Genomic DNA, 138,199 nt, shown 5'->3' with positions numbered 1-138,199 from the left:
ATGCAAAAAAAAGTTAAAAACTGCCGTTTTAAATATCATGCCTGGGGGGGTCTCCTTAGTTTGCCTGTAAAGTAGCACATCTTTGTGATGTGTTTTACTATGCCACAGCAAAATAAAATTTCTAAAGGAAAAAATGTCATTTAAAACTGCTCGCGGCTGTGACGTATTATGGGATCCCGGCAATATAGATAAAAAACATTGAAAAAAAGTCACGCGCCCCCCCCCCCCAGTACATTACCAGGCCCTTTGGGTCTGGTATGAATATGAAGGGGAACTCCGCTCCAAAATTTTTTAAAAAATGACGTGGGTGTCCCCCCCCAAAATCCATACCAGGCCCTTTAGGTCTGGTATGGATATTAAGGGGAACCCCGCTCCAAAATTTAAAAAAAGATGCCATGGGGCCCCCCCAAAAATCCATACCAGGTCCTTCAGGTTATGATACATTATATGATAAAATATTATATTAAAAAATATAATGTATTAAGTTTTCACTATAATACGTAGGTAATAGGGATGAGCCGAACACCCCCCAGTTCGGTTCGCACCAGAACCTGCGAACGGACCGAAAATTTGCGCGAACTTTAGAACCCCATTGAAGTCTCTGGGACTCGAATGTTCGAAATTAAAAGTGCTAATTTGCATGGTATTGTCCTAAAAAGGGTTTGGGGACCCGGGTCCTGCTCCAGGGGACATGTATCAATGCAAAAAAAAGTTTTAAAAACGGCCGTTTTTTCGGGAGCAGTGATTTTAATGATGCTTAAAGTGAAAAAAAAAAAAGTGAAATATTCCTTTAAATATCATACCTGGGGGGTGTCTATAGTAGACCTGTAAAGTGGCGCATGTTTCCCGTGTTTAGAACAGTCCCTGCACAAAATGACATTTTTAAAGGAATAAAAGTCATTTAAAACTGCTTGCGGCTTTAATGTAATGTCGGGTCCTGGCAATATGGATGAAAATCAGTGAGACAAATGGCATGGGTACCCCCCTCCCCCAGTCCAATACCAGGCCCTTTGGGTCTTGTATGGATATTAAGGGGAACCCCACACCCAAATTAAAAAAAGGAAAGGCGTGGGGCCCCAGGCCCTATATAATCTGAACAGCAGTATACAGGCGGTGCAAACAAGACAGGGACTGTAGGTTTGTTGTTAAGTAGAATCTGTTTGTAATTTTGAACTGGTACATTTTTAAAGTGTAGCTCCAGAAAAAAAATCTATTTTAAGGTTTTTGGAAAACATAGGGAAGGGTTATCACCCCTGTGATATTTGTTTTGCTGTCTGTGCACCTCTTCAGAAGATTTCACCTCACTTTCTGTCCCAAAGACAAATGTTTTTTGACAATTTGGGGTTTTTAGTGAAACAAGGATTGGTGATAAAGCATTAGTGGAGAGGAGACACATTTTTCCCATATTAACTCTTACATGAGAGAATTTCCCTTCCATGGGGTAGATTTCATCTCACTTCCTGTTGTCTCCTTCCGTTTGCAAGTAGAAGTCGTTTGTAAGTTGGATGTTTGAAAGTAGGGGCCTGCCCTATATACTCTGCAGAAATTGGGGCCTTAGGTGTTGGTTTTGCCAGAACACTGTAAGCCCTCACAGTTACTCTTGGTGGGCGCAGGAACAGGCTCTGCTGTGAAATATTAGATCAGGAATTGTAATTACATGCCCCTGTTGAACAGGGTCAGAAAAATTGGGCCTTTGGTGGTGGTGGTGGTGCTGGTGCCACAACACTGTAAGTCCTCACAGTTACTCTTGGTGGGCACTGGAACGGGCCCTGCTGTGAAATATTAGATCAAGAATTATAATTACATGCACCTGATGAACAGGGGCAGAAAAATTGGGCCTTTGGTGGTGGTGTTGCCACAACACTGTAAGCCCTCACAGTTACTCTTGGTGGGCGCTGGAACGGGCCCTGCTGTGAAATATTAGATCAAGAATTGTAAGCTTTGAAATCTTTGCCTGGGAAAGACCTTGCTGATGCGGTATAACTACCTTGTTGTCCTAGGTCTTGCCACGGTGTATGACCTGTGACATGAAACTTCTTCCACAACCTTAGAAGCAGAGTTTGGCTTTTCCTCACCCAGTTTTAACATTCCTACGCAGCTGTTTCTATTTTAGTTAATTACTGTGTTTCAACCCACTTGTGAAATTGATGATCATTAGCAAATGCAACTGCTTGGTATTTTTGGTTAATCATACACCTGACTCTAATCCTACAAAATCCCTGATTTTGTGCAAGTGTACAAAGTGTGCAAGTGTAATAACTGATGCTGGTTTGATGCCAAAAGGTAATCACACCAAAAATTGATTTGATTTAGACTTTTCTTCTGTTCGCTCACTTTGCATTTTGTAAATTAATAAAAAGCAGCATTTCTTCACACCTGCCTTAAACTTTATGCACAGTACTGTATGTGTGAGTGCACTTTTAATAAACTATATGACAAACAGTGCTCCCCCACAATTCAGCGGTGAACTGTTAAAGGTGTTCTCACATCCAGAGCAGGTCTATGGAGCCTGTTTTGGGCTTTATGATGTCAGGAACAGTCCACCGCTCAAGCCTGCTACACCGTGGGGAAGGTGGAGAGACTGCAGGGACCAGTGCAGGGAGGATTGGAGGATCAGGTAAATATATCTCTTTTCCCCAAAACAAAAAATGAGCAATTAGCCTTTGCAGTACAGGATAGCCCCACTTGAAAGGAAAACTTTTTTTTTTTTGCGGAGTTGGGCTTTAACTTCCAGTATAATTATTACCAAAGGATCCGCGCTTCAGGATGTTGAAAACTGCTGCCCCCCTATAACAGGAAACACCTAAGTGAAACCCAAACACCAATAAAAAACTATAAAATAGGGAAGGGCGCTGTTATAAAAATAGTAAATGTGTATCAGTACAATGACTAATCTTTCCTGTTATAGATATAAAGTGACAGGTGCTAGATATGTGCAAAAAATCTATAAACAATATGCGTATGATAATGAGAGTTCAGTCACTGTACCCAAACATGTAAGTAGGAAAACCACAAAAAACCAAAGTGACATGTACTTATAAATCTCATAGGGATAGATCCTTTGCAGTAAGGGTCTAAAGTGACGAGTGCAAAGGTATAATAAATATGTGTAAAAATATATTATATAAATCAATGTGCAATCAGAAAATATTATTATGTAAAACAATATGCAATTGAAAAAACAGCAATAGTGCAATTATACAACCCGCTGTGTGTTATGTAAAAACATATATAATGTGTTAATCTAATAAACACAGATTCAAAATGTCCATAAAGGTGACGTAGTGTTCCATCCAGTATGTTTGAAATCCTCTTTTGTAATGGGATATAGGTGAAAAAGTGCAGGAATTGGTGGCAATATTCCCCTTATGTAATTGCACTCACCGGAGCGCTCTACCCCTTCAGGGGTGCGAGTGTAAAGTGTTGATCCCAAGGTGCCGATATCCTTCCAGCTCCCAGCAGCACGGCTCAGGGTCATCCACCCACAGGGAAGGAGGGGGGAAAAAACTCCACTGTCTCCTGTTTCAATGAAGTTCCCGGCGAAGCATCCACATGATGTATTTCATAAAACGAAAGTAAAGGTAGTCCACATAGCGTAACTCCGTTTCACTCATTTATTATATATAAAAAATAGGTATCCAAGGAATAGACTTTAAAAATTTTTAAAAAGGGGAGCTCGCAGGCTCTCGTACTCTCCAAACGACACGGGGAAGCAACGCTATTCGCCGCTTGCATTCCACCGGTCGTATGTTCGGAACCACGATATCCGGATATGACGTTGTGCGTGTCAAGATAGTCCCGCCTTACGCGTTTCGTCACACGGACGTCATCTGAGGCGCTGCCATCTTGACACACCCCACGCCTTGTATCTTGGGTGTAGTCTTCACTGCAGCCAATCCCTTGCTAAGTGCTGTAAACGAGCAGTAAACGGGTCCAATCAAAATATGCTCACCAGGGGAATGTAAACCTAGGTATCATTGTTCACCTAGCGCCATTTAAAATAAGGAAGGAGTATCTCCTTATAAAGGTCTAATACCCTCCTTAGGCGCCATCTAGTGGTGTAGAGGGAAAAGGATGTTTATATGAAATGGCAGTGATGAAAAACTGGTACAATCCAGATATTACCTAGTAAAATTATATAATATGTTAAAAAATGAATGAGTTCAAGATGGATATCTACCAGTATTAAATGTAGACATGTTATGGGGAAATATATTCTAGTTTGTCCAACAATTCCAAGAGAATATATCGAAGTTAATTAATAAAAATTAAATAAAAATAAAAATAAAAATAAAAATAAAAAATGAAAAATGAAAATAAAATAAAAATAAAAATAAAAATAAAAAATAAAAAATAAAAATAAAATAAAAATAAAAATAAAAATTGTAAAATGAAAAATGAAAATAAAATAAAAATAAAAACAAAAATAAATATAAAAGTAAAAATAAAAATAAAAATAAAATAAAAAGGGGAAACGTCGGGAAGAAGCAAATTCCTATCCCTATTACAATAGATAGGAATATAATAACAGCTCATACTGTATATGAGAGTGAGTGAGAAATAAAAAAACAGTATGAGGAAAAGGTACTTAATTTATGTGTGCTGTATTGGGATATATCCAGAGTCGTGTAAAAAGTGTAAAAATTGAGGGCATCATATCATTTTAATTTCATATGTGATCGAATGTCCTTGCCGATTACAGTATGTGGGAAGAACCACTAGGCCTCTCTTCGTCAGGATTAGACAACATATAAATAACATTAAAAAAAGGTTTTCCAAAACATACCCTTTCTAGGCATTTTGATGAGTTCCACAACAGAGATCCCACAGGATTAATTTTTTATGGCATAGATTTGATTAGTGATTACTGGAGGGGTGGAAATAAAAGAATAAAAGTGTCCCAGAATGAAACTAAGTGGATATACCACCTAGGGAGTCTGGTACCCAGAGGGTTGAACGTGGACATTGATCTTAATTGTTTTCTATCTAATTTTTAACAATGGGTTTTAGCTGTAGTTGGATATGAGAGTTTATGCCCTCAATTTTTACACTTTTTACACGACTCTGGATATATCCCAATACAGCACACATAAATTAAGTACCTTTTCCTCATACTGTTTTTTTATTTCTTACTCACTCACTCTCATATACAGTATGAGCTGTTATTATATTCCTATCTATTGTAATAGGGATTGGAAGTTGCTTCTTCCCGACGTTTCCCCTTTTTAATTTATTTTTATTTTTACTTTTACATTTATTTTTATTTTTATTTTATTTTCATTTTACGTTTTTATTTTTATTTTATTTTCATTTTTTATTTTTTATTTTTATTTTTATTTTATTTTCATTTTTCATTTTTTATTTTTATTTAATTTTTATTAATTAACTTCGATATATTCTCTTGGAATTATTGGACAAAGTAGAATATATTTCCCCATAACATGTCTACATTTAATACTGGTAGATATCCATCTTGAACTCATTTATTTTTTAACATATTATATCATTTTACTAGGTAATATCTGGATTGTACCAGTTTTTCATCACTGCCATTTCATATAAACATCCTTTTCGCTCTACACCACTAGATGGCGCCTAAGGAGGGTTGGTATTAGACCTTTATAAGGAGATACTCCTTCCTTACATTAAATGGCGCTAGGTGAACAATGATACCTAGGTTTACATTCCCCTGGTGATCTATTTGGCATATTCTGATTGGACCTGCTTACTGCTCATTTATAGCACTTAGCGAGGGATTGGTTGCAGTGATGACTACACCCAAGATATAAGGCGTGGGGTGTGTCAAGATGGCAGCGACTCAGATGACGTCCGTGTGACGAAACGCGTAAGGCGGGACTATCTTGACATGCACAACGTCATATCCGGATATCGTGGTTCAGAACATACGACCGGTGGAACGCAAGCGCCGAATAGCGTTGCTTCCCCCTGTCGTTTGGAGAGTAAGAGAGCCTGCAAGCTCCCTCTCTCCTTTTTAAAAATTTTTAAAGTCTATTCCTTGGATACCTATATTTTATATATAATAAATGAGTGAAACGGAGTTACATTATGTGGACTACCTTTACTTTCATTTTATGAAATACATCATGTGGATGCTTGGCCGGGAACTTGGCAATTACATAAGGGGAATATTGCCACCAATTCCTGCACTTTTTCACCTATATCCCATTACAAAAGAGGATTTCAAACATACTGGATTGAACACTACGTCACCTTTATGGACATTTTGATTCCGTGTTTATTAGATTAACACATTATATATGTTTTTACATAACACACAGCGGGTTGTATAATTGCACTATTGCTGTTTTTTCAATTGCACATTGATTTACATAATAATATTTTCTGATTGCACATTGATTTATATAATATATTTTTACACATATTTATTATACCTTTGCACTCGTCACTTTAGACCCTTACTGCAAAGGATCTATCCCTATGAGATTTATAAGTACACGTCACTTTGTTTTTTTGTGTTTTTTGTGGTTTTCCTACTTATGCCCCGTACACACGGTCGGACATTGATCGGACATTCCAACAACAAAATCCTAGGATTTTTTCCGACGGATGTTGGCTCAAACTTGTTTTGCGAACACACGGTCGCACAAAGTTGTCGGAATTTCCGATCGCTAAGAACGCGGTGACGTCAACCACGTACGACGAGACTAGAAAAGGCCATTTCAGAACCAAGCGCGGCACCCTTTGGGCTCCTTTTGCTAATCTTATGTTAGTAAAAGTTTGGTGAGAGTCGATTCGCGTTTTTTCAGACTCGTGGCTTTCAGATCGTTTTCTGCGGTTCAGTTTGTGCTTGTGGGTTTGTATCTGCTCTTCAGTGCGTGCAAGCAAGCTACGCGTGACTTGGATTAGTCATTGTGTTCTTGTTCGTTCGTTGCTGTTTTTCAGGTCGCTCTTCACAGGCCTTGCTGTTCTTCAGTGCGTTCTGTTACTTCGTTCTGAGCAGCCGACCGTTTTCTAACCATGTTGCGTATACATACTCCTCGTAGAGTTCGTGCTGTGCGGGGGCTTGGTGTTGGGGTCCTGACCTTGACACAAGTCCAGTCCATGAACAGGGTGGGGAGGAGTTCATGGACCAAGAATTGGTTGCTTCAGCGTGACCAGTTCTCTCATTTGCCTTTGCTCCGTGAGATCCGTGAGAATAATCCTGATGATTTCAGGAACTTTCTCAGGATGACGGACCCCGTGTTTTACCGTTTGTTGGCTTCGCTGACCCCCCATATCAGCAGGCAGGATACCTGCGTGAGGCAAGCCATCACTCCGGAGCAGAGGCTCGTCACTACCCTGCGGTACTTGGCGACGGAGAGAAGTCTGCAGGACTTGAAGTTCCCGACAGGCATCTCCCCCCAGGCTCTGGGGATCATTATCCCAGAGACCTGTTCTGCCATCATCCAGGTCCTGCAGAAGGAGTATATTAAGGTAAGATTTTTATCCTTTAATATCACATTTTATTGTATTTAATGTTTGATAATATATTGTATTTCTTTCCTCATTCCCTAATTACCATGATTGTAATATGCTGTGAATGTCCCCTTTGTCCTCATGCATGCTGTAATTTTTTTTTTTTCTCCTTCATACATATTTGCCTTCACTTACCTCCCCAGCATGGTCTCCTGTCCCTATATTCACATCATGTAGTCACTTAACAATGTATTTTATCAGCTTCATAGTAGTGCTTTACCCTAAATACCCCCTAAAATATTTAGAAATCTGATTTGTGCATTAAATTCAGGCAGAGTGCCAGAGGCTTTTTTTTGTGGTGTCCCCAAATCGTTTTTAACCCTCCCTCCCCCCAACTGCTAAGTCAGCTGATCCCAATTCTCTATCTATCCTCAATCATCTATCTGCTGACTTTGCCAAACCCATACACACTATACCCACCTCTTTTGTGGTCAGATGTATGGATGAATTTCCCAAAGCATGTAGTGCAAGGGCCTGCCTGAATACTTTCAATTGGTACTGTTTAAAGTTTTTGTATCCTATTATTATCTTGCTAGGTAATAGCAGAATGTCCAAATGTGCTCAAATGTGTACAGTGTGTGTTTATATCTTTGTATTATGACACTTCTTACCTGTCCAGTGGTCTGCCAATAGTGTAACTAAGGAGGGGCTGTTCCAAGTAATACTCATTATTTAGGCATTCATCTCTCAATGAAGTGGAGAGGGTTACCTGTCCAAGATTCACCCCCCCATAATGTTAGAAATGGTCCATGAGAGGGGGGAGGGGGAATATGATAGGTGTACCTTATACTTTGGTGTTGTAAAATTCCCCTTAATAAATGTTATCTGGATGTTGGCCAAGAATGTTTGTGTCTAATCTGCTTTCCATGTTTGTGCAAAAATACTAATTTATTTTTGTTTTCCTCAACAGTTTCCTTCCACGCCACAGGAATGGCAGACTGTGGCCTCCCACTTTGCCCAGCGGTGGGACTTTCCTAACTGCGGACGGGCAATTGATGGGAAACACGTCCACATCGTCCCACCACCCAACTCGGGGTCGTACTATTATAATTACAAGGGGTTCAATAGTATTGTGATGTTGGCGGTGGTGTCGGCTAATTACGAGTTCCTGTATGTGGACGTGGGGAAGAATGGCCGGATGTCCGATGGTGGAGTCATCGCCCAGACGGAGTTTTACAGGCGTCTCCAGAATGGCAGCTTGGACTTGCCACCTCCAGAAGAGAATGTGGAAGGACTCCCATTCGTCTTCGTTGCGGATGAAGCATTTGCGCTGGGGGACCATCATCTGCCCGTGATGTCCGGCTAAGATACCTTGAGTTCTTTGCAGGTAGGGGGGCCATCAATATGCCAGACAATTTGTGAAACCTTGATCAAATAAAAAAAAACGTAAGAAAATCTTTGGTGACATTTACTGCTTGTGTTTGTTTTAGCTGACCCTGACCGAAATGTGGTGAGTCCTGAAAATGGCGTGATTGTGTAACCTTATACAAAGCACTGTTGGTTTTATTTACTAAAGGCAAATACACTTTGCACTACAAGTGCACTTGAAAATGCACTGAAACTGCACTTGTAGTGCATAGTGGATTTGCCCTTAGGAAATAACACCCATTGTCACAGAAAGCAGCAATTACATCACCACAAAAGTGTTGTAGCGTTGAGACAATAATCCACACATTCTTGATAAACAATCTTTTTAATACCTGCACAATCACATGTGCATTTAGAAAAGGTTTTTAAAACAAACCAACATGTTTGTTGTATAACAATTTTTGGGGTGGCATTATCAAAAATAGAAATGTCCATTTAAGATAAAACAGGCATGTGTAAAACCAAAAAGAAAGACACAAATCTTGAACTTACAAAGTTCACATTAGGTAGAACTTGAAGGCAATATCAGACATGAGTATTTAGGAACTGTGTTTGATATTGCGTTCAGGAAAAGCCAAATTTTGAAGATGCACACCAATTTACGAATGTCAACATGTGCTAGCTGCCATCACGGGGGATCAAGGGACATGTTTTGGGGGAGCAACCCCTTCCTCTCAGCTAGTTTATTATTGAGGAAGGGGTTGTACCCCCAAAACGCGTCCATTGATCTCCCGTGATGGCACATAGCACATGTTGGCACACTGTGTGCATCCTCAAAATTTGGCTTTTCTAAAAATCGCTAAAACATTTTTAACATTGTAGCGTACAAAAAAACAAAGGGATTTGGAGGTGTTTTAAACTCTCCCCAAAACATCAATGATGTTATTATGTTTTTGAATAACATCATTGATGTTTTTCTTGATGTTTTCTAAAGCTAAATTACACCCCATGATCTCCCCAATCAGGATCTGTGCACTTTCAGAGGTGAAATGCCCTGGATCCACAACATCATGATCACCTAAAAAGAGAGAAAACCAAAAAAAAACAGGTATTATAAATATGCCGGCATCCATCTCTTACCTGAGTCTGTGGTCGCAGACACTCACCTGTTGTGGTGCCAATTTCCACCACGTCTTCCTCCTCCTGCTCTGCTTGTGTTGGGGGTATTTCCTCTTCTTCCCGAGGTGGGGGGTCTGTGGTCTTCTCAGATGAGGGGTGTCCTCCGAGTCTTTTCTCCCCTATGTAAAACAAAAATGGTATAATTAGCACACAGATATTTGATGGCCGAAATATAAAGATGAAGCATTGCTTGGAAGTGTGGTACAATTGTCTATTTTGGCAGAGTTCCAAGATGTAGCATTTTTATTGTCCGTTGTCAAGTTTCAAGACTTTACCTGTTTTGTACAAGCTTCACAGATGGAGACCCCCCTATAGTATACACTGGAGCACCTGTGTGGGCCCCCTAATAAAAATGGTGTTCTGGTGTCCCACACTAGTGCTCCAGCGTCCAGATGTGAAAACAGCTGCTGAGTGTCCTCTCCTTACACAGAATCTAGTTTGCATTTCATTATAGTCACAAACCCATCTACAAAACCCAATTTTTTTCATACAAGTAGGCCCTAAAAAATGTGGGCAAATGCATATGGCCTAAACAATGGTGTTTTATAGGCCGAAAGAAAAATGTTTGATACGAACAAATAATGTGCCCATGAACATGAAAGTTGCCATTTTAAACTGTACAACACTTAAGAAAAGCACATGGAGCAGCACGAACGTAATAAAGACAAAAAGAATAGGAACACAGCACAACTACTTACTTTTTTGCAGCACTCTCCGGATCTTTCGGTACTGCTCGGGCTCTCTTAATTTCAGGTCCGACCACCGCTTCCTGAGCTGATCTTTCGATCGTCGTACCCCGAAATTCCGGTGCAGACTTTTGACCACTTTCGCCATGATCTTGGCCTTTCTGATATTGGGGTTGGGGTAAGGTCCATACTTTCCGTCATAGTCGGCCTTCTTCAGGGTGTCGACCATCTCCAACATCTCCCCAAAGGACATATTTGAGGCCTTAAATCGTCTCCTTCTGGATCGGGACGTTTCCGGATCCGGGCTTTCCTCCTTCTCCTCCTCGTTGCTATAAATAGCACTGCTCTGACTCCGCCATGTGCTCTTCACCCACTGCGCCGAACAAAAAGGGGCGGGGAATAGACTAGAAAGAACGTCAGAGGCAGGCGGAGTCAGTCACTCTCCAGTCTTCCTTCCACGCTTCCTTCCCCCCCAGCTGAGGCTTCTGACTGCCAACCTGGGCCTTCCAGGCAGCAACATGTGGAGGAGCCCAGCTTGAGCCAGGTATAGCATTCCTCTAAATAGTTCAGGTTGTCCAAACAATAATGTTAACTAGATGTTAGTTTGGAGTACTAATTTATGTTTGGGATTGATGATGCAGAAACTAAAACCATGTCCCTTTTTTCCCTTTTTCATACACAGGGAAGTCTCAGCCAGGAGGTGGCTGGGCCGAGCAGGCTACCTGATATGCAGGTCCCTCCCCTACACCCGCAAAGAGAAAGTGGCAGGAAGAGGAGTACCCTAGAGGAGGCTGCCATAGGCCTCTTTTGGAAGGCTACAGAGGCCCTGACAGCCCCCCACACTGTGGAGGAGGACTTTGCTGGCATAATTGCCTGTAAAATGCAGCGGATGGAGGAGGGCCAACAAATCATGTGTGAGTTATTAATGTTGGAAGCTCTCAATAAGGGGTTGAGGGGCAAAATAACATCTGCTACCCACATTTGTGACCTCACACATGGTCCTCCTCCTCCTCCTCCAGGTCCTTCTACTTCTCCTCCTCCTCCAGGTCCTACTAGTCCTCCTCCTCCTCCAGGTCCTACTCCTCCTCCTGCCACATCTCCAACAGCAGAGCCACAGCCGGGAAGGAAGCGTGGAAAGAAGACCAGAAAGTGATGACCCTGGATCCAGTCTGGTCTGGCAAAAGATGCAAGCTCTTGTGGTACCACAGCCTGGGGACACAGATGTCATCTGCTGCTTTCCGGATCTCTGGGACTTCTGGACCAGACTGCACTCCCTTACATATGGACTCCTCAGGCCACCAATTTTGATGTTAAAGAATTCATGTCTGCACTGGGGTCCAAGGCTTCGCTAATTTCTGCTGTTTCTCCAGTGTTGCCTCCCTCTTTGTTTGGTTCTGAGCCCTTAATAAAGGATTTTTAGTTTCAATTATACTCTCCTATGTGTGTTTTCCTTAAAAAAGGACAGTTTGTTTGTGAGGAGGCAGGTACATTTCTAAAGTATAATGTGAAATTAACAAGGGACAACAACACCAAACAATCTCCTTGAGATTAAATAATATAAGATATCAATGGTGTTGTGGTAACTTGACACATAATACAAACACAAAAATATTTTTGAGTAAAACTAAAAATAAAATAAAACAAAGATCAGCCTTGGAAAAAATACAAACCTAAAAAAAAAAAAAAATATATATATTTTTGTCAGATGTGACAAATCAAAATATATTGAGGGAATCCCGATAAAGAATAAAGAAAGAAGTTTGTGAGAACTCTGTGTGAATATGAGCAGCAAAACGACTTCATTCTTCTCACATTATAAAGATGAAGAGAGTGCGCTGTATTAAACCATTTTTAACATTGCACCGTGACGAAAGTGTTGTATCCATTGCGAACGCTAAGTTTACCAGACTGAGCTGTTCCGTCTCGGAATTTCTTCTGAGCATGCGTGGCACTTTGTGCGTCGGAACAGGCCACACACGATCGGAATTGACGCGATCGGATTTTGTTGTCGGAAAATTTTATAGCCTGCTCTCAAACTTTGTGTGTCGGAAAATCCGATGGAAAATGTCCGATGGAGCCCACACACGGTCGGAATTTCCGACAACATGCTCCGATCGGACATTTTCCATCGGAAAATCCGACCGTGTGTACGGGGCATTACATGTTTGGGTACAGTGACTGAACTCTCATTATCATACGCATATTGTTTATAGTTTTTTTGCACATATCTAGCACCTGTCACTTTATATCTATAACAGGAAAGATTAGTCATTGTACTGATACACATTTACTATTTTTATAACAGCGCCATTCCCTATTTTATAATTTTTTATAACTTCCAGTATAGCTTATCCCTGCTGATTGAAAGGGAACCTGCCTATTTTAACCTTTTATAATTTACATTAAAGATCCTACTAAGGAGGTGAGAGATTGTCCAGTTGGTTCATGGTGGAGGATTGCACACTTTTCCCTGTAATGTTTATGCAAGATAGATCCAATCTTTTGAGGTTGTTGAAGGTAATGTATGAGATTTTTTGTGGTTTTTTTTGCACTTATATGAGCCCTTTTAGCAGTATTAACTACTATTGCATATACTACTATAATGCATGCACTAGTTTTGTGATTGTTTGTGTTGTAACTGCGGAAAATTGCTGAGAACTATATTTATACTGTAGTTATAGTTATAGTTAATTATTGACCTTAACAGTTGTGTGTTAGCGTAGTGCAATTTTTTTTTTAGATTAGACACTACTAGGGACCAAGGCACAGAGTAGATAGGTGACTCTGAGTTCCAGTGCCACAACACAGTCTCTGCTAGGGAGGGGCTGCGTTCCAGGCTGGTTGGACAACCGTGTAAGATCATCACCACTGATCTTGTCTTCAGTTCTCCAACATAAAGATGGATGCCACATTGCCATCATCCTCAGGGGCCCCTGTGGTTAAACTTAGCTGCAGCATTCATCTGGAGGTAAAAACTATATATATTTGGATATATGTGCACAATTCCACCAGGACTCTTGTTGAGCCCTTTGCTGATAATACCTGATTGTGCATTGGATGTATGCACTATTTTTAATCTTTTCTTATATGAAGCTTGTCTTATTTCCATACTGGTGAGCATCCATTTACCTATTGCTAAAGTGGAGCTCCACCCAAAAGGGGAAGCTCAGCTTGTCTGCCTCCTCCCCCCTCCGTTGCCAAATTTGGCACCTTTTGCAGGGAGAGGGGAGGGGGTAACTGGTTTTGACAGGTACCCGCTCCCACTTCCGGCTCAGTTTTCTGTGGCAAAGTGAGCAGGAAGTTCAGCCCCCCCTCCTCCTTTCCCCCCCCCAGCCAACCCATTCACAAAGCACAGCACGATTCACGCATGCGCTGTAGGAAGCCGATGCCAGAACCTGAGAGCCGATTCAAGAATCGGCTCGGGTGATTACACCACTGGATGCCTGGACAGGTAAGTGCCCTATTAGTAAAAGTTAACATTTTTTGGGGGGTGGGCCAGAGCTCCTCTTTAATGTCATATGCTGGTTGCCATCGTTCTTCTGCTCCCAATGACTTTATTTAGATTACTGGTTAATTTCCCAGGAAAAGAATCCTCTTTGATAACAGGGGGCCCTGCCCTGGGTGGAGGCACTGCCACCTTTATTATTAAATCCACTGTTACACTTAGCAAAGGTTTTGGTTCTCTTATTTACCTGCAGGTTTAGTGCAAATATTCTGTTTGGGGAGGGCCATTTTTCATAACCCCGCCCTCAATAGAGGAGGACTAAAAATGAACATTAGGATATTACAGTGATATAATTCTACAATTCTCAGCTGCTGTATAGGAATATAAACTTATTATCACAGTGACTAGGGACTGTTTTGCATTCTAGTCATGCTCTTTGGAAGATACAGCTGCTACATGTTAGCAGAAAATACAGACTATCAAATACCCCAGAGGCGTGTGGCATGTCTGGAACTCAGGACCACAGAGTATTATGTGTAGAATTATTAGATATTCAATCATATGTAACAAAATGAAAACCTAAAAGAACAAAATCCCATCCATTGCTGTCCTTGTAGGTGTTACACATATTTCACATGACCACTGTGCACTACTGAGCTACAGAACCTCATAGAGTCACAGATATTTTATATACCAAATAAAGAGTTGAACTAATGGTTTTTTTTTGCATAGTTACATTGTTCCAGCATGAACCAATGTAAGTATACATAACCCATACCTGTGCAACCACCGTGGAAGCACAGAATCACTCTAGTAGTCGGAGCTACTACAGCGATTGCTGCAGTCTTCCTATTCCTGTACCGAGCGGCTACCCTTCTGCATAGTCATAAGAAGGGGCCTCCTATTGAATACAATGTGTATGTTCTCTGATTGGACGAGATGGAGAGGCAGAGTGGTGACATCACATTCTTCACCTTGTTCAATCAGAGAATACCTTGCATTCATTGACAAATACAAGGCAATGCAATGCTTTCTGTGAATGCACTGAGTGAGCAACCCCCATTTTCTTATGCAATAGTGCAGCCACTTGACACAGCACCTAGAAGATCCCAGGGATCACTGTGATAGTGTTAACTACCACAGTGAGCCCCTGCTTTCACAGCGGTCCCACGGGTATGGAATCTATTTAGTTACATAGGTCCAATATGGTCCAATGTAACTATGTAACAAAAAGTTTTGTGTAAAAGAGGTAATGCTAGCAGAAAGGTGTTGCTTTGAGCGCTGAAGGATGTGTGCCTACATATTCCAGTGATGGAAATCTAGCTGGTACCCTGTCTGACTATGTCCTTGATCTCTACTACTTGAGTTGGCATAGCCAAGTCCAGAACACACCCCCAATCCTCTGATTGGACAATGAAAGAAAAGAAGCATAGTTTTTAAGGGGGTGTTAGGAGACAGCACTAAAGTTGTTGTTCAAGCTTGTGCCCAGGCAATGGGGCGAGGAGTAGCTCTTTGTCTTACCATTAGATGTGGCCCTTCCCCAGAAAACAAATAGAAGTGAGAAGGTTCTATACTGGGATAGAGTAGAACAGGAGTTCCTGGTGTGGCCCTCATGGGATTTGGTGGGGCATAGTAAACAGTAATGTAGGACCTTGTGTAGATTGCTTTCATTGACTGGGGAATGCCATGGCATCCTGTCCCCCAGTTGGGCTCAGCGTAGGGCACAGGAAGGAAAGAAACCAGTTTATGGGCAAAGTTGACAACTGCTTACAGCAAGAATTACTTTTATGTACGGTAATCACCATTGCAAGCAAGTAAACTTCTAAAAAGCAGCCTGGACTCATCTTCTTTCTTGCCGTCAGTGACCTATTCAATGCAGCTGGGATTCGGTTAAGCGGTCCTCTATTTGCCCCCATTCTAACAGTTGTATATTTTTTAAAGTCATATATTGTGTGAAACACTGTTTTATTTTGTATGTGATTAAATGTACTGTTTTTGATCATGTGCTAATTAATTTGCAGATATTTTTCCTGATGAAGCGGCTTAGTCCGCGAAACTAGTAGAAACATTGTCCGTGACCGATTATCCCACTGTGATTTTCTCCATCACCTGGTGATACACATGGACCGTCACCTATTTTTTATTCATTATTGATATTTTGTCATGTACTGTGTACTAATAAACTTTTGTATATCTTTTTTTATGATTGTTTTCATACATGAGCTTACCTTAATGCATTTGTGACGAGATAGTTCATTTGCCCCCTAGTCTTTTTGATGAGCACCTGGTTGGGGACCAGGCTCCCAACCCCCCCTTACCTTTAACATATTTCTGGATGATGGTACTACTTTTAAAGGTTTTCATTTACTTATTATTACTGTCTGTAGAGGCCATTTCAAAATCTTTCACAGCTGGCTTATGAAGAGGCACAGTCTTCACCCTTTATATCACTACAGGAGGGGCAATGATTAGAGGGCACTAATACCTGCCAATAACCTGAAAAACAAGACTGTTCTCTGCATTCGAGGAGAATCTTCTGGCTACTGACTTCTGCATAGCATGACAGAGTGAACTGACCCTTTATGTCGCGTACACACGAGCGGTTTTGCTTCCGGAATAAACTCTGAAGGTTTCTCCGACGGAATTCCGACAGAATTCTGCTCAAGCTGTCTTGCATACACACGGTCACACCAAAATCCAACCGTCAAGAACGTGGTGACGTACAACACGTACAATGGGACTATAAAAAGGAAGTGCACCACCCTTTGGGCTCCTTCTGCTAATCTCATCGGAACAGCATACAGACAAGTAATTTGTTCCGTCGGAAAAATATAGAACATGTTCTCTATCTAAGTCTGTCTGAATTTTAGAAGGAAAAAGTCTGATGGGGCATACACACGGTCAGAATATGAAAAGCTCCCATCGGACTTTTTCTGACGGAAATTCCGCTCGTGTGTACGCGGCATTAGTGTCATCTGTAATTAAGTGTTCTTGCATAGCAAGACCACTTGCTGTTATCTCACATATATATTATTATTATTATAGCCAAATTTACCACCCTAACGCCTCCCACAGCTTTTACACTACATAGACAGTAATATACTGAAACGTGCGGATTGTTCCCGATTGGTGTGCTATTACTTTGTGGAACGTTTCGCTGAATGGTTCACGAAATATCGTCGTTTTTGCGGCAAAATTGGTCCCATAGGAATGAATGGCGAAATGTTCAATGTCATTTAATTGGTGTGCTATTACCTTGTGGAACTTTGTGAAAAGCTGAAAAATACCAGTGTGAATCTGGCCTCAATGTCATTTAATTGGTGTGCTAATACTTTGTGGAACGTTTCGCCAAATGGTTCACGAAATATCGTTGTTTTTGTGGCGAAATTGGTCCCATAGGAATGAATGGCGAAATGTTCAAAACTAGAGTGGGAGGTGACAAAAGCTGACAACCCCATGATCAGCCAAATGACCGCCCCATTATGACCGCCCCATGAAACAAAAAAGAATCATTTTTGAAAAAAAAAATTATTAAAAAAAAAAAATCATTTTTGAAAAAAAAATCATTTTTGAAAAAAAAAAAAAAATTTTTTTTTTAAACTGTTCAGCTCTTTCAGCTAATGATGGGACTTCTTCAACTTTTTTTACTACTATTTATACTTTTTAAAATATTAAGCTTTTTAACACTTTTCACAGTTACTCCAGCCACTCCAACCACAAAACAGTTACTCAAGCCACTCCACCCAGTTACTCCGCCCACTCCAGTTGTAGAGGCAAGAACACTTCACACAATTTCCCCAGAAAGTGTAGCTTTTCTAGTTATAAAAGTGTCACCGAAGCCATTAGACTCACATCTAAACTATGAAAATTGCTGTAGCCTGTGGGTAATCACTGCGAAAGGTGAAAGTAGTTTAAGTTGTGAGCCTAGGGAAAATAAAATGTGTTGTTTTTTTCCCCCTTTTTTTTCTTCTTTTAGAAACTTCTTGTCATGCTGAGAGAGTATGCCCTTTCAAATTTTCACAAAAGACCTGTCTGTATAAGCTGTAAACAGGAGTGGGAGGGAGGACCAAACAGAATATAAATTCAGCAGCAGCCGCTCACTGACTTGTCTGACTGTTCATACAGGCGTGGGTAGCACATTCTAAAGCTGCAATCCTAATTAGAGCCTTAGTATGAATACACAAGAGAGGATGAGCAGGCTCCTATGGAGAAAGAGTATACTTGCTCTAGCAGTTGTAATTCTTGCATCCTGTTTTGGTGATGCTGAGGCACAACGTATTGCTAAAGTACCAAGCAAAAGGTACACTGGTCCAGGAACCACGCCAAATCTGAGAAACATTGTTGTAGGACGGTGCTACCACTACATGTCCCTGTATCCAGCCACTGGGTGAGTTCAAGTGATTTCCATATACATTATTGTAATAGTAATATTATTATTAATACTAATCTGCAGGGCTTTTTTTCAGCAGGAACGTGGGGGAACACAGTTCCGGCACCTCCAGAACTGAATGGCGAGGGGTGCTGCCTTCCAGCAATCTATTGTTGCTGGAGGGGATCTATTTTTGCGGAGGAAGGGGGTCTATTGTTGCTGGGGGGACTATTGTTGCTGAGGGGGTCTTCTGTTGCTCGTAGGGGATCTATTGTTGCTGGGATTGGGTCTTATGTTGCTGGAGAGTCAATTGTTGCTGGCAGGGATCTACTGTTGAGGGAGGGGGTCTTTATTGCTGGCTGCTGGAGGGTCTATTGATGCTGGCTGCTCGGGAATCTATTGTTGCTGAATGGGATCTATTTTTGCAGGGGGGTATATTGTTGCTGGGAGGTCTATTGTTGCTGAGGTGGGTCTTATGTTACAGGGGGTCTGGGAGGGGGTCTGGGAGGGATCTACTGTGGAGTGAAGGATCTAATCTATCTGGCTGCTGAAAGGTCTATTGATGCTGGCTGTTGGGAACCCATTGTTGCTAGGGTGGATCTATTGTCACTGGGATGTATTGCTGTTAGATCTATTTTACTGCCTTTCTTGTTATCATTAACAAATTCCATACAAAATAATTAGTACCACAAAATGATACTTGGTTCTGTATTCTCTAAAAGGGGCAGTACTGGGTGGTGGGTAAGGGGTGAACCTAAGGAATGGTGCTCAGAGGTGGGTAGAAGGTGGAGTCAAGGGGTGACTCGGAAGGGAGGAGTTCCTGCACCTATTCTTTGAGAAAAAAAACCCTGCTAATGTGTATGATTTATTGTTAGAGGGTCAGAACACCAAAAACTGAAGCAGGCAACAAGGTGAATTATCCATTGTTCTTTGCAATGGATTCACACTTGAGCGTGAGAACATTTTTCAGGCATTTTCAGGCTTCATTGTTTTTTTTTTCAGCCAATGGAAAGCTAGTTACTAGGAGCAAGAGTGATTTTTAGGCACAAAATCATGCAATAAATAAATAAATAAATAAATAAATAAATAATTTTGCATTATGGGGGTGATTTACTGAAACTGGTGTATTCAGAATCTGGTGCAGCTGTGCATTACAGTAACCAATCAACTTCAGCTTGTTCAGCTTAAGGTTTGGCAATAAAAATGGAAGCTGATTCATTTCTATGGAGAGCTGCACCAGATTTTACACGCTCCAGTTTTAGTAAATAACCCCCTGTGTGTGTGTGTGTGTGGTTTTTTTTTTGGCACGTTTTAAAAATTCCCATTGGATTCTACTGAGGCCAAATATAGACGATCATGCTCAAAAAAAGTTCCTGTTTTTTTCAGATGTGAATGAGCACAATAGAATAACACTAAAATCTGGTGTCATGCATTGAAGCACTTGTGGAAACACACAAATCGCTCAGGAGTGAATGGGGGCTTAGGGTGGCCATAGATGGATCTTTTTTCTTTCTTTCAGACAGCGGATTCCTTCATTCACACAATTAACGTGGATAGAGAAATTCTTCCAACTGAGACATTGGGGGAGATTTACTAAAACTGGTGCACACAGAATCTGGTGCAGCTCTGCATAGTAGCTTCAGCTTGTTTAATTAAAGTGTTCGTTAAGGTAAAAAAAACATTTCTACAGTTCCCTCTGATATATAACATTAAGCTCCGCAGTGCATGTCATTTATAAAAATTTGCGGTATAATAGCTTACTTCAGAGAGCTGTTCGGTGCTCAGCTGACTGTCTGCTGGTCTCCTCTCCCAATGCGATAGCTGCAGGGGGAGGTGCTGGGAAATCAGCCAAGAACAGGAGAGGAGGGGAGGAGACTGGCGGGCAGTCACGTGAGCGCCAAACGGCAGTCTGAAGTAAGCATATAATGCATATTTTTATAAATGACATGCACTGCAGAGCCTAATGTTCTATATCAGAGGGAACTATAGAAAAAAAAAACATTTTTTAGAGCAGGAGGGGAGGATCTGGGAGCTGACACTCAGAGAGGGGAGGGGGGAGAGGACAGAGGGAGACACAGACACAGGTGAGCAGGCTGCGGATGATGAAGTCATGTACGGATGACTCCGGTATCAGGGCTCAGCAGCCCTGATAGATCGGAGTCAGTGCAGAGAGCGGAGAGTAGAAACTGACAGGATCAGCCTGGGTTAACAAACACTTTAAGCTTTCACAATAGGGCCCCGTTCACACTCGGGTGACATGGGATCTGACTTGTGAGATCACATGTGCTCTCAGTTTTTGTGAGAGCACAAGAGCACAAGTCGCATAACATGTCAAATTAAATGTTTCCCTATGAGAGCCATCTTAACTGATCCGACACTAGTTGCTCCGACTTTAGAAAAGGTTCCTGCACTACTGTGGTCCGACGTTGATATGACTTCAATGCCATAGATTGTAAAAAGTCACATTAAGTCAGATCAAAGTTAGACTGAAGTTGCAGGGCAATGTCGGATCGGAAGTTGCAAGACTTTCATGTTGGAACAGTGTGAACCTGGGATAAAACTTAGAAGCTGAATAGTTATTATGCAGAGCTGCACCAAATTCTGTGTGCACCAGTTTTTGTAACTGTTCCCCTTCATGAATTCTGACAACGGGAACTCTACGCTGTCAGAATACACTGATCAGCAGCTGCAGTCACTGATTGAGAAAAAAATTTTCAGAAGTCGATCTTTAGAACGACTTCTGTCATGCGGGAATGGCTACACATGGATAGAAATTCAACTGGTCCTGCTGAATTGGCTGAATTTCGATCCACCTTTAAATGTCCTATTTAGTTGATATTACTGTAGTTACATTACACCAGAAAGGTTTTACTGGGAGATTAGGGAAACCAAAGGGTTATTCAACTCAACTGAAAAATTTGTGGACTTTTGAAAGCAACCCCTTCAAGTAAAGTAAAGTGTCCAAAATGATTTACCTGCAAAGGAAGCATGTAAATACCTCTCCTGTTGCTCATACTGCAAAATGTTGCTTGGGTGCTGAATGAGGAATCATCCTTTGATGTCTGTTAGGGTAATTAAATTTTTGTGAATGACTCTCATGGAAGAGTTGGTTACCCAACAAAAACTTTAAGGGATGGTTTTTCATCAACAGACTGGAGTTTGGTGGCATAGACAGAGGTAGAATGAACTACTTACACTTTACAGAAAAAAGTTGGCTGCTTTAATTTTGGTAATGGGGGTTACTTTAAACAATTTTACTCGTCCATTGTACGGCAGTGTAAGCTTACACACAGACTTTGCTTTTGCTTCCAGTTTTACAGCACTGGCTTCAGTTCATTGATCAGTGAATGGATCATAGCGTGAATGATGGTGTTTGACCACTTATGGTAAGCTAGGAGTGTATAAATGTGCCCTATACCAGGATGTTTGAGGTTTGAGGTGCCGGATAGGATTAGTGTCTGGCGCTATGCAGGTAGGTGTAGGCACTATTAGGCAAACTTCAGAACTACTTTGTATACTTAATTTATTTCTCAGCACAGAGCTTCTTTATTTGCACAGGCAGATTTCCAAGTTAATCCTTTAACCACTTGCTTACTGGGCACTTAAACCCCCCTCCTATCCAGACCAATTTTCAGCTTTCAGCGCTGACGCACTTTGAATGACAATTGCGCGGTCATACAACACTGTACCCAAATGAAATTTTTTATAAATTTTCCCCACAAATAGAGCTTTCTTTTGGTGGTATTTGATCACCTTTACAGTTTTTATTTTTTGTTAAAAAAATGTAAAAAGACCGAATTTAAAAAAAAAACCCAAAAAACATTTTTTTTTTACATTTTGTTATAAAATTTTAAAACCGATAGGTGGCAGTGATGGGCACTGATGGGTGGCAGTGATGGGCACTGATGGGTGGCAATAATGGGCACTGATCGGTTACACTGATAGGTAGCACTGCTAGGTGGCACTGATTGGCACCGCTAGTGGGCATTGATAGGTGGCAGTTGTGGGCATAGATAGGTGGCACTTATGGGCATTGATAGGTGGCACTGGTGGGCACTGTGGGCACTGTCAGGTGGCAATGTCAGGTGGCACTGGCAGGGGGTACTGATGGCACAATTGAGGCAGAATTGCCTCTTCCTCTTCGGGACTGGTGTCCTTTGCTGATAAGCCGGTGATCGGCTTTTTTTTCTCCTCGCGCTGTCAGCGTGAGGAGAAAAAAAAAAGATCACAGAGCTTTTGTTTTGATCATGTGATCAGCTGTCATTGGCTGACAGCTGATCACATGGTAAGGGGCCGGGACCGGCCCCTTACTCAGATCGGTGATCACCTGATTCTCAGTGACTCGGTGATCACAGGGCGCGTGCACAGGGAAGGCCGTCATATGACGGCCTCCCGGGAATTCAGGTCCAAGCTGTAGCCGGTTATTCGGCTATAGCGCGGATGTCAAGTGGTTAAGATATGTGTACCTTTTCAAATATTAGAATTTTGTACATTCAATGAATGGGCAAATATCATACAAAAATTTCACTTGCTTTAAACATTCAATTTTAAAATGAATGTAAAAACCACATACACTGTCTGAAAAAGTGTTAGATCTATGTTGCTCCTTCAAATTTTCCCTTAACTGTGATTGAACATCAATTTAACTCCACTAACGATTAGAAAAATTAAATGAATGTTCTTAAAACAAATTGGCCAGCATGTGAAGGTAACTAGTATAAAGCTACCTGCCTATGACAAGGGAGTCTGTCATCTATAATATTATATTACAATCCTGTCTGAAAATCTGCAAAACAGCATTTTATGTCTTTTTACCTTTTTTTTTTTCTTTGAATAAAAATTTTGATCTCTGAGTCTGATGGTATGTACCAGATTCAACCTCTAATAGTATATACATCTCTTCTGTTATTCTCAGAGTGTATTCAATATTTTGTTCCCTAACCATATAGATGGTTATTTATATTTACCATTGCATATAGTTTTTCAAGCATAAATTGTGTTTTTTTAAACATTATATATTGCCGTATTTATCGGCGTATAACATGCACTTTTTTTCCCCTTAAAATCAGGGGAAAATCGTGGGTGCGTGTTATACGCCGATCCCCACTGACTGTGAGGGGGAGAGGAGCGAGCGCCACCGAAATACACATAACCGAGTGTACCGTGTACTCGGCTAGGCTCGGCTCCTCTCAGCTCCGCTCGCAGTCATGCCCAGTCCCGCCATTGGACCTCTGTTATGTCCATCATAGGAGCCGGGCCAAGGGGCGGGACTGCGAGAGGAGCCGAGAGGAGCCGAGTACATAGGACATCTGGCTATGGGTATCTCGGCGGCACTAATTTTAAAAATGATCAGGCTGCAATGAGACAGGGCAAGGCTGCAATCGGACTGGGCAAGGCTGCAGATGGACATTGATCATTCTGCAATGATGGACAAGGCTGCAGATGGACACTGATAAGGCTGCATTGATGGGCTTTTAAATGTAAGTTTTTTTCCTTAAACTTCCCTCCTAAAAGTTTTTTTTTATACACCGATAAATACGGTAACTAAATTATACACCAAACTTTTTTTTTTAGGTTTTTAGCCGATTAATCAATGAATCTAAATTATAATCGGCCAACTAATCGATTATGAAAATAATCATTAGTTGCAGCCCCAAAGGCTATACATGTATCCGAGGATTTGCCAAGAACATAGTGGATAATGGAACATTACATTTAGTAGCCATATCCATCATGACAATGCGCTATAAACAAAAAAAGAATGACAATTTTGAATAAAAAAAACAATATTTTTAAACTTCTGCTACAGAACATATCAGATAAAAAAAATTTAAAAATCTAATCATCTTCTTCATCAATTTAGGCCAATATGTATTCTGCTACATGTTTCTGGTAAAAAAAAATCCCAGTAAGCGTATATTGATTGGTTTGTGCAAAAGTTATAGTGTCTACAAACTATGGGATAGATTTAGGGATTTTATTTTTTTTTATATATTTTACTAGTAGTGGCAGGGATAAGTGATTTTTAGTGGGACTGCAACATTGCGGTGGACAAATCTGACACTAAGTGACACTTTTTGGGGACCAATGTTACCAATACAGTGATCAGTGCTAAAAAAATGCACTGCCACTGCACTAATGAGACTGGCAGGGAAGGGGTTAACATCAGGGGCAATCAAAGTGCCCCTATGAGTGCTTTCTAACTGTGGGGGATGTGCTTTGACTAAAGGAAAACAGAAATCTGTGTTTCTGCTTAGCAGAAACACAAGATCTTCATTTTCCTCTCTGGCAGAATGGCGGTCTGCCTCGTTTACATAGGCAGACCGCAATTCTTCCTCTCCTGTGAACAATTGCGGGTGGGCGAGCGAGCGCCCCAGAGCCGATCACAGGAATCACGTACAGGGTACGTGATTTTGTGCTTAAGGACCGCCCTGCCGTAGTGTATGTACGTGGGGCGGTCCTTAAGCGGTTAAACAGTTACATCAAACTGTTTTTTCCTTTGCGATAAAGGTTTTGCATTAATAAATAAAATCCGACCATTGTGAGCACCCCTGTCAGCGGAAAACGGTTTGTCTCAACCTTCTAACTGCTGCATCTGCAGGACACTTAGTTCTGTTGAAGGAATGAAAGCATTAAAAATGAAAACTATTGCAGCCATCACATCTAAGTGTTAATAAGCGGTAATATAATAAATGTTTGTTTTTGGGTTTAATACCACTTTAATTCCCACTTAACTGAAATTTAGTCTGCAGAATGGCTAATTTTCCTGTGTGCATTGGGGTAGACGTTATTTCTTTAAAAGGATATTAAAACATTTAAGGTCCAATTTACCTTTTGAGTAGAACGGCCCTGCTGTGACATTAAATGTTGTTAGTGACTGGGTAATAACCCAGGAAGCTTAGATAACCTAAAAAGATGAGAGAAGGAAAATTCTAAGATATTTCTATTTATCAAACCTCTACTAGAGTCACATTTCTGCAGAATGCCCAAGGCAAAGGTAACACAGCTAAAAAACAGGTTATTCTTTTCGTGTATGGCCTTTAATGTTAAAATCTTGTTCTGTAATGTGAATAAATGAATATACATTCCAAAATCTATAGTAAGTGTTCAAATGAAACATGACACAGCCTCCAGAAATTTCTCATGCGTAGCTGTAGGTAACCAGCCTATCATGTTACATTGTAAATTCCTGAAGGCATAAGAGGGGTAAGTATGTACAAGTTAATTTGAGGTTCAGATTTTGATATGTGACCGAGTGCCCAGTATGTGGGCAGAAAGGTGGCTGAGTGGTTAGAACTGTTGCTCTGTAGCTTTGGGCCCTGGATTTGATTGCCACCATTGACTCCTTTCTGTAGAATGTATGTATGTCCCACATGTGACTTTCCTACAAGTGCACCTTTTTTGTCTCACAGTCTAATAACAAACCAGTAATAAAAATAAAAACAGTTTAACCACTTGACTGGAAGATTTACCCCCTTCATGACCAGGCCATTTTTTGCGATATGGCACTGCGTTACTTTAACTGACGCTGTACCCAAATAAAATGTATGTCCTTTTTTCCCCCACAAAAAGAAGCTTTCTTTTGGTGGTATTTAATTACGTCTGCATTTTTTTTTTTTTTTTTTTGCGCTATGAACAATAGAACACCAAAAAACAATATTTTTTTTATTTTTTCTGCTATAAAGCCTTTCAATAAAAAAAAGGGGAAAAAAATCAAATTTCTTCATAGATTTAGTTCAATATGTATTCTGCTACATATTTTTGGTAAAGAAATCCCAATAAGTGTATATTCTTATTTTCTTATTTATTAATAGTAATGGCGGCTATCAGCGACTTATAGCAGGACTGCAATATTGCGGTGGAAATTCTGACACTAACTGACACTTTTGACACTTTTTGAGGATCAGCGACATTAATAAAGTGATCAGTGCTTAAAATATTTACTGTCACTGTACTAATGACACTATGGCGTGGCTGGAAAAGAGTTAACATCAGGGGCGATCAAAGGGTTAAATGTGTGCCTAACCAGTGTTTATGTGTACTGTGTGAGGTGCTTTTACTAGGGGAAGAGATGGAATTTATTCCCTGCTTTGCAGGGACACAAATTCCACCCTTTCCCCACTGTCAGAACGGCAATCTGAATTGTTTAAATGCAGATCGCTGTTCAGTCTCTCAGCCTGATGATCAGAGGGTGCCGGTGGACATCGAGTCTGCAAATACAGCCGAAGCGAGCCACCGGAAGCACGCATGCATGCCCCCTACCTGGAAGAATCGAATCATGTATATATACAGTATATATATATATATATATATATCTCTGGAGAGGTGCCGCCCTGTAGCAGTAAAACTGTGCAGACCCCCCTCAGAGCAGACCCCCCTTCATCAGTGCTGACCCCCCTCCATCAGTGCAAACCCCCTCAGAGCAGACCCCCCTCCATCAGTGCAGACCCCCTCAGAGCAGACCTCCATCAGTGCAGACGCCCCAGCAGACCCCCCTCCATCAGTGCAGACCCCTCAGAGCAGACCTCCCTCAGTGCAGACCCCCTCAGCAGACCCCCCTCCATTAGTGCAGATGCCCTCAGCAGACCCCCTCAGCAGACCCCCCTCCATCAGTGCAGACCCTCTCCTCCCATAACGCTCCCCAGGCCCCAGCAGTGAGCACATACAGTGGCCGCCGGCGCCGTGTGTTCAGTGGAGAGGGGAGGGGCTGATTCGTGCGAGAGGAGAAGCCGATTCATTGGCTGCACGGATCGAGCCCCCTTCCTCTCTCCATTGAACACAAGGGGGAGCAATCTAGTGGCGGTGGCGGCACAATATTCCTGCAGCCAGCTTCCAAAAAATGTAAATTGCAAACATTCCCGATTTTCCCTGGGCAAATCCCCATTCGGGACAGCCTCCGATCGGGACGAGGGTCTCAAAATCGGGATTGTCCCGGGAAAATTGGGACTGTTGGCAACTATGCTGTATGGGGCCTCAGGATTTCTACCGGAGTGTTCTGCAGTGTTGGGGTTTCTGGCGCAATGTAGAAGACATTCATATGTACATGCTGTAACCAAAGTCAGCCTGGTATACATTCCTTTTGCAGGACTGGAAATTTTGTTTGCATGAAAGCGGCTATAAATTGTCCCTGGAATAGAATGTAAATTCTTTTAGAGGCAGTAACTGATGTGAATGGCGCCATATACACTGTAAAGAGACTTTTGCACTTTGTCAGATGCTCAAATGTAACCATGTAGGTCTGCGACTCTGACACATGACAGTGACTTTGATGTGTGGAAAATGAACAGATAAGATAATGATGTTAGGTTTCGGGCAGCTACCGTCATATGTGGGCAGAATGGACATCATGACCTTGGTATTGGAAGCACAGTGTTAGATTTAAGAAGAAACATATTTAACATTTATGTTCATACCTTACTATTAACCTGTCAAAGCTTCATACGTAATGGTAGTTTGGTGTAATTTAAAAGATCAATGATGGTGTGGGTAAGCAGATTCCTGAATTTCAAAGTGCTTTGTTGTGCTTAAAGCGGTTGTAAAGCCTAAACATTTTTTACCTTAATGCCTTCCCTGCATTATGGTAAAAAATGTTTATGTAGTAATATCGCCCCCTCACCCCCCTAATACTTACCTCACTTAGTCCTAGACTCACTAGAGTCCTCACTCAATCCAGCACTGTGCCCATCTGTAATGGCTCTCCCCACTCTCAGTCTTTGCTGAGGCAGTGGGAGACATTGGTTCCCGCTGCTGTCAGTCAAATCCTGTAATGAAGGAGCTATGGTCTGTGATGAAGGAGCTATGGTCTATGGTCTATAGACACAGGCATTGCGGCCCAGGATCAAACCCGCAGGTATGCCACCAAGGGAACCAGCTTCCTATGGTGGCACACCGAGTAGAGGAGGACTCGGGAGCGCCAGCGGGGGCCCCCTGAAGAGGAGGATCAGGGCCACTCAATTTCCTTAGGCAGAACAGGTAAGTATTACATGTTTATTTAAAAAAAAGAAATAAAAAAGTCACTTTAACATTTGCACAACATGTCTATGCCCTTCTTTGTGTATCTGCTTGAATTGTGCTGCATGACGCCTGAATAAAAAACATCTTTACTCTTTGTTACTCATGTTTAACCACTGGGGTTGATTTACTAAAACTAGAGAGTACAAAATCTGGTGCAGATGTGCATGGTAGCCAACCAACTTGTAACTCCATCTTGTTCAATTAAAGTGAAGGTTTTTTTTTTTTTTCTTTTAAATAACAAACATGTTATACTTACCTGCTCTGTGCAAGGCTTTTCTCCTTTTCTGGGGTCCCCTGGCGGTGCTCCTGGCTCCTCCTCTTCATGGAATACCCCCACAGAGAACAGCTTTCCATTGACACAAGCAGCAGGACTCGGCCCCCGGCTCCCATGTCACTGGATTTGATTGAGAGAGCTGCACCAGATTTGGCATTCTCCAGCTTTAGTAAATCTCCCCCATTGGGGTTAATGTACTAAAACTGTAGAGTGCCAAATCTGGTGCAGATGTGCACGGTAGCCAATCAACTTCTACCTTCAGCTTGTTCAATTAAGCTATGATAAAAAAAGAAAAAAAAAACATGGAATCAAATTGGTTTCTATGCAGAGCTGCACCAGATTTGGCACTCTCCAGTTTTAGTAAATCAACTCCACTGTGTCTATATTACTGCACCTAGATGATGGGAGGACGCTTACTGGAAACATATTCAGTCTTTTATAAATGTCATTGTCAGATGTTGCTAGAAATTTAGAGGTGAAAATGATGGATGTGTATAACATGTATGAAGCATGAAATGCTAACAAAAAAACTCCTTAAAGAGTCTCTAAAAAAAGTTTATTCAATCAAACTACATGGGGCAACATGAAAGATGGATTAACATACACCCTGGGTCAAATAAAATGGGTTTATTATGCTTTAAAAAGAAGATAACATTCTTTTTTTTCCCAAAAAGTTTTTTTCAGACTTTAATGAAACAAAGAAAAAAAGACAAAACACACAGAAACAGTGGTGGGAGGCACAGGGCTTCCCACATACAAAGTAGACAGAAAAAACTTGTACAGATCTTGCTCACATGGCAAAAAGTTCACAAGATACAGAACAACATATCATATGAAATTTCCCATTGGGTTGTTATGATGCAATTCATTCAGTACAAAAAAGGAAAATGAAAGGGGAAAATATCATAGAAGTAGGTATAAGCGTAAAAAAGACCAAGGCTGTCAACAAGTGTAATATAACGCTGTAAGGAACCAGACTCCTATCATCCATACCAGCTAGCATAATTTGTGTTCCAGGAGGAACATATCAGGACCTAGATATGTGGCTAGGTGAAGGCAATATGTCCCGAAAAAAAAAAATGGTTTGGGAGGGAGAAAATGAGGAGGTGTGGGGAGAGAGGGAATTAAAGGGGAAAGAAATGAGGGGAGAATAAAGAGGTTTAGGGAAGGGAAGAGAAAAAGGTAGCAAATGCATGGCTGAACATGGAAGAGAAAGAGAGGCGTGATGTAGGCCACCGTCTTCCTCAGATTGAAAAGTACAAATGGACTTGGCTATCCTCAAATATACAAATGATTAAGAGGAACTAGTCAAAAGGTGGGCATAGTCCACAGACTCTTAGAAGTGTAGTCAACATGTCCAAGTATGCGTAAATTTGGAGGGAGTATCTCGGGATATATGGATGAGCTCCTCCATCTCAGCAATTGTTTGTATCCAAATAAATAATAAAAAATCCCTGCGCTATTAAATATCACAGAAGACAGAAAATATATCACACCATGGAGAGATAAGTAGAACTGCTACCACCTAAACATGTGTAGCGCTCTGCTCCTGTTGATCAGGCGCTTATATGTAAATTAGGGGGGTTATCTGTTATGTATATAGTTCAGATTTAATCCATGGCTAAATTAGCCTCTGTTCCAGCATTGGCTGTGTTGCGTGTAGTTCCACATTGTTGTCTGTAGGTGTCTGTAGGTGTCGTTGTCACCACAGACCAGTGTTGGAAAGCAACAGGCTGAAGTGTATTGAGTGCTCTTCTTTCTCAGAGGTAACTCGGTAGAGGTGGTCCACTGCTATGCATTCTGGGAGAGAGTACTTAAGAGGCAGATGCCATTTTTGGTTCTTTTTTACCTGCTGGCCCTCCTGGCCTAAAGGTATGTAACAGCTTCTTTTCAGTCTCGGGACCATGCTGGCCCGAGGCTACGTTACTATAAGTAGGCCCAGAGGTCGTCTGGTGCCTGTTGGTTTAGAGGTGGTCCTGTGCTGTCTGTCCTGCGGGAAAAGCCAAGCAATTGAGAAGATCCAGGGGAGGACTCATCTTGGAGAGGACCATGCAGAAGGCTGGTATCTCAAGAGGGGCCTGGTGACTCAATTGGAGGATGCATTTTAACCTAACTTACCGCACAGTACTGTCAGGTCGGCTTAAAGGTTCTGGTACTGTGTTGCTGTTCATCTAAAACTATTACGTCCTGTGACAGAGGATTGTACAGCTATATTGTTCTTCTAAAGTCTGTGGCAGAGACTTTTTGTTCGTGCTCCACTCCGGCTGCTAGGTCAGTGAGAGAGACCTATCCGGGTGGACAAAGATCTTTGGACTGAAGGTGTGTTCGTCTCTAAGATCTTAGATTCCTCAATTATCTGAAAAAAATATTTGAACTCTCCTGTAACTCCCTTTCTACCTCTTCACTGCTACTTCCTTTCAAGTTTTGCAATAAAGCATTGAAAACAGAATAAAGTGACTGGTGCATACATTGTTGGACACAAAGCTCAATATAGACTCTAAGTTCCTGGTGTGGTGAAACTACAGGTAAGGGCCTATTGCAACAACCCAATTTAAATCAGCAGCTCCTGCGGGGGTCCGTGATACACATACAATTAATATACACATAAAAAACAATCATATAAAAGTAAAGCACTCCACACTACAAACATGAAAATAGATATAAGACAACAAAACACATTAACGAAAATAAAAATAAGTCCTAAATAAAGCCCCAAATGTCACACATGTGAAATATGAAGTGAATTAAAGGGGTTGTAAAGGAAATTTTTTTTTTTTTTTTTTAAATAACAAACATGTTATACTTACCTTCACTGTGCAGCTCATTCTGCACAGAGTGGCCCCGAACCTGGTCTTCTGGGGTCCCTCGGCGGCTGTTTCAGCTCCTCCCCGCAAGCATTTACCACCTTAATGCGAGGGCTCGCATGGTGGTGAGTGCTTGCGGGCGCGCTCCCGTGATACAGCCGGCGGCTATAGCCGCTCGCTGTATCACTCGGCCCCGCCCCCCGGCGCGCCGCGTCATCGGATGTGATTGACAGCAGCGCGAGCCAATGGCTGCGCTGCTTTCAATCCATCCACTGCAGCCAATCAGCGACCAGGCTGAGCTGCAATGAAGATGACGAGAACGAGCAGCGAAGATTCGAGGCGTCAGGTAAGTAAAACGGGGGGGGGCTGGGGGCGGCGGTACTGTCAAAAGTTTTTTCACCTTAATGCATAGAATGCATTAAGGTGAAAAAATTTTTACCTTTACAACCCCTTTAATAGATGTCTCATACACAGTCCAATTTGAATCTTTAAAGTATAACTAAAGGCAAAACTTTTTTTTTTAGTTTTGGATAGAGTGGAGAGGGATTAGAACTCTTGTCAGTTTTTATTGCAGTCCGTGTCCCCGCTAAGGAGATTGATGATCTCTATTTGTCCTGTTTACCATTATCATTGAAAGTTCAAGTAAAATAAATTACCAAAATTTTGGGTTGTCCCCAGAAAAGTAATAGAAGGGAAATATTCCTATGGGGACACTAGTTCTGGTGACCTGGGGGTCCCCAGGGAATTCCCTTGATTTACAGGGATTTCCTCTTTCTTCCTGTTTGGCTATGGGACAGGAAGTGAAGGGAAATCTCTGCAATAGGACACAGATAGCGAAAAAAAAATATGACAGGGGTTATATCCCTCCCTTACTCGATCCAAAATGAAAAAAAAGTTTTGCCTATAGTTCTACTTTAAGCAATCTTGAGCTGACAAATAGCTCAACACTACAAACACTAAAGTAATTATGAAACAGAAAAATAATATAATAATGCAAATAAAAATAAGTCCTGAACAAAGTCTCAAATGCCACACACGTGAAATATGAAGTGACTAAGTGAAAGTTCCATATGCAGTCCAATTTAAATCTTTAAGCAGATTCTGATCTGGCAAATAAATTTGTGTATACAAACATGTGCAAAACAGCCTGGACAACAGTGACCACCACCGCTCAGTGAAGATGTCTTCTCACCTTGTAACACAGACCTCAAGGAGGTCAATAAGTGCTTTTTAGTGAAGCCTGCCAGTCAGCATGCAGATATTGTTTCCAGCTCTCCAATCCTAAGCATGTAATGAACATGTAAATCACAAAAAAGGGGTCTTCATAAAGTAAACGCTTGGTTTATTTAAAAAATCAAAGCTGAAATAACATTTGCACATCACATTTGTGGTAGATTAACAGTGGGGGTTATTTACTAAAACTGGAGAGTGCAAAATCTGGTGCAGCTCTGTATAGAAACCAATCAGTTTCCAAGTTTTATTGTCAAATCTTAATTGAACTAAGTGAAGTTAGAAGCTGATTGGCTACCATGTACAGCTACAAAAAATTCTGAGTGCTCCTGTTTTAGTAAATCTACCCCACAATAGTCTGGCATAGTAGACATCGGCAAAATGATCATGTCTAGTCTGTATACAAAAGCAAAAAGTGATCAGTTTATATTTTCTCCCAAAGGGTGAAGGACTGCAATAGAATATGGCAAGAACTAACAGATGCAGTATTTAGGAAAGATCCATGCAACATCACAGAGGAAGACTACCAAAAACTAGCCCAAGTGACAGAACAAACAATCCCATGTGATAAGGTAATTCATTACATATTTAACCATCTCATAAACCCACACAAGATTAGAAAGATTAATTACACATGGACATCAACATGTTGCACTATGACTGTGGGGTCTGAAAGCTTATATTGAACCTTCTCTTTCAACCAGTCAGTGAACCGAATGTTGCTTGGGACATGGACTGTGTTATGTGAAAAATTGAAATCATTTTACTCTGCAAAAGTATTTCCAGTGCAGACTGAACAGAGCCTGAAAAATACAATCATCTGCTTCCAGTGCCTGTATGGCCACTGGAAGCAGATGATTAAGATTTAAGAAGGCTAAGCAAATGCATTAAGATTTCTCTTGACCATCGATGGATTCTCCCATTCCCGCTAAACAGGGTGGATGGAGGAATCTCCTTGACAGTTATTGTGCTGTGACAGCCACTGTTCCCACCGCTGTCAAAATACCTGAACAGTGACTGTGTTTGATTGGCTGCAATCACTATTTCGCCAATAATTTTCTGCCCAGCACATTTGATTTTCAGAATGAAGTTTGCAGACAGGACCACCCATGGCTAGAATTTTGCAGCAGTAATCACACGAAATTCCAGTTGTGTATGACCAACAATAAAGTAGAACTATATGCAAAACTTTTTTGGGGGGATTTTGGATAGAGTAAGAGAGGGTTATAAACCATCAGATTTTTTTCGTCTTTGTGGAGATTTTTCTTCACATCCTGTCCCATAGCCAAACAGGAAGTGAGAGGAAATCCCTGCAAATGTAGGGAATTTCTTGGGGTCCAACAGGTCACCAGAACTAGTGTCTCCATTGGAAGATTTCCAAGCTGGAACAATGTACCTACCAGTGGCAGCCCGTCCATTAGGGGCGCCCAGGCGCCGCACCTTCTATCCACGCCACCCCCTATATGAATAATGGATAGATTCATGCAAAGTGTCCGTTTCATGAGTCCGGCCCTTTTCAGGACGCCGGGCGCCTGAATTACAGCGGTAAGGGTGTTTTTTTGAAGCACCTGATTACAGCCACAGGTTCTAATAGGCTGGGCTCGGAGCACAGAGCATTGCGCCATGAGCCCACCCAGGTGTTACAACAGCGAATGAACATTCACTGTTGTAACACCGATCCTCAATCTGGCCAATCAGAAGCAGGTCTGAGACCCGTTTTCCGATTGGCCGAAAAGAGAAGATTCCCGATTGGCCACCGAGGAGGAGTGAGGAAATGGAAGGCTGCTGATGCCCATGGAGAGCAGAGGAAGATAAAGCTGTCAGCGCTGAGCAAGGGAAGCTGCCCGCCGACCGACGGGGGGGGGGCGGGGTTGAACTGCTTGCCGCCCCCCCCAAAAAATTACTACCGGCCACCACTGGTACCTACAGTATGTAAAAATTGCCATACCTGGAGTTCTATAACTTTTTTTTTATTGGTAACAGACATAGAAAAAGCAGCAGAAAAAGACATAAAATTAATTCATACTGTGCAGAATACAGGCGCAGATGAGTACTATTCAGCCCTGTCATTACAAATTATAGTGTAATCACATAGCACTGTACATTCAAGTATATTGTGCATGTAGAATAATAGTCACTTTCTCTAGTAACTGAATGTATTATGTTTTATTTAAGAGTCTTCTGTGGAGTAGAACAAATGATCTGGTTCATCGTTATACAAAAGCCACTGAAAGTTTTATGACCCTGGAGGACACTTTCCTAGGCTTCCTATTCAATGGCCTTATGTGGTGTGGGAGGACTGCTGGTCCAGGTAAGCCTTTGGTGAATAAAACATGTATATTGATAGATCTATATAAAGTAAGGCCTCATGCTAGGGTTGCCACCTGTCCGGGATTCACCTGGACAGTTCGGGTTTGGAATCATGTGTCCGGGTTTTACACTGCCTGAAACCCGGACACATTATTCAGATTGGCCTATGGCTTCCCAGCAGGATTGCTGACTGCAGTTGTCTAAGCTGAGAGTGTCTGTTACCAGGGGCGGACTGACAACTCATGGGGTCCCCGGGCAATAGAAGATCATGGGGCCCCCTGTGTCCCTGTCAAACTAATTTCTGTTCGTACAGTGTATTATGACCACACAATTGTCATTCAAATTGCAACAGCGGCAGGCAACGCTGGACCCCTTCTCGGTCAGGTCGTATGACTGTAGACAGCGTGGTAGGTTGTGACCTCACTCCCCTTGCACGGAGAGATCCTTCACACACCAGGTCCAGGAAGAAGAGAGCATGGGGCAGATCTCTGGTCTCTTTTATAGCTCTTCCCAGCACTCTCTGTGATGATAGCAAGGATCCCTGGGATATAGCCATCTGATAGAACTACTAGTCCCACAATCCCTTTGGTTGGGCTCACAAATATGATGTCAGTCTAGTAACGCCGGCACTAGAGGGGCAATATGATATACAGACAGGGTAGGGAATAGCTGTTTGTTGCAATTGTCGTCCATGTTGCTACATTCTCCCCTCACTTGAAAGTCTTTGGTCCCCGAAGACAGAGCACAAACTGTAGGATCACCTCACTATATCATAAGAAAGTGAATGGTTAAATATATGACAAACTAGAAGATGCAAAGAGGGATTTTTTAACAAAAAAATATGTACATTGTCAGGCAGGGTCATATCAAGTTCATGACAGGCCAGTAACAAATTAGTGGCCCACCCAGTAGTGTCAGGGGATGGATCAAAGTGCTTCACTAGGATGCTGAGCAGTAGCATTTTTTACAAAAGTATCATACTTCAGTCTTTTTGGGGGGGCATATTTTCTGCCTCACTCTGGAGTAGATATTTTCCAGCAGTTCTGATTCAAGTTTTGGTTCAAGCTCTGGTTCAAACTCTGGTTCTAGCTCTGGTTCTAGCTCTTGTTCAAGCTCTGGTTCAAACTCTAGTTTGAGCTCTGGTTCCAGCTCTGGTTCAAGCTCGGATTCAGGCTCTAATTCAGGCTCTAATTCATATACAGTCTCTCTCTCTCTACTATGTTGATGGGAAAGCCAGGGTTTCTGGCACATTAAGTACTTCACTGGGTTCCATCTTGACATCCTTGCTTCCTTCTAGTGGGTGTAAATCTAGCACTTCAACTACTAGAAGTAGTAGACCTTTACAGCCTGCCCATGTGACTCATGAGGCTGTTCCATTGTCCATGGCCGTAGGGGCTCTTCACCATGAGAGTGCTTCACTAGGATGCTGAGCAGTAGAATTTTTTACAAAAGTATCATACTTCAGTCTTTTTGGGGGGGCATATTTTCTGCCTCACTCTGGAGTAGATATTTTCCAGCAGTTCTGATTCAAGTTTTGGTTCAAGCTCTGGTTCAAACTCTGGTTCTAGCTCTGGTTCTAGCTCTTGTTCAAGCTCTGGTTCAAACTCTAGTTTGAGCTCTGGTTCCAGCTCTGGTTCAAGCTCGGATTCAGGCTCTAATTCAGGCTCTAATTCATATACAGTCTCTCTCTCTACTATGTTGATGGGAAAGCCAGGGTTTCTGGCACATTAAGTACTTCACTGGGTTCCATCTTGACATCCTTGCTTCCTTCTAGTGGGTGTAAATCTAGCACTTCAACTACTAGAAGTAGTAGACCTTTACAGCCTGCCCATGTGACTCATGAGGCTGTTCCATTGTCCATGGCCGTAGGGGCTCTTCACCATGAGATAATCCAATTCCAAGTTATTTCCTCACCTACGTTTCCGCTGGTTATTGGTTATCCTGTGTTACAGAGGCATAACCCCTCTTTTGATTGGCTTCGTGCTGAGGTTCTCTCCTGGTCGCAACAATGCAGCAAGACATGTTTCCAAAATGTATGTATAGCAGAATATCTGCGCTAAACCCCAAAACTATATACATTTTTATATGTAAAGAAACTGGTGCTGCATCTAAAAAACCTGAATATTCAGTGGGTAATTATATACAAGTAAAAATGCGCAACCAAAAAAACAAAAAAAACTCTGCATGTAAAAAAAGAAAACGTGTGCTGTGATTAGGTGAAAACAATATTATGCATTATAGTCCATAGAGTGCTTGAGTCGATGCAAACAACAAGGACGGACTTTTCAGGAGAGCAAACGATTTTTCTGTTCATCAAAAAAGTGAGGCAAAACAACGCCGCTTACCAGATTTGATGGATTTCAGATTATAGAGATCATACAGTCACACACAGGAGGGATCACTTGGCTGAAGACCGTGTATCCACAGACTCTTCAGATAGCGGGATCCTTCCTCCTATAGCGGCTCTCTACTGTTGCGATATTCCCCACTGAGCCTTTTGCAAGATAGACTCCACCCGTGGAGTATATTATGAAATGGAAAGAAGATGCTTCATGCAGTACTCGACTTAAAAGGTATTTATTCAAGAAAATCCTAGGCACTGACATCCAAAACAAAACAGTATTCAGTATATTCAAACCACCCGTGGCTCAAGCCAGCCAGCTGGTTCATTGTGATGTCAAGACCTGTAGCTCCACCCGACGCGTTTCCCCGTACAAGGCTTTGACTGGGAAAGGTGGCTGTGTCTGAACGTCACACACCATGCTATTTAAATATGCATAGGCAGGAGAGACATCGGAAGCATCATTATATACTATATCTTTGTGTGTTATCGGTATATGCTGGACCTATTACTACCAATTGTTCTAAAAATTACACAGATGGATTGTCTATATTTATACAAGATATTGAAAAACAACACAGTTACAGTTACAGTTTACAGTTATAAAAAATTGCATGTACCCAATTTTCAATATTAGACATCTCACAAAACAATATCACATCTGATTTCAAAAAATTGTTTTAAAAAGGAAATACTGAGAATATAAAGTGTTACCTATACACCTGAAAAAAATATATATAGTTAAAAATAAAAATGAAAAGAAAAATTATTTAAATTCCTCTATTTTTACTGAGATGGGGCACTATTGTTAAAAGTTAGGATGAAACTAAAATGATCTGTCTCATCCACCTATTCCCTATTACTACCAAAAAATTATTAAAATAAAAAAATAAAAAATGTATATAAAAAATATATACATATATATATGTATGTGTATATTAGTACAACAATTTCAGCAAAATGTATTCTATGCAATTGATATAAAATGGGATGATAAAAAACATATATATATATATATATATATATATATATATATATATATATATATATATATATATATATATATATATATATATATACATAAAAGATGCATGCAAAAAAAAGCATACATAAAATATATATGTAAAGGAAAGGGGCGAAGTGGGGTAATGAGAGGACACTGTTCTAACTATTATCTATATAACAATTAATATCCCATTCCACGTTGAGTCCCAGGGGACTGTAACACTGGATATCAAAAATCCACTTTTTAGGTTAATTCCTCTCCAATGGGGATAAACCTTTCTATATCTATAACCTGGAGTAGGGAAGGGTCCCTATTATGATGCTGGTGAAAATGCCAGGAGACACTATGACCAATGAATCCCCTGCGTATGTTAGAAAGGTGTTCCCCCTATCCATACTTTAGGTGCCCTTATGGTCCTCCCAACGTACGGGAAGCCACACGCGCACCTAAGAAGATATATAACCCCTATAGTACCACAGGTAATAAAATCAGTAATTGTATAAGCCTTAGAAGCGACATGTGAGGAGAAAGTGGAGGTCTTAATGGTTTTCGAGCTATTGCACACTGTGCACCTCTTACATGGAAAGAAACCTTTCAAATTCCCAAACATGTTAGTTTTTTTGGGTGGGTCTATGGCACTAGGTGCCAAAAGGTCCTTTAAGGTTTGATTTTTTCTATATAGAACCTTTGGCTTGTCAGGAAGTGTAGGCCCCAATAATTTTTCACACTTTAGGACTTGCCAGTGTTTTCTGATTGTTTTATTGACCCACCAGAACTGGGATGAAAAAGTGGTTAAAAAAGACCACTCAAAACCATTCTTAGTATTTTCTTTATCTCTTGTTTTGGGGACCAATAAATTAGTTCTATTCAGGAGAGAAACTTCTTGTAATTCCTTATCAAGAATCTTTGAATCATACCTTCTTTCCATAAAGCGGCCTTTCAACACAATGGCCTGAGATTCGAAATCCCCAAGGCGGGAACAATTTCTTTTAATGCGTTGAAATTGTCCCTTGGGTATGGCTTTGAGCCAGATGGGATGATGACAACTATCTATTGGAATGTATCCATTTCTGTCTGTGTCTTTAAAAAAGTTTTAGTTAATAATGAGCCTTGCTCTTTAAAGTGGGGTTCCACCCAAAAAACAAAAATACCTGGAAAAATTCTAAAAAAAAAAACAAAAAAACATTTGGATATTTTTTTTTTTTTCACTTACCTCTAAATGCCTGTTGCTAGGTGGTCCCTCGTAGTCTGCCTGTTCCTTTGCCTGGGCTGGTGACATCACTTCCCCCTCGGCACAGGAAGGGCTCCGCTCTGCTCCCTCCCTCCTGTCAATCATCTGGGACCCATTATAGGTCCCAGGTGATTGAGCGGCCAATCACGGCGCGCGGCGCCGCTCGCGCATGCGCAGTGGGTGCCAGGCTGTGAAGCCACAGCCCAGCGCCCACAGTTGAAATGCCGGCGCCGACGAGCGGAGGGGGGGGACGAGCGGGGCTTCGATCCCCCGCATCGCTGGACCCAGGGACAGGTGAGTGTCCAATTAAAAGTCAGCAGCTGCAGTATTTGTAGCTGCTGACTTTTAATTTTTTTTTTTTTTTTTTGACGGCCCCCCTGGGTAGAACTCCTCTTTAAAGTTTACCAAATCCAAAAAATTCACTGATACTCTACTGCATTCATGGGTGAATCTAATCCCCATTGGTAGTTGTTAACACTCAACATAAATGAACACAAAGATTCCTCATCTCCCTTCTATAGTGACGCCAGAAAAGGAGGCGGGACTCATTTAGGGAAAAAAGATTAGTGCCGCTACATTTCAGTGAAAATAGAGGAATTTAAATCATTTTTCTTTTCATTTTTTATTTTTATCTATATATATATTTTTTCAGGTGTATAGGTAACACTTTATATTTTCAGTGTTTCCTTTTTAAAACATTTTTTTGAAATCAGATGTGATATTGTAACTATTGTTTTTGTGAGATGTCTAATATTGAAAATTGGGTACATGCAATTTTTTATAATTGTCGGATGTATTTATTTTGTTTTCAGTATCTTGTATAAATATAGACAAACCATCTGTGTAATTTTTAGAACGAAGGGTACTAATATGTTCAGCATATACTGATGACCCCCAAGGATATAGCATATAATGGTGCTTCCGGTGTCTCTCCTGCCTATGCATATTTAAGTAGAGTGGTGTGTGACATCCAGACACAGCCTCCTTTCCCAGTCAAAGCCTTGTACGAGGAAACAGGTCGGGTGGAGCTAGAGGTCTTGACGTCATCACGCACCAGCTGGCTGGCTTGAGCCGCGGCTGGTTTAAATATATAGAATACCGTTTTGTTTTGGATGTAAGAGCCTACGATTTTCTTGAATAAATACATATACACATGCATACACATAAGCTCACATACACATACACATATTTACATACATACGTACTCACACATACATACATGTATACATACTCACACATATATAAACGCACATACATACATATACATATATGCACACACATCTATACATACACACACACATACAGTACATACATAAAGCCTTTTTAAAAACTGCAGTACTGTACCCATACCTGCACACACATCAGCATTAACCACATTACAACCCCAGCAGAAATCCAGTCACACTTCATGAAAGACAATTACATACCTCCCAACATTTTGAGATGGGAATGAGGGACACCTACTAACAAATGTATGTAGGAATAGGACACGCCCCCTGCCACACCCCCTTAAAGGAGAATTAACCAAAAAAAAGGTTTATTAAATCCACAAGGACTTTTTTTTACCACTACTATTCCTTTATATTGGCTTTTAAAATGTACAAATGCAGCAATTTAGAAATCAGATGAAAGGTTTAGCACTAGGAAACCCTTTTTGAAAGATAAAAAGTGCATTTTTTATACAACTATATAGATCAGACCAAAATGAGGGGCAAATGAGGTGGGATGAGGGACAGAGGGACATTGCTCCAAATCAGGGACAGTCCCTCCTAATCAGGGACAGTTGGGAGCTATGCAATTAGTTCCAGCATGTACAGCAAACCTCTGAACATGACATGTCATGGGAGAGCTCACACTATTCTATGGGAAATGTTATCTGCATGCAGCCACTCTTCTAACCTATAGAGGATAGCTATGCTCTGCTACTGACATTCCTGCCTGCTGAGTGTATGGCTTTCATATGGGGTGGCTGGACTGGTCATAGACACATGCTATAGGGCTTCTGCACTGGTCACAGACTCATCCTATAGGGCCACAGGCTATTGTGCTGGTCAGAGTGATGCTATGGGGCTGCTGTGCCTGTCACCCACTTATCCTATAGGACTGAGGTACTGGTCTCACAATAATTCTAGAAGCTTGTTGTACTGGTCACAGAATAATACTATAAAACTGAGGTTTTGGTTACAGACTCATACTATAGGATTGAGGTTCTGGTCAAACAATTATACTATAGAGTGTAGGTACCAGTTGCCTACTCATACTACACACTGAGAGTGCACTGCAGACACATTGCTTACTTACTTAGCTCCGCTCGAACTATGAAAACTGTTTTGTTTTTTTGTTTTTTCCAAATGTTCGTTTTTTTTTAGCAAAAAAAAAAAACTCAGAAGTGATTAAATACCACCAAAAGAAAGCTCTATCTGTGTGAAAAAATGATAAAAAATTCATTTGGGTACAGTGTTGTATGACTGCAAAAAGTGACAGCGCTGAAAGCTGAAAATTGCACTGGGAAGGAAGGGGGTTTAAGTGCCCAGTAAGCAAGTGGTTAATAAATAATTGTTAACCTTACTATTGGGTACTTTGTGTCATTTACCAGCCCCTTCCTTTTGTGAATCGAGAGTCAGTGATCCGTACTGATCACTGACTCTGTTTATTTATAACAAGCATAGTAAACTGCTTCAATTCGTGAATGAATGGGAAGCTCTGTACAGAGCTATTCCTGTCCATTCATTCTGTGCAGATGAGGCTGCAGAGAAGGAGATTGAAAGCTATGTCCTCAATCTCTCTTCTCTGTCTCCTAAAAACTGTAAAAAATAATGAAAAAAATATTTTGTAAAAATTTTTTTAAAAAAAGTAAAAAAAAAAAAAAAAAGACAAAAATAATGCTAACACCAGAGGCAGAACTGCCAGGGTCACAGAAGTTGCACTTGTGACCAGGCAATGGCTCGGAGGAAAGGGCCACTGGCTACATGTAAAACCATACATTGAAAGTGCTATTCTCAGTATTCACAAACATCAAACATAGGTAATGTCCCTTTCAATCTACAATACACCACGTGCAATTTATGTTTGAAATAAAGACCTCAAACAAGTTCTTTTTATATTCAGAATACTGTGAATGAATACAGAGATACTGTGCCTGACGCATCGTTTCGCTACAAGAAACGTCTTCAGGTGAAATGAAAGCCTCCCCACTGTCAGAATACAATAGCTCAACAGAAGAGATTCCCCCATTCACCTCTAATTTGTGGATGGAGAAATCAATTAATTTAAAAAAAAAAAAATGCATCATGTATGGCCAGCCTTCGGCATTGTCTTGATAACAGAGAGTCTCCAGCAGAGCAGATGTATCTCTTTCCATTTTAGACCTGTAGGAATTTTTGTACCACATAGATCACTGAACAAATGGTCATGAGTGATAGAAAGGTGTAAAAAAGCACAGTGCTGTCTCTGCCTGCTTCAACACTTGATATGGAGACATAATTAGTGTATATGCCTCTTATGCATTTATATGATTCATTTCAGGGATGAACTATAATGCGTGTCCTGCATGGAATGAATGTGCCAACAATTCTCGCTCCTCTTTCTGGAAGATGGCCTCTGCTACTGTAAGTGTAATGACTGCATCTACACTAATGTAAACTAAACTAAAAATAGTACTGCTCTAATGCTCCTGAAGGAAATATACAATATAAGGCTCCTCAGACTCATCTTAGACTACAAGAAAATGGCGCCCAGCTGCACACAGGATCAGCGGACTGTAAAGCTAAAATGATGAGAATTGGCTTCAGCTTTGTTCTCCACTCATAGAAGAACCCCCTGATGCATTTCACCCATGTGGGGCTTAATCGTGATTAACCCCTTCCTGCCGACTGTACATATATATGTGGCCTCACAGAAGTCTTTTTCCGTGGGGCCTCATATATGCATATAGTAATCCTCCGGTATTTCCGTACATCATTTCCCTCTAGTGCCCAGTGTTATCGGATGACATCATGTTTGTGAGCCAAGCAAAAGGGATTGTGGGATGAGTAGTTCCTCAGACTGATAATTGCTTTACATGATTATGCGCCTGTAATTTTCAGAATACAGTAGCTTTTACTACCATCAGGGAGATTGCTGGGAGTAGCTATAAAAGAAGAAATAGCCTGCGGGGAGATCTCTTCCTCCTGGGCCTGACGTGAAACATACCTCTCCTTGCTAGCTGAGAGGGGTCGCAACCTACCACGCGGTATAACACACTCTAACCCAGTGGTTCTCAACTCCAGTCCTCAGGACCCACCAACAGGCCAGGTTTGCAAGATAGCTGAAATACATCACAGGTGATATCACTTGCTGCTCAGTGATTGCAGTATTCTAGTCTGCATCTCCCCAAGGTAATACTTAAAATCTGGCCTGTTGGTGGGTCCCGAGGACTGGAGTTGAGAACCACTGCTCTAACCCATATGAGAGGGGCCTTGCTCCGTTGCTTGTCATCTGACATCCTTCCAGCACCACTCCAGTCGCCTGCCAATCGGGGTATCAAGCTTCACATCGGGAGATCGAGACGGCGGATCCGCTGCATGAGTGTCGCTACATGAGATACTGCCTGGAAGTCATATCGGCCTGGTCGCTGGTGAGAAGGCAATCGCTCAACCTTTACCCATCCTTTGTCACGGTTTCACTGGGACACTTTGCACAGACATCTCTATCTTAGGAATACTTTACTGAACTTTCTTTGAACACTGTGCACACCTTTAGTCTTCTTCATTACAAGAAACCTATTGTTTCTTACTACACCTTATTGGATTACAGTTAATAAGCTCCTACATGTTGGTGAAGACCATCAGATCTGCAACGGGGACATTACTGTCATTACTGCCATAAGGGTCATTATACCATCACCTCTAGGCCAGACCTCACCTTAGGGCAACAGTTATAGGCTGGCCAAGGTTTCACTCTTCAGAAGTGTGTCAATAAAATAAGTTAGCTGTACTTATCCCTTCGGGTGCTAGCAGTATTTCTTTGAGGAAGTGTATACAATATACTGTTCATTTCTAATATCTTGCGTGTGTCGTTCAGAGGAATTCCTTTGCTGAGTTGGCACTGTTGCCTAAAACTCAGCAGATCTATTACCTCCTCTTTGTGATAACATCCTTTTAATCTGTTCTAGTAAATATTCTCAGAACATAAATACACTGAGTTGTCTGATTCATTACTTTAAAGCGGAGTTCCACCCAAAAGTGGAACTTCCGCTCATCTGATTCCTCCCCCCTTCCGGTGCCACAATTGGCACCTTCCAGGGGGGAGGTGGGTGCAGATACCTGTATTAGACAGGTATCTGCACCCACTTCCGGGAATAGACTCCCGCGGGAGTCACGCCCCCTCCCGCACCCCCCCGCTGCCTCCTGGGAAACACACAGGTCCCAAGAGATAGTGGGGACCACTTAGGACACGTAGCGCAACTCGCGCATGCACAGCAGGGAACCGGGAAGTGAAGCCGCAACGTTTCACTTCCTTATTCCCTCACCGAGAATGGCGGCGGCAGCTGCCGAGAGCCAAGCTGTTGCTCAGCTTCGGCTGCCGGCATCGCTGGACTCCTGGAAAGGTAAGTGTCCCTTTATTAAAAGTCAGCAGCTGCACTATTTGTAGCTGCTGGCTTTTAATAATTTTTTTTCAGGTGGACTCTCTCTTTAAGGTGGTACAAGGATGTTAGAACCCAAAGTGTCAGGTGGGTTGGAATGTTCGCCAGGTCCTGGCAGTGCAGATGAGGAGGTAATTCCAAGCAGTCCCTCAAGGGGTCGTGCTACATGCATATCTTTCTCTGTTTTGGGAGGGCGCTCTCAGCACAGCGACTGGGCTCTTATTGAGAGCCCTGGGTCTCGTACTAACGATTGGTAACCAGGACTCATGGTTCTGGGTCACCTGAACACTGTGATAGCCTCTGATTGGCTATCACAGTGATCAGTCACTGTGAGCCCACCCTTGTGTTTACTTCCTCTTCTGAATGGAGAGGAAGATACATTGTATCTTTGTCTCCTTGCAGGAGTCAGAGCTGTAAATACTGTAAAAAAAAGGCGTGTAAAAAAATTTAAATAAGTAAGAAAAAATGAAGAAAAAATTATTTCAAGGTTTGCCAGGGTTAGTGTTGGGGTCAAGGTCAGGTTCAAAGGTCAAGGTTGGGGTCAAAGGTCACAGCCAGAGTATTTTGGGTAGACATTTTTTTTTTTTTTTTTTAATTAGTGTCAGTTTGTTTAGGCAGGATTATTAAAGAAGCAAAATGTGCACCATTGTTTCTGTGCCGTACTACGGGTACAATCAACTAACATACACATATGTGGCATCGCTGCAATTGTCAGGAGCAGAAGAATTCATTTTGGGCTGTTCTTTGGTGGTAAATTATAGTAATAGCAGAGATACACAGCTACATTTTAAAAAATTTAATTTTTTTTCACTATTTTGGGCCAGTTTGCCTTTGCTAATAAAATCTTTTTTAGGAGATATTCGTTACCATTTACCACCAAATGAAAGCTCAAGTTGTCCTAAAAAAAAAACGAGGTGTGATCCACTTGGATACACAAAATAGTTGTGAGGATATGTACAGTTTTACTAACACATGACAAAGTGGCAAAATTGTGCTTAGGCATTAACATTTATTTTACCCTCAGGCGGGAAGGGGTTAATCTCCATATGGGTGAAATACATTAGGAGAGGTTCCTCTATGGATGGAGAACCGAGCTGAAACAATTTTAGCTACAAGTCTGCTGATCCTCTGTGCAGCCAGGTACCATTTTCTTGTAGTCTAAGACTGCATCTATACTTTATATTTTAATGTGGTTTTAAAGGATCATTTTGTCACTAAAATAAAGTACATAAAGACCTTATGGGGGGGCAGACTGTGACCAGTGGGAGTAAAAACAAATGGCATAGCTCCTGTGGTCAGTAGGAGAAACGGTGCTCCATCAATGGTATTGTAGGTATTGGGGGGCAGGAATAGCACCCCATCTTTGGTGTCAGTGGGAGGAATAGCGCCCTGTGATTGGTGTGAGTGGAAGACATGGCACCTCATCATTGGTGTCAGTAGGAGGAATAGTGCCCTGTCATTGGTGCCATTGGAAGGCACGGCACCTCATCATTGATGTCAGTGGGAGGAATAGTGCCCTGACGTTGGTGTGAGTGGAAGGAATGGCACCTCATCATTGGTGTCAGTGAGAGGAATAGTGCCCTGTCATTGGTGTGAGTGAAAGGCACGGCACCTCATCGTTGGTGTCAGTAGGAGGAATAGTGCCCTGTCATTGGTGCCAGTAGAAGGCATGGAATAGTGCCTTGTATCAGTGGGAGGAACAATGTTCCAAGGGCTGGATAAAGACAAGCAAAGGGCTGCAGTTTGGAGACCACTGCTCTACATGTATACGCATCTTTTAATACCTTATAAAGCTGAGCTGCAGCTGGACAGGGATGCACACATATTGCGGCCGTGATGTTTTGCTTCTTGACCGCAGAAAAAGTTATACCCCCTGTCGCATTTGCCCTCATCAGTGCCCTGATTACAATAAATAAAAACAGTGTCACAAAACAGTGCCCACCATTGCCCACCAATGCCAGCATACAGTGCCCACCAGTGGCAGCAATTAGTGCCCACCACTGCCCACAAGTGCCACCAATCAGTGCCCATTAGCAATGCCAGTCAGTGCTGGCAATCAGTGCCACCTATCAGTGCTGGCCCTCAATGCCCATCACTACTTTCGATCAATGCCCGTCAGTGTCGCCCATTAGTGTCACCCATCAATGTCCATCAATGCCCATCTGTACGCCTATCCATGCCGCCTACCCCTACCCACCAGTGCCGCCTATCAGTGCCCACCAGTGCCACCCAACAGTGCCCATCAGTCTCGCCTATCAGTGCTCATCAGTGCCACCTATCAGTGCCCATAAGTGCAGCATATTAGTGCCTCCTCATCAGTGCCACCTCATCAGTGCCCATAAGTGCCGCCTCATCAGTGCCCATAAGTGCCGCCTTATCAGTGCCCATAAGTGCCACCTCATCAATGCCCACCAGTTCAGCCTATCAGTGCCCATCAGTGCCGCCTCATCAGCGCACATCAGTGAAGGCAAAAAATTACTTAGTTATAAAATTTACTGACAGAAAAAAGGTAAAAAACCTATTTTTTCAAAATTTTTGGTCTTTTTAAAAAAAATAAAATAAAAAAAACAGCAGTGATTAAATACCACCAAAAGAAAGCTCTATTTGTGTGAAGAAAATGATAAAAAAATTTGTTTGGGTACAGTGTAACACGATCGCGCAATTGTCAATCAAAGTGCAACAGCGCTGAAAGCTGAAAAATGGCTTAGGCAGGAAGGGGGTGTAAGTGCCTGGTAGGCAAGTGGATAAAGACATTGGTTTACCGAAAGCTCTAACCTGATCAAGATAAGTTCTATTCATTTTGGGAGAAGTATTTAGATTTGTTTTACTATGATCTACAGCAAATGCAGTGATATTCTACTTTCTCATTCGTTCATTGACAGACACAGCCTTCTTTATTCAGAACAGTAGGGTTATATCATCTCCGCAGGAGTAGGACTAGGCAGAACAAAAAAACAACCCCTGGCTACGCTCCTGGGCTGTCCTGCGTCAGTATATAACCCCCTCCCTGCTGTAGGTATTCAGTTTTTTTCTGCCTAGTCAGGAGTAAGGACCTAGTTCCCTGCTGGGATCTCTAGTCCTGGGAATTTTTTTGTTGTTTGTTATTTTCTCTTTTTCCTGGATTTTTTTCCAGTGAGATCTACAATTAACTGCTAGGCTTGGCTGACTGGCTGGACGCTTGATCCAGTGGTAACCCCAGTCTGGCCAGCGAGCGTGCGCAGACCACAGCTACGCGCTAGGTCGGCCGCGACATGGACTGGGCAGGGGCTGGCCCTGCGAGTTAAACGTCTCTCAAGGTCGCATATGACCGGGTCTCAGCCTGTGTCGCAGCATTCCTCATGGCCGACAGCCCCCACCACTTCGGTGGCGAGGAGCATCTGTCTGGGAGCATTACCCATGCTTTTTCGCTGGAGAGTAAGGGGTCCCCTCCTCTCCTTCCCTAGAGTGGTGTGGGTACTCCCTGGGGTAGTCGGTCCCTCCGGGGTTCTCCTCCACCCCCCTTCCTCCCCCCCTTCCCCCTATCCTGGGTGAGGCCCAGGCTCCCGGCCTAGGGGCTTTGTGGACATGTCCCCCTTTTCCACCTTCGGATTGTTACTGGGGGGGCATCTAGTGGTTGGGCCTGGGAGATGAGTGGTTGCCATAATTTATGCCTACCAGCTGGGGGACCGCTCTTGCGGCCGGTGGCCGAAAATTCAGTCCGCGGCCTTGCGGCCTACCGCTGTCATGGCCGGTGGTCGAAAATTTAGGCCTACCGGCTTGGAGGTCCGAAAGTTTTGCGGCCTACTGACCGGGTGTCCGGTCCCCTCGTGGCCCGCGCACTCGTGGTGGGCGGCCAAAATTTAGCCCTTGGCTTTTGCGGCCTACAGGACCGTGGTTTTTTTTACCTATTGGGTTGCAGCTTCTGTGGCCTCCTGGATCAGCGCCCCTGTGAGGGGCCCTGATCATTTCCCCTGTGCTGGGCCCAGTCTGTGCCCCCTGTGAGGGGCCCTGGTATGTGCCCCCTGTGAGGGGCCATGGTCTGTGCCCCTGTGTGGGGCCCCGGTATGTGCCCCCTGTGTGGGGCCCCGGAATGCGCCCTCGGTGAGGGGTCCCGGTATTTGCCCCCTGTGAGGGGCTCCGGTTTTTGCCCCCTGGTGAGGGGCCCCAGTTTGTGCCCCTGTGAGGGGCCCTAGTTTGTGCCCCCTGTGAGGAGCCCCCAGGCTGCGCACCCTGTTAGGGGCTCTGTTTTGTGGGGCCTTGGTCTGTGCCCCCTGTGAGGGGCCTCGGGGGTACTCCCTGTGCGGGGCCTCGGTCAACATCCCATACGTGGACCTCGGGCGGGGGGGTTCCAATTGGTGGCCCCCTCCCCCTGTGTTTTTTGGGGTAATGCTTAGGCATATAGCCTAGTATATAGCACCCCTGCCCTCCCCTCCCCCCCATCTCCTATCTGGCTCTGAGGATGTGGCCCACCTTGCGGGCTGGTGGCCACGCTTACTATCTTGTCAGGAAGTGAGGTTAACTGCAGTAGGGCACGAAAAAGAGCTGGTTATCGTACTTATTACATCTGTGCAGGAACCCTTCAAGATGGGGGATGCATCGGTGGCTGCTGCGGAGAGCCGATACCTCATAAGCCGTCTTACGCGGCGAAATCGTTCCCTTTTTTCTCTTATCTTGACAAAATTGTCCTTGAAGACTGGAAGGGTCTAGAGTGCATTTGTGTTTCTAGAAAAAAAAAAAAAAACACTTGCTGTGAGGTACCCATTTGGGAATTCCTCTGCCTTTGCTGCATTGCTGGACCTATTGGTCTAGGCACTGCAGTATGTCAGCTATGCCTCTTGGCTGTAGTTCCTCTGGTTGCTGAGCTTCTTTTTTTTTTTCTCAAACAAAAAGGTTTTTATTTCAGCAAAAATTATTACATACAGTTCCGGAACACATATGTCAGTGTACAAAGTAGCGGTACAATCAGGCATAAAGACAATAAAGATTGCATCACTTTTCCCCCATAATCTCCCGATCAAGCATATTATAGTGTTTAATCCCTCTCATTAGTCTTCCACCTGCACACCTGTATCTTCAGCAAATCACAATACAATCACTTATTCTTATTTATTTGCAACAGGACAATTAACAGATTCTCTAAAATAAACGATCAATCACTAGGTCTACTGGCGCAAGTCCAGGGACCTCCAGCCACTGTGCCCAAAGCTTCTCAAATTTTTTTGATGTTCCCCTGTGTTGAAAAATTATTTTTTCCAAACAGATAGTGTTCCCCATTTGTATGATCCACTCCTGTTTCGTAGGAGGGTCTTCAGATTTCCAATGCCTAAGAATTAGCATACGTGCCTGAAACAAAGTTCTATGGATGGCTTGCTTAAGGATATCTCCTGTTAATAAGTCATCTATTATCCCTAACAGGCATGGTTTGGGGTCTAATGGTATCTGTACCTGGAAAACCATATTAATGGTATCCAGCACAGTTTTCCAATATAAATGAAGTTTAGGGCATCTCCATAGGAGATGAATAAGATCTCCGTGGTCTCTACGACATCTTGTACATGTGGGATCTGTGCCAACTCCCATACGGACAAGTCTAGCCGGTGTATAATGTACTCTGGAAAGTATATACAACTGGGACAGTTTTTGAGCAGCATTCAATGAGCACAGGGGGGCCGCCTGTAGAGCCTCGTCCCACTGTTCCTCCTCAAATGCGCCAACATCCTGCTCCCACCTAGCCATAACCTTCAATGGCGAGTCTCCCAGAACCAAATTCAGAAGCATAGCGTAGCAGTCCGATATAAACCCTTTATATGTATTTATTTCAAGGAGGAAGTTAAAAACGGGTGCAAGATCTAGAGTCCAAATATCTGGACCCCTCTGGGCATCTATCGCATGTTTAAGTTGTTGATAGTAGAAGTTCATGGAGAGCAGCAACTGGAAGGCTTCCCTAAGCTCCAAAAAGGATCTCAGCTTGCCATCTTGAAATATATGTGTCATGTGTGATAACCCGTACTGCTTCCATTTCACTCCATATGGTATTTTTGCTATTTCCATGTAGTGATTATTTTCCCAAATTGGGCTATATTTAGTATACCCTTGTACTTTCTGTAGCATCCTGGCCTTGTTCCAAATCTTTTGCATAAGAGCATAAGTTGGAAAAAGTTTGTTGGATTTGTTATATTGCAGCGCCTCCAGCCCATCCAGGGCCCCACACTTGACCGTAAAGTGAAGTAGCTGGGCCGAGGAGTCCCGCAGATTTAGCTCTACTTCCTGTGTAGGCCGCAGAACTCTAGCAATGTGTTGTAGCTGGGCAGCTAAGTAATATACCCAAGGATTAGGCAGCGCTAGGCCACCCTCGTCCTTGGGACGCTGGAGTTGCTCAAGCTTAATTCTGGGTGGTTTTGAAAGCCATATAAACGATTGGAAGAGTGAGTTAATAATTCTGAACTTTTTTAAAGTACTGACCATTGGGGAGTTGTGGAGTATATATAAAAGTTGGGGCATAAGGATCATTTTTATTAGATTGATCCTACCTACTTGTGATAACTTCAATTTGCTCCATACTTTGACCCGATCGCGACAACGATTAATAAGAGGGGTTAGTCTAGGACATGGGGAGTGACTTGTATGCCTAAGTACTTAAGAGACGTCGATACCGGGATGTCCAGTATACTGTTTTGAGAGGAGGATAGCTCACGATCTAACAATAGGAGGGAGGACTTGGTCCAATTAATAACTAGACCCGAGTACTGCCCGAATCGGCCAATGACTCTCATTGCCTCTGACAGCGAAGCTGACGTATCTCCAAGAAGCAGCATGGTGTCATCAGCATACATAATAACTTTCTCCTGGACATCCCCGTATCGAAACCCCCGTATTAAGGGGTTACTGCGTATCATAGAAGCCAGAGGCTCTATGGCCAAGGCAAATAAGAGGGGAGACAGGGGGCAGCCCTGTCTCGTACCTCTGTATAAACTGAAGGGTGCGGAAATCCGGCCTCCCTCTCTAATGACTGCCACCGGGGAGGAGTATAATAACTGTATCCATTTAATGTAGTTATCCCCGATCCCAAACTTCCTCATTACTGCCCATAGGTAGTCCCATTCGACGCTATCAAACGCCTTATGGGCGTCCAGGGAAAGCAGGGCTCTATCCCCCCTATTATCTGACTGGGATTGGATATTGAGAAAAAGTCTGCGCAAATTTATCGCAGTCGATTTCTGGGGCATGAAGCCGGATTGGTCTGAATGTATTATGGTGGATATGACTTTGTTCAGACGTAACGCCAATACCTTGGCGAGAATCTTCACATCATTTTGTAAAAGCGAGATCGGACGATACGATCCCGGGTCCAGTGGGTCTTTGTTGGGCTTTAATATCAGGACTATGCTTGCTCTGGTCATCGATTGGGGGAGGTTGCCACTTTGTTTTGCTGCATTAAATACCTTCAGCAGGTGTGGGAGTATACATTCCCCATACTATTTGTAAACTTCAATGGGGAGCCCATCGTCCCCCGGAGCTTTAGAGTTGGGGAACAAACTGGTCGCCACCTGTAGTTCATCAATAGTGATAGGGTCATCCAGCTTAGTACGAGATGCCTCAGATAAACTGGGCAGCTGGATTTCATCTAAGTATTCAGTGAGCGAGTCTTGTGAGTATGTTTGTTTAGATTGGTATAAAGAGGAGTAAAACCAATTCTGCTAGGATCTGGTCTGGGCTATTGGTTATTCCTCCCCGATGAGAGCGTAGTGCTCCAATCGAAGGAGAGGTCTGATGGGAGTGGGCAATGGTTGCTAACAGACGACCAGTGTGCTCTCCCTCCTCATAGTGTGCAGTTTTTTGAAAAAACCTCTTTCTCTCCGCTGTAGATGATGTGACCTTATATAGCGCCTCCTGCGCCGAAAGCCATGCATCCTTATTAGCTGGGGTTGGATCAGCAATAAATCGTCCCTCTAATTCCTCTGCCATAAGTTCTATTCCCTCCCTCTGAGCATGGTTCTTCCTTTTAACTGCTTGAATTTCAGCGATAAAAATACTTCGAAGGACTGCCTTAAAGGCCTCCCAGGATAAAGCAGATGAAGCTTCATTGGCATGAATCCGCCAGTACTCTGCAATATGGAGTTCTATTTGCTCATGGGAAGGGAAGAGACTCAGCCAAAATGCATTCATCTTCCACGGAGCCTTAGCCGTCGCGGAAGGAGGACGCACCTCCAGGGTCACAATCAATGGTGAATGATCAGATACACTTCTAATAGCATATGTCACTGTCGAGATGTAGCGAGCCGCTACCCCCGAACACAGACAAAGGTCTATCCGTGATAGAGAGGAGTGGCCCCTGGAGAAACAAGAGAACTGACGCACCTCTGGATTCCCTGCTCTCCAAGGGTCTTTCCATCCCACCTCCTCCATAAACTTACTGAGTGCCGTACGACCCCCACCCCGTCCACTCGCTACTGGTGGGTGTTTGTCTAGAAATGGATCAGTGTAGTTATTAAAATCTCCGAAGGCATACAGTGGGACCTCAGGATATTTAACTTGGTATGCTAGTAGGGCTCTCACTACTTGGTTGTTATACGGAGGAAGCACATACACAAAGGCTAATATACATTTAAGAGTAGATAACCTACACAAAAGGAATACATATCTCCCTTCTTGATCAATTTCGGAGCCGAGCTCCTCATATTCTATGAAGCTATGCACCAATACACTCACACCACGAGAGTATGAGGTATGGGTGGAATGGTATGCCTTACCCACCCAACGAAAACCAATGCAAGACAATGAGTCCTTGGTGAGGTGGGTTTCCTGCAGGGCGCAGATAGCCGGGAGACGTTTCTGAAGTAACGATGATACCATTGTCCTCTTCAGGGGGTCATGTAACCCTCTGACGTTCCATGAAAGCACAGTTACTGTTGTCATCTCGAATTGAAGAAAAAATGGCTGGTATAAGTAACCCACTGCTTACTCCTCCCATGTTCACAGGAAGGAGATAGGGGGGCTGCTATGTGACATCTGAGTGGGAATGCTGGATAAGTGAGTATCTTGAGGGAGAGCAAAAGGGCCGTGTTGTCACCCGCATGACACTGTAGCTTTACAGTTCCGGAGTAAATCTGCATAGATGAAGAAAAACAAAAACCCAAGACGCACAACGGTGCGGCAAACAAACATGGGGGCCTCTTCTGAGCCAGGTTACGCACCTGCAACAGCTCAACACGTAGAAGGGCCCACTTGCTTTGTAATCCAGGACTCCAAAATGTCAAAAAAAATGACAAAACTTTGTAGGACAACTGGTCCCACAGGCCAACTGGGATCTCCTGGACCTCCTGCCCAAAGTACCTGATGGGTACTGACATGTACTTCATCAGGGTGTAACTTGCATCTGAGCTTGCATTACTTAATGAAGAAATCAGTGTGCGTTTCCGGCACTACCCCCATCCGGGGGAGGAATATGAAAAAGACCTGTACTGGTATTAATGGCGTCAATCAAGTTCCATGCCTGGTCTCCGCTCTTGTCTAAATTCGCTTTCGTTGGCATCCAGCCAGTCAGAGGCCTCCGCCGGGTGTTAAAAGAAGTGTGCTTGACCCCGTAGAGTAATTCTAAGTTTCGCTGGATACAGCATTGCGTAGGAGGCTTGTAGCTTTTGTAAGCGTTTTTTAATTGCAGTGAAACGTGCGCGATTTTTCTGAACCGCAGCGGAGAAATCGGGTTAGAAGGAAATTCGGGTACCATTGTATTGAACATTCCTTTTCTCTCTGGCTAGCCGCAAAATGATCTCTCTATCCCGGTAGTTTAGAAGACGGGCCAGGATTGGACGAGGAGGGTGCCCTGGGGGGAGGGGTCTGGTGGGTACTCTGTGCGCTCGTTCCACAGCATATAGGTGGGTAAAGGCATCCTTGCCAAATACATCCGTCATCCATTGTTCTATAAACTGCGTGGGATCACGGCCCTCTGCTTTCTCGGGAAATCCCACGATGCGCACGTTATTGCGTCTGAGGCGGTTTTCAAAATCCTCAGCACGTGTGTCAGTGGCTCTTGTTAATCGTGTAGTAGCTTGGGATTCTCTGACCATATGGGGAAGCTTATCCTCTATTTCACTTATTCTGCTTTCTGCTGCAGTGGTCCGTTCTAGGATCTTCTGGATGTCTTGCCTAAGGAGTCTAACCTCCTCTTTCAAGCCCCCAAATCGTGCCTGCAAGTTATTGACAGAGGCTGTGCATTTGTTCACCGCTCTCAGTATGGCTGCAAGTGTGGGCTGTTCACCTCTCTCCTCCTCCTCACAATCATCAGGCTCCTCAGCTACACCGCTGTTAATGTCTTCCTGTGTTATAATGGCGCCTGCCCCCTGTGTTCTCTCCCCCTCCTCCTCATCAGGATCATTGTGTATATCAAAGTCACAGTGGGACTGAGCTGCCAGCAGGCCGGATTTATCATTAAGTTTCTGGGTATAGTACCTCATGTCCTTAGGGTGTTCAGCGGAGCCGTCCTTCAGGCTTTTCTGCTGTTTGTTCTGTGTCTCTTTCAGTTTATCAGTGCCACGCTTCTGTGCTGATGGCGGAGCGGCGCCATTTTGCTGATCCATCCTCGATCCTTCTCCCCTCTCTCCTCGGGTCATCATACCCTCTGCACGGACCGAAGCAAGTGCGGAATGTAGCGGGGACTTTCCCAGGGCTGGTAAGTAGCTTTTGGGTCGGAATTAGCGCCGGAAACCGGATCAATTCAGGGTAACTGTGGGAGCTCTGTGACTAAGCGTCTGCTCACATGCCGCGCTGGCCACGCCCCCCGGTTGCTGAGCTTCTAAAGTCTCCTCAGTGGTGCTTAGACAGGTGTTTTGGGGGCTCCCCTGGATGTCAAAACATCCAATGGGCGTCTACTGATGTTCTCCGCAGGGGGGGATGTGCAAGCTCCATTGCTGCAGAGTGTGGTTGTCACGGTTCCCGTGTCGGGAACAGTTTAAGGCCCTGACCTGCCTTGTGTGTGTACAGAAGGTCAAGATGGAGTCCGTTAGCACGGCGGTAGCACACCTTCATCATGGGGACCTTCTGGTTTCTATCGACATCACGAATGCTTGTTTATGCATTCCGTTATGTGCCCCACTCCAGCACTTCCTCCATTTTGCTGTGGGTGCGGCGCATGATCAGCGCATAGTCTGGCCACCACTCCTTGGGTATTCGCAATGTGTTGGTCCCGGATCGGGCGTGGTTGCATCAGTGGGGGTTTGCGGTCATGGCTGACCTGGACGATCTTCTTCTGCCACTCCTCGACTACCCCGACGGCCAATGTAGTTTCTATACAGACCTTGACTGATTTAAGTAGGCATCTATACTATCTGAAGTCTGCTTGGGCCCTTCCAGAACGTTGGATTATCTGAGCCCGAGCTTCAGCTCTGGCCAGCATGTTTTCTTCTCTTGGACAAACTCCAGAAGTTGCATGATGCGTTTTTCATTTTTCTGTCCGGCAGGTAGGCCCTCTGCGGACCTGCGTGTGGGTGTTAGGTCTGAGAGTTTCTACCTTGTTGAAACTATTCCATTTGCGCAGTTCCATACAAACTTCCTTTGGGGAGATACTGGCATGAGACAAATGCCCAAGGTCTCGGGACAATCGGATTTAGCTGAGTTAGGAAACCAGAGTTCCCTGGTCTGGTGGCTCGCTCTCCGGTTCTTCAGGGGGATAAATCCTTTCTCCCCTTGTATTAAACAGGGTGACCACCAATGGCAATCAGTCCAGGTAGGATGTCCTGGGACTGAGCTCTGCTCTGGGTCATTGTACGCTGGTGGAATCCGGACTGCTAGGTAATATCCTGGAACTTTGAGCGATCAGGCTAGGTCTGGATCATGGACGGTTCGACTTTGGGGGCTCCCGGTGCGGTTCTAGTCCGACAAGGCAACCACGATGGCTTATGCCCTTCGCCAGGGTGCGGCAGTTCCTACACTGTTGATGGCTAGGGAGTCCATCTTTTAGGAGGTTTTAACCTCTGGATGTGGAGAGGGCATATATCCTGGGGTGAATCACCTGGCATTCATCCTTGTTCTTTGATCGCCGTGGGATCTGAACTTGGTGTTTTCAGTTCTCCTGGAGCCGCTCTCTCTCTCCCTCTCTCAAAATTTCAGGAGATTCCACTGCTTACTCTGTCTCGGAAGGTGGCCTCTTGGTGGCTTTCACCTCTGCTCACAGGGTGTTGAAAATGGTGGCATTATCTTCTTGTTCACCTTACCCAAGGTTTAGGCGGTGCTTTGCCCTTGTCTATAGTTCCGTCCCTGGGTTTTTATTTGAACAAAGACATTGTGTTTCCTTTCTTGTGTCCTTGGCAACACATCCCAAGGAATTTGCCTTATCTGCTCGGGATGTGGTTTGGGGGATTTGGTTGTATTTGCCAGCCACTGAGTCTTTTGGAGGTTAGGCTCTCTGTACTCACGGACAGGCCAAGAAAGGGGCTGTCTGCTTCTTCTGTGACCTTCTTCTAGATGGAACAGACAGATGATGACTCTGGGATATCATGTCAGAAATCGTGTTCCTGCTTTTCCTGTTACGGAGCATTCTTCTCGGGCGCCTAGTGCATCTTGGGCCTTCTGTCTTCATGGGGTTCGTGGCACATTTTACAAGTTTTTACAAAATGGATGGTTTGGCATCCGCGGATGCCTTTTTTTGGCAAATTTTTTGCAGACTGCTGTAGTAGGGTCTAATCCCTCTTGAAGGGGTATCGTTCAAGTTGGGTTCCAGCTTGTCCTGTGTGAAGCTCCTGTTACCTGGTTGGCTTTTGGGTTAGCCTTGGGATTTTTTGCTGTCCCCACCCTCATGTTCGGCACAGCTTTGGGACGTCCCTACCGTTCTGAATAAAGAAGGCTTTGTCTGTCAATGAACGAATGAGAAAATAGAATGTTTTACTTACCGTAAAATCCGTTTCTCTGGGTTCATTGACAGACACAGCACCCACCCCTCTATGGAGTTTTTTGATACTTCTATTACTGCTTGCTACTAAACTGAATACCTAGAGCAGGGAGGGGGTTATATATTGACGGAGGCAGCCCATGGACGTAGCCAGGGGTTGTTTTTTTGTTCTGCCTAGTCCTACTCCTGCGGAGATGATATAACCCTACCGTTCTGAATAAAGAAGGCTGTCTGTCAATGAACTCAGAGAAACTGATTTTTTATTATCGTTGATCATTCTTACTCATTCATATTTGTCTTGTTTTCATTCTAGTTTGCTAAAGCATCTTGTGGAACAGTAAATGTCATGCTGAATGGTTCTACAGATGGTGCCATCGCCAGAAAAGAAAGGTATTGAGTTATTTTCTCTTCCAGTGTATGGAAAATACTAATTCTTAATGCCATAGTCACACCCCAACTTTCCCCTTTCCATATGAGTCCTCAGCCTCCCCCCTCACATCGGAGTCTATGTCCCCCCTTTTCACATCATAGTCCTTAGCCCCCCCTTCATATCAAAGTCCTAATCATATATGTGTGTAGCCTATTGCATTAGGGTGTGCATTCCAAAGCTCAAACACACAACCATGTGTGTATATATATCTATATATATATATATATATATATATATATATATATATATATATATATATATATATCACAGTTTACTATGCTTCAGTTACGTATTCGGCTAGTAAATGACATAGGGGCCCAGGCAGCAGGGGGAATCTGCCCCCATGGGTGTTTAGGGTGTGCCCAGGTACACTGAGCACACCCTGTGTGCATGCCTATGGTCCTCACCCCCCCCTTCCACATCAGAATCCTCAGCCTTGCTCCTTTTACATTGGAGTCTGTGTCCCCCCTTTTCACATTAGAGTCCTTAGCCTTCCCCATTCATATCAAAGTCCTCACCCCCCCCTCTTCTATATCAGAGTCCTCAGCCCCCCCTTTCACATCGGAGTGCCCCCCTTTTCACATCAGAGCCACCTGCCCTGGATTAGCGATATGCGTTTTTTTATGGTGATGATGGCTGACCAACCTGCACTATGGAAACACCTAACACTGTGCGAAAATAGCAGATGCAGCGCAGCACCCCTGGCAAGCCAAAACAGCACACCAGGATGGCTCGGGACCCTGGTTGAAAAACACTGCTGTTAGACCAGAACAAAAATAGTGAACTGAATTTTATCAGAAATGGCACCAAAAAGGCACAAAACAAAGTAAACAGGCACATTTCTTTGCAAATCATGAGAAATTATGTATTTTTAAGGTGTTCGTAATAGAGATGTTTTTCACATTTTAAACGCTTACCTACTTACTTTTTTTTCTCCCAGTATTTTAAGGACAGTGGAGATACCAAGTATGAATCCAAATACAGTATCTAACGTGAAGCTTTGGGTAATTGATGATATTGAAGGACAAGACAAGTAAGGCAAATATCCCCACAATAAAAAAAAAATCACATTGTTTTTCTAAAAGATATGTAAGCCCAAGAACAAAAAAGATAATTTATTGCAGCTTATCAGTGTAATGGCTGATTTAGTTTTCAGCAAGTACAGAAAATGCATGTTGATCTTGCCATAAATGCAGTGTTCTCTTCAATTGCTGTGAGCTTTATTGGAAGCACAATCAATGTTATCTTCCTCTGTGAACTACTATTCCTATCAAACTGTGTGAAATGGATAAAAAGAGAGGAAGACGTTCAGCCTCCATGGCAACCATGGCACCTTCTTTACATACAGTGGAATCCTGAAAAAAAGACTAATGCAGCCACCACAAGGACTGGTATACTGCAACATATAACTATTTTGTTCTTAGATTTATATACATTTTAATCGAAGCAGAAAAGCATAAGTATAATATATCAGTTATTTTTCATGATATTAATATAGATATAATGTAATATAATATTATATATATATATATATATATATATATATATATATATATATATATATATATATATATATATGAAGGCCAGTATGGAGGCCTGAATTTATGGGAGGAGCCCGGGGGGTATTTAAGCAGCCCGCTCACCTGTGGTGCTTGTCGGTTTCCTGTGCGCGATATACGTCACTAGGCCGACTATTCGAATACCAGCGTCCGCAAGTTCTTGCCTCGCAAGTTCCCGTATTCGTTGTTTCCGTGCTCAAGACTTTCGAAGTCCGTGTTACCGTTTTCGTAGCTTCGTACCACGCGTCTGGCTTGGCTGTCGCAGGTAGGGTCCCGTCGGACTTTGTTTTTACGTTTCGATATCATGTCACTAAACCGTGATTTCAACTTACGAATCACTCGCATTTCACAACGTAACTGCAATGTATATCACTCGTACTATCGTTATGTTACCGTTCGCGTTACCCGAGAAACCACCGCGACGCAGACGTCGCTTCATTTCTAGCATGTCGGAATTATGAAATATGCGTCTGTAGACAGCCATAGCGAGTCGCAATTCGCAAATCTATCGAATCAAGTCAGTTCGATACCAATCATTTCTCATTTCTGATACATTTCTAAACTCATTTCTAACATTTCAAATCATTTCAATCATTTCTCATTTCAGTCACCTACCGCGCTCTGATTCGAATCCAGTCGCACCTAAAAGATGCACCGATTCGCTCCGGTGTGCCCCAGTAGTCACGGCCTCATTTCAGTACATGCTCCAGAGTCACGTTATTATCAGTCATTCGTACCTCTGTCATGGTTATCATTTCATTACCACGTATCACGTTCCGACATGAATTCAGTCGCATGGAAATGCACCGATTCATCTCGGCGTGCCCCAGGATTGGCCACATTTCAGTACATGCTCCGGAGTCCGATTCGTAGTCAGTCGCTACAACAGCACGACCGATTCGCGCCTCCGTCATGGCAAACGATATGTTACACCTGCACTTACCGCGCTCCGCTTCGAATCCAGTCGCATCCTCCATGCACCGATTCGTTACGGCGTGCCCCAGGGCTCGGCCTCATTTCTGAAACATGCTCCAGAGTCCGGATCATAGCTAGTCGCAGATATCGGGCGACTGATCCGCATCTCTGTCATGCCATTACTACCATTTCACTCCCACAGCGCATCACCGTTTCGAAACCAGTCGCATCCGAGATGCACCGATTCGTCACGGAATGCCTCACTTGTTTCGACCGTATCCATACCTATACCAGAGCTCGGTTCGTTGCCAGTCGCAAAATACGGCACAACCAATTCGAGCCTCGGTCAAGGTAAACATTTCTCTCATTTCATTTCATACTGCGCTCCGATTCGAATCCAGATGCATCAAACAGGCACCGATTCGTCCCGGTGTGCACCAATGTTTTTCAGTTGCCTCATTTCAGTACATGCTCCAGAGCCCGGTTCACGGTCGGATCAGTCACGACACGACCGGGCCGGGCCTCTGTCATGGAGTTCACTCATTTCATAATCAAGGCAAACATTTCGAATCATTTCATTGTCACAAAGATTGCAAGCACCATGCAAATCGTTGCCTCAAAAAAATGGGAGAATAAGTCGGGTAAGTATGACTCAGGGGATCAAAGAAAAAACTTGAAATTCATGTCACCCCCAATAGGTTACAGTCAACTGGAAAATAAGAGCTCAAGACAGGAGATTCTCACCAGATCAACTATGTCTCAGGCCGGCAGCGAAGACTTCACGGCCCCTCTGTCACCTTCCCCGGTCTCAGAGAGCGGCAGCGTGCAGTCCCTCAGGGGATGGACTATCCCCAAACTGACGGCAGAGCTCAGACGCAGAGGTGTCCCCTTCCCCGCCACAGCGAGGAAAGGCGAGCTCTTCAAACTCCTCTTCCCCCCACCAGCAGCAGGACACAGTACCCAACAGGCATCCCTCCAGTCAATATCATCAGCTATCTCACAATTACACACGATGGTGTCATCCTTGTCTACCTCGGTTACAGACGTCCAAACCAGGGTGGCACTCCTGGAGGCTCGACCGGCCACGGCTGTCCCCGACCCAATCGCAACTCAAACCTTGACACCCCTTCCTGCAGGTACCTCAGGCTGGAGCCCCATTGTCTACCCCTCCCATTTGGTCCCAACCAGTATCAGGAAGGACATTTTGGACGGCAGGGACATCAACCTGGCCTCTCTCCTTATTTCCGTGCACGATCTGGCAGAAAATAAGGCCTACTCCTGGGGTGACATATCGGTGGTCCTTAAAGCCAAAGACCCCAGATTGAACCGCAAGTTATCGGTCCCAGAATTTACCCTGGCCTTTGGCATGCTCAGAGACGTCCTATGCTCGGCCACCCCCAGCAGACGGGAAGAGCTGGACTTATATCTCCATACGGTAGTAGACTTGGGCTACAAGTATGGAGGATTTGCATTTTATGACTACCACCGTTCTTTTTCCGCTAAGGCCGCCGCCAGACTCACACAGTTCCAGACTACGACAAATTGGAGTCTCATGGACACAGAGCTCTTCTGTCGCCACTTTGCCGGCTTACGCTCACCTCTGTGTGCGATTTGTCAGTCCTCCACCCACACTGCCACCTGGTGCGCCAATGCGGCAATCAGACAGCCCTTCGAGTTTCCCTCTACCTCGGGTACAATTCAGGGTCAGTCGCCCCCTGAACAAACGCCTCAGGTGGACAAATTCGGACGCCCAGTCCGAACCATGGGAGGGGCAGCCATCTGTAATAACTACAACTACGGGTCCTGCAACTTCAGCCAGTGCCGCCTACTCCACATCTGCACCTTATGCCAAAGAGCACACCCTAGAAACTTGATGCGAAGTCAAACAACACAAGAGGGCATGACTAAGCCGGATCAACTTCTTATGGTTAGGACTGTACCTCACCTCACATCCCATCCCTTCCCTGGCCACCTACCTTATCCAGGGCTTCACAACAGGCTTTCACACCGGCCTCATTTCACTTCCCCACAGTACTCACGAATGTGCCAATCTTCGTTCAGCAGCCATTGACGAACAAGCCATAGATCAGCTCTTACAAACAGAGGTAGATCGAGAGTTCGTTATAGGCCCTTTCACTCGCCCCCCTTTCAGCACATGGAGAGTCAGCCCTATTGGGCTTGTCAAGGGCAAGTTCACAAATAAATTGCGTTTGGTGTACGACCTGTCTGCGCCTCATTCTTCCCACATCCCCAGTCTCAATTCCCTGATACCCTCCGAAGAATTTTCCCTAAAATATTCCTCCGTCGACATGGCAATACAAGCAATCGTCAAAGCAGGTACAGGTGCCTGGCTCTCCAAAGCCGACATCTCGGATGCCTTCAAGCTCCTGCCCATCCACCCATCCCTTTGGTGCTGGCATGGCATCAAGTGGAAGGAGGCATATTATTTTGCCACTAAATTAACCTTCGGTTCGAAGAGTAGTCCTTGGCTCTTCGACACGTTCGCTCAGTCCCTTGTTTGGATACTCTTACACAAGGGTCAATGCCAAGAAGTCATCCATTACCTGGATGACTTTCTACTAATAGAACCTCCCAGCAAGCCCCCAGGAGACCTCGACAAACTCAGAGTGATATTTGGAAACCTCAATGTTCCCATCGCCGAGCACAAAGTCGACGGCCCAGCACACATCATCACCTTTCTCGGGGTCAGCTTGGATACCTGCGCTATGCAAGCCAGTCTCCCCCTTGACAAACTAACCCGCATTAGGGCAGTCCTTCACGAGTTCACACACACCAAGGGCTGTACCAAAAAGCAGTTGCAGTCTCTCCTGGGAATGCTTAATTTCACCATGCGAATTATTCCACAAGGCCGCACCTTTGTATCACGCCTGCTTAGATTCCTGCCAGAAACTCAGGACCCCGATCAGATCTTAACTCTAGATTCCACGGCTATAGCGGACCTATCTATGTGGGAGGAATTCTTGTCCGCCTGGAATGGCATATCCCTATTTATACCCTTGGTTTCGCCCCGGTCACCCCAGGTGGTGACGGACGCTGCAGCCTCCACAGGTTTCGCGGCAATTTTTGGCCACCATTGGTTTTCAGGACCCTGGCCTCAACAGATTCTGTTGATACCCGGCTTTACTCAAACATCTTCCCTCTTTGAACTTTATCCCATAGTGGCAGCTGCACAGCTCTGGGGCCACCACTGGACAGGACAAACCGTAGTCTTCACCACCGACAACCAGGCCACAGCAGACATCATCAACAAAGGCAGGTCCAAGTCCCTAACAGTCATGTCCTTCCTGCGCAGATTGGTACAACTGTCTTTACAGCATCAGTTTAACATACACTGTGCATTTATTCCCGGCAGATACAATTTAGCTGCTGACGCACTGTCACGTTTTAATTATACCTCCTTTTTTGAACAGGTTCCCGAAGCCGAACCAATGTCGGCCCCTATCCCTGTCTGGTCACAACTGACCCTGGACTAGTTCAACATTTACATGGAGCAACGCAACTCATCAATCATTCACTCTCGCACAACACACTCAAAGCCTACCAGACAGCTTGGAAGGCGTTCAATAAGTTCCTCACATCCTGCCGTAAAGGACCAACAGATGTCAAACAAGTACTGGCCTTCACTGCGCACTGTCACACGCAGCTGGCCTTATCCTACAATACCATTCGGCTATATCTAGCCGGCATCCAACATTTCTTGATGCTTGAAGACCCCACGAAATCTTCACTGTTCTCATCACACGCTATACGAGCCATCCTTAGGGGCATTCAGAAACAACAACCAGTCATCAGCACCAAGCGCTTACCCATTACGGGGCCCATCTTTAGGGACATGTCAACTATTCTGGCTACTTCGCCATTCGGTCTGCTCCCCAGCACGGTCTTACAAGCAGCCATATATTTAGCTTACTATGGGTTCTTGCGACCTGGGGAATTCACCTCTAACAAACCCACAGACCAAGTACTATGCAGGCGGCACTTGCTTCCATACCAAGACCATTTCATCCTGCACCTCGAGGTCTCTAAAACCCAGCAAACGGGCTCAGGAGTGAACATTCACCTCTACAAAACCAACAACAGCTGGTGTCCAGTCGCGGTACTCAACCGACTCCGGTCACTCCTGCCTGAGCAACCAGACACCAGTCCCCTTCTACCATTCCCAGTTAAACCCTTAAGCGCCTCTCAGTTTGTGAAACACATAAGGATACTTCTCCGCAATCTTCACCTTGACCCTAGTCAGTATTCCGGACACTCCTTTCGCATCGGAGCAGCCTCCGCAGCATCCCGCCACGGGGTTCCAGACCACATCATCAAAAGACTAGGCAGATGGAGATCAGCCTGCTTCGCCCGGTATATCCCCAATCCGCAAATAGAGATGGCACAGGCATTCTCCAAATTGGCTCAATAAATAACTGAAAACCAATAAATATTATAACCCTACCTGAATGTTTTTGCCCCCTTATTTTGGCATACCGGCCATTAGACCAAGGCACACTTTCAGGTCCATTTCATATGGTAAGTCCACACTTTTAGGTCTATTTCCAATGGTAAGTCTCATCTTTACTATAAGTGTTATCTATGTCCATATCGGACATAGGGCTCCAACCATAAGTAGGAAGGCCAGTATGGTGGCCTGAATTTATGGGAGGAGCCGGGGGGTATTTAAGCAGCCCGCTCATCTGTGGTGCTTGTCGGTTTCCTGTGCGCGATACCCACCCTCCCATCCCCATTTCACAGCATTTCTCAACTATTAATTTCATTCATTTCTCTTTACAGAAAAATCATTTCTTAAACCAGGGTATGCCCCCTTATTTTGGCATACCGGCCATTAGACCAAGGCACACTTTCAGGTCCATTTCATATGGTAAGTCCACACTTTTAGGTCTATTTCCAATGGTAAGTCTCATCTTTACTATAAGTGTTATCTATGTCCATATCGGACATAGGGCTCCAACCATAAATATATATATATATATATATACACACTGAGCAAAATTATAAACGCAACACTTTTGTGTTTGCCCCTATTTATCATGAGCTGAACTCAAAGATCTACAACTATTTCTATGTACACAAAAGGCCTATTTCTCTCAAATATTGTTCACCTTCTGTGTTTAGGCCTTTTGTGTACATAGAAAGTTGTAGATCTTTCAGTTCAGCTCATGATAAATAGGGGCAAACACAAAAGAGTTGCGTTTATAATTTTGCTCAGTGTGTGTATATATATAGATATCTATATCTATATCTATATAGATATAGATATAGATATCTATATATATAGATATAGATATATATATATATTGTAATAGTGAGAGTCCCTGTCGCTATAAAAATGGGGTTAAAGTGGACATAGGGTATGCACATTTGCTTGAGGCAAGGCTTCAGAGCATAAATGTGGACTGGAGAAAACTGCTTTTGCAGCTTTCTCCAGGTTTTGAGATCCACCAGCAGATTGACTGGTCAGGTGTGTGTTGCTCCACCCTCCCGAGGAGTCCAGGCAAGCAAGGGAGAAGTGTGCATGTCTGCACAGGTCTGTCAGAGTAGACAGAGGGTTCAAGCCTGTGGGCTGGAAAAGGAAGCTGGAAAAGAGTGCTGAGGTACTGGGTGTACAGGAACTCTGTTATAGAGCCGAGAGGGCTGAAGCATAAGTTTGAGCAGCAGTGCTGCTAAAGAGAGCCAGGTGGCTTGGTATTTCTGATTGAACTTACATTGTTGCTGTGGAAAGCTGAAACCCCTGTGTGGGCAACACTTCTGTTATCGGACATTTTCTTTCTTTAATAAAAGTGGGCCGACAAGCCCTTAAAACTGCGTATCTGGCGTGGACTCGGCTCACTGGTAAGCTCTACCTTAAGCTAAACCAACCCCCGATGTTACAAGTGGTTGTTGGCTGCGGGCAGAAGACGGTGGAATCCGGGTCCTTGCTCCACAGTGAGTTCAAGTCAGGAACTATTGGCTGTGTGTGGAAGTGCAGCCAGGCAAAAGGCATTGTGTGTTGCATGTGGTGTACCTGTGAATGAAAAGTCAAACTTATTTTTTTTTCTGCTATGAACTGTGTTTGTGTGCATGAGACAGCACAATCTGTGTGTGCACTGTGCAGGTGAGGAAATCTTGCATGAAGTGAAAAGCAACTTGCTTTAAAGTAACAGTGCTTCATTTTTTTTTTGCTGGAAAGCGCAAAAGTGTGGTGGAAGTGAGCTCAGCGTGGCCTGAGAAGATGTCGCCACCTAGGAGGGCCAGTCCAGAAGGCCTAGTGATGTGCGATGCAGTAAATGAATGGTTCAAGCGGAATCGCAAAGAGTGGGCCGCAGTGCAAGGGGCTGAGATTGTGGCCTCTGACTATGTGCAACCCATGCTACCTACAGAGGAGGTTGGGGAATTCCTGAAAAAATTTGAAAAAGTTGCTGTAAGGAGAAAATGGCCTAGGGATCGGTGGCCAAAATTGCTGCAACCCTTGTTACGGATAGAGTTCCGGTCGGTTTACCATTTAATGGATTGGGAACAGGATGACTACTGCAAGTTTAAAGAGGAAATCCTTCTTAGAGGAGTGTTCCAGCGTATCATGGGCCACCAGCATTGCTCCAGGATGGGAGAGGTGTCACCGGAAGACCAAGATTTTGGAAATGCAGAGAAACGCGAAGTTTCGTGTCATGGCCGCTTAGGGAAAGTGGTCAGCCCAGAAAGGAGGGTGCAACAGTCTACATCCTGCATGAGGTATAGCCAACCAGTTTTGGAGTGCAAGTCTGCTGTTATCCCTAGCAACAGGAATCGTGTGTTGCCTACAGGGGGCATCAGTGGGTCTAGAAAGGCTGCAGTATTGCTCCGTGACCACATGGGGGCGTCAGCCTGTGGAGACACCACAGATGAAAGACATCGCACTCAAGTGAAGGCTATGACACCAGCTGCAGGAACTGGTAAGACTGTTTCAGTTTATGATGCTGAACCCGGTGAAGTGGGAGTATGTCCAGTGGGGAGATCCGCAGTACAAATGGACATAGACTTGCTGCAGTGTGCTACCCAGAGCAGTGGGGAGGCACAGCGTAAAGCCCAAGTAGCTGCAGGGCTAAAGACTGGAAAGGACATGGGGACTCTGCAAGTGCAGATGGCTGGAAAAATTGAGCTAGGGGTGACCAAAACAGTGTTGGTGCCATGTTCCCTAGTTACAGGTGCTGCAGGGTTGCCCAGGGAAACTTCCAAGGAGCTCGCAGTGACGGAGCAGAGAGTTTCCCAGGTCAGCTATGGAGCTGCCCAAATAGGTAAGAGTGCCCCTTTACAGAGAGCAGGCGCTGTGAAGAGTCACTCAGAGGTTATGGTGGCTCATAGACAACCCATAAAAACGGCAGTTGTGTCTACATGCAATGAAAATGCTAATGATTGTTTTGACAAAAGTGTTACAATGGGTAAAAGTGATGTGGATTGTAATGCCATTGAAACATGTATTTCTTGTAATGTCATATCTGAGAGTGAGGTTGGTAATGTGTTCACTACCAATGATGAGAGTAGATCTCACGTGACAGGCAGAGGCATAGGATTGTCCATGGAGGTCTCAGGGGGTCTCCATGTGATGAAGCCAGAGTCTGTCCAGGATGGTTCTGGTCCTACTCTGGTGGAACAAGGTTGGACTGAGTCACACAGTGAGTGTGTGTGGGCACAACCTGACAACCCTAAGTGTAGCCCAGTTGGCAAGGGGTTAATTCAGCCTGTAAAAGCTGAGAGTTCAAAGCTAGATGTGTTTGTAGCGCCACCAGAGCAAGGTGGTCAAAATAAGGCATTGCACATTGCCTTGGTTGAGGATGCAATTTCTCAAGTTGATATGAGTAAAAAAATATTGTCACAATGTGAGGTAGATAGAAGTGACAAGTGTGCTGTTTTGGCTAGTGAATCCCAGGTTCCTGTGGGGCCTTCTAGAGCAGTTGATGCAGCGCTGTGGAGCACTGGTGATGGAACCACAAGGGACTGGGATGATTGGTGCAAGGAAACACTTGCGGCGCTAGGCCAAGTGACAAAGAATTATGAAACAATGATGTGTAACAAAGGTGTGGACAGAACACCTGCTATGCCCATTGGAGGGGTCACAGAATGGCCGATGCTCATGGGTACACTAGCCCCTGTAAAGACTGAGGCCCTCCAGTCTGAAGGAACGGTTCTGGGCGCAGGCATGGCAGATGGGTTGTCCACAACCCAGCAACTAAGTAATAGCAAGTGTCAAGGTGACAATATGACTATTGTTGACCTGCAGAGGCTCATTGTTGAGTTGGAGGGGAAGAGGAGACACGTGGCTGACAGTGCTCCAGGGGAGCAACAGGCAGTGATGGTGAGTACCTCCAAAGAGGTGGAGGTCTCTTCCAAGGTCTCAACCTCTCAGACTACAGTGGATGAGCCCCTCCATGTCTCGGAGGAGGGAAAGGTCCCTAAAGAGGTCACAAATTTAGACTTGGAATGTATTGAAATGACAGAAACTTTACTTGAAATGCTGGAGTTGGCAAAAATACGCTCACTGTACACTTGGGTGGCTCCATCGTGGTCGGACCAGGTGGTGCTGCGTAGTACCAATGGGTGGAGCCAGGTGATACAGGCGGTGCTGGAAAACCTTGCCCAAGAGTGGAATTGGTGGAACCAATGTTTATTAACCATTTGGCACAGGATCTCTCGATTCCCGGTGAGAGTACTTCCAGTTGTTGATTGGTATGGAGGTCGCTCAGGGGAACTGTTGGAGATATCAGAGGTCTCTCCGCCTGGTGCAGTGACTGAGAACATCTTTGCTGGTGCAGTCCGAGGTGCGGCTGAGCAGTGGTCAGTAGAGGGCGCAGACACTGTCTCACCTGCTAGACCTCATGAAAAGGAAGGGCCCAGAATGGACGCGGCAGTAGTCGAGATGCTTTCTGTCACTGGCCAAGAGGTACAGGTTAAGGTACCCGGAGACACTGTAGGAGAAAGTGCTGAAGGTTGCTGTAGCAATGTAATGTGTACACCAGTTGGCATTATCGCAGTAAGGAATGATTTGTGCTTGGGTCTGTGTTTGTTAGGACAGCCGCCCAGCCCCGTTGGACAGCAGGTGAGGTGGAGCTTGGTGACAGTTCCATGGAGCATAGTCACTCGCCTGTGTGTGGTCCCTCCTCAGGACAGGTCCTAACAAACTCTGAAAAAAGCACTGGTGGTATCGGAAGTTGGAATCTCAAAATTGGTGATCTGATGATTGGTGCTGTTAATAATGACGTGGTTGCCGTAGACAACCAGAGAAAGATATTAGAACCTATAGTGAAGGTTAAAGCTGATGTCAGTGAGTTGAAAGAAAGGATCAGGGAAAGCAGAGTTTCCCCTAGAAAGATGAATAAGCCCAGGCACCCAAAAAGAAGAGGGAGAAGGCTGAGTATAGGGAAATGTAGGACCCTGTTAAGATCCAGGGTGGGACGTACCTGGAAGCGCACCTGAAAAAAAGGTTGGGCCTACGTGGCTGACAGCCAGCACAGAGGTGTCCCAACCATGACGGGTGCTGGTGTTCCTCCCTCCGGATCGAAAGAAAGGGGGGGGATATGTAATAGTGAGAGTCCCTGTCGCTATAAAAATGGGGTTAAAGTGGACATAGGGTATGCACATTTGCTTGAGGCAAGGCTTCAGAGCATAAATGTGGACTGGAGAAAACTGCTTTTGCAGCTTTCTCCAGGTTTTGAGATCCACCAGCAGATTGACTGGTCAGGTGTGTGTTGCTCCACCCTCCCGAGGAGTCCAGGCAAGCAAGGGAGAAGTGTGCATGTCTGCACAGGTCTGTCAGAGTAGACAGAGGGTTCAAGCCTGTGGGCTGGAAAAGGAACAGGAACTCTGTTATAGAGCCGAGAGGGCTGAAGCATAAGTTTGAGCAGCAGTGCTGCTAAAGAGAGCCAGGTGGCTTGGTATTTCTGATTGAACTTACATTGTTGCTGTGGAAAGCTGAAACCCCTGTGTGGGCAACACTTCTGTTATCGGACATTTTCTTTCTTTAATAAAAGTGGGCCGACAAGCCCTTAAAACTGCGTATCTGGCGTGGACTCGGCTCACTGGTAAGCTCTACCTTAAGCTAAACCAACCCCCGATGTTACAATATATATATATCTATATCGATATATATATATATATATATATATATATATATATATATATATATATATATATATATATATATATATATATATATATATATATATATATATATATATAGAGAGAGAGAGAGCTGTATAGATAGATAGATATACATTACATATATGTATACACTATGTTGTCAAAAGTATTGGGACGCCTGCCTTTACACACACATGAACTTTAATGGCATCCCAGTCTTAGTCCGTAGGGTTCAATATTGATTTGGCCCACCCTTTGCAGCTATAACAGCTTCAACCTTTCCTGGGAAGGCTGTCCACAAGTTTTAGAAGTGTGTCTATGGGAATGTTTGACCATTCTTCCAGAAGTGCATTTGTGACGTCAAGGTACTGATGTTGGATGAGAAAGCATGACTCGCAGTCTCCGCTCTAATTCATGCCAAAGGCGTTATGTCCGTTGAGGTCAGGATTCTGTGCAGGCCAGTCAAGTTTCTCCACCCAAACCAGCTCAGCCATGTCTTTATGGACCTAGCATTGTGTACTGGTGAGCAGTCATGTTGGAACATGTCCGTGTAAAGGTAGGTGTCCCAATACTTTTGACAAGATAGTGTATATATAAACCCTGTATGTGCACCAAAGCTGCCCATCAACATAAGTTGGCAGTCAAATATGTAGGCACAACTCAGTTTGCCATCTGGCATTCATAACAGCATCACTTAAAGCGGAGTTCCACCCAAAAGTGGAACTTCCGCTCATTGTACTCCTCTCGCCCTCCGGTGCCACATTTGGCACCTTTCCGGGGGGGGGGGGGTGACACAGGTATGCTTTCCCCACTTCCGGGAGCCTCAGCCGTGGGTATTGATGTCACAGCTGGGGCTCCCTCCTACTGGCCCGGTGACAGGGGAGAGGAGCGGAGCCTCGCGCATGCACAGTATGGTTCGCAACATGAAGCCAAAAGGCTACACTGCCGGGTTTCCTTACTCGCAATGGAGGCGGCATGCACCCAACAGCTGATGGAAACGTCAGCTGCGGTGCCGACATCGCTGGACTCCAGGACAGGTAAGTGTCCGATTATTAAAAGCAGCTGCACATACTGCAACAAAAATAGCCCAGTCAAAAAATGTTTCTGCCTTGTCCACCCACTGAATAGGTACTTACATACATCCCCCTACCAAAACAAAATAATATCCGATAGTGTAAGGAGGGATGAGGAAAATCATGGAAAATGATACGTGAAGGTGAAGGTCCGCTTTGCCTAAAAAAACTCTGATTGCAACTGTCCTTAAAGTGGTTGTAAACTCTTACATATACCCAGTGAAGTGACTTGTTATACACAGAGATTAAGTAAATCCTCCTACATAAGTAGTACATGTTTATCTGCAGTATTCGCTTCTATACATCCCTTCAAAGTCCAGAATCTATAACGCTGCCTAAGCGTTCAGAAAAAAGGGGAGCGAGAGCTGAAGTTACACACTGCAGAGCTCAGTGAGGAGAACTCTGAGAGCTGATTGGAGGGAAGGGATACAGAGCTGATACTGTCAATCAGCTGGAAGTCCCTCCCCTGTCACCTTTTTTCTCTTGGTGTCAGGAAAACTTGTCAGAAGTGATTCATGGTCATAGCAGAGGAACGAGGCAGCAGACAGAAATGACACTTAGTGCTTTTGATAGAGACAAGCACAAACTATAGAGGGATATAGTTTGTTCATATTTCATGTCTAAGGTTTACAACCACTTTAATTCGTTTCAGTCAAAAAGGTCAACTGTGTGTCAGGAAATGTCCTCCAAATTAGGGTCCAAACACATCTTTCCTTGTTGGGCACTGCAGTGACAAATGCTCCAATGCACGGCAATGCACATACACCCATTAGCATGTTGCGTGTCCTTCATTGTTAATGGCACTCCAATTCCATTAAAGCAAAGCACCTCTTATGCCCTGTACACACGATAGGATTTTCCGACAACAAAACCGTGGATTTTTTTCCGAAAGATGTTGGCTCAAACTTGTCTTGCATACACACAGTCACACAAATGTTGTCGGAAATTCCGAACGTCAAGAACGCTGTGACATACAACACGTATGACGAGCCGAGAAAAATGAAGTTCGATAGCCAGTTCGGCTCTTCTGCTTGATTCCGAGCATGCGTGGACTTTTGTGCGTCGGAATTGTGTACACACGCTCAGAATTTCTGACAAGTTTTGTTGTCGGAAAATTTGAAAACTTGCTCTCAAAGATTTGTGGGCGGAAATTCCGACAACAAATGTTCTATGGAGCATTCACGCGGTCAGACTTTCCGACAACTAGCTCACATCCAACATTTGTTGTCGGAAAATCCTATTGTGTGTACGGGGCATTAGGCACATGTGTTGCAGTGCACCACAATGCACAGTAATGCACTGACATGTTGTAGTGCACTCGAAAAAAACTGTGTTTGTCTATCTTTTTTTGTCTGTTTTAGTGCATTTGCAGACCATTCAATAAATAGGCTGCCTTAACACAACACACATTCGCATGTGTTAATGCAGCGCATGAGAGCGGACAGGTAGGCATGTGTCTGTACACATCTGTGTGAAACAGAGCCTCTCTAATATGTTTTACACCTGTATGTCATTGATGATTATGTCCTGGGTATATATTCCCTTGCCATTCAAACATTTTCCAACACAGATATACACATACATTGGTAACATATGTTCTTTATATCTATGGTGCCCTCTCTTTGGCTGGATCTATAAATGTAAATTATGCTAAAAAGCTATTTTATATTTCAGAAATTCCTGCAACAGTGAGTCACTGCTAGAGCTTCAACAATACATTGAAGAGCACAACCTGACGTATTCCTGCATTGACAACTATAAGTAAGTATACCCCTTTGTCCTTGGCTTCTTACTGCAGAGCTCCATGCAAATGGCTAAGCATACACTTGGAATATGAACTTGTCTTGAACAGCCAAAAGAACTGTAATTCTGTTCAACCAATCTTGTGATCCCGACACCCCTGCCAGTGTAAATAGCCAAGTCAGTGACATTCTTTGTTTTCAGTGAATGTAAGCAATGCAACTTAGTCATTGGCTGAATTTATAAGCTTGTCCGAGAGTTCAGAAATAAAGGGGACAGTGAGGAGAGCTCTGAGAGTTGATTGGAGGGAAGGGACACACCTCCTCCACACATCACACAGAGCTGGGGCTGTTAATCAGTTGGAGATCCCTCCCCTGTCACCCTTTTTCTCTCAGTATAAGGAAAACCTGTCAGAAATTATTCATGCTGATAGCAGAGGAAGGAAGCTGCAGACAGAAATGACACTTAGCTCTTAATTGAGACATGTACACACTATAGAGGGATATGCTTTGTTCATATTTCACGTCTGATGTTTACAACCACTTTAAAGCAATACAGCTTGCTTTTTGGCTTGCCATAGCCATATTATATAGTAATGGAAAATACTCGATGTTAAGCAATACATTTGGCCTTTGGATCACCCCACCATTCTGATTGAATAACAATAGAGAATCACCAGACTGATGAGGTCATCAATATGTCTTCAATATGTCTTCTCTTAATGTCAGTAAGCACCCAGTGTTATAATGACTGCACTCTGAACCACAGCAGAACTAGATTGTCCTGGCCATAGGGCAGCCCGGGCATTTGCTCAGTGGGCCGGGGCCACCGGGCCGCATGCCTTGGACATGCAGAGTCAGCCGCAGGTTCTGACATGTAGGACCGGTGTTTTAACACCAGCCGCTGATGTTCCGCCAGTGGCGTACTAAGTGGGGGGTGGGCCGCCAGTGACAGGCGCTTGGAGAACTGTAGTTGCGCTTTGCAGTGGGGGGTGGGTGTGTGTGAGCCTCAGAGCCGCACTCAAGTGACACCCTTCGGCACATCAGGGGGCCGGGACCCACAATGATCTCCTTCTCTTTGGCACGGTGGCCGCGGCTCTCATCAGTCTCGGGTCGGCTGTCACACACAGCCGAGCAGAGTGAAGCCGCCTCTCCCTCCTTTAGGTCTACACAGGGGGAGGGGACCCGAAATGCAGTCTCCCGCTGATCTGAGGTACATTATGGGTCTGAAGGGGGTCTGTATTGTAGGGGGGTCTGTAATGTAGGGGGGGTTCTGTAGTGTAGGGGGGGTCTGTATTGTAGGGGGGTCTGTATTGTAGGGGGATTCTGTATTGTAGGGAGGGGGTCTGCACTGTAGGGAGGGGGTATGTACTGTAGGGAGGGGGTCTGTACATTAGGGAGGGGGTCTGCACTGTAGGGAGGGGGTCTGCACTGTAGGGAGGGGGTCTGCACTGTAGGCAGGGGGTCTGCACTGTAGGCAGGGGGTCTGCACTGTAGGCAGGGGGTCTGCACTGTAGGGAGGGGTTCTGCACTGTAGGGAGGAGGTCTGGACTGTAGGGAGGGTGTCTGCACTGTAGGGGGGTCTGTGTAACATGCAGGGGGTCCAGAACTGTTAGGGGGTGTCTGTGTAACAAACAGGGGTCCAGAGCTGTGGGGGCTGTGTAATGTAAAGGTGTCCAGAGGTACAAGGTGCTGTGTAATGTAAAGGGGTCCAGAGGTGCAGGGTGCTGTGTAATGTAAAGTGGTCCAGAGGTGCAGGGTGCTGTGTAATGTAAAGGGGTCCAGAGGTACAAGGTGCTGTGCAATGTAAAGGGGTCCAGAGGTGCAGGGTGCTGTGCAATGTAAAGGGGTCCAGAGGTGCAGGGTGCTGTGCAATGTAAAGGGGTCCAGAGGTGCAGGGTGCTGTGTAATGTAAAGTGGTCCAGAGGTGCAGGGTGCTGTGTAATGTAAAGGGGTCCAGAGGTACAAGGTGCTGTGTAATGTAAAGGGGTCCAGAGGTGCAGGGTGCTGTGCAATGTAAAGGGGTCCAGAGGTGCAGGGTGCTGTGCAATGTAAAGGGGTCCAGAGGTGCAGGGTGCTGTGCAATGTAAAGGGGTCCAGAGGTGCAGGGTGCTGTGTAATGTAAAGTGGTCCAGAGGTGCAGGGTGCTGTGTAATGTAAAGGGATCCAGAGGTACAAAGTTCAATGCACAACAGCAGCTATTATAAATAAAATCAATCAATAAAATATGCCAAAAAAAACCAACAAAACATTCATCTCAGCATTAACAGTGCTAATAAAATAATCAAATACAATATTCAGTGCAATCAAGAAAAACTCCTTTGAAGGATCAATCCACTTAGAAATATTTATATAGAAAAAGTCCACATTAAAATCAATGTAATAAAATATGATAGAAGGTGTGCCCCGTAACCCTTAGCAACCAGGACTAGGTTTCTCATTCCATCCTGCAGGGGCCGCTGTGTCAGACGATAGAGAGGTTGAGCTGGGCAAGGAAAGCCGAAGATGCTGGATGGTATCCTGAGGCTGCCTCACACTGAGTTGCTGCACTTAAATGGTCCTTTCTTCACTTCTTCCCCTGTTCCTGAATACTAATGTTTGCTAACTCTACAGAAGGCTGACACAAGTGTCTGTATAAAGCTCAGGATTTTATGGGACTATAACAGATCCCTATGGACTCTATCTACCTTCTTTTCTCTGCCCATACTGTGGGCTTATTTGTAGGGGAAATGGGCCAAACAGTTGACTAACTGGGTAAAGAACAATGTCAGGTAAAATGTTTTAAGTATTCCCCTTTGAATTATCCTGCTCACTTTATAGTTGGTCCTAGAGTAGTATGTTTCCTGATAATATCAGCAATGACAACCAATAATAACATCAGCAAATATAATCACACATGACCTAAAACGTTGTTTTTAATAAAACTGAACTGATTTAACATCAGACAGACCAATTTGCAGACAACGCATTTACAGTTCATGATATGTATTCCATTCTGTGACATCTAACATTGTATTTTGTCTTTTCCCTACAGGCCGGTAACAGCTTTGCAGTGTGTGGAGAACCCCAACCATCATGCCTGCAACCAATGCAGTATTCTCTAAAATAAATCATTATATAAGCCATTCCTCAATCTGCCAGCAGTGGGAGCCATATACAATATCTGACATATTACAGGCTACAGAACATGACATAATCATATTTCTGGAATGAAGAGATTGTGTGTGGTAGAGTGGACATTCTTAAAGCCAATCTCAAGCTCCATGTTTAGTTTTATATAGAATGGAGAAAGATTAGAACCTCTGTCAGGATTTAAAACACAAGTGTGGTTTTAAAACTCGTTCACAGCAGCCCACACACATAATGCCGCGTACACACGATCGGAAATGCCGCCAGCAAAACTCCGATGAAAGCTTTTTGTCGGAAAACGCAACCGTGTGTATGCTCCATCGGTCTTTTGCTGGCGGAATTCCAGCCAGCAAAAGACTGAGTGCAGGTTCTCTATTTTTCGGTTGGGAAATGTTCCTATCCGAAAATGCGTTTGTCTGTATGAAATTTAGACGCATAAAAAATCACGCATGCTCGGAAACAATTTGACCCATGCTCGGAAGAACTGAACTTCATTTTCTCGACTTGTCGTAGTGTACGTCACGGCGTTCTTGACGATCGAAAGTTCAGAGAACTTTCGTGTGACCGTGTGTATGCAAGGCAAGCTTGAGCGGAATTCCGTCGGAAAAACCATCCAAGTTTTTTCTGATGGAAATTCCAATCGCGTGTACGTGCCATAAGGGCTCATTTACACCTGCAATTGGGGTGCTCCCCCTTTTCCCCTTTTGCTGCAGAGGCTTCACAGACAGAATTTTACCCCCCCTGCTGCGTTTGGCGTGCAGTACTGCCTACCAAGCACGACCCATTCAAGTGAATGGGGCCACGCTGCAACCGCCCCTCAATTGCACACAACACATGTGGTTGTCTGATATTAAGGGGGTTAACACAGGGTGTGAGAAGGCAATACAATGCCTCCTCATTGCCTGTTGCCTGTCAAATGCTCTCTGAAGAGCAACCTGAACATCACCAGTGAGCAAAGCAGGTGTAAACAAGTCCTTATGCTCCATAAAACACATGCAAGCTGGTATGACATGTGAAAGGCAGCGTAATGTGGTGCTACAACGCATAGGGCTAGATTTACTAAAACTAGTGCACTCAGAATGGACGCTGATTGGTTTCTTTGCAGCGTTGCACCAGATTTTGCACTCTCCAGCTTTAGTAAATAGTGCTGCCCATAGTGCTATTTACTTTTTTAAAAACATTTTTTGGCATTTTAATCAACTGTATGCACCATAAAAAAAATGCAGATATTATGCATTTCTACGCAACGCATGACAGTTTTTTGTGTGCCCTTGTGTTGGGCCTATGTCGATCATTGCTGATCACTGCAATTCAGAGCACCTGGTATGAATGAGCCCTTAAAGTGGAACTTCACTCTCTCAATCAACATTGATTATTTTTAATCCTCATGCTGCTAGCATTAGGAAATACATAGTAAAGTATATCATATTTACTTGTTTTACACTTTTTAAAATATATTTCTTCAGTTGATTTCTGTTTTTTTTGCCTAGGCGTATGATGTCATATATCCCAGGAGTGTTCAGGAGGGAAAGAAGGAGGGTTTTCCCAGCTAAGCACACTCTCCTGCCTGCATGCTTGAGATAAGGGCAGATGGATTTGCCACATGAATCCTTTGCCCTTCCTCTAGATGGCCATGGACAGAAAATTCTAGGGGGTTGTTTTGTCTTGATTTCTCAGTAAAATAAAGCATGGAGACATGGATGGATGGGGGATTTTGCTTTGAATATTAAAAATTAATAAAATAGCGTTTTTGGTTTGTGGTGCTCAGATGCAGTGAAAGATTACACTAAGGGCTTATTCACACTTGGGGCCAGGATAGTAAAAGTAGGCAGCAGTTTTACCAACCCTTGACCGCCCATCTAAAGAGGAGCGTGCAGCCGCTTGGGGTTGTGCACATGCTGAAGCCAAAAATTAAACTGCATGTCTCATTTGGCAGGCAGTACTGCCAATGAACACGACTCATTTACATGTAAGTGGCTGAGCTGTACCTTCCCTGCAACTGCGTGCAATGCACATGGTTAAGGTGTGATGGTTCTGACTTTTTAGGGTAAAACAGGCAGTGAGAAAGCAACATATGACCTCCTCTCCACCTATCATCTTCCTCTGAAAGGTGATCTACTGCACATGAGAACAAACCTTTTCCTCCCCTCCCTAGGCTTCTGACATAAGCTACCCTAGAAACATCCAACCCAGGACACTCACTCCAGCCACCCCTTTATTTTCACCATCTTCACCACAGGCGGTTCCTGCAAAAGGAGCACTCACAGATTTGTATTTACAAGTCAGGACAGGAAGTTACTGGAAATCTCTCCACTGTGGACACAGATATGACAATAACACATCTTCAATGTAGTAGGTAGGGGCTATTATTTCTGACCATGTTTTTAACTGTGCTATATCTGTACTTCCCTGTCCCTGTTTCAATATAGTGACTGGAAAAGAAGGAAAATGTACACAAAATCTTCACACATAGAAGTAAAATTCTGACAGAAGTTTTAACTCTTCACCACTTTATTAAAAAAAAAAAACAAAATAAAAAAACGTTGGCTGGAATTTTATAACATACGCCACCCAAGGGAATAAAGCCCAGTGTATATGAATTCAAATGTTCTAGGCTGCTGCAATATGCAATATATCCACTAGATGGCAGACAATGCAAAGATTTCTTCCTCTAACACTTTTTGTGAATGAAACGATTTGATATTGTTAAACAGAAAAAGTAATAAAGTTTTTCAAACTTTTGAAGGCTCTCCTAAGTTAAATGCTTATCTAGGATAACCAAAAAGTGTTGTACCTAAACAATCCATTTGTTTATTGCACCTGAATATAAACACGAAACTACCAGAATATGCAAGGATCCTATTGGAAAGTTTCTCCTGAATTATATTAAAACCAAAGTCTTGCTTCAGCCTTGCAAACCCTGGAGCCAGCATAGTGCATGCAAGGAGGAATTTACAATATGTGCGTTAGTTTTTGTTTTATGTCGCATTTGTACATTTTCTCCTGTTCTTGCTGATTAAAACTGTCCTGCCGGTCAATTTTTTCACAGCTGTAGCTGAGAGTTTAACCACTTCAATACTGCGCACTTTCACCCCCTTCCTGCCCAGGCCAATTTTCAGCTTTTAGTCCTCTCTCACTTTGAATGACAGTTGCAATTTAAAAAAAAAATGTTTTTCTGTTATAAAATTTTGTAAATAAGTAATTTTTCCTCTACACTGATGTGCAATGATGAGGCTGCACTGACAGGCACTGATAAGCTGCACTAATGAGGCGGCACTGATGGGCTGTGATGAGGAGGCACTAATATTCAGCACTGATGGGCACTGACAGGCGACACTGATATGCGGCATCGATGGGCACTGATAGGTCGCAATGATGGGCACTGATTGACAGCACTGATGAGCACTGATAGATGGTACTGACAGGTGGCACTGATATGCAGCACTGATGGACACTGATAGGTGTCAATGATGGGCACTGATGGGCACTAATAGGTGGCAATGATGGGCACTGATATGCAGGACTGATGGGCACTGATAGGCGGCACTGATATGCAGCACTGATGTGCACTGATAGGCAGCAATGATGGGCACAGACAGGCATCACTGATGGGCACTGATTGGCATCACTGGTGGGCACTGGCAGGCATCGCCGATGGGGCTGCACTGAAAATCATTGCACTGATTATCAGTGCAGATCCCCCCTGTGAGGAAAGCTGCTTATCAGCTTTCCTCTCCTAACATGCTCTGTCTGAGTGAACAGAGGAAAGCCGATAACCAGCACTTCCTATTTACACTGTAATCAGCTGTGGTTGGTCACAGCAGATCACATGGTAAAGAGCCCACGTGATAGGCTCTTTACCAAGATCGGAGATGCGGTGTGTCAGAGGGGGTGCGCACAAGCAGCTTGTTCTGAGAGACATCATATAAAGTCCACTCAGAAGGGGAAAGCCCCCGTCCGGCCATCATTCTTCTATAGACCGAACTGGAAGTGATTAATAGAAATCGGCCAGTGGCAGGATAGTTTTGCATTAGAGGTAACAAGTAAAGTCTCTGTGAACTGGTGGTTAATTTCGATTCACCTGTCAATGCAGGCATAGTACTGAGAACACAAATATTGCTGCTTTTATATTTCTGTGTCCCTCAATGGACAGTAAAGAAACTGTATTTATAAACTTTAATCCTTGATGATTCCAGGGGAAGTGGGAGCTGGAACCTGACAAAACTAGGTACCCACTCCCCCCCAAAAATTTTTCCAAAAGTGATATAGGTGGAAATAAAGTGAAACTTCGCTTTAAAGCTGGATACACACTATCCAATTTTCTGTAGATTTTTTCCTTCAGATTTACCAAAGCCATATAATATGAGGTCAACTCTTAGGAGTTTCAATTAGTGTGTAATCAGGCAGGCCCTTGCACTACATGGTTTTGGTAAATCTGAAGGAAATCTGACAACAAAAGTTGTATAGTGTGTATGGTGGTTTAGGGTGAAGTCGCACTTTAATTATCTTTATTTTAGCAATGTGGCTGTAATTTTTAAATCTCATTGGACTCAACTAAAAATAACTGCCATAAGTACCCTTATGCTGGTGTTTCATTATATCATGAAACTATAGCACATTTCAGATACAAGGCTGTCATAGCAAATTTTACCAAGCTACAACAACAGTTCTGTTACCCGGCAAGAGCATATTGTGCCACAGCTGAAAGTATAACAGCCAGTAAGTGGTATTAAACCTCCCAAAATTGTAATGTATTGCATTTTAGCCTTTTTTTTCTTTAGTTTCACCAGCTGATCTGGCCAGTAAGTCTGCTATTTTTCAACTTCCTTTTACAGACCAAGCTGTCTAGCAAATGTTTCAGTTAGAAGGTTGATTAAAATCTATTTAACACTGAAAGGGGTGCTTACAATGATCAGCTTTTATTTATTTACGTAAAACCTTTATTTTCAAAAAGTTTGGCTTTACTTTGTTAGTCAAGTCCATCGAATTCTTCAGTGCACCTAAAGGCCCATACACACGATCGGACTTTTTGACAACAACGGTCCGACAGACGTGTTTTATCAGACAATCCGAGCGTGTGGATGCTCCATCGGACAATTGTTTTCGGTTTTTCTACAGACAAATGTTCGCTGCGCATGCTCTCAAACTTTCCGGCAACAAATGTCTGATGGAGGATAATCCGATCATGTGTACACAAGTCCATAGGACTAAAGTCCAAAGTACAAACACGCATGCTCAGAACCAATGCTAAAGATCAGACAACAATAGCAGAAGTTGCCCAAAGGGTGGTGGTAAAGAGCTGAAAAACTACGTGATTTGGTGAAAGTTGGTTGAAAATGTTCTGCCGTGTGTATGCAGAACAAGTTCATGGCCAACGCCCTTCAGACCAAAATCCAAGGAAAAGTCCGATGGAAGTCCGATCGTGTGTATGAGGTTTAACACTACCCTCTCCCCAAATTGACAATGCTACTGTCCAAAGGTGCTCCTCCATCCAGAGTGGAGACACACTAAACAGGAAATGTGTTACTGGCCAGAACAGCAGGTGAAAATAAAGGAAATGAGTCTAAAAAAAAGAAAACTAATACAGCCACTGCATTTAATTAAGAATTACATTTTTATTTTTGGTTTAAAGTATATGTGAATGCTCACCTTGTAAAGTAACTCATTCACTTTAAAATAGAAACGAAAGGCAAAACATTTGTGTAGACATATAAAAGCCATTATAAATACATTTTCCCTCTTTTAATAAGTGATCATGTTCCCTCTGATCTCAGCTGCATAAGAGCTGGGGAGAGGAAAAACAGCAGCACACTGATCTTCCCAGGGAAAGGCTGTGTGTGTGAGCAGAGAGCAGGCCAGCACAGCTAGAAAGTTTTCAATAAGGAAGCAGAGTGACTTGAAGTAACACCAGCGATTTTACACAAAGGGAGCAATACAAAGAGAACAGGATACTTTTTCATACAAGTACATAGGACAGCAGGCACGTATCAGCAGGGCTTTTTTTCAACGGGAACGCGGGGGAACACATTTCCGGCACCTCCAGCACTGTGTGCATGTAATAGCAAGGGGTGCTGGAGGGTCCATGGCTGCTGGGGGATCTATTGTTCCTGAAGATCTATTTTTGCATGGCAGTCTTTTGTTGCTGAGGAGGTCTATTACTGTAGCTGGTGAGGGATCTGTTGTTGCTGGGGGGAAGGAAATTATGTTGCTGGGGGGGTCAATTGTTGCTGGAAGGGATCTACTGTTGAGGGAGTAATCTATTGCTGCTGGCTGCTGGGAAATCTGTTGTTGTTGCCAGGGTCCATTGTTGCTGGGGGAAACTACTGTTGTTGGGAAGGGTCTCGTGCTGCTGGCTGCAGGGGATTAACAAATTCCATACACCACAAAATGATACTTGGTTCTGTATTCTCTAAAAGGGACGGTACTGGGAGGTGGGTTGAACCAAGGGATGGTGCTCAGAGGTGGGTAGGAGGCGGAGACAAGAAGTGATTTAGAAGGGGGAGTTCCTGCATCTATTATCTGAGGAAAAAAAGCCCTGCGTATCAGGAATAGGAAATGTTGGGTTTACATATCCTTTAAAGTGGTTGTAAACCCTTACAACACACTTTTTGCTACAGGTAAGCCTATAATAAGGCTTACCTGTAGCTACCCCAGATATCTCCTAAACCTGAACGGTTTAGGAGATATGCCCTGTATTTGCATGTACGGACGTCATCGGTACATGCGCACTGAAGCAAACTGAAGCAGTGGCACGTACGTGCCGTTGCTTTAGTTAGACTGTGCCGTTACCGGTGGGAGTAACGTCATCGCGGCTGCGGCCAATCACAGCGCCGGAGCCCGCGATACCCGGAAGTAACTCCGGGAGCGATGTCGCCGGCCGGAGAGGTGAACGAGGCCCGCTGCGGGGGCTTCGATCTAAGGTAAGTAATACATAATGAGCTAGTATGTTATGCATACTAGCTCATTATGCCTTTGTCTTGCAGGTTTTTTTTTTTTTGCTAGGGTTTACAACCACTTTAATACTTCTTTAACAAATTGCAACACCACATTATACAATGCTGTCAGTTGTGCTAAATCAAGTCTCAACATAACATTATATTATCTATACATTTAGTGCAAACATAGTAGATTTCAAAAAGGACCTGCCTCGTGTCTAGACGGCTTTGGCTGCCTGTATGTTCAGTCCCGCTGTCCAGCAGGGAGGTGCTGAAATGTCTCCCTCAGGGAGATCCTGTTGCGTGGTCATCACATGCCATACAACCGTTGTTAATGAAAACAGTCTATATTTACACTGCGCCTGCAAACAAAGCTACAGATTCCACTGTGTACTAAGTAATTATGCAATCAGATGAATGGTAATGCAAATACTTCTTTTCCTGGAGTGTTCTTTCTATTATACCTATGGTAGACATCCGGGGGTTAATTTACTAAAACTGGAGAGTGCAAAATCTGGTGCAGCTGTGCATAGAAACTAATCAGCTTCCAGGTTGTTTTGTCAAAGCTTAGTTGAACAAGCTGAGGTTAGAAGCTGATTGGTGCAGAGCTGCACCAGATTTTGCACTCTCCAGTTTTGGTAAATCAAACCCATAATGTGTAATGTGAATGGGTTTCTATGCAGAGCTGCCCCAGAATATGCACTCTCCAGTTTTAGTAAATCTCCCCCTGTATGCTTGTCAGAGTTTTAGGCAACCGGAAAACACTAAAGCCGCCTGCTTGTACAAACACGTATGTTCTAACATACTAGTTACCATTATTTATATGTCACCTAATTATCATATTTCAGCTATTACGTTTGTGGAAAAGCAAATGTGAGGGAAACGTTGATGACACAGAACGATCAATATACAAAGTTATATGGCTATAAAACTTGTCCTGAACAGAATACAGCAAACATTATCTGGTATTATAACCTCTGCCTCACGTACAAACCTTTGGCTTTTAAATCCTAACTATACCCAATTGTTTTTTATGGTTTTGGATAAAGTGGGGACAAGCTAAAATTGTATTTTTGTCTGTGACCCCCATTGGAGAGATTTTATTCATTTTTTTGCACACATGTTGATATCTGCATTTTTGGCTATAAAATAATTTAACCACTTCAATACCAGGCACTTTCACCCCCTTCCCGCCCAGGCCAATTTCCAGCTGTTGCATTTTGAATGACAATTGTGCGGATATGCAACACTGGACCCAAGTGAAATAAAAAAAAAAAAAAAATTGAGACACATAGAGCTTTCATTTGCTGGTATTTAATCACCACTGTTTTTTTTATTTTTTACCTATCAAATGAAAAAGACCTAAAATTTTGAAAAAATAAACCAAAAAGTTTTTTTTTAGTTTCTATTAAAACTTTGCAAATAAGTAATTTTTCTTCTTTACTGATGTGTGCTGATAAGGCTGCGCTGATGGGCACTGATGGGCACTGATAAGGAGACACTGATGTGCACTGATGAGGAGACACTGATGTGCACTGATGAGGCTGCACTGATGGGCACTGATGTGCACTGATGAGGCTGCACTAATGGGCACTGACGTGCGCTGATGAGGCGGCACTGATAGGCACTGATGAGGAGACACTGATGTGCACTGATGAGGAGGCACTGATAGGCAGCACTGATGAGGCTGCACCGATAGACAGCACTGATGGGCACTGATAGGCAGCACTGATAGGTGGCACCGATGAGGAGGCACAGATGGGCGGCACTGATTGGCAGCACTAATAGGCAGCACTGATGGGCACCAATGAGGCAGCACTGATGGGCACTGATACAGTGGCATTGATGAGGCTGCACTGATATGTGGCACTAATGAGCTGGACTGTTGAGCACTGATGAGCTGCGCTGATACGCAGCACTGATGGGCACTGATAGGCAGCACTTATGGGCACTGATGAGGCAGCACTAATATGTGGCACTGATGGGCACTGATATGCAGCACTGATGGGCTCTGATAGGCAGCACTAATAAGCTGCACTGATAGGCAGCACTTATGGGCACTGATGAGGCAGCACTACTATGCGGCACTAATAGGTGGCACTGATGAGCTGCACTGCTGGGCACTGATAAGTGGCACTGATAGGCAGCACTGATGGATTGCACTGATAGGCAGCACTAACAGGTGGCACTTGTGGACACTGATAAGGTGACACTGATGAGGCAGCACTGATATGCGGCACTGATACGCTGCACTGATACGCTTCACTGATGAGCTGCACTGATAGGTGGCACTGGCACTGGCATTGATAAGTGGCACTGTTACTGATAGGTGGCACTGATGAGCTGCACTAATGTGCAATGGTAGGTGGCATTGATGAGCTGCACTAATGGGCACTGATAGGTGGCACTGATGAGCTGCACAAATGGGCACAGATAGGGGGCACTGATGAGCTGCTCTGATAGGTGTCACTGGCCCTGATAGGTGGCACTGATGAGCTGCACTAATGGGCACTGATGAGCTGTACTGATAACCCCCCTCCCCAAAAGTTAACCCACTTCAGCCAGTACACTGAGCTGCACAAAAGCAACTTATCATCTGCCCGACTTTCCCAGCCCCATGCAGCCCCATGCAGAGTTTACTTGCAGTTGTTGTAAAGTGCTTCCTCCTCCTTGCTCGCAGCGGCGCCACCAGCACTCACTTCCATCGAGCCTCTTGGGCTGGCCTCTGGATGATGTCACGACGGCCGGGACATCAAGCTCCACCCAACAGGGGAGTGTGGTGGACTCCACGGGGAGGAGCACGCTCAGCTTTGGCGCATTGGTACCGCCTCAAAAGAGGGCAATGTGTGTAGCAGCTGCTGGCCAGCTCACTGTCTGTATTGGACCTATAATTCAGCTGCCTGGTGGCTGCAAGGCAGTGTGGCGGCTGGCAGTTAGCAGGCAATAATTGTGTCTAGAATCAATGTATTGTGGTGATATTATGGTAGGGGCCTGGAGCTGCAGCTCCAAAAGCCAATACGTTAATTCGGCCCTGGCCAAATGTGGCATGGGGGGGGGGGGAATGCTTAAATAATTTCTGTAATAACAGTTCTGGTAGAATAAATTGACAGAAAACAATACATTCCCTGGTTGACATTTACTGCAATTAGATTTAACTCAGTTATTCTGAAGCATAAAATGTAAAAGTCTTTGCATGAAATAACATCATGTAAATGCGGAACAGCAAACAAGTTAAATACGAGTGTCAGCAATAAAAATTGCTTTCCAATGAATGTTACAATAACAACTGAAAATGTGAACTCACTAAAAATAAATAGAAATTACTGGCAGCAATTGAAATCAATTACCAAACTGCTAACTCTATTCAGGAGATGCTATAACTGAGCTCAAAATCAGTTTATGTTACGTGTAACCAGAATCTATAGCATGCCCATGTGTGCTGCTTCATGGGTCTGCTGCATCATGTTACATGATCCTTTGTTGTACAACTTTCTCACCCTGTTTGTGAGAGATAGCCGAATACTTGCAGTAGGCTGGATTACAACACCCTGCTTGCTATTTCACAAGTCTCAACAGTTGTGCTGTACAAAACAGAATACCGCCAACAAGGGAAGTTCAGGCAATAGAGCAGCCAGATGCACTACAGCTAAACTTCAATTAACAATAAAAACTCTGAGCAGGCAAGTCCTTTTATCCAGGTCATAGTATAGACTAGTAGCAGATAGTAACTTTCAGCTCAGGTTGACTTTTCACACCCCTCACGTTCTTAGTCAATCGACATCCAAAATATATAAGGTCTCAAGGAACCCCTAAAATAATTTTAACATCTACAGCCCACACTACGTTAGTGTGATACAATCAGTTGATTTTATTATACATAAAAGGATAAAAAAAAAAAGAGGAACTTCAGTCATTTTTTCATCTTTCCATCTATTAAATCTTCTGCCCTTGTTGTTATAACTTTGGATAGTAAAACATTTTTGTTAAATACCTTATACAGCCCCACTACCTGTTTCTTGTCTGGTAAAAAGCCTAGGCTTATGACATCACGCACAGCTCTCTCTCACTCTTGTGAGAGTTTGACAGGAAGGGAGGGGGATGAGTCATACAAGGGCCAATGAGAGCTGCAGAGCTGGAGGTGTGCCTCTGTGTGTCTGTGTAAATCCAGGAAGTGAACAGGCAGCAGCTTCAGCTGCTCACAGTTAAAATGGTTGCAGCCAGACTCAGTGGAGGGAGATTTTTGCAGCATGTTTGACAAGTACAGAGTGTCAAGGCTGGGCTCAGCCCTTCCTTCTCAAAGCTGGCCGCTCAGCTGTCGGCTAAATGCCAGCTTCTTTCTCTCCACAGTGACTCACCTGTTGATGATATCCTGCTCATCAGTCCTGCCCACTTAAGCCGTCCAGCACAGATGATCTCTGCCTTTCGCCTTGGACACATCTCTAGAGACTCCTGTGTTGCTGTTAAAGACCCTGCTGCCAGATCATGCTTACTATTCTACTATGCTCATCTCTAGCTCCCTGACATTTTGGCTTGTCTGACTATCCGTTCCAGTTCCTGAACTCTTTTTATTATTTTTATTAAACAAGTATGATTGAACTGTACTTCTGTCTCAGTCTGATTCATGGTTTCTGACAGTAGGCGAAGGCCATGAATTCAGAAGATGCCGTCAATCCAGTTGTTGGTAATATTTTTTCCAGATTGGATGAGCAGGATCACCGCATGGATCAGTCGTCCTTTCGAGAAACAGGCTCTAATCGATCCTGGGGCTGCAGGCCTGTTCATTGATGCTGCCTTTATATCGAAGCACTAAATTCCGCTGCAGCTGCATGACACCCCACTTGCCATTGAGGCTTTTGACGGGAGACCTCTACAGCCTGCTCATGTGACTCATGAGACTGTTCCTTTGTCCATGGCCATAGAGGCTCTTCACCATGAGATAATCCAATTCCAAGTTATTTCCTCACCTAAGTTTCCACTGGTTATTGGTTATCCTTGGTTACAGAGGCACAACCCCTCTTTTGATTGGCTCCATGCTAAGGTTCTCTCCTGGTCGCCACAATTCAGTAAGTCATGCTTCCAGAAGGTAGCAAAGGTCCTGTGCACCTCTTCACTCTCCTCCCTGCTGGAGGAGTACCGCGATTTTAGTGATGTCTTTGACAAAGGTCAAGCCGGTAGTTTGCCTCCATACCGGTCGTACGATTGTGCAATTGACCTTCATCCTGGTGCCATACCCCCTTGTGACAGGGTTTACTCCTTGTCAGTCTTGGATGATAGGGCCATGGAGGAGTATGTTGCAGACACACTTTCTCGAGGTTTCATCCGCAAATCCTGCTGGTTTCTTCTTTGTGAAGAAGAAAAGTGGTGAACTGAGACCTTGTATTGATTATAGGGGTCTCAATCGTTTCACAATTAAGAATGCCTATCCGATTCCGTTGATCACGGAGTTATTTGACCGCCCCAAGGGAGCAACTGTTTTTACAAAGCTTGATTTGAGAGGGGCATACAATCTCGTGTGGATTAAGAAGGGAGACGAGTGTAAAACTGCGTTTAATACCAGGACAGGCCATTATGAGTACCTCGTAATGCCTTTTGGCCTTTGTAATGCCCCGGCAGTTTTCCCAGAATTTGTTAACGATGTCCTCGGAGATTTGTTGCAGTTGTGTGGTGGTTTATCTCGACGATATCCTCATATTTTCCAAGTCCCTGGAGAGCCACCACAGAGATGTCTGTTGTGTGCTTCAGAAACTAAGAGAGAACAATCTCTATTGTAAATTGGAGAAGTGAAGAGGTTAAATTCCTGGGCTATGTCATTTCCACTGCTGGTTTTTCGATGGACCCAAAGAAACTTTCAGCAGTCCTACAGTGGCCCCGACCCGTGGGTTTACATCCTCTGCAGAGTTTTCTTGGCTCTGCCAACTTGTATCGGAAGTTTATTCGTAACTTCTCGTCTCTGGTCAAGCCCCTGACTGATATGACCAGAAAGGACAGTAACCCACAGAGTTAGTCTCCGGAGTCCATTAAGGCCTTTAAAAAGTCTCAAGGCTGCCTTTGTTTCTGCTCTTGTGTTGGCACATCCTGATCCTACGTTACCTTTTTTCTTGAGGTTGATGCTTCTGAGACTGGAGTTGGCACCCTTCTGTCTCAATGTCCTACCTCTGAGAGCGCTATGCATCCTTGTGGCTACTTTTCAAAGAAATTGTCACCTGCGGAGTGCAATTATGAGATTGGTGACAGAGAGCTGTTAGCGATCATTTTAGCCATGAAAGAATGGAGACCTCCTCGAAGGTACCACTGTGCCGGTTCTCATTCTTACTGACCATAAGAATCTCACATTCTTGTCTGAAGCTAAACGGCTCTCTCCCAGAAGGGCGCAATGGGCTCTTTTCTTGTCTAGTTTCAATTACATTGTCTCATTCTTACTAAGAATGTAAGGGCTGTCGCTTTGTCACAACAATTTCCCTTCACTTCCAAGATGGAGTCGGTTCCGGTTCCTGTGATTCCTCCTGATCGTATTCTGGCTACGGTTCGCACCAGTCTCACTTTTTCTTTGGGTGACAAAATTTTTGCCGCTCAGGTCCATGCCCCCCCGAGAAACCTTGTGACTTCTGCTTTTTCCCAGTACTGCCATGCTCCAGACTCCATTCCTGAAGGCTGCTGGCCACCCTGGGATGAATCAACAAATCAATCTTTTGGGCCATTTCCCAACAATTCTAGTGGCCTAGTCTATGTGCTGATATAACCCCCTTCGTAGCTGCCTGTTCCATGTGGGCCAGGAGTAAACTCTACTACACCTTCCAGTGGGCCTCCTACAACCCATACCCAATGGAGAGAAGCCCTGGACCCACCTGTCTATGGATTTCATTGTGGCGTTACCCAACTCCCAGGGCAACACAGTTATCCTTATGGTGGTTGACCGGTTCTCAAAACTGTCCTATTTTATTCCACTTAAGAAGTTGCCCACTTCTAAGGAACTGGCTTCCATTTTTGCTCGGGAGATCTTTCGCTTACATGGGCTACCCAAGGTGATTATCTCGGACAGGGGTAGTCAGTTTGTGCCCCGGTTCTGGCGAGCCTTTTGTGCACAGTTGGGAATTCAGCTTGCTTCCTCCTCTGCGTATCATCCGTAGTCTAATGGGGCCGCAGAACAAGCCAATCAGTCCTTGGAGCAATTCCTAAGTTGCTATATTTCTGACCATCATAACAACTGGTCAGACCTCTTAACGTGGGCAGAATTTTCTCACAATAGTGCCTAGAATTTTGCTTCCCGATTGTCCCCGTTTATGGCGAACAATGTTTTCCAACTTTCCATGTTGCCTGACTCGTTTGTTCCACAGAGTATTCCAGGGTTAAAGTAGCATCTCTGTGGTCTTCGTTCCACTTGGTCACAAGTTCAGGAGGCTTTGCGACATGCTAATGATAGATACAGACTCCATGCTGACCACAGATGCCTGCCTGCGCCTTCCTACCAGGTTGGGGACAGGGTCTGGCTGTCATCTCGCAACCTCCGACTTCGTGTTCCCTCTCTGTAGTTTGCACTTCGGTTTATTGGGCCTTTCTTTGCAGGATTAACCCAGTGGCTTACGCATTAGACCTTCCTTCTAATATGCGTATCTCAATTGTATTTCATGCCTCCTTATTAAAACCTTTGGTCCGCAACCGCTTTACCACCTCGGTGCCTCGTTCTCACTCTGTACAGGTTAAGAACCATGAGGAGTATGAAGTACAGTCCATTGTTGACTCCCGTAGGTTCTGTGGGCGCATGCAGTACCTGGTGCATTGGAAAGGGTACGGTCCGGGGGAACGCTCTTGGGTCTCATCTTCGGACATACATGCCCCTGTCCTCCTCCGTGATTTCCATAAACGTTTTCCCCTCAAGCCTGGTGGTCCTCCGAGGGGGAGGGGTCATTGAGGAGGTACTGTCAGGGCTGGGCTCAGCCCTTCCTTTTCAAAGCTGGTCACTCAGCTGTCGGCTAATTGCCAGCTCCTTTCTCTCCACAGCGACTCACCTGTTGATGATATCCTGCTCTTCAGTGCTGCCTACTTAAGCCGTCCAGCCCAGATGATCTCTGCCTTCCCCTTGGTCACATCTCCAGAGACACTTTCCTGTGTCCCTGTTAAAGACTTGCTTGGTTGACATTCCTTATGGCTCCAGATCCTGCTTGCTGTTCTACTACGCTCATCTCTGCCTCCCTGACGTTTTGGCTTGTCTGACTATCCGTTCCGGTTCCTGAACTCTGGCTATGTTTTGACTACGTTTACTCTGTTTACGTTTTTATTATTATTATTAAACAAGTGTGATTTAACTGTACTTCTGTCTCAGTCTGATTTATGTTTTCTGACACAGAGTCACAGTATACAGTAAATTAGCCGTCTCCTCAAAATAACTCAACACACAGCCATTAATGGCTAAACTGCTGGCAACAACAGTGAGTACACGCCCAAGTGTAGCCATGGTGACGAGCACTCCTGACAAACAATCCGCCAATCACCCTGCTGCCAGACCCCCATATATGATTTGAAACAATGAGCAGTCATTTGCATAGTTTTGTTGCGTTTATTGTGGGATACAACTTGGGTGGGGAAAGGAAGATATGGGTTGCCCATAGCACTTATTGAAATGGCATCACATTGGTAAGTTATTGATTAGCAGCTTTAGCCTTGAAATGATGCACTTCTAACATTCACAGTCTGTTTCCCCTGCATATCTCCAATGCAGACTATTGCTCCTCTTCCTCTGCACTCACTCCTGTAGACTATCACTCCTCTTGTACAAATCCTCTACTGCAAAACTGTTAGATTCCTGTTGCTTCACTTCCAGTAATACAAAAAGGGACCACTCTGAATAATCCCAGTTTGCAGGCTGTACTTGAATGGTGTTGCGTCAGCAAATCAGAGGCATGCAAATACCTCTCCCCGGTGGCTCAGTGAATTTGGTAGCTACACAGTCTCTTGGAAGGTATTACTGAAGTGCTTAACTAGGCCAGAGATACTCGGTACCTCTCCCCGACAGCCTAGCACATGGTATGGTAATAAGCGGACTACTGTTCCCAGCCAATCCATAACTGAAAACGCTGCTTTCCCCGGCCACAGCATTCTGCACTGCTCTCCACAATTCTCCTTTTCTTGCTTCTTTCACACTGACCTTCTCCAAAGGGCAAGTTCTGTGTTCCCGGTCACAGAATGCTGATCTACTCTCCTCAGTCCTACTGTTGCTTCTCCTTCACCGACCTTTTCCTGTGTACAAATCCTGTGTTCCCCGGTCACAGCTTGACACCAACTCCATGGTGAAGATCTTTATCCAGGAATACTTTCTAGCAGCTCCTCCATCCCTCCTACGCGCTCGGCGCGCCCCCCACATGGGGATGCCGTGCAGCAGCTACCTATAACTCCATTCTACTTTTCTCTTGCACCATCAGAACCCCCCAGGCAGCATGTGACCCCACCTTATATGGGAGGCCTGCCCCCGGCCTGCTCTCCCTGAATGGTAATTGGTCAGAGCTCCTCATATGAGCTGCCTGCCACTCAAACCTCAGGTCCAACCTCTATTCCAGAACAATCTTCCTGAAAGCAGGGGAGGCGCTTCTGAGTCAGAGCACAGGTGGTCACACCCACCACTTCACTAAACACTCCCAATCTCAAATCAAAACAAACAGGCCTAAAATTACAGCACAGGCCTGTCTAAATTTGCCTACACTGATATCTTAAACCCAGAAAAATCCTATTCTAGCACCTACCTTCAGGTAGGGGGTGCTACATAAGTAAAAATTCCAGATTGGGCCCAATTAGCCATTTTCCCTCCCCGGTGTCATGTGACTCATTAGTGTTACAGGGTCTCAGGTGTGAATGGGGGAAAGTCTGTAAATTTGGTGTTATCGCTCTCACTCTCTTATAGCGGTCACGGGAAATTCAACATGGCACCTAATGGCAAAGAACTCTCTGAGGATCTGAAAAAAAAGAATTGTTGCTCTACATGAAGATGGCCTAGTCCAGGTAGCAAGTAACTGTTCTGCAAGTTTGAAAATGACTTGCTAAGCTCTTGCTAAACTTGTCAAGCTTCACAAGTTTGTTGCACAATTGCAGCAAATCTGCATTGCATGACTCCAGATCAACTTTCTTTGCAAACATTCTGCAAGTCTGCTGCAAGTTTTGGTTCAGTTATGTTGTGTAATAGTCATCCCACCACAGGGGTCACTGTGGCTGAATTTTCATCATTGCTCCCTGCAGTGGGTAAGGTTTTTCTTTAATTGGTGCTGGGGCGTGATGTGCAGAGAGGTGAATGGTATCCATGAGATCTGATATGGAGTTCAGAGAGGTAGAAATCAAGGAGTAACTAACCCTAATATCCCGTTGGTGGAGCACAATTTGGAATGTTTTATTTTTCCATGTTTATATGCTAGCAGCTCACCTTAAACAAAGACCACAACAGGTCTAGTGGCGCTTTTAGGAGAGGAGAGGAGAGGAGAGGAGAGAGGAGAGGAGAGAGGAGTGGAATGTGATTTTTTCATAAAGGATCTATATATTAAAGCCTTATCAGTCCAGCTGTGGATTTAGATGCAGGCGAAGAGAGGAGGGTGGAATTTGAACGCCCATTAAGGATTTGTATATCAAAGCGCCACTAGACCTGTTGTGGTGTTTCAGATGAATACCTGCTTTTTATTCAAGCACTTTTATCACTGTTTCACATATTATCGCATATTATTGTATTTTTTTGTTTTTTTAAATTAGGGATAGTCATTTATGCATATTTGTCTTTTTACTGTTTAGCTTCTTGAGTTAGTGCACTTTATCACTTTTTCACATAGTATCGCATATTATCGCATATTACTGCAATTTATGTTTTGTGTTTTGTTTTTTTTTATTAGGGATGGGCATTCATGCATATTTGTTTATTTTTGCTGCTTAGCTTCTTGGATTTGTGCACTTCATCGCTGTTTTACATAGGATCGCATATTACTGCAATTTTTTTTTTTTTTGTATCATTTTTTTATCATCCTGTCCCCTTCCCCTACATGTGATGACATCAGGGGGTAATGTCATCACACCCTGAGGAAGATACGAAATTCCCTTGTATCGACACATGTAGGAGAAGGGGACAGGACGGCACGCTTGGCAGATCAGCTTTTAGGAACGATCAGCATACCATCCCGTTACTGGCCAGTTTCCAGCATTCGTTTTTTGCTTGCTGTAGAATGACGCAATGAAGCGCCTGGATGATGTGATTACCCTGTGTGGGACCTGTTTATTTTTTGGTTCAATAAATTGCATAAGCATACTACACTATGAGATCCTTTATATTGATTTACTGAGGCACATAGGCGATTGATCCAGGATCCCGGACGCACTGTTGAACCCTGTAGTGGTTCCAAAGTGTGTAATGACCAAGCTTAATAGCAAGGTCACACACCTTAAGGTGAGCCTTCATTACATGGGGGGGGAGCACCTGAGTGAGAACACAGCTTTTGATTATCGCATCACTTTCACAGCATACTGAATCGCATGGAGTGTGGAGCACCTGTAAATTGGATCAATTTGAACTTTGCACAGTGCACGTAAGCACTTTTTTATAATTCCAGTATTTGGATCTATTTAGATTTCCACGGACTTATTTGCTTTAATATTTTTTCTCACTATATAAATGCACATTGTCACTTTGTTATTTGGCTATTAAGCATGTGTCTTTTTATATATTTTTCATCATATATTTTATATATTATTATTACCACGGTGTAGAGGATATATTTTTACCAGTTCAGAGGCTTTTTGCTTATACCTTTGATAAAATATTGACACTTTTTGGGCCCAATTTGGACATTTTCACTTAGGGGTGTACTCACTTTTTTTTTGCCAGCGGTTTAGACATTAATGGCTGTGTGTTGAGTTTTTTGAGGGGACAGCAAATTTACACTGTTATACAAGCTGTACACTCACTACTTTACATTGAAGCAAAGTGTCATTTCTTCAGTGTTGTCACATGAAAAGATATAATAAAATATTTACAAAAATGTGAGGGGTGTACTCACTTTTGTAAGATTCTGTATATAAAATAATATGCAAAGTGGTTAGAGGGAAGCTTCAGAATGGCAAAAATGTTTTTATTACAAATTATGTGAGCAGACCACAGTTCCTCTTTAATGTTAAACCTGGAATTGCTTTGGTGACGCTAGGGAGCATATTACAAAGCAGTAAATATGATTTTCACCAAATATTTACTGGTGGTGAATCAATCATTGTCATTTAAAATGCATGGACCTAGAAGATTCCCCTGCAGCAAATGTCTGTTGAATTTTATGGGGCGTACAAAGGGTTGGACTTTCTGACTGGACTGGTCTGACGGACCTTCCGATGGACTTTTGACAGACTTCCGACTGACTTTTTTTCCGAACGGACTTGCCTACACACGACCAGACTACGGACGGACTTGCCTACACACGACCGGACTTTCCGGCAGGCTATGTCCGCCAGTCTTTCCGACGGAGTTGCGACTGACTTTTCAAATGAACGGACTTGCCCACACACAAACAAGTCCGTTCATTTTGAACGTGACTCGGATACGACGGGATTAGAAAAGGAGGTCAATCACGCCGCTTTTATCGGTGCGATTGACACCTTGCGAGCCCCGTCACGGGGCACACCAGGCCCTTAGGTCTGGTATGGATTTTAAAGGGAACCCCCCTACGCCGAAAAAACGGCATGGGGGTCCCCCCAAAATCCATACCAGACCCTTATCCGAGCATGCAGCCCGGTCAGGAAAGGGGGTGGGGACGAGTGGGCGCCCCCCCTCCTGAACCGTACCAGGCTGCATGCCCTCAACATGGGGGGTATGTGCTTTGGGGGAGGGGGGGCTGAGGCCCCCCTCCCCCAAAGCACCTTGTCCCCATGTTGATGAGGACAAGGGCCTCTTCCCGACAACCCTGGCTGTTGGCTGTCAGGGTCTGCGGGCGGGGGGCTTATCGGAATCCGGGAGCCCCCTTTGATAAGGGGCCCCCAGATCCCAGCCCCCCCACCCTATGTGAATGAGTATGGGGTATATCGTACCCCTACCCATTCACCTAGGGAAAAGTGTCAATAAAAAAACACACTACACAGGTTTTTAAAGTAATTTATTAGACAGCTCCGGGGGTCTTCTTCCGACTTCGGGGGTCTTCTTCCGACTTTGCCGCTCTCTCTGGCCTCTTCTCCCGGTGTTCGACCTTTTCTCCCGCTATCTTCTGCCGCTCTTTTGCTAGCGGTGGGCAGAACTTCTGTGTGGTCATCGTGTGAAGGGGCGTGGTCTTTGGGTGATGTTGACCACGCCCCCTTATGACATCACAGTCCCAACATTCCCCGGGATTGTGACGTCATAAGGGGCGGGGTCACCACCTATATAAGTCATTGCAGAGTGCTCACACAGCATTACAGCGGGAGAAAGCGTCGTGTCAACATCGGAAGAAGAGAAGAGGGAAGAAGACAATGCAGAAGTCCGGGCCACAGCTAGCAAAAGAGCGGCAGTAGATAGCGGAAGAGCCGGGAGAAGAATCGGACACCGGCAGAAGAGGCCGGAGAGCGGGAGAAGAACCGGACATCGGGAAAAGAGGCCAGAGAGAGCGGCGAAGTCGGAAGAAGACCCCCGGAGCTGTCTAATAAATTACTTTAAAAACCTGTGTAGTGTGTTTTTTTTATTGACACTCTTTCCCTAGGTGAATGGGTAGGGGTACGATGTACCCCATACTCATTCACATAGGGTGGGGGCCGGGATCTGGGGGCCCCAGATTTCAATAAGCCCCCTGCCCGCAGACCCCGACAACCAACGGCCAGGGTTGTGGGGAAGAGGCCCTTGTCCTCATTAACATGGGCCCCCCTCCCCCAAAGCACCCACCCCCCCATGTTGAGGGCATGCGGCCTGGTACGGTTCAGGGGGGGGCGCTCGCTTGTCCCCACCCCCTTTCCTGACCAGCCGGGCTGCGTGCTTGGATAGGGGTCTGGTATGGATTTTGGGGGGACCCCGCGCTGTTTTTTTCGATACCAGACCTAAGGGACATTGTCGCCTCCCCCTAGCACTTGCCGCAATAGGAAAATTTGTTTTTCCTATTGCAGCAAGCGTGAGATGTAGCACCCTGCCCTTGCGTCGCATCTGGTCCGTCGGACCAGCATACAGACGAACGTGCTTTCCTTTAGGAACTGAGTCCGGCGGAGTTACGACGTAAAGATTTGAAGCAGGTTTTAAATCTAAAGTCCGTCAGATTTCCGACCAAAACGGTCCGTCGGAAGTCCGATGCAGCCCACACACGGTCGGATTGTCCGCCGGATTCAGTCCGTCGGACCAGTCCGGTCGGGAAGTCCGCCCGTGTGTACACGGCATTAGATTCACCTCTTTATAAATATGCCCTTAAAGCAGTCCTTCGACCTGTTCGAAAAAATTGAAACTCAGCAGTTACAGTATTTGTAGCTTAATAAAAATACACTCACCTGACCAGTGCTGCAATGCTGTGATCACCCGAACCAGTTTTTTGCCAGTCTTTGGGTGCCCGGATCCGGCATGTTTACTGTGGGCATTCCTTGTGGCTTCACAACTGTACTGCGCTTTGTGAATGGTCCCGCAGCCTTCTGGGACCTGTGATGCATCTCAGAAGGTTTTGGAGGGGGGGGGAGTGAGAAGAGGGAGGAGAACTTTTGGTGGATCGCTGCGGCAATTTGACCGAAAGAGGGAGTGGGTACCTATCAGGTACCCCCCCATAACAAGAACTGCCAAAAATATAAGAGGAGGGAGCATAAAGAGGAGCTACCCCTTTAGGGTAAAGTTCCGCTTTGCTTCGTATTGTGCTCAGTACCAACAGTAAAGCGTATCCATGGTCCAGTAGCGGCTGGTGGTAAATATTTTTGGGGGGGTGGGCGGCAAAAAATATTCATTTGCTGCTGTAACACCTGGGTGGGCTCCTAGCGCAATGCTCTGCACCACAAGCCCACCCTATTTTGGAGCCTATTGGCTTTAATCAGATGCTTAAAAAAAAACCCCCCGCTGCTGTAATTCACATGCCCGGCGTCCTGAAAGGGGCCGGATGCATGAATAGGGGGTGGCGGTGTCCTGCAAAATAGCGGCTGTGGATAGAGCATGGGGGTGGCAGCCGTGGATAGAGGACGCGGCGCTCCGGCATCCCTAATAGATGGGCCATCACTGCTATGGTCAATATGTAGAATATATATGCGTTTACATTGTGTTTCAATTATTTCTAGCCTACTCCTAATAATCTGAGTGATCTTGAAGTTTGTAAACTTACTTTGTGAAGAACCCTACAAATTTACTTCCTTAAATTCTGTGACACATATTCACCATGACCATTGTGTCATACATTTCACAGAGCCTGTCTTCTGAGAGACGCTGGGAGAAGGAGCTTCAGGAGGCAGCATCAGTACAGGAATCACTGATTGCAGCAGCAATTGAAAGTAAACAGCAGAGGAAGACCCCATTATTAGGCTCTGTGGGGCGGGGTGAAACGCATTGGTGCGTGGCATGGAGCCCAGGCTGACGTTGCAATATACCACATTACAGTGGGTCTGCCTCGATGTGCGGCTTATGGGACATGCTTCTTATCTTACACTAAACAGCAGAGAAGAAGCCGAAAACCATGCAGGGAATCCAGGAAGTCGTGGAAAGAGATGGCCAGCAGACATGTAGATTTCACAACATGAAAGGAGATTTTTCAAGTAAGCTTATTTTGGATTGTCAAATATAACTATTGTTTGTAATGTTATATGCGTTTAACTAGTGCACAGCGGCAACAAATCTGCTTTGGTACACAGTGACAAACACTGATTTCCTTTTTAAACTTGCAGTAGTAAAGATTGGTAAACCCTCCTCCCTGTTTTCTTTACACCAGTATAAAAATGAGCTTTATGCACCACGTCCCATGAATGCAGCTCAGCTGTGAATCTTACAATTGATTTTCAATAATCGATGTGCCCCGTCGACTGAAGCCTGTACTGCCATTTCATGGCATGTAATTGTGGCTGCTGTCCCTGCTTTATCAAACAGGGGGTTTGGAAGGAACTCTAGCTCCGGATTTTGCACTTACCTGCAAAGATAAGCCACTCCTCCCAATATATGCCACTGGATTGCAAAAGGTGGCATCAGGTACCAGACTGCAAAGAGTACCATTGTGCTGATATCAATGTGCCCAGCGGTGCACAGTGCTGTAGCCTGCAAAAGTAGGAGGTACATCCTATGAGCTATGTCATGGACATTATAGAATTATTTTTCTTTAAGATTGCAGTGGTTCCTAAAAAATAGAACCAACATAATACAGCAACGGTTACGGTGGAGTTTTTTTTCCTGAGCTGTCAAAGTCATATATTATATATACAAATCAAAAGACTCCGGGAGTCCATGTTTTCTCTAAGAAAAATATGCATCCCCCCCCCCTTACTCTTCTGGAGGAAGTCACACAACAATTGGGCGCACTCCACCCAGATCATAATGGGGAACTAGGATAAAGATAGTATTACTAAGGATTATTGCTAATGCACAGAGGATCATTTCTACTTCCAAATAATCCCTTCTCTGTCCTATTACTTGTGTATTAATTTTTCACTAATGCAGGAAGGATATACTTTAAGAAATAAATGAAACAATACACATAGCAGAGGCTGTGTACTGTATACAAATGTGGCTATTAAAGCTCTACAAGGTAAAATGAGGATATACAAGTTACAGTAACATTAACAAATTCTTGCATATAAAACATACAGCATTTAGCCACTACTGTATAACAGCCACTAGCGATAATCACATGTAAAATCTGGCAGGCTGGTTGTACCCAAGTTCCTGTTGAACTAGACAAGATTCAAACCATCTATGGCAGGCATTAGTTAACTGATTTTGAGCTCCTCATGGAAACACCCATCAGTAATTAATAGCAGTGGAGCAAGGCATTTATTCATGTTTTTTCATTCTTATCACCTACCACTACCCAACCAAAAAACAGATGCACAAACTAAAAAAGTGATATTAAAGCTGGAATTCTGCTTTAAACCCCTATTCATAACTGCTAACATCTAAAGCCCCGTTTCCGGTTAGGACAAAAGAAAGAAGAAAAACAAAGCCCTGAGTTTGGTTAAAAACAATAAAACAGCACTGGCTACAACATTCACCCAATCTCCAGTGATGTCCCTTGAAGACTCACCTTTCCGTTTACAGATTGAGTGTCATACAGTGGCATTCAACCCACTTCCTTGTGGATAGAAAGTTTGGAGTTTATTTGATACCCTTTATTGGCTAAATTAGGTTATTAAAGGTGCAAGCTATCGAGGTGACTTAGATCCCTCCAGCAAAATTGTGCAGTGTGTAAACAGGGCCATTCATGGTTGGGTTGTGCAGCCAGTTCCTGGCCCCGAAAGTTATAAGAGAAAAAACATAATAAACATAAAAAAAAAAAACATCTGGCTCATGGAGCTTGTGTGTCTAATTATAAAGATAGTCTCTGGGTAAGGCATTGTAATTGGAAAAGAAACTCAGTCCAATGAGTCCATAAAAAAGGTCAGTAAAGTGAGCTGTGAGCTCCGATTGCGTAGTCTTGATGGTACAGCCCCGACTTCCGATCTTTCAGGTCCTCCAGTGACGTCATTTCTGCCTCAGCGTTGCACGCTGGTCAGCGTGAGTTCCTGAAGCTGCAGAGAGCCACGACTCCCACCATCCATTGCTAGCAACCAGGACCCAGCCGGAAGAGCCTTTAGGATGGCATTACATCCATGATGTGAGCGCCATTTTTAACCCTTCATTCTGGAAGTGTTTCTTCACCTTGTGCTGTTAAAACATACTCTAATACTAAACTCAGTTGTGCCTCCCCCCTTCTTTTTCTAGTTCCCGGCCCCAATGCCCGATGGAAACCACACCAATTTCCCCTCATCTGCAGCAGCACTTACCCCTCAGATCAGTCAGGAGCTACTTACATCACAGGGCCCTGCATTCTTCCTATGGTTCCAAGCTGAGGCTCCGAAAGTCCAACCATGCTCTTGGGACCCATAGAACATGGAGGCTCAGGTCACCTGACACGTGTTCCTTTTGAGGGGTCCTCTTCTCACCACCAAGAGGACCACCTCTTCGCTTAACTGAAACCAGCTACTGACCCTGTGTACATTGTTTTAGACCAAACCAGAACCGTTCGGTACTTTTGTTTCTGTCCCCCTGGCCAAATTAACCTTCAATGTAAAAGTGTGCACACTTGAAGTAAATTACTGAGACATACACGAGTTCAGTAGATTGATACTTCTCCTTTATTACTTCCTGGACTCCGGCTAATATGCCGTGAGCCGGATATTTTGTTGTCAAATCAAATATCAAATAAGACAAGCGTATGCGGACCGCAAGATATACATATTCATTATTGTGACAAAGTATTTTTAGTTTAGCTGGGTTATATCTATATAAGGGAATAGCAAACTATCATAGCTAAATAGGGTGTCTTGTTTCCAGTTCTTGAAAACAGGCGCAATCTTCTTTAACTTGTTCTTAACTCTTGCAGTTCTGTTCCACATGAAGGGGGATGGTAAGCTGGCAGACATCTAATTGAATATGGTTAAGGCTGATAGCAGAGGCTGAGGTAAGCACTTATATCTATATGGTTATATTGAAAATAGGCATTTCACCATAACACTCATAGTCACATCCATTACAACATCATGTACCTTGCTATTCAAGACCCTGACACTCTCACCAGTCCAGCATATTAGCCTCCCTGGCGGTATGATTATTTTGGATTTTAGGTGCTGAAAGCGGTACAATTATTTTGCATGGAAATTTGGCGTTTTATATTGTAGGCCTGTAATTCTTAACAATAATACACTTAAATCTTTCCACCAAGAGTCTAGTAGATATCCCGGGTAGGGATGAGCCGAACACCGCCCTGTTCGGTTCGCACCAGAACATGCGAACAGGAAAAAAGTTTGTTCGAACATGCGAACACCGTTAAAGTCTATGGGACACGAACATGAATAATCAAAAGTGCTAATTTTAAAGGCTTATATGCAAGTTATTGTCATAAAAAGTGTTTGGGGACCTGGGTCCTGCCCCAGGGGACATGGATCAATGCAAAAAAAAGTTTTAAAAACGGCCGTTTTTTCAGGAGCAGTGATTTTAATAATGCTTAAAGTCAAACAATAAAAGTGTAATATCCCTTTAAATTTCGTACCTGGGGGGTGTCTATAGTATGCCTGTAAAGGGGCGCATGTTTCCTGTGTTTAGAACAGTCTGACAGCAAAATGACATTTTGAAGGAAAAAACTCATTTAAAACTACCCGCGGCTATTGCATTGCCGACAATACACATAGAAGTTCATTGATAAAAACGGCATGGGAATTCCCCAAAGGGGAACCCCGAACCAAAATTAAAAAAAAAATATGACGTGGGAGTCCTCCTAAATTCCATACCAGGCCCTTCAGGTCTGGTATGGATATTAAGGGGAACCCCGGCCAAAATTTAAAAAAAAAAATGACGTGGGGTTCCCCCTAAATTCCATACCAGACCCTTCAGGTCTGGTATGGATTTTAAGGGGAACCCCGCACCAAAAAAAAAAAAAAAACGGCGTGGGGTCCCCCCAAAAATCCATACCAGACCCTTATCCGAGCACGCAACCTGGCAGGCCGCAGGAAAAGAGGGGGGGACGAGAGTGCGGCCCCCCCCCCTCCTGAACCTTACCAGGCCACATGCCCTCAACATTGGGAGGGTGCTTTGGGGTAGCCCCCCAAAACACCTTGTCCCCATGTTGATGAGGACAAGGGCCTCATCCCCACAACCCTGGCCGGTGGTTGTGGGGGTCTGCGGGCGGGGGGCTTATCGGAATCTGGAAGCCCCCTTTAACAAGGTGACCCCCAGATCCCGGCCCCCCCCCCTGTGTGAAATGGTAAGGGGGTACATAAGTACCCCTACCATTTCACGAAAAAAGTGTCAAAAATGTTAAAAATGACAAGAGACAGTTTTTGACAATTCCTTTATTTAAATGCTTCTTCTTTCTTCTATCTTCCTTCATCTTCTGGTTCTTCTGGTTCTTCTGGCTCTTCTGGTTCTTCCTCCGGCGTTCTCGTCCAGCATCTCCTCCGCGGCGTCTTCTATCTTCTTCTCCTCGGGCCGCTCCGCACCCATGGCATGGGGGGGAGGCTCCCGCTCTTCTCTTCTTCTTTTTCTTCTCTTCTTCTCTTCTTCATTTTCTTCTCCGGGCCGCTCCGCAATCCATGCTGGCATGGAGGGAGGCTCCCGCTGTGTGACGGCGCTCCTCGTCTGACAGTTCTTAAATAACGGGGGGGGGGGGCCACCCGGTGACCCCGCCCCCCTCTGACGCACGGTGACTTGACGGGACTTCCCTGTGACGTCACGGGGAATGCCACAGTGAAGTCCCGTCAAGTCACCGTGCGTCAGAGGGGGGCGGGGTCACCGGGTGGCCCCGCCCCCCCCGTTATTTAAGAACTGTCAGACGAGGAGCGCCGTCACACAGCGGGAGCCTCCCTCCATGCCAGCATGGATTGCGGAGCGGCCCGGAGAAGAAAATGAAGAAGAGAAGAAGAGAAGAAAAGAAGAAGAGAAGAGCGGGAGCCTCCCCCCATGCCATGGGTGCGGAGCGGCCCGAGGAGAAGAAGATAGAAGACGCCGCGGAGGAGATGCTGGACGAGAACGCCGGAGGAAGAACCAGAAGAACCAGAAGATGAAGGAAGATAGAAGAAAGAAGAAGCATTTAAATAAAGGAATGGTCAAAAACTGTCTCTTGTCATTTTTAACATTTTTGACACTTTTTTCGTGAAATGGTAGGGGTACTTATGTACCCCCTTACCATTTCACACAGGGGGGGGGGCCGGGATCTGGGGGTCACCTTGTTAAAGGGGGCTTCCAGATTCCGATAAGCCCCCCGCCCGCAGACCCCCACAACCACCGGCCAGGGTTGTGGGGATGAGGCCCTTGTCCTCATCAACATGGGGACAAGGTGTTTTGGGGGGCTACCCCAAAGCACCCTCCCAATGTTGAGGGCATGTGGCCTGGTACGGTTCAGGAGGGAGGGGGGGCCGCACTCTCGTCCCCCCCTCTTTTCCTGCGGCCTGCCAGGTTGCGTGCTCGGATAAGGGTCTGGTATGGATTTTTGGGGGGACCCCACGACATTTTTTTTTTTTTTTTGTCGCGGGGTTCCCCTTAAAATCCATACCAGACCTGAAGGGTCTGGTATGGAATTTAGGGGGAACCCCACGTCATTTTTTTTTAAAAATTTTGGCCGGGGTTCCCCTTAATATCCATACCAGACCTGAAGGGCCTGGTATGGAATTTAGGGGGACTCCCACGTCATTTTTTTTTTTTAATTTTGGTTCGGGGTTCCCCTTTGGGGAATTCCCATGCCGTTTTTATCAATGAACTTCTATGTGTATTGTCGGCAATGCAATAGCCGCGGGTAGTTTTAAATGAGTTTTTTCCTTCAAAATGTCATTTTGCTGTCAGACTGTTCTAAACACAGGAAACATGCGCCCCTTTACAGGCACACTATAGACACCCCCCAGGTACGAAATTTAAAGGGATATTACACTTTTATTGATTGACTTTAAGCATTATTAAAATCACTGCTCCTGAAAAAACGGCCGTTTTTAAAACTTTTTTTTGCATTGATCCATGTCCCCTGGGGCAGGACCCAGGTCCCCAAACACTTTTTATGACAATAACTTGCATATTAGCCTTTAAAATTAGCACTTTTGATTTCTCCCATAGACTTTTAAAGGGTGTTCCGCGGCATTCGAATTTGCCGCAAACACCCCAAATTGTTCGCTGTTCGGTGAACTTGCGAACAGCCAATGTTCGAGTCGAACATGAGTTCGACTCGAACTCGAAGCTCATCCCTAATCCCGGGTATGATGAAGTTTGAAACACAAAATCATAAATTATAATATAATAAATAAATATAAATAATTAAAAAATAATAATAATAAAATAAATTTCCCCGCGATTCACTATCGTTCAATTCTGCAATAGTTCTAATTTACTATCACTGTTTTCTAGCTGGTCTAAAACCACTTTTGACGTAAAGGGACACTTTTTGGTTGCTACAGACAATCTCCAGTTTCCAGGGAGAAAGAACAGTATATATAATATAAAACTGCATGCAGGGCATTGGACAAAGCACTGGGGACAAAAGGGATGTGAAATTATTTCATACAGTACAGTACTGTATGTGTTATGATTTTTACATTTTTAAATTTGCCGCTAGGCTCCGCCCCTGTGCGTTGCGACGCTCACAGGGAACGGAGCCTGGCACAGAGAGGCTTCGGAGGAGGACAGAGCCCGCAGACACCGCGGGGGGGACATCGCAGGATCCTGGGAACAAGGTAAGTATACCACTCCAGGATCCTGCAATGCAATCCCGAGTGTGGCTCGGGGTTACCGCTAATGGTGCTGAAATTTAACCCCGAGCCATACTCGGGAATACCGTCAGGGAGGCTACGAGAATGTACTCCATACTACCTGCTTCCTGACAGTTTCTAAACCCACTTCATATGCTGGTACTCAAATATTTAGGCATTCCCTATGAATGACATTCCAACTAAAAGCCACATTTTTACTCTTTACATAAAATGGTAGAATAATAATACCAAACAATAGCAACAGCTAAGACACAAGGTAATACTTGCAGTTCTTGTCGCACAAATCCATATTCCTTGGCATAATACAGAATTTCAAATACCATCAGGTCAGGGGTCACCTCAGATGTAGGGAAGCCCAAAATAAGGGAAGCCTACGCGGGGGAACCGAGAATGCCATTCCATGTTTTCACTGCTTCATGTTGTGTCATGACTCTGCAGTAGTGTTCATTTCTGTTTGCTCACATTTCTGTTGTGTTCAGCTTAGAGGCCAGTCGCTGTTCACCTGTATCCTTAAGTAATCTTCCCTCAAGCATGGCTCCACCCCAGCCTCTAACTAGGAACACTATATTAACATACCTACCAACATTTTGAGATGGGAATGAGGGACACCTACTAGCAAACGTATGTAGGCATAGGACACGCCCCCATAAAACCGTCTTAAAGGAGAATTAACCAAAAAAAAAAGGTTCATTAAATCCACAAGGGCATTTTTTTTACCAATACTATTCTTTTATATTGGCTTTTAAAATTTACAGGGTGTGAAAGGGGAGCACGTTTGGCTTTTGCTTCTATACAGCATTTGCATTTCATGAGTACTTTGCAAGGCGCTATTGTTAAATCTTCTAAAAAACTTCTTTTCATAATGTCCTGTATAGCTTCTGTGAATAAAAGTGTTAAGGTACTCAAGCGCTAAAGTGAACTAACTTTTGGATTTGTATTCCGGGAGGTCTCCAATTAGACTTTCACAGCAGACTTTTCAACACATTGTATTTATATTTATTTATATTATGCTAATCACTGTTCAAGTTTTTGTATAGCTTCTGGACGTCTGTGCCCTAGCCACCTGTGCCATAAGTGAATACATTTGGTGTGTAGGTCATTTGAGACTATATGATCATCCAGTTTTCCTTTTGCGAGGAATCGCTTAATATTGTGAATTGTGCATTCATCCCCCTGGAACTTAACTGTGAGACCATTGTTTGCAAGACTTTTCACTGATAGAAGGCTGCCTTCTAGTTCTGGAACATACAGCACTTTCTATACAAGGATACTCTGCTTGCCTTGTGGTGCAATCCAGTTCAGGAAGCTCTGGCCTTTACCTTTTGAACTGATGCTTTTCCTGTTTGCTAGGAAAATTGTCTTTTGCACTGTAATCACTGTTTGTGAATAAGGTCTCATCGCTAGTCATGTGGCTTGTCGCTCCTGAGTCTATGCACCAGCTATATGGCTTTGTGCTCTGTGTCACTTTAAAGGTGCCACTCCATGATGTGTCTGCAGTTTCCTTTGTGGCTGCTTTGATTCTTTCTTTTGTGAATAGCTCTAGCTTTCGCTGCTCGGCTTTCCAGATAGAACAGTCCTTTTTTAAGTGGACCGGTCCTTTTACAGCGAAATCAGGCTCTGATTTCTTTGTTGTACTTTGTGCCTTTGTACATCTTAAGAGCTATGTCATCATGGTGTGTATTTTCTTTCCCTTTGTCATATTCATCAATTTGCTTTTGACATATTCTTGTGGCAGTTCCTGCTCAGGTCTGGTTTCTAAAACATTAATAAGAGCAGTATATGTCTCGGGAAGTCTGCAGAAGAGCAGTGAAACAATATGGTTATCTTTGATGTCCTTTCCAATGGCTCGCAGCTGCTCTATGATTTCTAGCATAGCTTTCACGTGGTCACACATTTGCTGGCCTTCTTCAAGTCTCATCTTGTATAACTTTTGTAGCAAAAACAGAAGGCTCATGCAGCTTTTGTAATGTAAGTCCACATACCTTTGGCTGTTTTCTCTGTTCTTATGTGGATAAGCTGGTCATCTTCCACTAATAAGCTTATGGTTGCTTTTGCTTGTCTATCTTTCCTGTCCAAGTCCTTCGTCTGTGGGTCTGTCTGTATTCAGCACTTGCCACAAGTCATTCTTGCTTAGAATCATTTCTAGTTTAAACTTCCACAGCTGGTAATTGGCATTGTTCAGCTTTGAAATTTTAAACCTCACATCTAAACAGCTTGCCATCTTTCAGCAACTTGTATACAGTATTCACTGACTCACTGTACGCACAGACTTGCAGAATTATTTTTCCAGTGCCTGCTGGGTGCCTGGGTTGCCTGGGTTCTGCTGGAGTGCCTGCTGGGTTTGCTGGGTGCATAACATATTAGCTGAGTATTGAAATCATGCACTGGAAGCTTCTTGTTTGCAGAGAATTACTGTATTTTTCATTGAGGATATCTTTATCATGGAACAGGAAAAGAACACAAACAAGTACACAGTGAGGAAAGACAAACACTTTCTCTCATTATATTTCCACAAAATACAAACTATAATACTGCAGTGCCACCTGCTGGTATAGACAGGTATAATGCATATGTATAGTTCACGGTATATAAAGGTACTATGCTGTTGTTCTTCCAACATATTCCATGCAATATTGTAAGGAAAAAATGCAGGGAAATGCATTGAGTGGACGCCCCCTTGGACTTTAAAGGGCAGGAAAGAATGGATAGGAAGTAGATGAGTATAAAAGGCACAAAAAATGCCAACTTTATTAATGTACAAAAATACAAAAGTGATTTATAAGAGAAATTCAAAATCGTATGCAATACAAAAATGCACCAATGATAGAACATCAAAATTTGTTACACAATATATATCACCCAAAGCTGGTAATCCAAAGTGTTACTCATGATGAGTTGAACTCAGTTTGAATTTCACAGCATATATCCCGACATGTTTCGGAAAATCGCATTGAAGTGTACTTTTCCTTCTTCAGGGGAAATTTATAAATGGGTATATTATTGTTGTATCTGTAACACAAATGTGTATATGTATAATACAAACGTAATATTTGTAGTGTAGTCATCAACAATATGGTTCAGAGCCTAATTGTATCATATTACAAAAATGATGTAAAAAATACTTACATATATATCATTGACTCATTGAGCAGAAAAAGGATAAAAACAGAAAGGAGAATACAGGCTGGCTGCGTGAATCCATAAACACGGCGTAGAGGTTATCCGTGAGTCCATGGGCTGGAGAGCGAGATGCATTCACAATGGACGCCTGGTTTCACAGCGGAAAACAAGTCTAGCCACTGTGGAAACAATCATAACAAAAGGAGTAGGTATTAAAAAGGAGTAAGTATTTTTTACATCATTTTTGTAATACGATATAATTAGGCTCTGAACCATATTGTTGATGCCTACACTACAAATATTACGTTTGTATTATAAATATACACATTTGTGTTACAGATACAACAATAATATACCCATTTATAAATTTTCCCTGAAGAAGAAAAAGTACACGTCAATTTGATTTTCTGAAACATGTCGGGATATATGCTGTGAAATTCAAATTGAGTTCAACTCATCATGAGTAACACTTTGGATTACCAGCTTTGGGTGATATATATTTTGTAACAAATCTTGATGTTCTATCATTGGTGAATTTTTGTATTGTATATGATTTTGAATTTCTCTTATAAATCACTTTATCTTTATAAATCACTGTATTTTTGTACATAAAGTTGGCATTTTTTGTGCCTTTTATACTCATCTACTTCCTATCTATTCTTTCCTACCCTTTAAAGTCCAAGGGGGCGTTCACTCAGTGCATTTCCCTGCATTTTTTCCTTACAATGTTATCTAGGGTGTTGGCAGGCTAGCACATTACCCAATTCTTAAAATTTGTATATTCCATGCAATATAATAGACAGTGTATATGGACGCCCACACCAGCAAGTGCTTGAGGGCACAGTTAAAATAAGCACTTATTAAACCCAAAGCAATAAAATGAATATTGAAATAAAATTGTAACCAGTCTGTGGGCAGCTGTTTTAAAAAAAACCTTCAAACAAAGATCCTCAAGCAATATATGTGACAAATAGAAACAGCACTCCTACATCTTCCCTTAATCAATGTAACATGCAAATAAATGCAGTGCTGGTCATAAATAAATAAATAGACAGTTCCACAAGGGGGATCAAAGTAATAGTGCTCCGCTGTGCAATAGACTCTCTGGCACCCGCTCTCACTCTGCATATGAATCCCACTCCCTATGAAGTGCACACTTACCGTTCCGTCTGTGGTATCCACCACCTGATCGCCCTTCTCATGGGCTGTTAGTAACAATGCTGGATGACTATGGGTTATCTGTACCTGGACATCAGGGAATGATTGGCTCATCCCGCTGATCGTTCCATCTGTAGTATCCACTTCCCAATCGTCCTCACACAGAGATCCAAAAGATGATGCTATGATCTCATAAAACAAATTGCAGCCCTATAGCGTGATTCCGAAAAGTGATTTATTGATGCAAAACTTTTAAAACCACATATGCTATGTGCATAGTTTAGAAACTTGGATAGTTACAACAACTGTCAGCACAAACACCGGATGATAGGGTATTAGCTATGCGCTCTCTTATTTCTAGATAATAGTTGTTTAACAACCCCTTCTCGTCTCTCCGGCAGCCTAGATGACCCTAATTGAATGCTGTGTGCTTAATCCCGAACACGTTTCAGACTCGCAATAAATTACTGTATAGAGCCAAGTTCCCTGATAGTCAACCCACGGTTAAATTTATTACAGGATATTTCTTCTCCTTCTTGTTCAAGACTCTTTGTTGGTATCCAATTTCAACTAATGATGTTAGTCCAGTTTTATATTGATTAGTAGGGTTTAGTAGGTAGTCTCTATCAATTTTTTTATGTGTGTCATTATCTGCCAACATAGTGGCCAATTGAGTGTGATAGAACTGTTTATTCATTATGACTACCCCCCCCCCCCCCCCCCCCCCGCTGGTCTGACAATCACATCTTTACGGTTTTCTAATTGTTCAGTACCATCTTGGACATATTTAGGATACACATGTTGTTTAGGCACTACATTTTCTAGATCTCTTATAACCAAATTTTTAAACACTTCAACATGTTGATTAGCTGGTACAGGTGCATTAGATAGAGATTTGTTTTTTCCAATATCTTTTCCATTTGCGGCGATATTTGTACTGTAGCTACCTCCGGTATTCCGACCCAGAAAGTATTTTTTAAGGTTCAATTTCCTTATATATTTATAGATGTCTACATAGACATCAAATTTTCTAATTTTTTTTATTCCGCATTTTAATCCTGAGTTAGTACATTGATCTCTTTGTGTGTTAGATCAACCCCCATCAAATTATAGATGCCAGTTAATCCATTTCCCGCCTTCTTTTTTTTGGATCCCCCGTCCTGCTCTGCATTCTCTTCTCCCCTTCTCATTTCCTTCATTTATGTGGGTGTGGGTCTCGGATTCATTAGTGGATCCCCCCCCCCCCCGACCATCCTCTCTGATGGGGATATGGGTAAAGTGGAGCCTCCCTCTGAATGCATGATTGCCCCAAAATCCATGCCCCCCCTCCATCCATAAAAAAGGTGATCGTGGGGGTTGAGAGTTCTCCCATTCATTAAATTGGGCTAGGGGTACGTACCTGTTAGACATGTACACTGGTTGGGACGAGTAATTATTTGGTCTATAATGGTTATTTGGATGGGCAACTGGCTGTTGTCCCCTCCCTCTAAAAGTACCGCTCCCTCTCATTCCCTTATTTTTACCTGGATTAGCTCTTCTAATTGGGGTGTTAGGGGCTGGTGGATTTGGGGGTACAACATTTCTCATACAGTATCTCACAAAAGTGAGTACACCCCTCACATTTTTGTAAATATTTTATCTTTTCATGTGACAACACTGAAGAAATGACACTTTGCTACAATGTAAATTAGTGAGTGTACAGCTTGTATAACAGTGTAAATTTTCTGTCCTCTCAAAATAACTCAACACACAGCCATTAATGTCTAAACCGCTGGCAACAATAGTGAGTACACCCCTAAGTGAAAATGTCCAAATTGGGCCCAAAGTGTCAATATTTTGTGTGGCCACCATTATTTTCCAGCACTGCCTTAATCCTCTTGGGCATGGAGTTCACCAGAGCTTCACAGGTTGCCACTGGAGTGCTCTTCCACTCCTCCATGACATCACGGAGCTGGTGGATGTTAGAGACCTTGCACTCCTCCACCTTCCGTTTGAGGATGCCCCACAGATGCTCAATAAGGTTTAGGTCTGGAGACATGCTTGGCGAGTCCATGACCTTTACACTCAGCTTCTTTAGCAAGGCAGTGGTCGTCTTAGAGGCGTGTTTGGGGTCGTTATCATGTTGGAATACTGCCCTGCGGCCCAGTCTCCGAAGGGAGGGGATCATGCTCTGCTTCAGTATGTCACAGTACATGTTGGCATTCATGGTTCCCTCAATGAACTGTAGTTCCCCAGTGCCGGCAGCACTCATGCAGCCCAAGACCATGACACTTCCACCACCATGCTTGACTCACCTGGTTGCTGGCACACACGCTTGACACCATCTGAACCAAATAAGTTTAATTTGGTCTCATCAGACCACAGGACATGGTTCCAGTAATCCATATCCTTAGTCTGCTTGTCTTCAACAAACTGTGGGCATTCTTCTGCATTATCTTTTGAAGTAGCTTCCTTCTGGGATGACAGCCATGCCGATCAATTTGATGCAGTGTGTGTCTTATGGTCTGAGCACTGACAGGCTGACCCTCCACCCCTTCAACCTCTGCAGCAATGCTGGCAGCACTCGTATGTCTATTTCCCAAAATCAACCTCAGGATATGACGCTGAGCACGTGCATTTCAACTTCTTTGGTCAACCATGGTGAGGCCTGTTCTGAGTGGAACCTGTCCTTTTCAAACTGCTGTATGGTCTTGGCCACCGGGCTGCAGCTCAGTTCAGGATCTTGGCAATCTTCTTATAGCCTAGGCCATCTTTATGTAGAGCAACAAATCTTTTTTTCAGATCCTCAGAGAGTTCTTTGCCATTAAGTGTCATCTTGAGCTTCCTGTGACCAGTATGAGAGAGTGAAAGTGATAACACCAAATTTAAATCACCTGCTCCCCATTCACACCTGAGACATTGTAACCCTAACGAGTCACATGACACCGGGGAGGGAAAATGGCTACTTGGGCCCAATTTGGACATTTTTACTTAGGGGTGTACTCACTTTTGTTGCCAGCAGTTTAGACATTAATGGCTGTGTGTTGAATTATTCTGAGGGGACAGCAAATTTACACTGTTATACAAGCTGCACACTTACTACTTTACATTGTAGCAAAGTGTAATTTCTTCAGTTTTGTCACATGAAAAGATATAATAAGATATTTACAAAAATGTGAGGCGTGTACTCACTTTTGTGAGATACTGTAGGTATGATTAAAGGGGTTGTAAACCCTCATGGTTTTTCACCTTAATGCATTCTATGCATTAAGGTGAAAAACCTTCTGTGGTGCTGCAGCCCCCCGAGCCCCCATTTTACTTACCTGACCCTGATCTTTCTCCGGCCGGGAACGAGCACACCAGCACTAGCTGGTGTCTCATGTCCTGATTGGATAGATTGATAGCAGTGCAGCCATTTGCTCCCGCTGCTGTCAATCAAATTCAATGATGTGGCAATGGGGGGTGGCACCGATTCCTGCATTCTGTGTGAATCGACTCGGGAGTGACCCACACGGATGTCCACCAGGGAGAGCGCTTCTCCAATGTGGACACTCAATGCGGGGAGCAGCCACCAGCTCCGCTGAGGGACCCCAGAACAGGAGGATTGGGGCCACTCTGTGCAAAACGAACTGCACAGTGGAGGGAAGTATATGTTTGTTTTTTGTTTTTTAAAACGAGGGTTTACAACCCCTTTAAGGTCTCTGAACCCTCCATATTTATATTACCTATACTGGAAGTGTTTGCTGAATTTTGCCATAAATAAATAGAGTTATTCTTAAAATCTCCAATATCTCTATGACATTTTAAATTTTTTTTATTTTTTTATTTTTATTTCGACCTTTTCTAATTTTTTATTTATATTTAAAATCTTTCCACGGTTGAGACTCTTTGATGGGATCCAATTTAGACTTTAATGCTGCTATTTTCTTTTCTAATAAATTCATTTTCTGTCTTTTCCTTTTTAAAACTAGCTCATGTAATTTAAAACCTACCCCATTAAAAAATTCCAACTACTCCTTATTAGATGTTGAATCATTTAACCCATCCGAGGTCCTATGCAATGAAGCCATGTCAACCATTGGTACAGCAAGTAAAATTAATTTGTTTAATAAGGGGCACTTACTGTATGACTTATGCAGGTTCTGGGGCTGTCAAACTCTGATCAAGTGACACATTTGAGGGAAGTGTATTTCACATGTTCCCTATAATTCAGCCCATGCCCTGTTTAAATCATACGTGCTCTTCATTATAGAGATTCTGGCAATATTCAAAAACATCAATGGTATTAAAAGCTGACATCCTTGTAATGGCTCCTGCTATGAAATATTCGCCTGGATAATAATAATTGCTGGAATACGGTGAGGAAAGAATACTTAAAAGTGGAACTTCACCCTCAGAGGGAAGTTCCGCTTTTAAATTTCCCCACTCTTTTAACATTATTGGAACTTTTTAGTGGGGAAGCGGGTACCAGGTTTTGGCAGGTACCCACTCCCACTTCCCCTTGAATAGCCCATCCTCTTGGGCCACATCACACATCCCGGGAGGCTACAGGACCATTCAAAGCACAGCAGTGCAGTATGGAACCAGCTCTAAAGCGGCAAGGAGTCACAGCTGGCTTCCCACAGTTAACATGCCAGCAAGGGGGACCCAAAGGCCGGCGAAGAACCAGCCCGGGTGAAGACAGCGCTGGTTCCCTGGACAGGTAAGTGTTCTTTTATTATAAGTTAGCAGCTACAGTATTTGTAGCTGTTGACTTTTAATTTTTTCTTCTAGTCATGGAAGATCCTATTTTACCTAGGTTGATCTACAGACAGGCTTAAACATGACTGTCTTCTTTTTACTGTTAAGAGCGGAAAAAAACCTTAAGAGCCACACCAGCCTGTATGGTAAATACATGTTCACACAAGAAACCATTGACACTTTATTTTTAATAAGACTTCTGGGAAGAAAATATTAGCAAAATATGTATATACAACCTTTGTCAATTCTCTTTAATCCTGGATTATGTTATGACAGTTCAGTTTAAGTGAATTCCGGTAGGCAGCATTTCTTCTTATTAAAGGAACTTTGAACTGAGAAAAATATGGAGGCTGCCACTGATGACTTCTTTCGGAAAATGCTACTTTCCTGGGATGTACCTTCTGAGTCATAGCCTTGGGAAATGCATGCAGATTGGAAAGTCAAAGTGATGTTAGATGTTTCAGGAGTACAGTGTCATATGGGGCAGCAGAAGCAGTTTGAGGTGTTTAACCACTTCAGCCCCAGAAGATTTGGCTGCTAAATGACTGGGCCATTTTTTGCGATTCGGTACTGCATCGCTTTAACTGACAATTGCGCGGTCGTGTGACGCTGCACCCAAACAAAATTGACATCCTTTTTTTCCCACAAATAGAGCTTTCTTTTGGTGGTATTTGTTTTTATATTTTTTTGCAGTTTTTATTTTTTTTGCACTATAAACAAAAAAAGAGTGACAATTTTGAAAAAAAAACACAATATTTTGTACTTTTTGCTATAATAAATATCCCCCTTTTTTTTTTTAAAAAAAAAAAAAAAAAAGCAAATTTTTTTCTCAGTTTAGGCTGATATGTATTCTGCATATTTTTGGTAAAAAAAAAAAAAAAAAAAAAATCACAATAAGCGTACATTGATTAGTTTTCGCAAAAGTTATATCGTCTACAAACTAGGGGATAGATTTATAGCATTTTTATTATTATTATTATTTTTTTTTTTTTTACTAGTAATGGCGGCAATTTGCGATTTTTTTTTTTTTTTTTTTTATCGGGACTGCGACATTATGGCGGACACATCGGACATTTTTGACACATTTTTGGGACTATTGGCATTTATACAGCGATCAGTGCTATAAAAATGCATTGATTACTATAAAAATGTCACTGGCAGGGAAGGGGTTAACACTAGGGGGCGATCAAGGGGTTAACTGTGTTCCCTGTGTGTGTTTCTAACTGTAAGGGAAGGGGACTGACTTAGAGGAAATGTCAGATCGTGGTTCTTAGCTATTGGGAACTCACGATCTGTCTCTCCTCACAGAACAGAACAGGTATATGTGTGCCACGTCCCTGTTCTGTCTCTCGTGCCAGCGATCGCTCGTGGCCGGCGGTCATCGCGACCCCCTCAGTGCAGCGGGCACGTGCGCACACCTGCTATCTCGATCCCGGGAGCCGGACTTATAGCTACGATGGTTCATGGGATCGTGCTGACCTGCCGCAGAATAATGACAGCGGCTGGTCGGCAAGCAGTTAAAGCTTAAAGTGTATCTAAAGGCATAACTTTTTTTTTACGTTTTGGATGAAGTGGAGATGGATTAGAATACCTGTTATCACCTGTTATCACCGGTTTTCATTGCTACCTCTGCTCCTGTTAGGGAGATTCACCCTCTCAATTTGTTCTGTTTATCATAATCATTGAAAGTGAAAGTAAAAGCAAATCACAAATTTCAGATTGCCCCCAGAACAATAATAGAAGGGAAATCTTCCAATGGTTACACTAGCTTGGCACCTGAAGATTGCAGCCATCACAGTAGTAGTACGGGTTACCACAGTGATATACAGCTTCCATAGGGGCCAATCAGGCACCACATATGCATAGTTACATTTGGCCAAGTTAGCCCAATGTAAGTATGCAAAATACATAATCCCATAAATTCGGTTTAAATTAGAGCTATAGGCAAAACTTTTTCTTTCATTTTGGATAGCGCAAGGGAGTGTTATAACCCCTGTCAATTTTTTTTTCGCCATCTGTGTGCCATTGTGGAGATTTCCTTTCACTTCCTTTTCCACAGCCAAACAGGAAGTGCGAGGAAATCCCTGCAAATTAGGGGAATTTCTTGGGGACCCCCAGTTAACCCGAACTAGTGTCCTCATTGGAAGATTTCCCCTCCATTACTTTTCTGGGAACAACTCAAAATTGGGGATTTTCTTTTACTTACACGTTCAATGATAACGGTAAACAGGACAAATCTCCTTAACCAGGATACAGACAGCAATAAAAACTGACAGGTCTTGTTTTGCTTTTAGTTATACTTTATGGCCCAATTTACATTGCGAATGGGGCCAACTGAGATTAGTTGTGAGACTCACCTGGGTCTCCAGTGAATAGCTGCAAGAGGAAAGCCCCCTTCAAAGCAATGGGAGGCTGACAGACCTGGCAGTTATTTGTGGCCGTGTGCATGTAATTGCCCATGCAGCAATTACCTGTGGATGATCCTAGATATTGACAGCCTCCATCCAGAGCTCGTCATTTGCAGGTTATCGCTGCATGACCAAATACATGAGAATAGCTGTTGGCACTGTCAGCCTCCAATTGCGGGGCTTCCCATCTGCAGCTATACACAGGAGATCGTGTTGAGTCTCCCATTGGTAATCGCAGTCAGCCCCATTTGCATGTGTGAATGGGGCCTTAATACGTGAAAATAACATTCATGAGATCTGATACAAAGGGGTTTATAAGAGGCATTTAGTAATACAAAAAAGAGACTTAAAGTACTATTATATACTAAAACTGGAGCACTCAGAATCTGGTGCAGCTGTGCATGGTAGCAAATCAGCTTCTGACTTCATCCTGTTCAACTTGGCTTTGACAATAAAACCTGGAAGCTGATTGGTTTCTATACAGAGCTGTACCAGATTTTGCACTACAGTCTTAGTAAATCTCTACCACGTGTGGTTCCCTTGAGCTGCCAAAATGCAGTTGTGCTCATAAGTTTACATACCCTGGCAGAATTTATGATTTCTTGGCCATTTTTCAGAGAATATGAATGATAACACAAAAACTTTTCTTTCACTCATGGTTAGTGTTTGGCTGAAGCCATTTATTATCAGTCAACTGCGTTTACTCTTTTTAAATCATAATGGCAACAGAAACTACCCAAATGACCCTGATAAAAATGTTTACTTACCCCAGTTCTTAATACCGTGTATTGCCCCCTTTAACATCAATGACAGCTTGAAGTCTTTTGTGATATTTGGGGATGAGGCTCTTTATCTTCTCAGATGGTAAAGCCCATTCCTCTAGGCAAAAAGCATCCAGTTTCTGTAAATTCTTGGGCTGTCTTGTATGAACTGCATGTTTGAGATCTCCCCAGAGTGGCTCAATGATATTAAGGTCAGAAGACTGAGATGACCACTCCAGAACCTTCACTTTATCCTGCTGTAGCCAATGACAGGTCGACTTGGCCTTGTGTTTTGGATCATTGTCATAGGAGTGCGCAGCCTATTGCATTAGGGTGTGCACCCCAAAGCTCAAACACACATGAGCGCCACCTGCTGTCACGGGGAGGAGGCTCTGATGGTGGGAGACAGTTGATTGGGAGCATATTACCTTACATCCTAAGTATAGGTGTAATGTGTTCCTAGTTGAACCTAGCCTTTAATATAATGGGGGCATTTACACTGGCCACCGGCACCCCAACCACCCACCTGGTGCCACCCCTGGATAATGCTAATGCACATGGGGTGATTAGGGTGTGCCCAGGCACACCCGGCACACCCTGTGCGCACGCCTATGATCATTGTCATGTTGGAATGTCCAAGTACATCCCATGAGCAGCTTCCTGGCTGATGAATGCAAATGTTCCTCCAGTATTTTTTGATAACATACTGCATTCATCTTGCCAAACAATTTTGACCAAATTTCCTGTGCCTTTGTAGCCCACACATCCCCAAAACATCAGCGATCCCCCTCTGTACCTTTCATAATAGGCCTTGTTGACTCCTCTCCAAATGTAGCATTTATGGTTGTGGCCAAAAAGCTACATTTTGGTCTCATCACTCCAAATGACTTTGTGCCAGAAGGTTTGAGGCTTGTCTATGTGCTGTTTGGCGTATTGTAAGCGGGATACTTTGTGGCATTTGTGTAGTAATGGCTTTCTTCTGGCGACTCGACCATGCAGCCCATCTTTCTTCAAGTGCCTCCTTATTGTGCATCTTGAACCAGCCACACCACATGTTTTCATTTCCTGTTTTATACAGTTCAACTCCCTTTTCCCGCAGACCCTTTGACAATTATTTTGCTTTCCCCTTGACTCAGAATACAGAAACTTCAGTGCAGCACTGGATGAAAGATGCAAGGGTCTGTCAAGAGTCCAGAAACTCATTGACCTTTTATATACACACACTAATTACAAGCAAACAGATCACAGGTGAGGATGGTTACCTTTAACAGTCATTCAAACCCCTTTGTGTCAACTTGTGTGCATGTTATCAGACCAAAATCACCAGGGTATATAAACTTTTGATCAGGGTCATTTGGGTAGTTTCTGTTGCCATTATGATTTAAAAAGAGTAAACACAGTTAATTGATAGGGATGAGCTATTGGAAAAACAATAGCTGCGCTAAAGATTGATACACCTAATAGTGATAAACCAATGTGGGACAAATTAAGTGAAGATTAAATATAAAAATAAAAATGGAAATGAATTGTAATAATATATGTGATAAATCCAAGATAATAAATGACAACCCAAAAAAATGAGTGAATGTAAAATAAATTAAAATAAAGGTGATAAAAATATAGGTGATAATAAAAATACAAAACACATATTCTATATCTGATGAAAATGCTGTGACAATAAAATGTAATCTTCCACCACCATTGAGTGCTGATCATCGTAAGAAACATGCGCTTACCAGAAGGCAAGCAAATTACAGCTTGCGGCTATACACCCAGCCAGGGCCTTTACTGTGGGGATCCTAGATGGATAACTCAAAACATCAACCGGGACTCAGTGGAGCCGACACCCGCTAGGATGTATGGAATCTCCCAAGTGGGTACCAAGTATTGGCCGATAAAACAAAAATGGAGCTTCCCATAGTGTATTACCATTAAAAAGGTTTATTTATAAAAGATAAAAGTTGCACTTACAATCAACATTGATAAAAGATCACGAATAGCCGGCCGGCTTGCGAGTGCCCGTTCACTCAGAAGGTCCAGCGCGATGACATCAGCATGTCGTCATGCTGACATACGTTTCGTCATAAAAGCTATTGTTTTTCCATTTTGTATATATGTATGTATTCCATATATTAGTTGCTGCTATTTCTGCTTCTTAGGTCAAGCGCGGTATTAGCCTTCTTTTTACAAATGTTTGTTGTTGGACTTTCCGATCGTGTGTACACAAGTCCGTTGGGCAAAAGTCCACACATGCTCGGAATCAAGTACGAGCCGGAAGCGCTCGGTCTTGTAAAACTAGTGTTCGTAATGGAGACATCATGTACGCCTTGTACGTCACTACGTTCGTAATTGTTGGCCAACATTTGTGTGACCGTGTATATGCAAGATAAGTTGGAGCCAACATCTTTCCAACAAAAATCCACGGTTTTGTTGTAGGAAAGTCCGATCGTGTGTACAGGGCATATGGGATGCAAATATGAAAAATCAAAAGTGCTAATTTTAAAGGCTTATATGCAAGTTATTGCCATAAAAAAGTGTTTGGGGACCTGGGTCCTGCCCCAGGGGACATGTATCAATGCAATGCCTCCTGCATGTATCTTTACCTGTCAAATGTCTCCCCTCTCTCTGTTATTAGACCCAAAAAACTGCATATTCTGTGGGTGGGTCTGTTGTCTGGAGCTCGGTGGGTGGAGTCGTGATGTCAGTAGACTCCCCGCCCACCTCTACACTTCCCTTGTCAATATGCATTTCTCCTGTGTATTTCTAACACTGAACTTCTGCTGAACTTCTGCTATGATCTCTAACATCCAGTGAAAAGACAGGAAAGTAACCACATGACTTCAGTATGCCAAATCATGGTGAGGTGTGGAACAGCCAATTCTTGCAGAGCTGCTGAAGAAAGGAGTGGGGGAGAGAATTTAAAAATACTGCATGTCTCTTAGGCTAGTGCACGAGATGTAAATCACCTGTCACTCACAGCAAGGGGGAGGATTTGACAAAATTTTTCTCAGTTTGTCAAAAATTGTCTCACTGAACAATAAAAGGGGATTGCTCAGAGATGGATTAACTCGGTGTGGCAAGACTGGGCTCAAATGATAGCAAATCTTATATTCTACAGTATGATATAAAAAAAAAATAAAAAATTTCGTGTTTACATCCACTTTAAATATCATGCCTGGGGGGTGTCCTTAGTATGCCTGTAAAGTAGTGCATCTTTCCCATATAAGAGTGCCACAGCAAAATGACATTTCTAAAGGAAAAAATGTCATTTAAAACTACTCACGGCTGTAATGTATTGTCGGATCCCAGCAATATAGATAAAAATACCAAAAAAAAAATGGCGTGGATGTCCCCCCCAATCCATACCAGGCCCTTCAGGTCTGGTATGGATATTAAGGGGAACCTTGCACCAAAATGTAAAGAAAAAATGTTGTGGGGGTCCCCCAGGCCCTATATACTCTGAACAGCAGTATATATACTATACGGCCTGCCCTATATACTCTGCAGAAAATTGGGCCTTAGGTGTTGGTGGTACCAGAACACTGCAAGCCCTCACAGTTACTCTTGCTGAGCGCAGAAACGGTCCCTGCTGTGAAATATTGTATCAAAAGTTGTAATTACATGCCCCTGTTAAACAGGGGCAGAAAAATTGGGCCTTTGGTTTTGGTGGAGCCACACTGTAAGCCCTCACAGTTACTCTTGTTTTGAGCAGGAACGGGCCCTGCTGTGAAACAAGACTGCCAGTTTCTTGTCCTTCTGTGGCACGCCCTCTCTCTAGGCTCACATTACTCCCTTCCTCAACCTGGGAACCATCATCAGAACCTTCAAATCGATGCGCATCCTCCAGCAGCATATAACCGACACTGTGGTTGTATAATTCTGGTGACTCCTCTGTGCATGAGGGCTACAGAACGAGTGACGGTGGACAAGGAGCCGGTGGAATAGGCCGCTCCTGCGTTGGAAGACAAACTGAGCCTGGGAAGAGGAGGAAGAGGACGGCTTCATTATCCCCCCAACCAACTTTTCTGCATATTGTGGCTCAATAACACGGCCAGCAGTAGCAAAAAAGGACAAGCGTGCCCCATGGACACCTGCAGAGGATGCACCATGTCCATGACCACCATTGTTGACTGTAGACACAGAGGCTGATTACCCTCTTTTAGTGGCCTGTGAGCGTCTGCCTCTCCTTGGTGGCCTTCCAGACATGATGTATTTTTTTGTTTTGCAAAAGAACACTACACTGTATTAGATACTGTGTATACCGCCTGAAGTGTATTAGAAAGTGTACAACAGCTGCACTGTATTGTATACTGTGTACACCACCTGAAGTGTAGTAAAAACTGTACACACTGTATTAGATACTGTGTACACCGCTTGCACTGTATTAACAACTGTACACCACGGAATGCACTGTAGATATAGGCTACACTGAATGCAGAGCGTTACTATATATATATTTTGTAGTCAGAGTCTTCACTTGTGACATGCAGTAACCCTAACTACCAAGACCTGTGGTGTGCCTTGGTCTCGCAGGTCGGTACACCTAAAAGAGGGCATACCCTGAATAGAAGTATGAGAAATATGTGCTGTGAATGAAATGAAATTGGAGAACGGGAGGTTGGGAACCAGGAAGACGAGCCGATGAGGGACCTGCAAGAGGAAGAGGGATAAATACCCCCCTAGACTCCTCCTACAAACCCAGGCTGGCTTCTGGCCAGCCTTCTAACTTGTAGTCAGAGTCTTCACTTGTGACATGCAGTAACCCTAACTACCAAGACCTGCAGTGTGCCTTGGTCTCGCAAGTCGGTACGCCTAAAAGAGGGCAAAAGGCACAAAGGTAGGTAAAGTATGAAAGCTTTAATGAACATAGATAACAATTAATCCAATAAAGTAGCGAACGCCCTGCTAACTTCCGTATGAGGTTCGGGAATGTACCTGCTATAGCAGGAGGACCTCCAGCACCCCATGTACTTGATAATGTAAGACAGGACCCCCTGTTTAGAAGATGCAAACACTGCCCTGATCCTGAATTAATGTCCAGAGAAACACTTTGGATCTAAACCTAAGTTGGCGAGTAAGATCCTAACATAAGAAATAAATTGTTTCAAAGTAATAGGATGAGTGGGAAAGAGGCGCAGAGGGCTATTTAAAGGGGTTGCTACAAACAGATTGCAAAGAGCGTCAAGCACTTCAACCAGGCACCAATTGCTGTTTGTTCGGTAGTATTTCACCACAAACCCATGGCAAGTGTGTCTATTCTTGTTGTTGGGAAGCTGTAACTTGTAATGCTCAGGGAATCTGGTGAGACTACCTCTGAGCAGAACAGGAGCATGACCGCTAGCTTGAGACACTTCCCCGAGTTGGAGAAACCCAAAGAAACTGAGATAAATAGCTGCCTTGAGCACTAGGCTGGGACCTGCGCCAAAAGGGAAAGGAGACAGTACGTCTGACATATCACGGAAAATCTGGCTGGTGATAGGTTGCCGAGACAACTGAGATCTCCCTTGAGTCCTCTTTATACCCCTTAGCATGGCTTTCAGAAGGTGAGCCGCAAAAATGGATGGACTGTCAGGCGTATGCAGGGACCTGAAATGCTGAATACCCAACAAATATAGCTTGAAGGTACTAGCAGACAATGCCAACTCACTGTGGCAGAAACGCAGTGAAAGACATGACACAGTTGATATCCCCAGGGCAACTACAAGGGTATAAAGACGTAAACCTGAGGAAAGTCTTCCAACCCCTCGTGTACACTTTCAGCATATTCCTGGATAAAGACCTAATGGCCAGATCGATCGCCTGAGTCCAGAATGTGTTCAATCCATGACTAATAGCGAGTAAGGGGGAACTAGCTGGCCCGTCTGTTCTGCTACCGGATGCTGTAAGAAAAATTGAGGCATGTAGAGACGGGATAAAACCATCAGCCACACTGTTGAGATCCCCACTGATAAACTCACCCCAAAAATGAAACTTGTACCTCAAGCCCAGCCATGTCAACCTACGCATAAAAGACTGATCAGAAGGGACCCCGATCTACCTTTATTGACAATTTTTGCTGTGGCCAAATTATCCATAAAGAATATGACCAACTTGCCTGACCAAACTGGACCCCATGTGACTGCTGCTGCCAGAATCGGATAGATTTCAAACAAAGCTGAAGTAAGAGCAAACTTCGGCAGATGGAAAACCTCTGGGGGCCAACGGCTGGCCAACCATTCATGGCCAAAAATGGCCGCAAAACCAACTGAAGCGGCGGCGTCCGAAAACACTCTGGGAGAACTATCTGTTGGCTGCGGGATAAACATAGAGATTCCATTCCAGTCACACAGGAACCGATCCCACATGATTAGATCAGCTCGGGCATCTGCTGGTAGCTTGACAGCCGAGTCAGAATCCTGATATTGGGGAAGAAGGGCCAGCAATCTGGACACAAATGCCCTACACTGAGGGATGATTCTCATGGCGTGATTTAGCATCCCCAAAAGAGACTGCAATTCCTTCTTGGAATAGACTGGAGATCGCACACATGAATGGTCTGGCGTATCCTAACCAACTTCCCCAAGGGCAGACTAACAACCATGAAATTGGAATCAAGCGTGATCCCCAAAAAAGTGATGACTTTGGTCAGACCTTCCCTCTTATGCGCAGCTAAAGGGGCATTTAACTCTGGTGTTAAAAAATAGGCGGGTAAATACGGACGTGACAAAAAATCTCCCTTTTTATTGATACGAACGGGAGATTTTTTGTCACGTCCATATTTACCCGCCTTTTTTTCGATATAAGCTCGTAACCTAGTGACCAACGCACGCTTCCCTGAAGACGTTCATAACGAAACGTACGTCGGAGCGTTACGTGGTCACGTGTTTGCTTACCTACATCCGGATTATCTGGTTGTCTCTCGTGCCGGGTGGAACGCACGCCGTCCGTGATGCAATGTGATGGGTCTCTGACACCAATCTTACCCTGACAAACGAGCAGCCCCAGTGCCGGGTAGGCACCTACCAATGTAAGTGGCCATTTGGCTTTTTAATGTTACTTTAACATTTTAATAAATGGTTTTACACTATGGAGACTTTGTTTGTTTCCCATATATCCTTCTCTTGAACGATTGGGACCGGAGGGGTCCATGCCTAAGGCATCATCCAGTTGTCCAGCCGTCCAAGTGAGCAGGCACAATCCTGCATAAGTGCTAGTGACTCTCTTTTTAATTAAAGGGGTCATTGGTATCTGGTAAGCAGATATCTATTACTTCAAGGTGTATTCTCTTCTTTCTTTTGGTGACGGAACTTTTTATATCAGCGGCAAGAATTTGGCACATATTGGAAGATATCACTTCACTTTAGAATAGTATTCACTGTTATTGTGAAAATGTATCACCAGCACCGTTATCAATGTATTGTTTTTTGTAGGTCATGTACTAACTCTACTGCCAACAATTTTATTTTATTTAATTCCGTAGTAATTATGATATTTAAGTAAGTTTATTTTTGTTTTTTTCACTTTAAATTATTATATTTTAGTCCTTAGCGCCCCCTATTTATTTAATTACCTGTAGCTGGGCTTGGAAGAGCAGGAGCTTGGGGAGCAGCTGACACGCCAGCACTGGCTGACACTACAGCACTAACTGAGCAGGCTTCAATCACCTCCATCCTATCCTGCAACTGCAGCATGGAGGTAGAGAATGTATTTAACATTGCATGTATCTGCGTTAAAGAGTAGTGCACAGAAGCGTGTTCCACGCTGGTAGATGGCAATGGTTGAGAAGGAGATGGAAACAACAACCTAAAGAGTTCCGCTTTCCTAGCCATAGCTGGGAAAGAAATAACCTTGCGACAAAGCTCTGCAACAGGCCTAGGTACAATCCAACTCCTTAATGATGGTGAGCTGCCATGCCCCCACCCTCCTACAAGGGGAAGGTTGGATGAACGCGAACTCGTCGCTCTCCGATACGTGACACATAACGATATCTAAGGAAAAAACAAACTCAGACAATAAGAACAAAACAACCGTACTACCAAGAACACCCCTACGTGCCCTACTAAGTACAATTGTGTGTGAAATGGTGACAGACCAACAGTGCGTGAAATGACACAAGTGACCAATCCATCCTAAGGTGTATGGAATGAGTGAGCCCGAGAAACCTGCAGCGCAAAGACAGGCAATTAACAATGAACACTCAGGGCTACGATACCCACAGATCATGGTGGGTAGATATGAATGAAATGGGTGATAGTGCAACGTATGACGTATGATGTACAAGCGAGAAGATTGTGGTCCAGCAATCACTTAAAAATGAAACCTCAGCCTGTACGGATCTGTAGACGTGACAGACCCTGAAACGTAACTGAATCTAACTGAAAAACCCGTGAAAGAAGAGGCATACACACGCACCTTGCTGATTTTGCGTGAAATGCTGAAATCCACCTGAAACAATATCACAAGTACCGGCAGTGAAGCAAGCAGACATCAAACCATGAACAGAAATGAATGCGGGCAGAAAATACTGAAATGACGAACAGTACCGTACTCAATGATGGAGACCATGAACACCCAACGAGCATGACTGAAACCAACCCATGGCAGTCAACATGGCTCAGAGCCGGATGGGGGTAGGGGGGTAAGGGGGTGCCCCCCCCTTTTGGCAACTGATCCATGCAGTCAGAGCCCCTACATCCCTACCACAGCCGCACGACCATGAGTACATTGTATCAGCAAGCTGAACCTACTGTCGACACCCCCCCCTCCCCCCGAAGCTCAGCCTGTGGCCTTGCCAAGCCAGAAAACAGAAAAGAACCCCTATTGAAATGAAAGCATGACAGAAAAATGACAGATCGCATTAAAGAAAAAATATCGATCGCATGACATACAAATGACAGATCGCATGACATACAAAGGACAGATTGTATGACAGACCGCATGACAGATCGCATTGCAAACAAGATGATTCCCTTGCCCACCATGAAATTGCACATGTCATTGTGGACAACCATGATGAAAGATGCAAGTCCCTGCGTGACTCCCCTGAGATGCACCCCCCACCAGCAGATGTCATGATCAACCCCCTGCTACAGATGTCTGCCACCAATGCGGCTGCAACACCCCCCCCCCCCCCCCCGCAAGCTACTCCCGCAAAACAGTCCTGCCCCCCCCATGCCCAGCTATACTACTCTCCCCCGGCCATTGCCTCTTAAACATTATATATATGTATCTATATATAAACAGTATGTCACAAAAAGTGAGTGCACCCCTCACATTTTTGTAAATATTTTATTATATCTTTTCATGTGAAAACACTGAAGAAATTACACTTGGCTACAATGTAAAGTAGTGAGTGTACAGCTTGTATAACAGTGTAAATTTGCTGTCCCCTCAAAATAACTCAACACACAGCCATTAATTGCTTCCTGACTGCCTCACACAGATATACTGCGGCAGAAGGGCATGTACAGGCAGATTAACGTACCTGTACCTTGCCCTTTAAGAGGCAGCTCGCGCGCGCCGATCGCGGGTCCCGCGGACCCGATGTCCTCAGGGATGCCCGCAATCGTCTCACGGTGAGGAAGAACGGGGAGATGCTAATGTAAACAAGCATCTCCCCGTTCTGCCTAGTGACACTGTCACTGATCTCTGCTCCCTGTGATCGGGAGCGGCGATCAGTGTAGTATAACACACAGCCCCCCCCCCCCCACAGTTAGAAACACTCCCTAGGACACACTTAACCCCTACAGCGCCACCTAGTGGTTAACCCCTTCACTGCCAGTGACATTTTTACAGTAATCAATGCAATGTTTTAGCATTGATCGCTGTTTAATGCCAATGGTCACAAAAATGTGTCAAAATTGTCCGATATGTCCGCCATAATGTTGCAGTCACGATAAAAATCGCTGATTGCCGCCATTACTAGTAAAAAAAAAAAATTATCAATAAAAATGCCATAAAACTATCCCCTATTTTGTAGACGCTATAACTTTTGCGCAAACCAATCAATAAATGCTTATTGCGATTTTTTTTTTTTTTACCAAAAATATGTAGAATATGTATCGGCCTAAACTGAGGAAAAAAAAAATTTTTAAATATTTTTTGGGGATATTTATTATAGCAAAAAGTAAAAAATAATGCGTTTTTTTTTCAAAATTGTCACCATTTTTTTGTTTATAGCGCAAAAAATAAAAAAACGCAGAGGTGATCAAATACCACCAAAAGTAAGTGCTATTTGTGGGAAAAAAAGGATGTCAATTTTGTTTGGGAGCCACGTCGCGACCGCGCAATTGTCAGTTAAAGCTATGCAGTGCCGAATCACAAAAAGTGCTCTGGTCAGGAAGGGGGTAAATTCTTCTGGAGCTGAAGTGGTTAATTTCTAAACTGCTGGTAACAAAAGTGAGTACACCCCTAAGTGAAAATGTCCAAATTGGGCCCAATTAGCCATTTTCCCTCCCCTGTGTCATGTGATTCGTTAGTGTTGCAAGGTCTCAGGTGTGAATGGGGAGCAGGTGTGTTAAATTTGGTGTTATGGCTCTCACTCTCTCATACTGGTCACTGGAAGTTCAACATGGCACCTCATGGCAAATAACTCTTTGAGGATCTGAAAAAAGAATTGTTGCTCTACATAAAGATGGCCTAGGCTATAAGAAGATTGCTAAGACCCTGAAACTGAGCTGCAGCATGGTGGCCAAGACCATAGTGCGGTTTAACAGGACAGGTTCCACTCAGAACAGGCCTCGCCATGGTCGACCAAATAAGTTGAATGCACGTGCTCAGCGTCATATCCAGAGGTTGGCTTTGGGAAATAGACGTATGAGTGCTGCCAACATTGCTGCAGAGGTTGAAGGGGTGGGTGGTCAGCCTGTCAGTGCTAAGACCATACACCACACAGTGCATCAAATTGGTCTGCATGGCTGTCATCCCAGAAGGAAGTCTCTTCTAAAGATGATGTACAAGAAAGCCCACAAACAGTTTGCTGAAGACAAGCAGACTAAGGACATGGATTACTGGAACCATGTCCTGTGGTCTGATGAGACCAAGATAAACTTATTTGGTTCAGATGGTGTCAAGCGTGTGTGGCGGCAACCAGGTGAGGAGTACAAAGACAAGTGTGTCTTGCCTACAGTCAAGCATGGCAGTGGGATGGTCATGGTCTGGGGCTGCACGAGTGCTGCCAGCACTGGGGAGCTACAGTTCATTGAGGGAACCATGAATGCCAACATGTACTGTGACATACTGAAGCAGAGCATGATCCCCTCCCTTCGGAGACTGGGCCGCAGGGCAGTATTCCAACATGATAATGACTCAAAATACACCTCCAAGACAACCACTGCCTTGCTAAAGAAGCTGAGGGTAAAGGTGATGGACTTGCCAAGCATGTCTCCAGACCTAAACCCTATTGAGCACCTGTGGGGCATCCTCAAACAGAAGGTGGAGGAGGAACACAAGGTCTCTAACCTCCACCAGCTTTATGATGTCATCATGGAGGAGTGGAAGACTCATATATATATATATATGCCCTGTACACACGATCGGACATTGATCGGACATTCTGACAACAAAGTCCATGGATTTTTTCCAACGGATGTTTGCTCAAACTTGTTTTGCATACACACAGTCGCACAAAGTTGTCGGAAAATCCAATCGTTCTGAACGCGGTAACGTAAAACACATACGTCGGGACTATAAACAGGGCAGTAGCCAATAGCTTTCGTCTCCTAATTTATTCTGAGCATGCGTGGCACTTTGTGCGTCGGAATTGTCCACACATGGTCGGAATTTACGCGAACGGATTTTGTTGTCGGAAAATTTTATAGCCTGCTCTCAAACTTTGTGTGTCAGAAATTCCGATGGAAAAAGTCCGATGGAGCCCACACACGGTCTGAATCGCACATATTTCGTCGGAAAGTCCGACCGTGTGTACAGGGCATTAGTCTCCCTGGGCCATGATTGTCCAAAGGCACTCTGCCTTTGGCCGATTATGGCTCTCTCAGCAGTGCAGTGCACTGTGATTCGCCAAAGCATGCAGGTCAGGTGTATGCTTTGGCCAATCATCATACAGCAATGCGATCTCGCAGTGCATTATGGGGCATTCCGCAGCGCTCTAATTTTCCGCGAACGCCCCATATGTTCAATTCCTTTTAGAACAAACACCTGATGTTCGAATCTAAAGTACTCGAACCGCGGGCTCATCCCTATTGATTGATAATAAATGGCTTCAGCCAAACACTAACCATGAGTGAAAGAAATGTTTTTGTATTATCATTCATATTCTCTGAAAAATGGCCAAGAAATAATAAGTAAACTTATGAGCACAAATGTATGTTTTTAAAATGATACAATATACCAGTCAAGAGTAAAAACTTTTACAGATGATGGCAGGCATAATACATTTATTAAACTATAAATTTAATAAAGGAAAGTAATTTTTTACTATTATATATTTTATTATAATTTTTTATTTATTTTTTTATACATTTTTTATATATTGTTTTATATAGTTTTTGTATAGAGGGGAGCCCCTTCTTAAAGGGGGGGCCAGGGCAGTTGCCCCTTTTTCCCCCTTATAAAACCGGCATTGCTTGAGCTCATCCCTGCTGATAACATGTGCACCATGACAGCTGATGATCAAACAGAAGGTAAGATGGCAGTTTCCTTGGCTGTAAATGAGAGGAGGCTTTAGTACCACTTAAGAATAAGTTCACATGTGTGGGTGAGGAACACACACAAAATGTTATACATTCCCGACTCACAGAGAAAACATGCTGCACTTTTGCAGACACATGGGGATGCCATTTATTAATTTTTAATGACACCCCTACGCATTGGCAAACATGCCGCGTTTTCGCACGCACCAAACTGCATGATGTCACTGCACTATGCGCCTTGGTGCAGTATGTTTTAGAAAAAAAGAGCCAAGAATGTCTTTAGCTGCATTTCTGCAGCTAAAGGGCTTGTTCACCTAGTGGGCGCAATGCCTCCTAAGTGCAACCCATTCAAGTAAATGGGGCCGCTCTGCAAGCACTTCATAACTGAGTGCAATGCATGCAGTTGTGGCATGCTATTGTAGCACCCTCCTAGTTAGGCTGCTAGTAGGATTAAGGGAAATTTTCGTTTTTGCCTCATCTGTAGCCAGTTGAGTGAAGTTTGATTTCTTTTGGCTGTTCTGGGTTCTGCTGGTTGCAGGCTTGAATGCTTCCCCCTGATTTTTAGTGAGTTCTAGATTTTAGTGGGTTGGAAGAGGCAGACCCTCAACTTGCATATTCATACAGCCTCAGGGACAGAGGGACTTTGTTCCAAATTAGGGACAGTCCCTTGAAATCAGGGACAGTTGGGAGCTATGGTAGAAGTTAATAGTGTTGCCAGAGTAAGTTAGTGACCCTCCCAGATAGTGTCTGTTAGCGCCAGACTGCCCGCCATCCTATCACAGTCCCACTATAAGTCACTGATCACTGCCATTGCAGTATAGTGTCTATAGCTAAATAAAGTCCAGCATATATACCATAGTTTGTGTATAAAGCTATAATTTTTGCACAAACCAATTAATATACACTTATTGGGATTTTTGCCCTGAAGCTACCGAAAATGGCGGCTGGACTTTTTGAATTTGGGCAGGCCTTTTTTTAATCCTGGTGTGCAGCTCTGCGAACAACTGGAACTTCCAGATCTAGTGAGGTCCCTGTGACAGCACAGTGGTGTAGTGGTTAGCCCTTCCACCTAACAGCACTCAGGTTGCTGGTTTGAATCCCATCCATGACACTACCTGCCTGGAGTCTGTATGTTCTCCCTGTGCTTGTGTGGGTTTGCTCTGGGTACTCAGGTTTCTTCCCACGCTTTAAAGACAAGCTGGTAAGTTAATTAGATCCTGTCTAAATTGGCCTAGAATGTGAATTAGGGACCTTAGATCAGTGTTTCTCAACTCCAGTCCTCAAGGCGCCCCAACAGGTCATGTTTTCAGGATTTCCCTCAGATGAAATGGCTGTGGTAATTACTAAGGCAGTGAAACTGATCAAATCACCTGTACAAAATAATGGAGAGCCTGAAAACATGACCTGTTGGGGCGCCTTGAGGACTGGAGCTGAGAAACACTGCCTTAGATTGTAAGACTCCTCTCATGTGAATGTACAATATATATGTAAAGCGCTGCATAAGTTGATGACGCTCTATAAGTACCTGATATAAATCCCCCTATTTTATGGAACACTGTGAGACAGCTGATGAATACAAATAATAGGGGTCAGGATTGATCTTGCACAGTGTGGTTTGGTGACAGGGCCTACTTATTAGGTAGGTCATAGTGACAGGGTCTCTTCTAAGACAGGGCATAGTGAGAGAAACTCTTAATTTGGGAGGTCATAGTGGCAAGGCCTCTTTATTAGGGCATAGTGACAGGGTCTCTTTATTATATAGGTCATAGTGACAGGGCCTCTTTATTATATAGGTCATAGTGACAGGGCCTCTTTATTATATAGGTCATAGTGACAGGGCCTCTTTATTAGGTAGGTCATAGTGACAGGGCCTTTTTATTAGGTAGGGAATAGTGACAGAGCCTCTTAATTCAGTAGATCATAGTGACAGGGCCTCTTTATTGAGTTGGGAATAGTGACAGGGCCTCTTTATTGGGTAGGGGAATCGTAGCAGGGCCTCTTTATTGGGTAGATCATAGTGACAGGGCCTCTTTAATAGGTAGGGAATAGTGATAGGGCCTCTTTATTAGGTAGGTGACAGTGACAGGGCCACTTTATTAGGTAGGTGACAGTGACAGGGCCTCTCTATTGGGTAAGGGATAGTGACAGGGCCTTTTTATTAGGTAGATCACAATGGCAGGGCCTCTTTATTAGGTAGGTGACAGTGCTTATTTATTTGGTAGGGAATAGTGACAAGGCCTCTTTATTAGATAGGGAATAGTGACAGGGACTCTTAATTTGGTAGGTCATAGTGACAGGGCCTTTTTATTAGGTAGGTGACAGTGACAGGACCTCTTTATTAGGTACTGGAAATCAAGAATTGGAAATTGGACTTTATAGGCACACCCATAGAGATTTATTTAAAAAATAATATATTTTTATTTGAATAGTGTAAAAACAGCATGTATATACATATGGTTAAAAAACGTTCTAGTGATTGACCTAGATAGCACTCATACCACCGGTAATACCAGTGTCACCATCACCTCTCCCATGGTCAAGTGTACTAGTCAAGTGTACTAGTCAGCTATTGCTGTGATTGTTATGCAGGGTTATTGATATAGCGGTATATACAGTATCTCACAAAAGTGAGTACACTCCTCACATTTATATAAAATACTTTATTATATCTTTTCATGTGACAGTGATCACTGAAGAAATTACACTTTGCTGCAATGTAAAGTAGTGAGTGTACAGCTTGTATAACAGTGTAAATGTGCTGTCTACTCAAAAAAACTCAACACACGGCCATTAATGGCTAAACCGCTGACAACAAAAGTGAGTACACCCCTAAGTGAAAATGTCCAAATTGGGCCCAAAGTGTCAATATTTTGTGTGGCCACCATTATTTTCTAGCACTGCCTTAATCCTCTTGGGCATGGAGTTCACCAGAGTTTCACAGGTTGCCACTGAAGTCCTCTTCCACTCCTCCATGATGACATCACGTAGCTGGTGCGTTCCTCCACCTTCCATTTGAAGATGCCTCACAGATGCTCAATAGGGTTTAGGTCTGGAGACATGCTTGACCAGTCCATCGCCTTTACCCTCAGCTTCTTCAGCAAGGCAGTGGTCATCTTCAATGGGTGTTTGGTGTCGATAGTATGTTGGAATACTGCCCTGCGGCCCAGTCTTCGAAGGGAGGGGATCATGCTCTGCTTCAATATGTCACATTACATGTTGGAATTCACGGTTCCCTCAATGAACTGTAGCTCCCCAGTGCCGGCAGCACTCATGCAGCTCCAGACCATGACACTCCCACCACCATGCTCGACTATAGGCAAGACACACTTGTCTTTGTACTCTTCACCTGGTTGCCGCCACACACGCATGACACCATCTGAACCAAATAAATTTATCTTGGTCTCATCAGACCACAGGACGTGGTTCCAGTAATCCATGTCCTTAGTCTGCCTGTCTTCAGCAAACTCTTTGCGGGCTTTCTTGTGCATCATCTTTAGAAGAGGCTTCCTTCTGAGACGACAGCCATGCAGACCGATTTGATGCAGCGTGCGGCATATGGTCTGCGCACTGACAGGCTGACCCCCCCTCCCCTTCAACCTCTGCAGCAATGCTGGCAGCACTCATTTCCCAAAGACAACCTCTGGTTATGACGCTGAGCACGTGCATACAACATCTTTGGTTGACCATGACGAGGCCTGTTCTGAGTGGAGCCTGTCCGGTTAAACTGCTGTATGGTCTTGGCCACCGTGCTGTAGCTCACTTTCAGGGTCTTGGCAATCTTCTTATAGCCTAGGCCATCTTTATGTAGAGCAACAATTCTTATTTTAAGATCCTCAGGGAGTTCTTTGCCATGATGTGCCATGCTGAACTTCTGGTTATGAAAGAGTGAAAGTGATAACACCAAATTTAACACACCTGCTCCCCATTCACACCTGAGACCTTGTAGCACTAATGAGTCACATGACACCGGGGAGGGAAAATGGCTAATTGGGCCCAATTTGGACATTTTCACTTAGGGGTGTACTCACTTTTGTTGCCAGCGGTTTAGACATTAATGACTGTGTTGAGTTGATTTGACGGGACAGCAAATTTACACTGTTATACAAGCTGTACACTCATTACTTTACATTGTAGCAAAGTGTAATTTCTTTAGTATTGTCACATGAAAAGATATAATAAAATATTTACAAAAATGTGAGGGGTGTACTTACTTTTGTGAGATACTGTGTATGTATATGTGTGTGTACATATATATATATCCTTTTTCATCTATCACTGAGACATCTGGATAGCCATGGGACTATTCTTTTTCTATAATACCTGCCTGCATACGCTGATTTCCTGGACCTTCCCATGTCAGCCTACTATGGGTCAGCTCCACTCCCTCTGACCCCTCCAGGACCACCTTTTTTCTAGCCCATAAAGGGCGGCTGTCGGACCAGCTCGATGTTCTTTTTTTGTCCTCACTCCGGACGCCTTTTTAAAAAAAACAAACAAAATATAGGCGTGAAGATTTGGGTCGAATGATGTCCTGTCCGGGTTAAGCCTCTCCCGGCACAGAAGACCCCCCCCCCCCCCTAGATGGGCTGTGAATCTCCCAAGGTGGTGGGTTCCCGTGGTGCAGGCACATGTAACTTCAGTTTAAAGAACTGGCTATTGTGGCAGATGAAAAACAGGCAGGTGCTGTGGGCCATTTGAGTAGACTGGCTCTATGTGCACTGTTGAATGTAATTACCTTCCCTGGTGTCTAGCGGTCTGCTGGGCTATATAGTCCACCCCTAGTGTGCTGCAGAATGGCGCCGGGTTGGGCGGGTGACGTCATGGCAGCTTCCCTTCTCATTTGGTTGCCTAGCAACCGCCGGGACGCTCTGCGCTGTCTCACACCGCTGCCTGGACTTAAGGGGGTGGTCTCCCACACTCTGGGCTTCCCTGCAGTTCCTCTCAGCCCTCTAGCTTGGCAAAACAAAATATTTTACAGCGCACACATACAAGAATAACATTTCCTGCAGGGCTAGTTAAAAACACCTGAGCATATTCAAAAAATACGGGGGTTTGGTCACACTATATGGTCATATAGTGCTAAGCCCACTTACTGCGACAAAGTACCCCGAATTAGTGGGTCCTACACTAGTAATAGAATGGAAGATCCTTTGTCTCAACCATGGGAGCTGAACTCCTCTATGTGGGAGAACTGAAAGAGATACATCCTAATCACTGGTGGCCACTAAATAGGAGGTAATGAGGAGGGGGAGGGGTGCTCCAGCCCAAAAACCTGGTCGGGGCCTATTACAACATACAAGAACATATTTGTGGGGCACACCATACAATGCATTTAAATTCAAGATGGTGCTGCTGTAAGACCTATAAACAGTACAAAATATTTTACAGCGCACACATACAAGAATGACATTTCCTGCAGGGCTAGTTAAAAACACCTGAGCATATTCAAAAAATATGGGGGTTTGGTCACACTATATGGTCATATAGTGCTAAGCCCACTTACTGCAACAAAGTACCCCGAATTAGTGGGTCCTACACTAGTAATAGAATGGAAGATCCTCTGTCTCAACCATGGGAGCTGAACTCCTCTATGTGGGAGAACTGAAAGCAGGGCCGGTACAAGGGGGGGGCGGAAGGGGCGGATGCCCTGGGCGGGACTATTTACTGAAGGAAAGGGGGCGCATGTGAAGTGCTGGCTGTGGGCTTCTAAAACTGTCTGGACACATCAGCCGCTAATACCTACGCCTGCAAAGATGTGCTGAGTGCACTCCTGCACCCAGCACAAGCCTAGATAGGATAAGCGCTTCACCTATTTACTCCCCTGTCAGTGGAGATACTCCCCCTGACAGGCACTTGGTATTCCCTGCCCAGCGTCACACACTGAGAGGCTGGCCGGAGGCGGGATGGGAGCAGTGGCGTGACGTTGCTATGGGGATGGGGGGGGGCGACCGCACCTGGGTGACGCCATAAAGAAAGCTGACAGGTGTAGTGGGTGCTGTCAAGCCCCCCTCCCTCCACCCCCATCAGTGAAGCTCTCAAGAGCGGCGGTGTGACAGGGTAGAGGCGAGCTGCGGGATGTCAGAATGTTTCCCCCACTCGCCCCCCTCCTTTCTCCTGTCAGCAGTGCGGGAGGAGAGATAGCGGCTCTCTCATTAGGTTTGCCACCCAGCTTCCTGCCCGCTGTTTTCCCCTCCCCATTGGCCACAACGCAGGGCCAATCACAGCGACCCATTGCTCTCCACAGGGAAGAGACTACAGCTCCCAGCATGCACTCTGCTGGGGGAAAAAAGAGAGAGAGCCAGGAACCCAGAAACAAGCTGGGGGAATGAGTGCTATACTTTAACTGCTCCAAAAGACAGAAACAGAGAGAGAGGAGTGTACCTGGGGAAGCCAAACAGAGAGCCATGCTGCTAACCAGAGTGAGCCACGCTGCTAACCAGCGTCACCAGAGAGAACCACGCTGCTAACCAGAGAAAGCCACGCTGCAAACTAGCATCACCAGAGAGAGCCACGCTGCTAACCAACGCCACCTGAGTGAGCCATGCTGCAAACCATCATCACCAGAGAGAGCCACACTGCTAACCAACGCCACCAGAGAGAGCCACGCTGCTAACCAGCGCCACCAGAGAGAGCCACGCTGCAAACCAGCGCCACCAGAGAGAGCCACGCTGCCAACCAGCGCCACCAGAGTGAGCCACGCTGCCAACCAGCGCCACCAGAGTGAGCCACGCTGCCAACCAGCGCCACCAGAGTGAGCCACGCTGCCAACCAGCGCCACCAGAGTGAGCCACGCTGCCAACCAGCGCCACCAGAGAGAGCCACGCTGCCAACCAGCACCACCAGAGAAAGCCACGCTGCTAACCAGAACCACCAGAGAGAGCCACGCTGCTAACCAGTGCCACCAGAGAGAGCCACGCTGCCAACCAGCGCCACCAGAGGGAGCCACGCTGCTAACCAGCGCCACCAGAGAGAG

At 44.1% G+C, this 138,199-nt stretch overlaps 1 protein-coding gene across 2 annotated transcripts; it reads left to right on the top strand.

Moving 5' to 3' along the window:
• The first annotated feature begins 18,174 nt into the window (after positions 1-18,174).
• Positions 18,175-79,878, top strand: LOC141117138 (ADP-ribosyl cyclase/cyclic ADP-ribose hydrolase 1-like). 2 transcript variants are annotated; one of them, XM_073609781.1, is made up of 8 exons: positions 18,176-18,502; positions 33,249-33,378; positions 34,982-35,117; positions 43,220-43,302; positions 58,493-58,569; positions 59,550-59,642; positions 73,944-74,030; positions 77,043-79,878. In XM_073609781.1, exons 1-8 carry the CDS (start codon positions 18,288-18,290, stop codon positions 77,110-77,112), a joined length of 891 nt encoding a protein of 296 aa, XP_073465882.1. In that variant the 5' UTR covers positions 18,176-18,287; the 3' UTR covers positions 77,113-79,878. The 2 variants fall into 2 exon arrangements, with proteins under 2 accessions (XP_073465889.1, XP_073465882.1); XM_073609788.1 differs by lacking the exon at positions 59,550-59,642 and having other exon boundaries at positions 18,175-18,502.
• Positions 79,879-138,199: the final 58,321 nt, after the last annotated feature.

The sequence above is a fragment of the Aquarana catesbeiana genome, linkage group LG01 (assembly GCF_042186555.1).
Source record: "Aquarana catesbeiana isolate 2022-GZ linkage group LG01, ASM4218655v1, whole genome shotgun sequence".
NCBI lineage: Eukaryota > Metazoa > Chordata > Amphibia > Anura > Ranidae > Aquarana > Aquarana catesbeiana.
The sequence above is the reverse complement of the archived record's forward strand: the minus strand, read 5'-3'. Positions and strand labels throughout refer to the sequence as shown.

Excerpts from the sequence above, each read along its gene's own strand:
- LOC141117138 (XM_073609781.1), top strand. The coding sequence starts at position 18,288 with ATGAATACACAAGAGAGGATGAGCAGGCTCCTATGGAGAAAGAGTATA. Across the intron at positions 18,503-33,248 it reads TCCCTGTATCCAGCCACTGG|GGTGAAGGACTGCAATAGAA; the intron begins GTGAGTTCAAGT and ends TTTCTCCCAAAG. Across the intron at positions 74,031-77,042 it reads TCCTGCATTGACAACTATAA|GCCGGTAACAGCTTTGCAGT; the intron begins GTAAGTATACCC and ends TTTTCCCTACAG.